We start from the raw sequence: 113,362 nt of genomic DNA, 5'->3' as shown, positions 1-113,362 counted from the left end.
TCCCCATCTCACAAGTCTAATGACCCCGCAGCGCTTTCCACTACAGAAAAATAACACTATTAGATTAGTCAGAGCAAGTGGAGGAGTATTGACGGTACAGTCTAGCTGCTGGCCAAGGCTAAAAGTTCAGTGCTGTTGTATGTTTTAGGCCTGACTATAGATGAGAAATAAATGGATGAGAGGGCAAAGATGGATGAGCTGAACAGTAATTGAGCAGAATCTATGAGCAAGGGATAAAGTGTGTATTTTTAAACGTAAAATGGAAATGGAGTAAACCTGAATGCTGTCTTTTCAAAATCAGCCTCATGCAAGTAAAATTGCTGTTCATAAATGGAATACATTTGCTAAATCTGATTTTTTGCAATGTGCCTTCAATGTGAATTCATGCCACTTTTACATCGGTCAAATTTGATATTGTGTGCGTGCAGCATAGGAAGAAGTGCTCAGAAAGTGCACAAAGATGTTTGATTTAACTATTTATTGATTAAATTACATTGTTACATTGTCAAATGTTACACTTTGAAGTTAAAATGTTAATAGAAGTTGATAAAGTAGACTAGAAAAGGTCTTCTAATTTTCTACAATAGCAAAATGCTTTACATTCAGTGACATTGGTTGATGATTTTAAGAAGATCATGCCATTGTGGAGTGCTTGACGAAGAATTGTTTGTGAAGTTCAGTGTCTGATATAGGCCACTTTAAAAAAAGTAATGTAAACAACTTGACTTTGAGAACTTTATCTTATTGTGTGAACGCAGCCTAAATGAAGATTTAGTATATTAACAACAATTTTGAGTTGCATCATGATGCTCTATCATGATTGATTATATTTAGTTCATGTAAGATGAAGATGAAGCAACATAGATACTGTCCATATTATTATTTTTTATCATAGATTTTGATTTTCTAATATTAAGTCTTGGCCATTGGGACACAATGAACTCGAAACACACAAGGCATTGTAAAATTAGCAAAAATTAATTATGAAGACATGATTGCAATTTTACAAGATGGGATTTTTATATGCTAAAAAGGTTGAACTCTGTTAGTTTTTGAACATAAAATGTGCTCAAACATTTAAAGTTGAGGTGCACTGGATTACATATGCTTGCCAAAAAACGCTAATAGTTTGGGACAAGGACACGTTTTTGTGTTGAGGGCTTCAGGCAGCAAGTATTTTCAGCAAGGGCAATCAAGGCCAAGGATGTAGAGTGTACACTGCATGGATAGAGTGAATGTTTCCTGCAGGCCAGGATACAACAGCGAAACCTTTTGTGATCAGAACCACTTTTAGGACTGAGGCGTTCTTACAATTCTGTGTTGTTGCAAAATTGCACCTGCTGAACTTCTTATAGCACCATCTTTGCTGTTGGACCTTGTGAAAAAATTCTGTGGAATTCATTTATTACAGAAACAACAATAGCAGCTATAGCTTTTGCTTTCCTGAAGCAAATGCTGTACAAGGCAGAAAAACAATAGCGTTAAAGTTTTTTGTTGACTTAAAGCTGCAGTCCGTAAGTTTTGCCTCTTTGTCGCCATCTCTGTTTGAAAACCTGGAATTGCAGTTTCTTGCGGAATTATCTTCCCTGGGTGGGATGTGCTCTGGCACAGCTTCAGCGCGGATGAATCTAATGCTTTGAGGTGAGTGTGTAGCTGTCAGTCACTGCACCGGTGTGGATGTAGAATCACAGATTCTAGCCTATGTCTTGGAATATATGACCCAAATATGAATTTTCACAATATATTGCCGTCTGAACTAGTAAGTAACAAGTCTGCCACGTTTGTTCTGACCAACTGAGGAAAAAAGCATTTCCATAAATCGCGCTTCCAATGGTGATTTAATCTAAAGATCGGTTGGCTCATATCACATCAAACCGTGCAAATTATTATAATTGTTATACTGTATTCTCAAATTATTAATGTTAACAACATTAGCATTGTGTGACTATGAGTATAGGCTAGCGTGTATTAGCGTGTAGATTTCAATTTCTGTACAGTTTAACCTAATTGTCATACCATTCGGATTTCAAATTAAGACATTTTTTTAACCCAAAAAGCAAACTATGCTCCTTTCAAACTGGTTTTCTTTCAAATACAAATCTTGTGTAATCCCAGGCTATCTATAATCAGAAGCACATTTAAAACTGGAATATAATTTAATTTCATACACTTTTCATAAACATATAATCCTTTCTGGATTACAATCCGCCATCAAAATGATACATTTAATTATTCTAGCTGCTGTGAGAAAAGGCTATAAACGATTTGCCACCTGTTGGATCCTCACATGCGATAGCCTACTAGCCGGGAAAACTTCTTTACTTCTTTCAGACGTGACGTAATGACGCAGTGCCATGCACAGATTTCCTGCGAAAACCTACCCGTACCACTCAAATTAGAAAACATTATTATAAGCTAACCGTAGTGAATCGGGCTAAAGTAAGGCGATAGTTTTGAACACTGGCTGGTTATGTACTTGCTCAAATATTGATTTCGGATCATTTTTAACCAAAAAAAGTTACGGACTGCAGCCTTAAGTTTTAAATGCTGCGTCATGCTGCTTCGTCCTGACACTCAGCATGTCCTGTTTTCTGTCCACATAACGATGACTGTAGATGGTAACCTCGATGAAAGACAAGACCAATCACAATTCAGTATGCAAATAAATGCAAGAAAGAAGACTAATTGTAATTCAGAATGCAAATATTTCAGTGACACCATGAAAGGTGAACATTCAAACATTTAGGAGAGATTGACTGCTGTTGACCTTTAGCTACCGTTGCAAACTTGAAATGCATATTTTATGCCCAGTAATAGTTTATTATTTATTTCTGGCACAATGATGACTAAGAAGTCTTTAGAATACAACAATAAAAAGATGCATTATGAATATTTTAATAGTATTAATAACTTGAATTGTGAATAAAAAAAACTGGTGGTAAAAAAATCTTATTTTACCATGTTTGAAGAAAGCACAGCGTACATTTGTACAGTCAGTGATTGAACAATTTCAAGAGTCCTTTTCAGCAGGGATTGCTTTGAATTCATTTTTTTTTTGTGCTTTGGGATTCCCAGTGCCTTTGGTTTTAAATCAAATGAGTTTGAAGCTCGAGTCAGTGGGTCATGTTGTAATATCTTGTTGAATCAGTTTAGATAAGTCAATTTGTTTACCTTCAGGATGTTGCTAGTTTAATACAGAAACATAATAATACTATTTTTTTCAGACTGACAAATTTATCGCCTCCAAAAGATTGAATTGGAATTGCTTTATTCCTTTTCCTTTTCATTCTAATAGAAGTAGATTGAGATTGAAGCCCTTGCATCTGTTTGAATTTGTCGATTTGATTATATAATGATGTTGTGTTGTTAAGAGTGAGTTTTATCTTAAGTGAATGCAAACTGGAGATCCTAAAAAAGTAAGATGATCTCGTATCTTAGTAATTTGTGGCTTTGGTTCATGCACTGAATTGTTTAGAAATTGCCTCTTTCCAGAGATTTCTGTCAAAGACTAAGACAAAATCAATGTGTATTACTAGCACTAAACTACTGACATAAAGCATATGGAGCCTGTAGCCTTCAGGTGACACTATACGGTTTGAAGATGAGACGTGTGACCGTGCTGTTGACGAGAGCTGATAATGGACTGTCTGTCAACCTCCAAGATATAAGGGGATGTGGGTGGTAAAAATGATAGATTGGATAAAGCAGAGGTTATAAAAACAGTTCAGACTGTTGTGCAGACAGATAGCTGGATAACACCGTTGTAACTCATGGTAACACGTGAAGGAAAGAGTTTCTCGTCAGTGCCCATTAAAGATAATGTACTTTTGCGAGATTCCCAGTGTCAGATGTCTTTGCAGCGTACAGCTAGTAATCTACAGTAAATGCCATCAGTGTCATCCAAGAGGTTATCTGAAATCCAATTTCTGCATCTATTTGTCCCAAATAAAAACAAGAACATAATTTTAATAAGAAAATGAATAATTATTTAAAGGTGTAATAGATGATTGTCTTCACAAACATTTTTGTTATGCTGGTTGAAAGTCTCTTCACATCCCAATAGCAATCATTAAGTTAAGTGGTCTAAATGTATTTATCTGTATTTATTAGTGCTGTCAATCGATTAAAAAATGTAATCGTGTTAATCACAGTCATGAAATTTAAAATACTAGGATTTACCTGTAAATGTGTTGAGAAAAAGAAATGCATGACAAACTATTTTAAGGAAACAGAACCTTTCACACTTCCGCCATGTATTATGTATGACATAATCCTTATTATTCTTTTATCATTATGCTTTTGTTTTTATTCAGCCATTATCAGCCTTTATACTCGCAATAAAACGTTTACCAAGCCACATCGCTTCAATCCCAGTAACGTTATACATTTAACCAACTATTATCAAAAGTATTTCTAAATAAAACAACAAAACATTCTTGCGACCTTACGTCAAGTATTATGACGAAATGCATTATAAAGAAGAATTTGACCTGTTCTGCAGGTGCATTAGAGCTAATATTAGGATCATGCTTCATAAGACAATTTATGAGATTAATAGTGCACTTTTACTCAGAACTCACTTCAAACCACCATCGAGTGTTTGTAATAACTTCCTTTTGCGATCACATGTGGAATTTGGTCGTTTACTGTTGTTAAAATATGCTATTTATAGTCAAAATAGCATTTCAGATGTACACATTCCACTCAAGAAAATCACATACAAATATCCTATTTCTGTCCACATAACGACGAAGAGTGGGGTCAAGAAAATCACATACAAATATCCTATCGTAATCGTGTGTTTATTATCTTATATAATCTATAGTGGCTGTTGTCATGTTTATTTCTGCTGTGTAAAAGGCTTAACATGTGCTCTGGCTGAAACTCGTGTTGTTTGTGATGTTACAACCACCTCTCCGTTCTTAAGTTGCCAGTGATACATTCCAAGTAAAAATACACATTAGTAAAAGGATGTCACAAATTCAGCCTCTGTGGCTCCCTCCAATCACCACCAGAGGGAACTATCACCAGAGTATTAACCTGTTCATTAAGACTTCATTTCCCATGTACCCCGTGCCAGAGACTGATCACCTGCACAGGTGTTCCTCATTGCTTGGTCTATTTAAACTGTGCCGCCCTTGCTCTCCTTGCGAAGTCTTGTTTTGCTATGCAGTCATTTCTGAGCGTTTTCCCTGTGTTTGCTTACCTGTTGATGACCTGGATTGTTTACCCGTTTCCGAAGGATTGCTGCCTGCCTCTTCTGACTCTGCCTGCCTTACTGAGTATCTCTATTATCTGTTTGCCACCTGCCTTGACCCTCAGCCTGAACTCTGTTTCTGATTCTGCCCTGCCTCTGCTATATCTGACACCAGTTACTGATTTATGCCTGTCTGACTTCTCTTGTGTTTCAATAAAACTGCACATGGATCCTGATGCCACTGCCTCCTCATTACAGAAGACTTCGCCAGAAATAGATCTAGCAGTTTTCTACCACTTTACCACAGAGGTATCTGCCCAATCCTCAATGCTCGCCATCCACCAACAACAACTAGACCGGCTTACCTCACTAACTGAAGAGATGGTAAGGGCCTTGCAAGGCCTCCGTCTACAAGCACCCGAAGCGCAAGCTCCGCCTCCGAGCCCACCGTCTCAAGCTCTGGCTTCAACTACATTCACCGCCAGTCCTCGTTTGGCGTTTCCAGAGAAATTCGATGGCTCACCCATGAAGTGTAAGGGTTTTCTACTCCAATGTTCTATGTTTGTTAACCAACAACCCATGCTGTATCCCACAGACGACAGTCGCATCGCATTTGTCTGTTCGCTCCTCACTGGAAGAGCGTTAGAATGGGCTACCGCGGTGTGGAGTGAAGACCATTCTGTTTTCCCTTCTTTCTCTGCCTTTATCCTGCGGTTTAAGGAGGTTTTCGAACATCCCGCTGATTATGCTCTCTCCTTCCGCACACTCGCAGCTCAAACAGGTTGGCCGGATGACCCGCTCAAACTACACTTTCGCAGAGGTTTGAGTCCGGAGCTACAGTCTGAACTAGCCTGTCAGGATGAGGGGAGATCCCTGGATCAATTAATTGAGCTGGCCATTCGGATTGATAACCTTCTTTGCTCTCGTCGTCAGACTCGTTTCTCCTCGGCTCCAGTCGGCACCACATTACCACCACCTGACACCGAACCCATGCAGATTGGTTTCACTCATCTCAGCGGAGAGGAGAGAGGAAGACGCATTCGTCTAAATCTGTGCCTATACTGTGGATTATCTGGACACATGAGAGCTTCCTGCCCCACTCGTCCACCTCACAATCCTGCTGCGGTGAGTCCGAATCTTAATCCTTCCACTGTATTAGAGATTGCAGTTACCCTAAAGATAAATGGGCAGATCACGGAGGCTAGAGCTCTGATTGATTCGGGGGCAGCAGGAAATTTCATTGATGCTAGTTTCGCAAAGACTCATAATATTCCTCTTGTTCCCTGTGTATCTCATCTGGCAGTGGCAGCGCTAGATGGCCGTCCGCTGGGCTCTGGCCGAGTCCAATTCATCACCAAAGACATTGAATTATGCATTGGAGCTCTTCACACCGAAACTACATCCCTGTGCCTTCTACTCTCGCAAGCTCACCCCACCGAACAAAATTACGATGTGGGCAACCGGGAACTTCTCGCCATGAAGGCCGCTCTTGAGGAGTGGCGTCACTGGCTTGAGGGAGCCAAACACTCCTTTACGGTCCTCCCTGATCACCGCAATCTGGAGTACCTGAAATCGGCCAAAAGACTCAATCACAGACAGGCAAGATGGTCACTTTTCTTCACCAGGTTCAACTTCAGAATAACCTACCGTCCGGGCTCTCAAAATACTAAGGCAGACGCTCTCTCTCGAATCTACGAGTCCTCCACATTGACTCCCAACCAAGAATTCATCATTCCGTCAACCATCATTCTCGCACCCATCCAATGGGATATCATGACCGAGATAACCAACGCTCACATCGCTGAACCACCACCAGCTGAGACCCCACCTAATCTCACATATGTGCCTCAAGCTTTGCGACAAAGAGTCATCCATCTAGTTCACTCAACTCCTAGCTCTGGACACCCAGGTATAGCAGCCACACTGCAATTACTGAATAACCGCTTCTGGTGGCCCACTCTACAAGCGGAGACAATCGCCTACATAGGAGGCTGTTCTACGTGCTCCATGACCAAATCATCTCATCAACTGCCCGCTGGTCTACTCCAACCACTACCTATCCCACAACGCCCTTGGTCACACATAGCCATTGACTTTGTAACCGATTTACCGACCTCGCAGGGTCACACTGCCATCCTCACGGTTATCGATCGCTTTTCCAAGGCCTGCCGCCTAATCCCTCTACCCAAACTACCCACAGCCTTCGAAACCGCCGAGGCTCTTTGTAACTACGTGTTCAGGTTTTACGGTCTTCCTGAGGATGTGGTCTCTGATCGGGGTCCACAATTCACCTCTCGAGTCTGGACCGCATTCTGCCAAAAACTCAACATCAATGTCAGTCTTACCTCCGGATATCATCCTCAATCCAATGGCCAGGTGAAACGTCTCAATCAAGAGCTCATTCGATTCCTCCGATCATACTGCCATCGAAATCAGTCCGACTGGAGCCGTTATCTATTCTGGGACGAGTATGCTCAAAATTCACTCTGCAAACCTGCCACTGGTATCACCCCTTTCCAATGTGTCTTGGGTTTCCAACCCCCACTGTTCCCATGGTCCGGAGAACCCTCAGAACTCCCTGCCGTTGACTCATGGCTGCAAAGAAGCGAGGAGACATGGAATGAGGCTCATACTCGCCTCCAAAGGGCAGTGCGTCAAACAAGGGAACAAGCCAATCGTCATCGGCGCACAAATCCCAACTATCAGCCGGGTCAGTGGGTCTGGTTATCCACTCGGGATCTTCGTCTCCGATTACCCTGCAAGAAGCTCAGTCCCAGGTACGTGGGTCCATTCAAAATTCTTAGACAAATAACTCCTGTTTCATTCCGTTTGGCTCTACCTGCCCATTATCGTATCTCACCCACTTTTCATGTGTCCTTGCTCAAGCCCGCTGGTGGTTCGAGAGGAGCGGAGGACCAGGAGGAGGCTGGTGACCAGAGGGTCCCTCCCATCACCATAGACGGCGAACAGGCATACCAAGTTCGGGAGCTTCTGGACTCTCGTCGCCGGGGCAGAATAATTCAGTACCTTGTGGATTGGGAGGGTACAGCCCGGAGGAACGGTCCTGGGTCACTGCAGAGGATATTCTGGATCCTCTCTTACCACAGACTTTCATCGTGACCACCCGGATAGGCCGGCCCGAGACCCCGAGGAAGACCCGGCGTCGTTTGCCTCTTCGGCCAGGAGCCGCTCACAGGGAGGGGCTCTGTCACAATTCAGCCTCTGTGGCTCCTCCAATCACCACCAGAGGGAACTATCACCAGAGTATTAACCGGTTCATTAAGACTTCATTTCCCATGTACCCGTGCCAGAGACTGATCACCTGCACAGGTGTTCCTCATTGCTTGGTCTATTTAAACTGTGCCGCCTTGCTCTCCTTGCGAAGTCTTGTTTTGCTATGCAGTCATTTCTGAGCGTTTTCCCTGTGTTTGCTTACCTGTTGATGACCTGGATTGTTTACCCGTTTCCGAAGGATTGCTGCCTGCCTCTTCTGACTCTGCCTGCCTTACTGAGTATCTCTATTGTCTGTTTGCCGCCTGCCTTGACCCTCAGCGCGAACTCTGTTTCTGATTCTGCCCTGCCTCTGCTATATCTGACACCAGTTACTGATTTATGCCTGTCTGACTTCTCTTGTGTTTCAATAAAACTGCACATGGATCCTGACGCCACTGCCTCATTACAGAGGATCTATTTTCATTTTTATTTGTCTATATACACCTTGGGTGGCCGTGGTAAATTATAAAAGTAGCCCAAAAAACCCACGGCTCTGTAATTTTTCCCGCGACTGTATTTTCAAAATAGCCCACTTGTGCCGCTACCCTGGCAACACCGGTTCGCTGTACCCTCATCACACAATGATAGATGACCTTCCGCGCTGCGATGATGGGAAGAAGTTGGGGTCAAACCTTATCAAACGATTAATTTGCGTTAAAAAAATATTAACTTTTTAGTTAAAATATTAATTTTTAGATTAATTGCATGCGTTAACGTTGACACCCCTAGTATTTATATATTCTGTGGAAGGCATAGGACCAAGAAATGATCGACCAATCGAAAAAGCTGGGGGTGGGGGGGAGGACTGGAATTGGGAACCGCTGATGTCGCCTCTGGTATTCTGGTCTGTAAGCACCTTTAATGGTTTTAGAATCAAGCATTTTATCATTAAGAACATAGGCCCAGATATGAATATAAATGGTTTCACATACATAAAACATGTTAATGTAAATAATATACAGTATAAATATTCAATTAGGCCACTTTTTCCCATTTCTTTCATCTGCAGACAAATATTTCTGATTCTAACATATATTTACTTTGATCCCAACTTTAAAAATTCATGCTGGTGTATTTCATTGGTCTGCGTATGTGTGTGTGTGTGTGAAAGAGAAAGACTTCAGAAGGAGGGCGTGGAATATGTATTTGTCACTGGGACTAATCTACTGAGATATTACATGGTTATTATTTTCCTCTCTCTCTCTCTTGTTCTCCACTGCCGCTCCTCTGGGGGTAAAGAGACAGGCTCGGTAAAACAGTCTATTAGTCATAGTGCTGGGGTCAGTGGGGACACCCCAAGCACAATATGAGTAATGATTTCTCAGTGTGAAAGATTTAAACAGAAGTCCTCGGGGGGACACACCGGGCCCCTGCAGACATCTGAGGGCCCTGGGCTTAAAGTACAGAGCCGCTTGGAGAAGGAGACCAGGGGTCGGGCCAAAGACCCATGTCACACTATATGTGTTGCTTTCGATTTCGAATTCTGTCTCTCAAGTTTTGAGATTCTTTGTCTTCATTTCTCACTCTCTCTCATCTTTTTGTCTCTCATCTCACTTTTTTGGAAATAAAATGGGTTGCGAATGCCATTTCATGTTGAAAAACTTTAGCATCTGAATCAGTATCGGTGAAGCCGTTATGCAGATAAGTATTCTGATCCCTGCCCTGTGTGCCACTGCTTCTGTCTCTGTTTTCTTGCCTCACAACATGTGCAGAATGTCAGCAGCAGCTGTGTCTGTGGATGACTCCACCCCATGTTTCTACTGTTTGTGGAAATATTTTGAAGACAACAGATGCTTTGCATGTGGGGTGTTTTGCATTAGCATTAGGTTTTGTCGAGAGAGAAAGTTGCAATTCTTTGAATTAAATAAAAAAAAGTAGAATTTTAACCCTAACAAATGTAATTTTTTTAATTATGTGCATATTATTGTTGTTGTTATCACAGTGCAACAAGAAGTATGAAATGGAATTGCTTTGGTCTTTAGAAAAATGCCTTGTGTAACACAGTTGATGACGCATTCATTGCTTTTTTTTAATTTTTATTGTTGTTGTTGTGTCCTAATGATGTCTACAGAAAAGATTTGTGATTGGCTGTGATTTGTCTCTCCAGTCATTTTAATAGTTTAACTGCAAACTGTAGTGTTGGAATGCGTGTGTGGGTTTGGCTGTGCTTATTTCACTGTCCGTTGGTCCAGAGCCAAAGCAAATGCATGCAAATTAGGTACCAGAATCATTGGTTGTGGGGTATGATTTTATTTTGTATTTTTTTATGTTCTTTGATTGAATTCTTTAGAAACTAAAGCTTGTAGACAGTTTGAAGCAATTCGCATGGAAAAACAATGCTTGATATTTTCGTGCTCTGTAGTGAACATTTGTAAACCAAAAGAAAACCTTTTAACCTCTACAGAGTCTTCTGCAAATCACATTTTTAGCTGTAGAATTGAAAGAGCGAGTTTGAAGGAGCACTGAAAGAGTGATTTTGCGAGAGCATTATTCTGAAGGATGTTCCTGGTCGGCCTTGTTCTATAATTGCTTTTCCCATGTAATGTCGAGCGGCTATGAATTCCTTTATTTTTTTCTTTAATTTTACATAAATATTTTATTACATGAATACATTTTTCTGAAAATAAGCAACACAAGCCAATATTTTCAACTAATAACTGTAAAGGAAGTGGTTGAAGCCTGTCTGTGTGTGTTTAGCCCAATCTCTGCTAAAGTCGGATATCACAGCCTTGACATCCGCCATCCAAGTGAGTTGGAAATACAGGTGCATCTCAAATTAGAATGTTGTGGAAAAGTTCATTTATTTCAGTAATTCAGCTCAAATTGTGAAACTCGTGTATTAAATAAATTCAGTGCACACAGACTGAAGTAGTTTAAGTCTTTGGTTCTTTTAATTGTGATTATTTTGGCTCACATTTAACAAAAACCCACCAATTCACTATCTCAACAAATTAGAATACTTCATAAGACCAATAAAAAAAACAAAAAACATTTTTAGTGAATTGTTGGCCTTCTGGAAGTATGTTCATTTACTCAATACTTGGTAGGGGCTCCTTTTGCTTTAATTACTGCCTCAATTCGGCGTGGCATGGAGGTGATCAGTTTGTGGCACTGCTGAGGTGGTATGGAAGCCCAGGTTTCTTTGACAGTGGCCTTCAGCTCATCTGCATTTTTTGGTCTCTTGTTTCTCATTTTCCTCTTGACAATACTCCATATATTCTCTATGGGGTTCAGGTCTGGTGAGTTTGCTGGCTGGTCAAGCACACCAACACCATGGTCATTTAACCAACTTTTGGTGCTTTTGGCAGTGTGGGTAGGTGCCAAATCCTGCTGGAAAATGAAATCAGCATCTTTAAAAAGCTGGTCAGCAGAAGGAAGCATGAAGTGCTCCAAAATTTCTTGGTAAACGGGTGTAGTGACGTTGGTTTTCAAAAAACACAATGGACCAACACCACCAATGCACCCCAAATCATCACAGACTGTGGAAACTTAACACTGGACTTTTTCCTTCCACTCAACTTTCTGTTAACATGCTTGGATACAACACTCTGTGAACAGCCAGCTTCTTTGGCAATGAATGTTTGTGGCTTACCCTCCTTGTGAAGGGTGTCAATGATTGTCTTCTGGACAACTGTCAGATCAGCAGTCTTCCCCATGATTGTGTAGCCTAGTGAACCAAACCGAGAGACCATTTTGAAGGCTCAGGAAACCTTTGCAGGTGTTTTGAGTTGATTAGCTGATTGGCATGTCACCATATTCTAATTTGTTGAGATAGTAAATTGGTGGGTTTTTGTTAAATGTGAGCCAAAATCATCACAATTAAAAGAATCAAAGACTTAAACTACTTCAGTCTGTGTGCACTGAATTTAGTTAATACTAACTTTTCCACGACATTCTAATTTATTGAGATGCACCTGTAGTTACACTTATTCTGAGGACGTTTTTGTGATTTAATGAATTTGGCTTTCATGTTATTTGTACTCTAATGTAACACAGTGTTTGAGAGATATTGGAAATAATTGGTTTCAGAAAATCTTTCTCATCTTGAAAAAATTCCTGTTCTGAATCACCGTACTGGCGTAACACACTTTACTTCTATTACTATTTCTGCTGTATGTAATATGTTATTATAAAATAATATGAACTATAATTTTAACATTCCTTTTAATTAATCAGACTCTTGAGATTTGTAATTTTTGCAAAAAATTGCATAGCAAATAACAGCTCTGCACTCGCTAAATTAAATATCACTGAGCTCACTGCATTGCATTCGTGTAGCATACTACAGTTTAAAACATTCAGTATTGCATAATACAATGTTTTACTCATCATTTAAAAATATAGAACTAGTTGATGGTACACTGTGCAGTATGCAGTTCACATTACCTTCTATTACACTCTTAAAAATAAAGGTTCCAAAAGAGGTTTTTCACTGTGATGCCATAGAAGAACGATTTTGGGCTCCTCAAAGAACATTTAGGAACCATTTGTTTTCTTAGTGTGTAGAATATTTCAATAATATGAAGAATCTTTTCCCGCTATAAAGAACCTTTTGTGCAGGAAAGGTTCCATGGATGTTAAAGGTTCTTCATGGAACTACAAAAGAGCCTGTTATTTTTAAGAGTCAAGCATTTTAGGTAGAAAGAAATCATACACATTCAGTACTGCAAAATCAAGGCCAGTTGAGAGCGTCTTCCAGACTGTGACTCATTGTGCACATTTTGTACACTAGGTGTCCATGCTGAAAGGACAAAATAAGCTAAATTTAAACAGTTCTAAATGGCTTTTTGCAAGGCACAGGCGACGTTTAAAGAGGCAACATTTTAAATGTCAGTGCAGGGCATTTAGGACTCATTTAGTAGTTTAGATGCTTTTAATGATACATACAGCTGATATTGCCTTTTCTTTGAATCAAATTTTCTAACAAACATGTATTGAAAAAGTCACCTTTGCAGGATCAAGCGATGAATCTGTTTGATGGCAGTACTTTCTGTGCTAGTTCTCAAAACATAAATCTTCTATGAACTATAAATCAGCAACATATTCAATGTTATCAAAATATGACTTACAAGGCCACCTTTTGTAATGTTTGTTCATACATTTTGTGAATTAATCATTTAATTTTTTTTAATTGATTGAAAGTCCTGAATATTATATGTGCAGTCTTGCATGGCTGTTTAAATCACTTTGCAGTATCTGTCCTTGCTGTATGTGTGTGTGTTTGTGTGAGCAGTGGTCTAGACAGTCCTGCTAAATATGCTTCAGGCGTGCTGATACATGCTGTGGGCATGAGGTAAGACGGCCAGGGCGGGTGAGAGATGTGCTCACCCAGACACACAGACACATGCAGTCCTTTAGGGTCATTATGAGTCATGGTCAAGGCATGGCATCAACATATCAATCACTCAACTTTCATCTTCAGTTCACCTTTAAAAATGCCAGTGTGCCAGTTCAGCATACAAAACCAGTGATCTTTGGACTGTCAGATTAGCGTTACGATCATTGCTACTATACTGCCATTAAAACTGCATTATTTTTTCATCTTAATAAATTTTCATCTTAATTAAACTTAATACGCTTTATACAATACATGTAGTGCGCTTGGCTACATCTAAGCATTTCTATGGATGACTGAATTATGGTAATAATATAGCCTTTGATGGAATTTCTAATAATTTGAATATGCATTTGATTGCAGGAGTGGTCTGAATTGTCAAGAGGTATTAGATTAGCAAACAGCACTCCATCAGACGCCTCCTGGAACACTTCAGCTGATGGTTCCTGTTTTAACACAGCTCAGATTTTCTGAGTCACTTCTTTTTTTTTTTAATATCGGTTTTGCATTATTCATTTTTGGTGTCATATTAGAGATGGGAGATTTCCATATATAACTTCTACTATCTGAAATAGATTAACTTCAGTGTACCTGAGGCAGTGTTTTTAAGCTTCATTTCAAATTCAGACTATCAATTCTTAAAGGGATTGTTCACCCGAAAAATACATTTTGTCATCTACGCACCATCATTTATTTGAAAATATGTTTGATTTTTACCATGGGCACAACATGAGTTGTGTGTTTATTTTATTTTATTTATTGTAATTTTTTTTTTGCAGAATGTCCGTGTTGCTCCGATACACTTTTTCATATAGTGACCATGGCTGTTAAGCTTCAAAATTATTCTGTTTTTGTGTGAGGAACAGACAAAAATGTAATATTGCTTTAGAGTACTTGTTATAGTGTTGACGTGCACAAGTTGAAAAGAAAATGTTAGGATCGCATGATTTGGATGAAAAAATGTATCACACTTTTTTCTGATTAAAAATTGTGATTAAATAAAATTGCTTAAATTTTCAGGTTTGTAGGGCTGCACAATTTGGCCAAATATTTTGTTATCATGTATCAACAACAACAACAATAACAATAATAACAATAACACATTATTATTATTATAAAAAATAAAAATATTAAATATAATAAGAATTATTATTATTGTATTTTTTTTACTGTAATTACAATAATATAATATTTGATTTGATTGTGTAACTAAAATTAGAATACTAACATTTATGGCTGTCTTAATTTACAAACCATCAAGCTTTTATTTTTACCGTTTGGGAAGATGTTTAGCACATATTTTGTTTCCAAATCAATGCTTGTTGCATTCCCAAATTCCCATGTTGGACTTTTGGTTTCATTTTGATTAATCATTTTGCACTAGAAAATATCACGGTATGTGCCTGTATGACATAATATAAATTTTTGTGTGAGCTGTTCCTTTAATCCCTTTAAAAGGAATCTATATGTCGTTTTATAGTACGTACATGAATCCTAAACCTAAATACACTATGACATTTGACAGAGTGATGTAGACTACAAGAAGACTTAGCCGTGAGTGCCTGTGCACAGAGTCCTGTTCCATTGAGTTAGTTCTGATTAGATCATTAATTCTGATCTAGTTGATATGAGGAAGGCTAGCCGCCTGTCCTCCGCTTCCACCCCCACAGTTCCCTCAGAGCACAGCTCTGGGTTTGAAAGACTTGTCACTGACAGATCCTCGATCGCCTCTCACTGTCTGATGGAATGATAGATGATGAAAGGACAGGGGTAAACGAACAGAAGAGATTAGATTCTCTTATCATGTTTACCTTCCCTGACAGAGTGCTTCAGACCGGATGGATGCATGGATGACAGGAAGAAAGGTTTCAGAGGAGGGCGAGCGGATGGAAAAAGATGCTCCGGGAAAAGAAGAAGAATGCGCGTGTCAACCTCGGGTGTTTTCGTGAGGACGGGTTACGTAATCTCAAAGAGATCTCAAACAGTCTCTTGGAAAGGGTGCATATGTGGTGCCTACTCCCACGCAGGGTTTTGAAAAGTGTATTTTAACTAGATTTGGTGAAAATGCGAGTGGTGCTTGTGTGGTCGCTGTGTTGTGAGTGGTTAGCAGGACGTTGCTATCCAGTTGCTAAGGTGTTCTGATTGTGTTTTAACACATTTCCAGTTGGTTTCTAGGTGAATGTTTACTGGCAAGTTAAAAGAGTCCTCTTTAAAAGAGACCTATTATGCTCCTTTTTACAATATGTAACATAAGTTTCAGTTGTCCCCAGAATGTTTCTGTGAAGTCGATAGATATTCTGCCAAAAAAACATCTGTTTGGTTTTGATTATAATGACTATCGTGCTGAAATCATGCATTTTAAAGCCATATCAGTGTAAACATCTGATATACGGTTTTCTGAGCGCACACATCTGAAGCATGAGCACAGAAAGCGGATGTCACACGGCAAGTTAGTACTAAACTAAGTTGTCTTTCATGTCTTATTGCGCTTAAACTGTCAAATACACACAAGTTAAAGTTAAAAACACATAAGTTTCAAAAATAGTCGGTTATGTCTGTGAAGGTAAACAGCTGGGAAAGAAATTGAAATTGCATGTATATATTAGAAATCTGAGTGGCTCATTTTTTCACAAGCTTGCAGAGAAAGGCTTACCAAAAAATGGTAAGTTCTTGGATCTAATGGATTGTTCTTTTTCACGTTTTCTGGGTTAGTAGATGCACTGTGGACCTGATTATAGCATGGAAAAAGTCAGATTTTCATGCTATGTCACTTCTTAATCAGGCCGAACGCTTTTGAACCAACAACATGTGTATATCCATTAGAACACTGTATGATCAGAGCCGATCCTCCCTATATGCAGAATACGCAAGCTGCGTAAGCCCCCGAAACACCAGGGGGCCCCCTTGCTCTCAAAGATGTTTTGATTTTAGTTTTGAATTTGGCCAGCGGTTATGAAAACATGAATGATCATTTCTTTTAATGTGGTGCGCTGTCACGCTCCCTACGTAAAAATGAATGGATGAATATACGTAAAAATCAGCCAAATCGTGTAACATGAATGTCGTACAGTCTCTTGCTCTTACTAAGAAAATGAGTTGAAAGTGTACCGAGATACTGTTTCTCGAGCGTTTCATCCATTCTTTCATCCTTTCCCACCCCCCCACGACACACTTTTGCGTAGGGCCCCCAGAAGTCTAGGATCGGCACTGTGTACGATTACAAACCATTCCTCACTGTTAAAAAAAAAAAGAAGAGTTTGAAAATGTACTGGTCATTTTCTGCCAGGACGTTATGTAGTTATTTTTTGGACATTTTCATTTACCCCAAAACACAACGCAGTGAAGTGCAAAATTCAAAATGTAGGTAAAACATCTTTAAAATATGAATACGGAAAATTATTTTATATTAATACAGTATACTGTGCCCTATTTTACTGATATTTTAAAGTGCATGATTACAAATGATTTCTCAGCATGGTTTGGTAACAGGTTCTAAAGTAACTCAGATTTGTTAATATAATAATTGATAATGTTAATAAAAGTTAATATCATCCATAGTTGATGATCCATAGCTAGTTATCAGTTTGCACTATTAATAAGCACAACTGTTTTTTTTTTTTAGAAGGATTTCTTAAGGATCATGCAACATGGAAGACTGAATTAATGATGCTGAAAATTCAGCTTTGCATCACAGGAATAAATTACATTTTAAAATAAATTCAAATAGGAAAGAGTTATTTTAAATTGAAAAATATTTCACAATTTTACTATTTTATGGTCAAATAAATGTCGACTTGGTGAGCATAAGAGATTTCTTTCAAAAACATTAAAATATTTTTTACTGACTCCAATATAAATGTTAATGTATAACACAAGTGATGAGTTAAATACTTGTTTATTTATTTTATTTTATTTTTTTCCCTGAAGTTTAATAGGTTGTTGTTCTGAAGTTTCATAAAAATGAAAAATAGAAAAGATTGTGTTTTGAGAACTGAGATCAGGTCTGGGAGCACCATAGATTAACCTTTGCATTAAGTGTGAGCTGTCTAGGTCAAGTTCTCAAAATCTCTATGGGGCTCGGGGAGAACAAACACAAATACAAACCGTACACACACAGACACTCACTTATACCCACAGAAACAGACAAACACTCGCACACAAATACGTCTGGTAAAGTGAAATGTCAAAGAGATAAGTGAAATTGTTTAGTTGTTCCCCAGAGAGTAGAAACCGAAGCAGAGCAATTATCTTAATTGTGTTCCAGTGGTGTTTATACCCATCATGCTCTGTCGCTGAATACCTCTTCTGTTTTTCTCCATCTCTCAGCGTTTCCTTCTGTGTGGTAATCTGTTTATGTGCCATTCTGTCATGTTGTATTTTTAGTTTATGACAGTCATTTGTAATTTCCCTACCATTACTTGGCTTTCACACTTGATTTATTCCTCTTGTGTCTTTCAGTGTCTTGGTTTAGAGACTCTTTCTTTAGACCAAGAAGTATTTTAAAAAGTCTGTGTAGTCAGACTTTTGACTATCATAAAAATCTAGTTCACATGTCCAGCTTGTCTGCCCACTTTTAAGCAACATAAACAGTGACTAACCACAGTTCAGTTTGTTTTTACCTGTGAAAATCCTTGTCAAATTTGTGTGCCATTTAAGGGCAGAATAGATGATACCAAAAAAGTATGTTGCAATTTAGTTCATTTCTACACATCTAAAAATAATAATGGCGATTATGTCACAGACTGAAAACTAATATATACAAGTTGCTTTTGTTTGACTTTACATTTTAAGTCAGCGGTTTTTGCTGTCAGTTGTTCCTGCTGTACCTTTAGGGGAAATATTTGGAGGCATAGGGTGCACAACATGATGAATTCATTAAACATTGTCATTAGTTTTAGGTTGCTGCTGAGCTATCTGAATAATTTATTTGCTGTAAGCTCTCCTCTGTGTTATTGTGTTGACTTAATTGCCATTCAGCCACGAATACAATATTCCTGATTGGTTTAATTCTGCTATTATATTAAAATTGTCACCGGGTTGCTGTTCTTCTGATCCCAACAAAAGCATATGATGTAATAAAGGATTTTGCTATCACTGTGATGTTTACAGCTCAGCTTGGTGTTATAGTGAGAACAAATGAACTTGTTACACTCGCCGGGCTTCTTCTTCAAGCCCTTTTCTCTGATGGCACGACCCCGATTAGCTTCCAGACGGCTCCTCAATGTTAAACATGAATTCCAGCAGATGTTGTTCTAGTTGTCACGTTGAGATGGAGAGCGAACGCACCAAACAAACATGTTTAGAATCAGGAAGCTTTCTGAACAAATGCCAACAGTGACACTGCAGACTGAATGCAAATAGAAAGGAAAGATATTTAACATCTCAGTTGTTCCTTCTAGATTAAATGGGGTGCAAATGAGGTGCTTGTGAAAGTTGCATGCAGCTCCGAGTTTTCCTCTGGGGAAAAAGACTAGTAAATGTCTCGCGGAAAGTTTCAAATGTCAGAGATTTTGATTTGCACTCCGACATTTCTCTTCTCTTTCTGTTTGATTTTTCCTAAGGGATTGTGGGATGAGAATATAAGTATACTTTATATTTAAAGTGTCACAGGGGAGTAGTTTATCCAAAAATATCATTTTTGATCATTTGCTTGTCTTAATGTTCTTCTTAAAGGAATAGTTATCCCAAAATGAAAATATGCTGGAAATGTACTCACCCTCAGGCCATCCTAGATGTAAATGAGTTTGTCTCTTCATCAGACTTGGAGAAATTTAGCATTGCATCACTTGCTCATCAATGGATCCTCTGCGGTGAATGGGTGCCGTCAGAATGAGAGTCCAAACAGCTGATAAAAACATCACAATTCCAACAAATAATCCACAGGACTCCAGTTTATCAATAAACATCTTGTGAAGCAAAAAGAAGCATGTTTGTGATAAACAAATGCATCATTTAAGACGATTTTTAAAATGATTTGTTCTCTCAGTGATGTGTTTGAAGTGGTTAACAGCTCACAGTGAATAATACTACTTTCATTTTGGTCTGTTCTTGGCACAAAGATATTGTATGGCTTCTATAGACTTGGGATACACTACACCGGTCTGATGGCCAATTTTTATGATGCTTTTATGGTGCTTTTGTGTCATACTCCATTCGTTGTAAGTGCATGGAAAAGTGCAACCTGTAAAGAATTTCTCCTTTTATGTTCCACAGAAGCAAGTCAAACAGGTTCAGAATGACATGAGGGTGAGTAGAACGATGACAGAATATTTGTTTTTGGATTAAGTCGCCTGAGCTATGAAAGTACACAATAAAATCCTCTTCTGGTGAAGCTGACTAGCTAAAACATCGGGCTGAACCAGGAGCAGTTTGTAACCTAATATGTCTAGTTGTGAATGCATGGAGACAAAGTTCAATTCGAGTCGATGACTTGAAAGTTCACTAAAAGAAACTGGAGGAGACCACAAGTCTTATGAGCTTTCCGAACCTGTCTGCTCTCTCTAAAACACTGTCGATGCCGGGTTTTCATTACAGGAAGGCACACACACGTACACCTACATCCTGGAAGTGGTGTGATTGAATCATTGATCAATTTAATGGAGGCTCTGGACAGCCGGTAGTGTCTTACTGCAGTCTTTCTTGTGTAGCGTAGTGAGAATTGTGTAGTCAAATAGAGACTTGTGAAGGATGTACATACATGCAGCAATGTTTTCAACATTGATAACAATAAAAAATGTAAAATCAGCATATTAGAATGATTTCTGAGGATCATGTGACACTGAAGCCTTAAGTAATGATATTCAGCTTTATAATTCAGCTTTGCATCCCTGGAATAAATTACATTTTAAAATATATTGAACAGTTATTTTAAATTGCAATAGTATTTCACAATATTCATCTTTTTGTATTTTAATATTGAATAAATGCAGCCTTGTTAGCATACGAGACTTCCTTCAAAAACAAAACAAAACAAGTCTTACTGACCCCAAACACAGAATTCAGTCCCCTCACATGCACAAAATTATCTCAAAATACCCATCTCAGCAAGTATTCTCATAAACACAGTCAGTTATGTCTTAAGTGATGTAAACATAAACAGAGAGAAATTGGATATGTATCATTATATTGGATCTGTGCAGTCAGTCTTAAAGTGACAGCAGCCTATAAATACCTGCTGCTGTCTGTCATTTATGTCAATCAAACAACAAAACACAGCTTTAACAAAGCTTAATCTGTATTTAAAGCTGCAGTCCGTAACTTTTGGCGCTCTAGCGGTTAATAAACAGAACTGCGTGCGTGTTGCGGAAGAACATTGTAGCCGGAGCTACTTCTCTCTGTTTATGTCTATGACGAATCACGCAGGTACTGGGATACTCCGCAGCGGCACCTACCTGAACCAGTCTAAAATAGTCCGAATATAAACACTTATCGTAGGTGTACCGTAGTGATTCAGGACAAGCCAAAAACACAGTTTGGAAAATGGATTCATGGTGTGCTCTATGGACTAAGAATTATAGTCCATGGTGTGGACTAGAGCAAGGAACTAGACAAAACTCTGACAATAAACTGGCTCCGTAAAGCGCTATCACTAGGAGAGCGATAAACACAGACAATACTTGGCGTTGAATGGTGGTTTGAGACTGATCTTTATAGTGTGTGTAATTGGCTGCAGGTGAGAATGTAATCAGAGAAATGGAACATGGGAAATGTAGTCCGGAGTGACATGTAACAGTCTGTGTAATGTGAGAGTCAACATAATGGGAGGGTGACCTCTGGTGGCAAGTGGATAGAAGGCCATGAACAGGATTTGTGACAACTACTGTTAGGCCTATAATTTTATTTGTAAATTTGTTCTAGATTTTTCTATGCTTCTGATTTGTGTAGCCTATTTGTTCTTATTTTATTACTGACTGTTCACTTGGAAGTGTTTAATAATGGTTGAACTTTATTAGTTAGGCTAGTAGTTTTTGCTGTGTCATTGAAGAAGTACATAAAGTGTTCTTTAAGTAATAAATTAACTTAAAGAACCCCCCCCCCAAATTGTGGATTTTGTGATAAATTTCACCCGTAGATATATGTATGGAAGCCACTAAATAAAATAATTAAAAAAGGTTATTGCGACTTTTTCTCGTACAATTCTGACTTTTTTCTAAGAATTGCGTGATACAAACTCTGACTTTTTTCCCCCCTCAGATTTGTGAGATATACACTCACAATTCTGTGAAATGTAGTCAGAATTGTGAGATGGAAACTCTCAGTTCTGACTTTTTTTTCCTCAGAATTGCATGATATAGCTAAACTCACAGTTGCGAGAAAAAAACTCAGGGAACAATTGTGAGATTTAAAGTTGAAATTCTGAGAAATAAAGTCAGTAAACTTACAATCGTGACTTTTTTCTTTATATCACACAATTGTGATTTAAGTTCTGAGAACATATCATTACCCCACCCTCACAATTCTTGTCTCACAATTCTTACTTTATAAATTGCAATTGTGAGTTTATGATCATGAAATTCTGAGAAAAAAGTTAATATTGCGAGTTTATATTATTCAGTTCTGAGAATTAAAAAAAATTTTTTATTCAGTGGTGGAAACAGGCTTCTATATACAGTATATGTGTATTTAACATCTGAATTAAATATTCTTCCCTGATGTTCATCCACCCCCCACAGAAACACACGGATCATAAGCGAACTTCTATTAGACACTAATTAGACATGTGAACAGTGCTCACACAACAACAGCATCTATTAATAGAGACCACGTCCCTTCCACAGAAAACAGATTACAGTCATCATTATCTTAATTGCCTTGTGATGATTCAGGAAAAAAATGCTGCAAATTCAGTTTATGCATTTATAAACACAACCAATTAGCATTTCAAACCTGTTGTTCGTTTTGACGTTTTAAAACAAGCAGAGGGGAAGTCATTAATTGTAATATAGCACATTCCCGACATGGAATGTGGTTCATTATCCAATTTCACATCACAAAGTTCCTTTTTCAGCCCGTGGGAATGATAATGGCGTCCTACTAATGGTCTTCTGGTAATTAAACAAGCAGATATGCAGATTGCCCTCTAATGGAGTTACTGTGGTAACCATTATCAGAATTAACCATCAGTGCATGCATGAATCAATTTCAACATTGGTTTGTTTTTCAAGCAAATATCCGAGTTTAGTCGACTCCTGTGAACTGGTATGAATATGCAAGAGTCTGCATGCCCCCATTGCCTCCACAATAGACCAGCCTACTAATTTACCACAGTTCCGCTTAATGCATAATTGATATTCATGAGGTCTGTTCACGTTGCTTACCATTTTACTGAGGCTGCCAGGAGATATTATTCCCGTCCGCTCAGACGAACAGCCTGATGTGCGCTTGGGCTAAGACCCATCACAATGTAATTAATCCCTGTGGGTCTGAGAATGAGTTTTAACGTCGTCTGATATGCCGTGTAGAGGATACTATTGAGTTGTAGCAAGAATGAGGGTTATATATGTTAATAAAAGTTAAAATTAATTAACATTTAATTCGTTTTTTGGTTAGCATTGCTTTCATACTGTGAAAATGGATGGTGATGTGACCATTAAGCTCCAAAATGACAACGACTTTTTTTAACTTTACTCATTCAAAGCTATTGGATGGTTTTGGAAAGCTTGGAATACAGTGCAAGAGTTGTATGGGCAATATTTAGACCCAATTCATTTAAGTCCCACATTTAACGTTTATATCTGTGATTGGTGTTCCTACAGAACAAATACCTTTTCATTTCATAGATGTTCTGTTAAATATCTACTTTCGTGTTCTACGAAAAAAGTAAAATAATTTCCTCACTCACAGAGGTTCCCTTGGTTTTGAAAAATGAATATCCCGCTGACTGTGTTAGTAAATCCATTGAACTGTTGACCTGTGGACATTAGAAATGAGGCAGCAGTTTAGTTGTTTTCCCGATCTGAGAAATTGCCTCGGCACTTGGCCACACCGAGAGTGAAACTGATTTACTCCTGCTGCTTGGACAATCCCTGAGGACCTGCAGGATGTAGAGCAGAACGGCAGAGCAAAAAAACATCAAAATGGTTTGTACCTTGAAAAATGTGAGATGTTTTGCAATTATAGCAGAAAAGAGAGCTTCTCTATGGAACCTTGTGTGTGTTCACATCCTATTTCACCCCAAAATCAGAAGGAAACATTTTTTAAATATATATTTCTATTATTTACATTTTTATATGCAGACCTACGTTTTTGTTTTTTCTTTATTGAAAAAATATATTTAGTTTAAAAAATGAAACATTATTAGTGGCATTAAGATTTTCATTATATTCATTTTTCATGCACTTTAATTTTAGCAGGTTAAGCGCATTGTCCTTACTGTAATGCAAAAATGAAATAATGTCTCAGCCATACAAATGAAAATAAATTTAAATGCATGGTAAAATATGACCATGATGCATATTTACAAACTTTACTATTTCAAATTGTGTGTACTGTATACTTCTATAGCATTATTTTATACAAATAATGCTTTTGTTTTTTTCAGTAACAGTAATGAGAATTGTTGAGAATTCTGTTTAATTGTCATTTAAAATAATAATGCCACAGAGCAAGGCTTTGTTTATGCAGAATATCGTTTGTGGTGAAATATGACCTGTATTTTTTGACAGATGCACCAATTAAGACAAGGTTTGTTTTTTAATCACAGCTGGCTCTTGTCCTCTGGTGGCTCAGGCTTTGGCCAACACATCTTCACAGAGGGAATATTAAATTGGTCTGGATTCTCTTCTTCTCATCATGCCGTCATAGCGAGCCCTATCATGATCCCTTTGCTCGAGATGTTCCCCCCTTTGGGCTTCATAAATAAACCAGCAGTAAACTGGAACTTCTGAGCTCAGTGCCAGACCAGTGATATACATGCCTAGCTCTTTAGAAACTGCTACACATCCTTATTTTTTAACACTATAATTGAGTGTTATTACCACACAACAGGAAGATAAATCTGGCAACAGTGACATGCTATTCATCCTGCTGTGAAAAATCACAGACAAAGAATATGTCTGGCTTTGAGGCAAAATTCAAGCAAAATAAGAAGGTTTGCTATTAAAGCTGTTTTTAAAACATTGAACATTGCTTATTATTACTGACCTTATTACCAATTATAATAGTCAAACTTTGGCTATTATTCATCGCAGTTACATAAATGTTGTGAATTTGAATTAGAATTAAATTTTATGGTTAAATCAGAATATTAAACCACTGAAACTCACTAGAACACTTGTGATTATCATGCATGTCATGTCAGCTTCTAGCATGACTATGACATGCTCCATGAATACCCCTGCAGAGCATATAAAAATCTGTTTTCTTTTCGCCTACATGTGACATTTTCCCCCGCCGCATGGATGCAGAATCTGTTTGACGTCTGCCAGCAGCACTTATGTTCCAGTCTGATGGTCGTATAGTTCTCGCTGTCACATTCAGTGTTAACTTAGTGGCCCAAATCAAGACCCTACCCACAATTCTCTTAAGCCCTGTTCACACCAAGAACGATAACTATAAAGATAACTATATTAGCATCCACACCAGCGAACGTTATCGTCTGTTTATTCCAAGCACACGCTCGTCTGCCGCTTTAAATTCTCGAGCTCATTATAGCAGGATGGATTCTGATTGGCTGTCAATGTTTGTATCAGTCATCAGCTGGAAAAAAAATTGTTCTGAAAATGATTCCAACGATATTGTTTCTCTGTGCCTTTATCGCTATTGTTGTGGTGTGGACTCTGCTATTCTTTAATATTGAGAAAGATTTTTAGAACTATATCTTTATCGTTATCTTTATAGTTATCGTCCTTGGTGTGAACGGGGCTTTAGGCTGTGTACTGTAAAAAATCATATTTTCAAATAGTAAAAGACAGTGAAAAACTGTAATAAATCGAACAGCACTATTCATGTAATTTTACAGTAAAATACTGTATACTGTTAAAAAAGGACAAATAATTGTATAATTTACAGAGAATTTTTTTTAAATTGACATTCCCAGAATTCCTTATGTGAAACCTCACATTTGATGTTTTTTTTTTTTTAAATAACTGCTTCCTTTTTTTTTTCTTTTTTTTGTCTGTTAGGTTTTTTGTTACATCTTATGCTGTTAAATTAATATTTATTGCACTGTTTTTGTGTCATGTTTTACCTTGATGGTGTTTTCTATTTGTATGACACTGGGCACTTTCTAAATATTAGTGTGAACATATTTTTAGTATTTCAGAATTTAGTATTTCTGTAGGTTGGAATAATCAGTTAATGAAATATATGATTTACTGTAAATTTAAGATAAAACCATAACCTACAATGTTGCTACCATATTTCTTTAAAGTTCCGAAAAGCTTTTATTTAGCTTTTATTTCATTTCATTTCATTTCATTTCATTTCATTTCATTTCATTATTTTATTTTATTTTATTTTATTTTATTTTATTTTATTTTATTTTATTTTATTTTATTTTATTTTATTTTATTTTATTTTATTTTATTTTATTTTATTTTATTTTATTTTATTTTATTGCAGTCGTGGCCTAATGGATAGAGAGTCGGACTTGTATCCCGAAGGTCACGGGTTCGAGCCTCAGGTCTGGCAGGAATTGTCAGTGGGGAGAGTGAATAACCGGCACTATTTCTAACACTGTACATTCACACAGCAGCACAATTCATTTGCTAGTCCTGTTTTGGGTGCTAAATATGGCCACATTCACACACAGTTTGGTTGCAGCTGAATATAAGGAGTCACAGAAGTTTTAAGAGTGAACTTGGTCTTCATACAGTCTTGTGTCTTCTGTAAGTTGTGTTTTTGAATATGGGGTTATATCCATATTGTTTACATTGTATATATTCAATTACCAGAGTCATGTTGTGTGATTATAACGGTTATGATGTTAAGGAAATCTCAGGGGTAACATGGAGGTTTTTACATATTTGTTTTTAATTATAATTAAGTATGGGTTTGTGTTACAAGTCTTTTATGCTTTTGTTATGGTTTTTGTCATTTTTGGAGCTTGATAACACTGGTCACCATCCATTTTCATGGTAAAGAAAGCATTCTGCTGAGTGTTCTGCAGAAGAAAGCAAGTCAAACAGAGATGTGTGTGTCTGGAGCAACTTGAGGGTGAGTTGCTTGATTTTGAAGCTGTTGAATGCAAATGTTTTGTTGTGGAATGCTATTTTAAACCGACATATATACACATGCAGACACTCACTTCCTTGTTTTCAGAGCGCCAGGTGTTGCATTAATCAGTATGTGTTCAATCAGGCACAATCATTTCAATCAGACATCCCAGTGTTTACTCTGATCATTTCATATGCTGCTCAGCTCAAATGCAATTTAAAATCGGTTTCTGTTTGCCAACAGTCTGAGTTGCACTGTCACATACTTTTGCCAATGATGCTTTTTTTTTTGTCAACCTGAAAGTGCTGAAAAATGAAAGTGTAGACTGAACACAAAAATGGAAAGATACAGTTGTAGCTCTAAAATATGATTGAAATACAAAAAAAAAAATTGTTTTTATTTTCATGCACCAATGGATTACCATGGCTGACCAGAAAAAGAATATACCGTATTGACCCGAATATAAGACGATGTTTTTTCCTTGGAAATACATCTGAAAAAACGCGTTCGTCTTATATTCAGGGTCTAGACTTTGACATGTCAATAATACACCCACAACAATAGGTGGCGCCAAAAACGCATAAAACGAGTGTGCCATGAAATATGTAATGTAATGTGTGTTGTAAAGATCGCGAATGAAAACAAATGAAAAAGAAAAGCTTACAGCAGCATGATCGCGACTGTCATGTTAGCCTGATGGGACCAAACTTCCTTTGTAAGTGATTTTAAAACATAAGACAGTACCCAGATTTGAAGACTACAATAAGATTTCACGTCTACTGATAATAACATTTTGGTAGGCTTGGTAGGTAGTTGGATAGCCTAATTGTTATATAATTCAGATGGGCTACCTGTTATTTCAATGGTATATCAAAATTCATGTCATTGTTGGTACATTTTACCAGTATTTACCATACTTTCAAAACAAAAATTAGAATTGGAAAAATATGCAATATGAAAATAATTTAAGAATAAATGTGTTTTACAGAGAGAGAGAAAAAAAAAAAACAAGATTTGGTTTTCAAAAGCCTTTTCCCAACAGGTACATCTGGAAAAAGGGGGGTCTTCTTATAATCAGGGTCGTCTTATATTCGGGACAATACGGTACATTTTTTTGTCTTTTATTATAATGATGGTCATGCTGTTTTATAATAACATTAAGACAACAGTGTTTTTTATTACAATGGTTTTACTATGTTCAAGGGAGATTAAGGCGCAACACTATGCTTTAAGCGTGGTGAAATCACAGTAAAGCACAGCGTCCCATAGATTATTCCTTGAAAAACATGATCCAAGCAGCTTAAAATGGTTAACGGTCCAGAAGGACATAGGGTTACATTTCCACTCTGATGACTGTTAACTACTGACAAATGGCAGTGCCGTCCTGTTGTGCTCTGTGCCAGCTTGAATGCTTGAGCACTCCCAAGAGACAGCTTTATACTGCAAGGTTAATATAACCGTTCATGCTTGTAGCTTAACTCTTTTTTTTTTTTCTTTTGACACTTTTTCAGACTTGTGAACAGATTTTTATCAGTTGGTTTAAAAAAACAAAAAAAAAAAAAAAACATTAATTTCGGACTTAACAGACCGACTGGTAGAAGTTCACGATTTCTGGCTCAAATATAAAAAAAAGAGTGTGAAATACATTTGTTCGCAAACTGCCAAAAGCAGACAGATGCCTAGCCATCTGAAAGTTTCAAAAATCAAACCCTCAAGTCATTCTCGCCCCATTTGGAGTGTGTTTGGTAAGACGAATGGAAACATTACCCATATGTCACTGTATAAGAACAGAAGTTAGCGTTGGAGCAAGATGTCGAAAGTGTTAAAAACAACAATATATTTTTCTGAAAGTCACTGTGATACTGTACAGGTTTGTGCATACAAGGATCACATTTAGTCCATATTTTAGAGAAAATGTGCATTGGTAGAGAGGAGAAATGCTGATAACCCTGCCAGGCTCTGTTTCTGCCACAGCAACACAGGCATTTTGGCCATTTGGTGACACGACATTGCAAACCAGGAGCCAGGAGCGGATGTGCCAACACAATCATGACAAGATGCTTGCTTCATGCTCCTTTAACTCTTTCTTTCCCTCTGTCTCCTTCCATTTTCATAAGTGCCTATAATGCTTTCTTGTTTTATCTCTTAAACTAACCCTGTAGGTTCCAAGAGGGGGGTTTCTCATCAATGCCATAAAAGAACAGTTTTGTTTCTCCAAAGAACCATTTAGTAGATTTGAAACATTTAAAGAACCTTCTTCCACTATAAAGAATGTTTTGTGGAATGGAAAGATTCCATGAATGTTAAAGGTTCTTCATGAAACCACATGTGCCAATAAAGAACCTTTATTTTTAAGAATGTAAAAATGTCAGATTGTCCTTCTTAGACAGTAATAGATTATATAGAGAGCAAATTGAGACTTTTGCCTAAAAATATGCTTAATTATTAATTTCTACCTTCTAATAAATTTAGAGAAAACAAATGCTCAGATTTGCCAAGAGTTTTGCTTCTGTCAAGGATCGAATTTATCTCTAAAGTTGCCTAGGGTAAATAAAATAAGACAATTGTTAACATACAAATTATTTTAGGAAAGAAGTTGATGAGAAATATTTGACTTCACATTGAAATCTCTGACTTTTCTGAGCACACTTTGAGACACTGCTCTTTCTCTCAAGAGAAAAAGCGGAGAAACAGAAGACACAAAAGGGCTCATTTGCTTTTCTTTGAAACTACTTGCTGTCTAGGAGAAACAGTTCAGACACAGAAGAGATCATATTTGCGATTATTCTTTCCGGCAGGAACGTCTGCAAACAAAAGTTAAAGATTTCAATATAAACTCAAATATTGTTCAGCAAATTCTTTCAAGACCAAACGATATGAGCTAAGCTATTCTCATTCATTTTATAGATAAATTGTCTCCATCTGTAAAGAAACATCTGCATATTTACGTGAAATCTAACTGAAATGTCTTCGAAATAGCTCAAGATTTTTCTCTGGGAGTATCTCTAGAACACTCCTGTCTGTCTATTTGAAATGCATTTATGCAGACAGGTTCACTTAGGTTGCATAGAAAGTACTCAGTCATGGCGTTTCTGTTCAGTTGAAGAGGGTCATTGTCTGAGGCCAGACCGAGTCTCATTTACTGCAGATTTCACCCAGACACACACATATGCACACAGCATTTCACTCTCACACTTTGAGACACATTCTTTGTGACACATTCTTATCTCTTTTTCCCTCTCGCTCACACTCGCTCTGCTCGACTGTGATGTCTCAAGCAGCTTCGGTCTGCCGGCAGTGCTCGCTCATCTGGAGGTCAGACACACAGTGGGGGTGGGGGGGGGAGATCGGTCAGATAGAACAACACACGCTGGCTGAGATCGGTCAACCCGAGCAGTAAGCCATGAAACAGTGCTGCAGGCTTTGAAGATCACACTGAAGAGCAGATCTAAGGCAGAGCGCACAGAGAGCAGACGAGCTGTGGCAATATACGAATGTGCAAATTCCCAAAATGTGGAGGAACTTCACATGAATTACACAATCCACACTGTCACTGACTCAGTTCACACTGAAGAATGAACTAGATTTTTAGAGGACTAAACTCACCATTGCTTTCCTAAGGTGTGAGCGTTTTAGAGTGCTGTTGTTTCATTGTTTGGGTGTTGTTAGTGATTTGACTTGCTAATATAATATTCTAGTGTCTGTTAATGTGAGAAAGGCTCATTAGTAATGGACAATGATATACTGCATACCTGACTTTCAGTTTCACTCTAGTTATTACCTGTCTCCAGCGGGAATGAGCGGTGGGATTCCATGGCCCATAGCGGCCAGATGATCGTCTTTATGTTCATTTGAGTGTTTAAGTTGTGTGCGTCCAGAGAGAAAGTGAGTGAATTACACCGTTATTCGAGCTGATTTCCGTTTGCTAAATAGAGAAGTTGAAATGACGATGCATACAAAATGGACGCTATGCGAAGTGCCGCAGTATTTGAGTTCGCAACTAATGCATAGTGTAATAACTTATATTGTTTAATCCATTCATGATGTTCCGTAATGTACGGTTTGTTGTATTTATATGTTGCAGTATAGCCTATAGTGTTGAGGTTTGGGGGAAGCCAGTAACTCTTTATTACTGTGTATGTTGTTGTTGGAACGTAAACATACGTATCTTGTGTAGTGTGATAAAAGAAGAATTGTTTATTAGAATATGCCTTTATTTGTTGCGGACCACACACACACACACACCCTCATCCAATCATCCAAGTGGACGCTTACACTACTATCGACATAAAGAACAAGACAATACTGCTCTGCACCAGTACTCGTGCTCACCTTCTCTATGCAAAGAAAGAACATTTATTAATGCACCTCGTTACCTCCTGGCTCCCCCTGTTGCATATGCTTATATCAATAAACAGTTGAAATCATCCTCTTCTCCTCTCTGGTGTCTTAACTGGCCCACCCGGACCGACTCCACCTCCTTAGTTCAGACTAGCACCTTACAGTCCTTAGCCCCTTAGCTACATTGGTCCTTCGAGCCGGATTCGCAGCTGTTCCGGGAACATGCAACCGAGTGGAGAAACATCCTGGGATCTATCAACTCGACCTAAGCGGCAGCGGAGGACACCGCGATACCTTGAAGAATATGAGCTTGGCCCGGGGAGACATGGGGAACATGTCTCACCTCGAACCAGTTCACTGCAGTATATGCATGGGGGAGAGCGGTTGAGCTCCTATGTGGAGGGAGCAGCCATGATGGCGCTAGAGGAAAGTGCACATACTTCAAGGACCCCTCGTCAGGTGCAATGGGATTCAGAAATTCATGAGCACGATGAAGAGTATTCTCTCGGCTATGATGTACATTCGACCGGCCTACAGACAGGATGGGTGGACACTTTTCCACCCTATGCGGAGAGCAGGAATGATCGATATGAGACGCGGCGAGAGGACACATCATCACACAGATCCACAGAGAATGTGCAGAGTAGTTCTGCACAGCTTTGGGGTGTTGAAAGGGAAATTTGTTCTCTTGCAGCACAACAAGAACCATGGCCGATACCACCCCCTGCAATACAGGGTGACTTCCCCGCCCGAAGGAAAGAAGATGAGTGTGATGACTGGTTACCACCTCCACCATGTAAGGAACCGATGTCAGTGCCTCCGGAGAGTGAGGAGAGACAGATGGTCACTATAATAGATAAGATGATGAATCAGCTCCAGTTAATGAGAGACAGTGCTGTGTCCAGCTCTGGGACTAAGAGTCGTCTGTCTTCAACCCCTAAGAGACCACCCAATAGGAAGCCTCACGATTCTCCAACTCAGCAGTCACAATATTACCCACCAGTCACGAGCGGTCTTTCTGGCTTAGGCTGTGCTGAATCTGGGCCTCCGTTTAATGGCTTACCAGGGCCTCACATGAGTCAGCGTTCCTCTGCCCGAGACTCACCATATCAGCCTTCGTCAGCTGCTGTGGAGGAGAAAGAATATCGTGGACCAACGCCAAAAATTCCCCTCTTCATTCATAGGGACCCCATGGAATTTTCACGGCTGACGCTCGCCCTAACAAATTTGTTACCGAGGTACGCCACGGAGCTCTTCAAATATCAGGTTTTAGTGGACCATCTGAGGTTGGAGGAGGCTTGCCTCATAGCTGACTCATACATCAATTCGACTAAGCCATACTCAGACACAATGGCGGTGTTGAATGAGAAGTTTGGGCAGCCACATCATGTTGCCTTAAAGAGGATCGCTGTTGTCATGGACTCCCCAGAGATAAGGCGGGGAGATACAGCAGCCTTCGAAAGATTCGCTTTACATGTTCAGTCACTAGTGGGTATGTTGAAGACCTTGGGTCCGGATGGAGAGGTTGAGCTAAGATGCGGCTCACACGTTGCACGGCTGCTCACCAAACTTCCACCTGAGTTGAGGGCGAATTTCCGCCACCTGATGTTCCATCGTCAAGGCTCTACTCATACCCTGCTGGACTTGGCAGAGTGGCTACAGTATGAGTCGTGGTGTCAAAGTTATGACATGCCATCCAACACCTGAGTCCAAGGGTCGTTAGGACACAAAGCTGAGAGGCGATACAGTAGATCTGCAGCTACCGTGCTGCATGGAACAGAGAGCTCAGCTGATAGTAAGACTGACAAACAAGAGGGCCAGAGCCCCTCAGAGTCCAAAGGACGAGGCAAGATAAAGCCCTACTGCCCATACTGTGAAAGCTCAGAACACTTTCTGAACAAGTGCCAAGCCATTCAGAAGCTTTCAAGGGAAGGGGTCGTAGAGTGGATTAGGGCAAATAAAAGATGCTGGAGATGTGGGAGGTCCCACCAAGCGGCCCAGTGCGACCTCAAGAGACTCTGCAACCTGTGTCAGGGTAAACATTTGAGAGTCCTTCATAATGTGAACACCCGTCCAGCTACGGAACCACCCAAAGAAGGGAGTCGTCTGGTGAACACTAGTAATGAGGTTCTTTACCTGGACCAGCCATCAGCTTCCACCCGTGTCCTGTTGAAGGTCGTAAGAGTGCTTCTTCGAAATGACAACCGCACTCTTGACACTTATGCAGTATTGGACGATGGATCGGAACGCACTATGCTACTTCCAGAAGCGGTTGACCAACTTGGATTACAAGGTAGACCGGAGGATCTTGTCCTTCGCACCATACGGCAGGATGTCCAAACGCTGAAGGGATCCTCTGTCTCGTTCTGCATAATACCATTTGCATATCCTAAAAGAGGCTTTCGGATTACAGAGGCATTCACGTCACAGCGTCTCAGTCTGGCAGATCACTCCTATCCCATCTCCATGTTAAAGAGGAGGTATAAGCATCTGGCAGGCCTCCCTATCAAACCATTTGAGCAGGTTAAGCCACTTGTTTTGATAGGAGTGGATCACCCACATCTGCTCACCCCTATCGAGCAGGTGAGGTTGGGCCCACCAGGAGGGCCGGCAGCGATCCGTTCAAGATTGGGTTGGACACTTCAAGGGCCGGCTCATTTCATCGAAGGGACGGCATGTAGACAACAGTGTCTCTTTACCCGTGTTTCACCACAGACCACAGAGTTGATGAGGAATGTTGAGAAACTCTGGCAGATAGATGTGCTGCCATTCCAAAGTGAGAAGACGGTAGTCAGATCGAAGCAGGACAAAGAGGCAGTGGAGCTCCTGGAAGTAAAGATAAGGAGAGTGCATGTCGCTGGCATTCGCAGGTATGCCACTCTGCTGCTACGAAAACGGGATATGCCCCTGTTCCAGGCATCCAAAGAGGCCGTTCTGCCAAGCTTAAGAAGTACAGAGAGGCGATTGGCTAAGGACCCTCAGCGAGCCAAAGCTTACTGCGAGGCGATCCAGCAGCTAGTACAATCAGGAGCGGTCAAGAAGCTGGGCCCCGATGAGATCACGACAACCGGTGAATCGTGGTACATACCTCATCACCTAGTCAGCCATAATGGGAAGAATCGACTTGTCTTCAATTGTTCCTACCAGTTTCGTGGGCTGAAGTTGAATGATGCTCTTCTTCCAGGCCCGACCTTAGGTGCATCTCTTCTTGGTGTCCTGTTGCGTTTTAGGCAACAAGCAGTAGCAGTCTGTGGGGATATTAAGGGAATGTTCCATCATGTCCAGCTTCTGCCAGAAGACCGACCTCTTCTCAGGTTTGTGTGGAGAGAGATGAAACGGGAGAATCCCCCTGATATCTTCGAGTGGCGGGTCCTGCCTTTTGGGATCACCTGCTCACCTTGTTGCGCCACCTTTGCTCTTCAACGGCATGCCAAAGAGCACAGTGTTCCCGAGGATGGCGTTAGGGACTCGGTTGAACGCTGCTTCTATGTTGATAATTGCCTCCAGAGCCTGCCGACTGCAGCGGAAGCCAAAAGACTGGTGGACAATGTCAGAGAGATCCTGGCAACAGGTGGGTTTGAAATCCGCCAGTGGGCGTGTAACGTCCCAAACGTCATCGCCCATCTGCCGAAGGAGGCAAGGTCGGACAGCATGGAGCGGTGGCTCTCACATGATGATACTGGCCTGTCTGAGTGAACCCTTGGACTTAGTTGGCATTGGGAATCGGACACCTTGGGGTATAAGAGCCGCCTGCTGGACTATAACATACTGACTATGCGCAACGTATATAGAGTTCTAGTTCGACAGTACGATCCCCTGGGGTTCATATTTCCCTACACAACCCGCATCAAGTTACTCGTTCAAAGGATAAGCACCGTCACTGGGACGACCCACACCTTCCACAGGAGCTCGAACAAGCTTGGAGAGAGTGGGAAGCCGAGCTCCACTGTTGCCTCGTATAACCCTACCCAGAGCTTATGTTCCAGCACAGGTGAATCAAACCGCTGTCTCTCGACAGATCCACGTATTCAGTGACGCTTCGGAGAAAGCCTATGGCTCAGTTTCTTACCTGCGTACTGAGGACGCTCAGGGCCAAGTCTTCCTGTCGTTCCTGGCAGCGAGATCAAGAGTTGCTCCCCGACGGCGACACTCAGTTCCACATCTAGAGCTCTACGGTGCCCTAACTGCAGCCCAGTTGGCAAAGGTGTTGGAGAATGAACTGACCTTAAAGATTGACCAGATCATCCTTTGGAGTAATTCCACTACGGTGCTCACCTGGTTACGGTCAGAATTGTGCCGTTATAAAGTATTTGTGGGTACCCGTGTCGCCGAAATCCAAGAACTCACCAACCCAGATGCCTGGCGATATGTAGCTTCCTCATTGAATGCCGCTGATGATGTCACACGGGGGAAGACTTTGGCAGAGCTAGCCTTGCCTAACCGCTGGAGCCGAGGGCCCTCGTTCCTCCTTAAGGGACCCGATGACTGGCCATCCCAACCCCCTGAGCTACTTGATTCAGATCCGTCAGAGTACAGAAAGTCAGTCTCCTGTGGTATAGTGACAAACGTGGCCTGGTGTCTGCAAGGAGACCAGCACACTTGGAAGGATCTGGTTAAGGTGATGGTGCTTGAACTTCACGGGGCGGCTGGACAAGGAAACCCTGTCACTGCTTCAGATTACCAACAAGCAGAAATGATGATCTGCAAGAGAATCCAACACGACTGTTTCCCTGAAGAACTGCATAACCTTAAGGAAGGTAGGCCGGTACCTAACAGCAGTCGCCTACTTACCTTGTCCCCAGAACTAGACCCTAAGGAGGCGATCATACGTGTCGGTGGTAGATTGCGGCGGGCTGAAGTTCTCGATCCTGCGTTCAAACATCCGATCATCCTGGATCCTAAACATCCAGCCACCAAGCTCCTGATACAGGAGTACGACACTCGTCTTTGCCACCCGGGACCTGAACGGGTATACGCAGAAATGCGCCGCACCTTCTGGATCCTGCGTGGGAGAGAGGCGATCCGTCATATGCAGCATCTATGTAGGGAGTGTAGAAGATGGAAGGCTAAACCATCGGTGCCCAAGATGTCAGACTTACCCGTGGCCCATTTGCGTCTTCATAAACCAGCTTTCTACTCCACAGGTGTAGACTGTTTTGGGCCTTTCCAGGTGAAGTTGGGACGCCGCTCTGAGAAGAGATGGGGCATTATATACAAATGCCTCACTACGCGAGCGGTGCACCTGGATCTTCTACACAGCATGGATTCAGACTCCTTTCTAATGAGCCTCAGGAGGTTTATTGCCCGTAGAGGTACACCAGCTGAACTCTACTCGGACCAGGGCACTAATTTCAAGGCAGCAGAGAAGGAGCTGCGTGAGACATTTGATGGTCTATCCTCAGAGCTTCAGCAACTTCTAGCGAAGCAGAAGATTGCCTTCCACTTCAACCCCCCAGCAGCTCCCCATTTCGGTGGAGCATGGGAGCGAGAAATACGATCGGTCAAATTTGCATTGTATACGGTTATAGGAGCACAGCTGGTCTCCGAAGAGGTACTCCGTACCGTCTTACTGGAAGTTGAGGCAATATTGAACACAAAGCCACTGGGATATACCTCATCCAATATTGCAGATCTGGATGCAATTACTCCGAACATGCTCTTGACCGGGCGGCTGGATGGTGCTTTACCCCAGGTGGTGTACAACAAGAGCGAAGGCCTGAGCAGAAGAAGATGGAGACACGAGGTTTATAAGGTACTATCTGCCAACCTTACAGCATCGGCAAAAGTGGCATACCACTAAGGTGGATCTGGTGGTCGACTCTGTTGTTTTGTTGATGGATCCACAACTCTCTAGAGCTCTTTGGCCAGTCGGCAGAGTGATCAAGGTACATCAGGGTCCTGATGGTCGAGTAAGGTCAGCAGATGTCCAGATAAAGGATAAAGTCTACACTAGACCGGTTGCCCGTCTCATCATCCTCCCAGCTATCCCAGATTCAGATGAAGAAACGGATTCCACCGCTGGGCAAACAGAGGAAGTGGAGCCGTGAACTTCTCACAGGAACAAATTGCTTACAATTTGGGGGCGGCAATGTGAGAAAGGCTCATTAGTAATGGACAATGATATACTGTGTGTATGCACACGAACACGCTCTTCCCGAGCGTGAGGACTTTTATTTTGATGGAAGTGCATCACCGCGCTGCGCATACCTGACTTTCAGTTTCACTCTAGTTATTACCTGTCTCCAGCGGGAATGAGCGGTGGGATTCCATGGCCCATAGCGGCCAGATGATCGTCTTTATGTTCATTTGAGTGTTTAAGTTGTGTGCGTCCAGAGAGAAAGTGAGTGAATTACACCGTTATTCGAGCTGATTTCCGTTTGCTAAATAGAGAAGTTGAAATGGACGCTATGCGAAGTGCCGCAGTATTTGAGTTCGCAACTAATGCATAGTGTAATAACTTCTATTGTTTAATCCATTCATGATGTTCCGTAATGTACGGTTTGTTGTATTTATATGTTACAGTATAGCCTATAGTGTTGAGGTTTGGGGGAAGCCAGTAACTCTTTATTACTGTGTATGTTGTTGTTGGAACGTAAACATACGTATCTTGTGTAGTGTGATAAAAGAAGAATTGTTTATTAGAATATGCCTTTATTTGTTGCGGACCACACACACACACACACCCTCATCCAATCATCCAAGTGGACGCTTACACTACTATCAACATAAAGAACAAGACAATACTGCTCTGCACCAGTACTCGTGCTCACCTTCTCTATGCAAAGAAAGAACATTTATTAATGCACCTCGTTACCTCCTGGCTCCCCCTGTTGCATATGCTTATATCAATAAACAGTTGAAATCATCCTCTTCTCCTCTCTGGTGTCTTAACCAGCCCACCCGGACCGACTCCACCTCCTTAGTTCAGACTAGCACCTTACAGTCCTTAGCCCCTCAGCTACAGTTAATGTCTTGTAGTGTTTTCAAACTGAGGTCTGAGAGCAGTGTAATCATTGTCTGAAACTCATTTTTGGTAATTAAAATAAATCTGCAATAAAAGTAAATGTCTATGAATCTATGAACATCTATGAATATTAGATAAACACTTGGATTAAATGATTTTTTTCATAAATGATGATTAGAAATGTTGCCTTGGTAACTAACTCAAACTGAGATATAACAAACAAAATGTAAATGATCAAAATGTAAATTAAAGCTGAATAGAAAAAACAAACTAATAAAAATGATAAAAGCACATAAAATAAAAAAGCTAATTTAAAATGAATAAATACTTAATTATTTATTATTATTTATTTACAATATACATTTTAGTTATGTATATAGTCATTTTTATAAAAATGTGTATTAAGTGTTACGAGTATCTGCAAAAAAATACAAATAAAATTAATTTAATTTTAATTGTTCACCTTCATTGCTATTTTACGACGGCGTTTTAGTGCCGTGATAAAATTACGAGATTAAAGTCGTAATATTTTGAGAATAAAGCCGAAACATTACAAGAATAAAGCCGAAACATTACAAGAATAAAGCCGAAACATTATGAGAAAAAAGTCGAAATGTTTCGAGAATAAAGTCGAAATATTAAAAGAATAAAGTCGAAATGTTTCGAGAATAAAGTCGTTATAATATTTTGAGAGTATAGCCTATATTGCGCATGCAAATGGCCCGCATTGAGAGCACCAGGAGAAGTTGCCGGGCCACCGGAATTGATTTGAATATTGTTGCGTCCGAGCGGCCGCATCATCTTACTGGGATGTCAATTTTAAGGACTCACGAAAACAGCTTAATATCAAGAATATGATATTTATTAACAGACTGAACAGGAACAACTGTTTATCTTAACATCAGCTCACACACTCAATCGACATTCCTTTGGGGGGGCGCTGTAGCTCTCTTATTTAACCTTTTTTTTAATACACCACAAATATATGTGGGATTATTAGCAGAAATCATACCATGTGTCATACTCGCGGGGACAGTATGCTTGGAAATAATATTTAATGTCTTCCGTTGCATTCGTTATTTGTAGTGCGCCAGCCACCCAATAGCTTAAGCTTTGTGCTTTTAGTGCTTTTAATATAAAACAAAGTCTCAGCTTTCAAAATCAGTTTTATAGCAAAATACAAATTATGTGTTTTACAATAATGTGATTTTCAAGATCTTTAATGTGGCGTGACAGATCGCTGTATTTATGTGAATCAATTCATTAAATTATTGTGAAAATTCCACCACCTACTCCCTCGGTCCGTCTGCTGCGGGGCCCGGTGCAACCGCACCAGTTGCACCGGCCAAAGGACGGCCCTGTTTGTATTTCGCTATAAAACTGACAGATTTTGAAAACTGAGATTTGGAATATCTCCCGGTGCTCCCAATCCGGGCCATTTGCATGAGCAAAAAAAAATATTTTTAGCCTATCTCAAAATATTATAACTATAATCTTTATTCTTGAAACATTTGGACTTTATTCTCGTAATTTCTACTTTATTCTCGTAGTTTCGACTTTATTCTCAAAATATTACGACTTTAATCTCGTAATCTTAGATTTTTTAAATTTTTTAACAGGGCACTAAAACGCTGTCATACTATTTACAGTATACAGTCAAACCAAAATTTATTTAGACACCTTCAACATTTCTCACATTATCAGAGCTTGTTCGCTAGATTAGAAATTGATAATAAAATATGAACAAGAACTCAGTTAAACTGTGTCAGAACAAATTTATCTTGATAATGCCATCCTTCTGTTAGACTGTCTGCCTCACAAATGAATTAGGTTGAATAGCTGTCAGCTGTTAAATTTCAGTACACAATTAGATAATACCAATTTAGGTCAACCAACTACCAAGCAATGCTTAATTTTGTTCAGGCAGTGGTGTAAAATGTGCGTATTAGCAATTAAAGAAAAAACACTCAAGCAAAACATGGTCAGGTCAAAGTTTTTGAATAATTTTTGGTCCCAAATTTGAATCAATTTTACTGGTAGTCCATGAAGAATTTTGGGGTATAATTTGTCACAGTTCACTTTATTTTTCTATTCTCACTTACATACAAGTAATTTTTGGTTTGACTGTATATGTTTAAACAAAGTTTTTCTTTGCTGCTGCATCCTTTAGCTTGCATACTGGTGTATGACATTTAAATTTAAGTTTCATATAAATACATTTTAAATGTATTAAAAATGCTCTTTATAATACTTTGTAGTAAAAAAGACACTGTTTACTCAATAAATATTTTTCAATATATTTTTCAGCTAATACTTTAATAGTAAACTAACTGCAGGAAGAGATATGCCGAAACCCTGCTCGGACGGAGGTTATTTGATTGGACTCCCAGCATTGCCTGCTCACAGCCTGAGGCAGTCCTGTTTCTCCTATAAGCGCTTTGTAAAAACTTGTGTACTGGGCTCTTCTTCCCAGCAGACTGCAGATGTAAATTGATGGGTTTCTGTAGAGAACACATGCTGATGTCGTTCACCCCGCACTTGGTAAATAACATGTGTTCTTAGAAAAGAAACGCGTACTGCAGTGTATTCTCATGTGGTTGTCTGCTCGTTTGTCTGCATGTGCCCTCCGATGCCCGCCGCTATCAAAGTGCTGAAAGAGACAATAGACAGTATTGTATCTCGCAGCAGACAGCGATACGTGTTGCCAGGTAACCACACCTGACATTGAGCTGAAGGTACGCTGTCATAAAACCTCTTTTTATTAACTCTACCCAGGAGATGGTGCTTTGTCGTAAAAGTGCAGTCACCTTTTTTTGGCTAAATTTTGTGGGCGAAAGAAGTTCAATTGTCAATAGTGTAGCATTACATGAATCACCTCTCACAAAGAAGTGACTTTTAAACCAGGCAACTTTCTGCTGGTCGTCACGGTGAATTTGCGTGACCAACTTTAACACAAGCAACTTTTTTGTGCAGATTCCTGTTGACAAGACTAGATTTTGCCCCCAAAATTTCACCGAACAATGTTAAATGTGACTACACGTTAAGCGCATCATAAGCATATGTGCTTTGTACTTTGGTGTGAGCATTTTATATCAATTCTGACCATGTCTTTCCAAACCTGTTCTTTCCTCCGTGGAATACGAAAAGAGATATTTAGCAGAATGTTGAGGCTGCTCTTCATTAATGCAAAACATCAAATATGACTTGTAACAGGTTGGTCACATGACATGCAATAACTAATGACATTTATGCTGCCTTCACGTGTTATTGAAGTCATAATTAAGAGTTTGTCATTCAGGTTCTTTGTTAATGAATCATGGAAGATGCTTACTTGCTCTACTATATACTTTCATCGCGTTAAATAGGCAGCTTGCTGGAATTTCAGTCACATACATGCTATTTTTGCTGTATATTAAACATACAATATGCATCAATTCATTATTTATATATGTAAATGTACAAGATGTTCACAACAAGACAAGGCAATGTTGCTGATGTTTACGGCCCACCCGACTCAGAAACAGGGGTATCAAGAATTTTCTAGTTGTAAATTATTATAGACAAATTCACCAGGTTTGTGCGTGCATGAGCGTGCATGAGAATCAACTATAGACAAAATGACAAATATGACTTCAGAATACTCAGAATATAATAGACTATTTATGATATTTTTTATGGTGCTTTGTCCTGTTTCACAGCGGTTCTTTCATCGTGTGACTCTTCGCTTGAGTAGGCTGGAGCATGTTTGGTTAACTTATGGAAAAGAAGCAATGTTACACCTTAAGAGTTTGATTGATCGTTGTTTTTATTTGTGGTACTGTAGTGTTGAATTATGGGATGTGCATTGGGAGTGTAGTACCACATGGTGGCAGTGCTAATCCAGTGCTTTAAGCTTTTCAGGAACTTACTGGCCTGGCCTGAATTCAGTTAAACAACTCCCTTAAATTGAACAGAAATCACTTCAGCACATAGACTTCATTTAGACCTTATTGCAGGAAATACTGTCCAACTTACAGTAATTGAAATCCATTGATGCCTTTTATGTTCAAGTGGAAAGGGCATCTTTAATTTCCCTTAAATTGAATTTCTTTACTATACTTGTCAGAGATTTATTCTGTTATTATTGAGCGTGTATGTCTGAACATCTCAGCGTTCAGGCGCCATGCTGTTTGGCCTCTTAAAGGACACTGCTGCATTACTTTTTCTTGTAGCTGCTTTTGACTTTTTTGACCTGCTTTTAATTGTGTGTGTGTGTGACAGGGGCTGTTACAGACTAATTAATCTCTTGCTGCCCTTGCTATATCAGCTGTTCACAAATTAACCATAGTAAATAGTCCTGTTTCTACCTCCATGTGTCCCCACAGAGGACAATCGAGAGAGAGGGAGTATGAGTAAGTCAAAATGGTGAGGATGTATATGAAGTTTTAATTAATTAATTCTGGGAACAAGTATGTTCATCTAATGGTCCTATCCAGGAAAAATGGCATAAAAACTACATCTTCAGTGTGTATTTTTCTGTTAACCAGTCAGACATTTTGCTTGTTTTCAACTTTCCACCCTCAAATATTACAAAATTATTATTATTATTATTAATAATAATAATGTATGAAAATATTTGAAAGTAATTTTTTGTATGTATACAACTGATCGTATCACATAAATCCTAAGTGAATGGTAATACCCAACGATAAATGGGGCTCTCTGAAGTGACGTCCCTTTAAAAATGAATGGTCACCTTTAGCCGTAGAAGAGAAGCTCTAATGGCTTTTGTCTCAGACAGTCCGACCCCGTGACACGACATTTCAGAGTGATTATAAAATGTCCTGTGCCACAGACACTAGACGCCGTCTGCCTCTTAGATCAGGACACTAACAGCTACCCAACCTAAAATAATCTCTTTTATTGAATTGACTTTGGATGTCCCCTTGTGTCACTTTTGTTTGTTTTTGACTTATTTTAAGGCTCTGACTTGGTGCTAGCTCATCTGGCACATGGAATTGGGTAGTGCTATGTATTTTACAAGTTTTGGAGAAATTTATGAAACATTACATCACTTGTTCACCAATGGATCCTCTGCAGTGAATGGGTGCCGTCAGAATGAGAGTCCAAACAGCTGATAAAATCATCACAGTATTCCACACAACTCCAGTCCATCAATTAATGTGAAGTGAAAAGCTGAGTGTTAACAACTAACAAAGCCATCATTTTGTTCATTTGCACCCATTCACTGCTGGTTAAATAAAAAATAATGATTGTTTAGCAACTAACTGAGAGAAAGAGAAACAAGCGAGAGATATTTATTTACTCCTTCAGCTGATATGATAGAGTGAATAGTGCTGTTGCCGTTGTTTTAATACAGTAAACATCCATTTATCTGCGCCTGAGGTTACCAAAGGTTATATATGTTTGTCTTTAAGAGATCTGCTTGGGAAAATAGTACAGCTGGTTCTCAATTAAGTTTTAATTGAAAATGTTCTAGTACGTTTATTATGAGTTTATTGAATGTAATATATCATGCTGTTAAATTTATCGGTTGTACAGCACCAGTGGGAGTATTTTATGATGTTAGAGCTTTATTTTCAGTGTTGAGCAGCATGCAGAATATATTAATATTTCCGTTTGTACAAACTGTTTAATATGACCACAAAAAAATTCACAATCAATCACTTGAAGTGTATTTTATACATATTCAATACACCTCTTGTTTTGAATGTCTGAATTAGACGCGTTGAAGTCATTTTTATTTGTGTGTGTGTCAGTGTGTGTAACCATCCTGAGCTTCTAATGGAGGATTTTTTTTTTTGCTCATACACTGATTGTTAAAAGTAAATAATTACCAAAAAATAAAAATTAAGAAATAAAAAAAATGGATAGGCTATTTTCTACACACTCTCTTGATAACTCTTAATTCATACAATAACGTGGTGAAATTGTATGATGTTGTGCAACCAGGATTGTACAAAACAGTATGGTTTTATTATTATTATTATTATTAATCATGGTTAGATTTGGGTTTAAGCTGTAAAGATTTTTCATATTTTTCAAAGACTTCTCATAAGGTTGGATTACATTTTAAACTATAGTCTTTAAATTCTTTTCATCTTTTCATTCATTTTCCTTTGGACATCCATGTTAGTTGCTGACGTGTGTGTCTCAAAGTAAAGAAATCATTTGAAAGACAAGCACCTGCTCATAGCTGTGGATCCTCCATCTCAGGTAGTGAAAGGGAGGGAAGAAAGGAGGGATGGGAGGCAGAGAAGGAGGGACACAATCTCACACACTGAGAAAGAGGCACAAAACAAGTACCCTCTGTCATAGAGAGACAGAGACAGAGGAGAAGAGACTGTTAAGAGGGAAAACAGAAGAATGTCTCACAGGAAGAGGAGCTTCACTTTTGGAGCATATGGGGGGTAAGACACACTACTGGGGATTTGTGAGGAAAAATGATAGTGGCTTTGAATTCTGATGTTATATGCTGTTGTAGTTAATGTTCACTGATTACTCTGGTTTTGGATGCAAAATACCTATTGCAGGATGCAGATGTTATTAATTTTTCTTATGCATTAGACTCTATGCATTACCACTATATTTAGTGGTATCATCGAACATGATATCTTGTAAACAACATTCATACCACGACACTGCTGAATGCTTGATTCTGATTGGTTGATGTGCGTTTGAAGGGGTTGATTAATTTACTGCATGGTTATGAAATACTTCCAGGTTTGTTGACTAAATTAGTTACATATTACTTTGCCATGTACTTTTCAACAAGTAAAAATGGTTTTGTGAGGCAAGTAGTTCTTTTCAAACTTTTCAGAACTACTTGTAGATGTTTCAGAGTGAAAACCTGATAAACACATTATGTAGACAGACATGTACATGTGTGTGGTAAACGTTATATGGAATAATTGAAAGTTAAATTATTGAAAATTACTTATGTTTTAGCTTTATATATATATATATATATATATATATAATTTTAGTATCAATTCAGAAGGAAATGTAAAATTACACCTATAGTAACCTACAAGTGTGAGAAAAACTAATTTAATAACTGGATTATTTAGTTTTAAAGTTTCATTTATTCACAAAAATAGCTTTATGCTTGCACATTTTGTCATTTGACTCTGTTATGCCTGCTTGGTTAAAACGGTTCAGTTGAACTGCTGACGGTTTGATGATGGTAAGATGATGTCAGGATTTGCTCAGATGTGTTTTTCTGACAAAAAGGGCCAATGGAAACATGAGTCATGTAGTAATTTGTGACATTCATCTTGTCCCTATTTCCTGAAACGTTCTTTGTGAAGTTTGAAGCACTTTTGTGTTAAAGTGAGAGATAATGACATTGTGTATTGTGATACATCTGTTGCTCTTTGGCTTTTTACCCACATCGTCAGGTCTAACAGGTTTGTATTTTGGATTGCATAAACGTTCTGAAACTGGTTCTGTTTGATCCAGCATGTTTACTGACACATGCTCATACAAACACGCACTGATCCCTCATGTGGTGCTTTATAGGCCTTGTTTGTACATTCAGCGGCTGGGCTTTAGTATTTACTGCTGAAGTCGTGTGGTATTTACAGTGCATTTGTGTAGACTGAGTGGCTTATTTATGTCAAATACAATTTTATTGTATTTTTTAATCAATAAAAATAATTGCGCATATGACGAATATTTCAATGCTTTTTTCACCAATGGTAATATAAAATTTGACCAAATGTCATATAATTTTGTAACTAGTTGTTACATTTTCTGAAGAAAATGTCAGGGGTGTATATCTGTATAAATCCTGTTTAGTGATATTTCACCCAAAAATGAAAAATTGTTGAAAATTTACCCTTAGGCCAACCAAGATGTATTTTTATTTATTTATTTTTAATCAGAACAGATTTGGAGTATCACTTGCTTTAAATGATGGATTTGTTTCTTGCAAATGCACAGCTTTTTGGTTCACAGTGTATTATTTGATAGAGTCTCATTCTGACGGCACCCATTCACTGCATTTAGGATCTATTGATGAGCAAGTAATATAATGCTACATTTCTGATGAGGAAACAGACTTATGCATCTTGGATCTATTCCAGAAATATAAAAAAAATAATAATTTTTTACAAAAGTGCATCCTTCTGACTTGCACTTCTGCAGTAAGTCATACAAGCATAGAAATGTAATACCCTTTGATTAAATAGCATGCATGTAATGTAATTAAAATGACATTTTAATCAGTTGACAGCCCTGCTTCATTATTCGAAATGAATCTGAAAGACTGTAAGCTCCAGCAGCTAATAAATGATCAAAGTCACTGTTTGTCCTTTCTCTCAAGGTTATGGAAATATTTTGTTACTCTATGCTCTACCTGAAGTGTTAACTCGATTTGTTGACACAACAGCCACACTTTTCCCTTGCACTCAGCAGAAGGTTGGAGGACACACTAGTGCTATGATTGACAGTGGAGGTCTGACATTTACAGCAAAGGCATTAGGTGGAGATATCCAGATGCATCTGGCCATAAAACAGTAACTTTTGGTCTCAGTTTTTTTCTCAAGGTTATTGATTGTTGTTCAACACTTTCTCACAAAATATGTGTGTAACATTTGGCTCAGGTCACTCATATTGTATGATGCATGTTTTTTTAACCAAACAGATGGGTTTGTTTGTAGAACCATCTTGTGGCAAGATATGAAATGACACCAGTTACGTTAGCCAGGAAAATGGGGTTTCATTTTCATGCGAAACTGCCATTGTGTTTAGCGTTGTCTATTTTGATATTGAGTTTTATGAAAGGTCTTATTCAGAACACATCTGAGGACTGAGCTGTTTTTAAACCAAGGAGTCATAGCGTATTCTTAGAACAAAGCCGCAGCTGCTCTTCAGAAAAACGTTAGAGAAGCTGCTTCTCTCATTAGCGTCTCGAAACCGCAAATGCCCTCTGTACAATTCTACAGCTTTTGTCGAGCTTTTTTGACGAGTTTTCCATCAAAATAAAAATAAACTTTATACGTAAATACAAAGTAGAAGTATGAGGGGTTCAAGGTTTTGCTGAGAGAGGATGGCGGAAATGTTTTAAAGGATTTTAGTGATAGCAATTGCTTGTATTAATTGATGATATGCTCCAGTGGTCCTTCATTATCCTGTTGGTCCTCACCCTTCGTTAACTTGATAGATTTGCTTAGTCATTATCACATCAAGTGCATGAAGTGTTCATAAGCAGTGAATTGATTAGCTTTTAGCATTTAGCAAGCTCTGGGTGGAGATTGATTACCAGAATGTGTTAAAAGCGTGAAATCAATTACCGCTGTTTTTGTGTAATGGCTATAAGGGCTTACGATTGTGTCAGTATGTGTGCAAACATTCAAAAATGCATGTGTTTTTAAAAATACCATGTTTCTTTTCTCAACAGAGTGGACAAAACTTTCTCCAGGTCAAGACATATTTGGTAAGTCCTTCACTTTCTTGAAAGTGTATAATATAATTTAATGTTAGCAATCAATTTTTAAATAATTAAATTTATGCATTAATTACACTGATATTTCCTAAAAGAACATTTGAAAATTGAAAATATTATCTTGGTACAGACACAAAGGGGAAATAATCCAAATTAAAGGTCAGAATTTAAGTAAGATTTTTCAAGTAGAAAGTAGGGAACATGTGCTTTCCAAGTTAAATGTAATGCAGCACACTTTTATTAATGGTCAAAGAAAAGTCTTAATCAGCTATTTTTTTTCTTCTCTAAACATCCTTGTGTAAATTATGATAAATGTACTTCAGAAGCAAAACTGAATATTAAAGATGCTTATTTTCATAGACTATGTATTGAATGCTTTTTAAATTTAATTGGCATATATGTAAATGTATCTCATTTTAAGGATATTTAGAATTTTTTTTTTTTTTTTTTGGAAAAGAAAGAACTCTGGAAAAATAGTTACATTTTTTAAATATATAATATAAAATAATATATCAAATATAAATTCAATTCAACTTGTATTAAAAAAATATATAAAATATTTCTATTCATATTTTTTCCCAGTGTAGTGTATCACATATTTAATTTAAACCCTTGGCTTTAGTGTCACATATTTTTTTCCCCCCTTTGTACACGTTTGGACACAAGGCACAAAGTTTGTCATCACATTCCATAACTGTAAAGGTCACCTCAACTACTGTATGATTTGTGTGAGCAGTTGAAAAGGGCAGGTTGGATCCAGTTACTTCACAAATACAAGCAAACTTTCGCATCAGCCACCCCCGCTCTATACTGCTGGTGGAATGTTTTACGCCTGCTTGACTGACAGCGTTATTACTACAGAGGCAACTGGTAATGTGTAAAGCTGGTTTATAATGGCTGTGAAGAGGATGTGTCTGGAGAGAAGAGGAAACGTGAAGGGAGAGGGCGAATGGCTGAATGTAATTATGACGGGACCTGGGTTTCACTCCGCGCGTATCATCCCAGATGTGCGCTGTGGTGCATGCTAATGCGAAGAGAGACCCAAGAGAAACAGCACACGTGAAAACTGGCTATCTTTATACTATTCTTTTCCCCCTTGCTTTCTTACTGTTGTTTTCTTTGTTTTCCTCCTTTATATCCCTCCTCTCTTGTCTTTTACCCTTTTCGCTTTCACATACTCAGACAGTAAGGGTTTCAACAGCTCGCTTTAGTTGAATAAAACATGAAGCAAACACATTAAGTACCCTCGTCCTGAGGTTTGTTGTCAGATAAACATCCGAATTTTGTTGTACATGTATTGGAAGAAACAAAAGACATTCTTTGAGTATGAAAACACTGAATATGTATCTATTTGCACTGTAAGTTGTTGTTTTCATAGTATTAACAATCCTCTGCCCTTAAGTATTAAACTTTGGTGTGTAACTCGTCCTGCTACATAATCTACATAAATTATACTTCACATTAAAGGGATAGTTCATGCACAAATGAAAATTCTGTCATCGTTTACTGATCCTCAGATTTTTCTAAACCTGTATGAATTTATTTCAGGTGTTGACAACAAAAAGACGATATTCTGAAGAATGTTGGTGACCAAACAGTTGACTTCCATAGTATGGAAAAAAAAAAACTATAGAAGTCAACGGCTACCGTCAACTATTTGGTTACCAACATTCTTCTTTTTTGTTCAGCTGAAGAAAGAAACTCATACAGATTTGGAATTGAAGGGTGAGTAAATGATGACAAAATTTTCCTTTTTTAGGTGAACTATTGTTTAAATGCACTGTAAAAAAAAAAAAAAAGTTGAGCCGACTTAAAATTTTAAGGCAACCAGCTTCAGCAGATTTTTGAGTTTTCTCAACTTGTCGTTTTAAGTTTATACAACAAAAATTTGAGAATCTCCCACAAAAATAAGTTGAACAAACTCAAAAATCTGCTGAAGTTGGTTGCTTTAAAATTTTAATTTGGCTCAACTTTTCTTTTTTTTTCTTTTTTTTTTACAGTGTGGCTGTAAAATGTTTTTTGTTTTTTTCCCCCAATGGATCATGCAGTATTTTATTTAAAAAATGTTTTATTGTATTTTATATTGTAGGCTTTATTTTATTTTCTAATTTAAAACACAGTATTTACTGAACATTTACTACATTTGAGAACTAAAAAGATTTATAATTTTATTTTATAGTATTTTATTTATAGATTTATTTTATTTTATAGTATGTTTTAATATTTATGTAAAATGTTAAAATAAATAATACAATTTAATATAAAATATTTATTATTAAAAACATGTATTTATTATCTCTTGATGAATCTGTTGATTGATTATGTTACTAGTTCTGTTAATTGGTTAAGCAGGCACAGTTATTGGTCAGTTTGAAAATCTCAACATGATTAAATGTCATCCGATTTATTTGCCTTTTCTTTGGAAATATAAAAATGTAACACTCACAAAAAAGTCACAAAAAAACATTCTTTTCAAAAGCAATATTTACAGTAATGAATTGCTATAAAACAGGTAAAAGCGCATTTGTAACTTTAATCGTTTGCCTTTTCAAGTGCTCTTTTGTCGTGCATGTTTGGAATTTCACTGCACCGAGTCACTTTGCGTCCAAACACTTCCTCTCATATACGCCCACTGCACTGTCAGAGCCAGTGCTGTTTGGAGACACAATGCTTTTATGATTAGACCTATTCAGATCAGTATTACGCATCAGCCTGGTATTCTCTTCTGTATGGCATGAATGTCTCTGCTGTTACAGTTGCTGAAACGTGGCCCGTGTGGGCTTTCTAAGCTGGTCTTTATCTTACAGGCCTGAGAAAATTGTTAAGACAGCTCTCAGATTTGTAAGAAACAGGCTGTAAAAGGGCGTATGGAGGCGATAGTAAAAGATGTGCGCTGGATGGTGCGTCCTAGCGTCCTTTCTCATGGGATGAGCTTGTGCTTGGGATAAAAGCTGCCAGGGACAACAGGGACGCTCTTAAGTGATGCTGTTGATGCAGTGTTAGATGTACTCAGGAAGGACATATTAATAATATGGTGCTTTGATTTGTACCATAGTGCTGAATGATTACCAAGATTATATGTGACCCTGCACCACAAAACCAGTCATAAGTGTCATTTAAAAAAAAAAAAACATTGAGATTTATACATCATCTGAAAGCTGAATAAATTAGCTTGCCATTGATGTACACTGTAAAAAATTATTGTGATTTTAATGGTAAAAAACTGAAAATGCTACAGTAAAAACCTGTTAAATGGTTAATGGTAAGTTCCTGTAAAATTTACAGGGAAAAACCGTAAACTAACGTTCCCAGAATTCCCTGCGTTGCATTTCAAATTTTGTTTGAATTTGATGTTTTTTTCTTTGAAATAACTGTTTCTTCTTAGTTTTTTCTTATCATTTATGTTTATTAGGTTTGTATGTTACATCTGATGTTGTTAAATTAATGTTTATTGCATATTTCAGTTTAATGAGTCTCACCATGATGGTGTTTAGTGTTTGTGTGAATGACACTGTGCACCTTCTATATATGTTATTATTTAAAAGCTGTTTGTGTTGGGCTTTGGTTCATCATGTGACTTTCTCATCACCACCTGCATTTGGTGGTTATCAGTGTGTATTTCAAAGGTAAAAAACAGATTTCAGTACTTCAATAGGTTGGTATATTAACATTATATCAGTTAATGAAATTACGGTATTTAACTGTAAATTTAAGTTAAAACCGTAAAACCTAAAATGTTGTTACCGTCTTTTTTATGGTAGAATTCCGGCAACCACAGCTGCCGGTTTTTTACCGAATTTTTTTTTACAGTGTATGGTTTGGTAGGTAGGACAATATTTGGCCGAGATACAACTATTTGAAAATCTGGAATCTGAGGGTGCAAAAAAATACTTTGAGAAATATTGAGAAAATCGCCTTTAAAGTTGTCCAAATGAAGTCCTTAGCAATGCATATTACTAATCAAAAATTAAGTGTTGATATATTTACGGTAGGAAATGTAAAAAATATCTTCATGGAACATGATCTTTACTTAATATCTTAATGATTTTTGGCATAAAAGAAAAATCCTATATACTGTATTGTTGGCTATTGCTACAAATATACCTTTGCTACTTAAGACTGGTTTTGTGGTCCAGGCTCACATTTGCTTCTTTGAATATATTTGCGGTTTAAGTTGTTGTTTTAATAGTATTTCAACTAATATTTAATGTTTTAAGAATTAAACGTTGGATTGAACTTGATCACTAATGGTAATGCCATAACTGTAAGTGGACATTTTGATCCATTTAAGTGGTTTTGCAATAAATTAATTGTTGAATTAGTTTTGTTGTGGTAGGATATGGACAGCAGTTCTTTGTTTTTTGTTTGTTTTTGGACTGTAGTTCACCCAGATTCTGTGAGGACACTGGTGTAGTGAGGACAGCAGTGGTCTTTGGGGGACGTTAGTAAGCTATGCCTCACGGCGGCGTCATTTAAGTCATCTAAGTTGACAGGATAAGTAAACCCCCAGAGATCTGTGCGTTCACGGAATGTGCTTCAGTCTGAAAGAGGTTATTAAAATGCTTGTTTAAGGTGCCATTGAAAATTGTTCTCTGCTGTGGTGCTGTGGAGCTCTGGAAAACATATTTCCTCTTACCTGATGTCTGGAAAGCGCGAAAGCAGACTGGAACTTTATTTGGGTGGAGTTTACAATGGAACAGATCGATTACATTTCAATTTCTTACTGTACTGCAGAGTCTGAAATTGTAGGAAGACGTGGGAACTGGTTAGACAGATGAGAAAATGCTGTTCATCTATGATTAATGGGTTATGTTAGAAATGCATAATGTTTTTGCTGCCTCTATCACTACTCTGAATCTTGCATTATAGAAATTCTCAATATGTAATTATGAGATATGAAGTCAAAGCATTTAGTATCTGTAAATGACATCTTCACACTGGATTCAGTTGATTTAGCTGGTGTTTGACATGAAGAGCTAGAGGTTTGGGTCTGTGTGATTGTGATATAGCCTGAAGAGGGCAAACAGATGTTGTGAATTACCTGACAGGAAGTGAAGCTCAGCTCAACATGACAACAGGTGCTTGAGCAGCAGCGATTGGGCCCTTCAGGATGTTGCCCTTCATTTCACCCTGGAAACTCTATTAAATGTGTTGTTTCCCCCCCTACTGTTTTTTTTCACCCTGTTGTTTTTCCCCTATCTGTCTGTTTGTCCAACTTTCTTTTTAATTCTTTGTCATTTTGTTGATTTTGGTGTAAGACTTTAATATTGGTGATCTGCTAAATGAATAAATAAACTTACAAATAAATAAAAGGACTGAATCTGTTATCAAATTAACATAATATAATATAAAATAGAATATTATATAATAAAATGTAAATAAATACATTTCCTTTCGAATTGATAAATACATTTCCTAAGTATACTACAAATGTAAATATACAACTTTTAATTCAACATATATTTAATTTAATATATATATATTAAATTAAATATATATTATTATATATATATATATATATATATATATATATATATATATATATATATATATATATATATATATATATATATTTTTTTTTTTTATTTTTTTTTTTTTTTTTTTATATTAAAACATATTATTAATTTGATATTTAATTGTTATTTTTATGTAATTTTTCCAAATGAAACTATTTTACATATGTATCATATGTGTACTGTATCTTTCTGTCTCTGTATCTATCTGTTTATGTAACTTTTTTTACACCTCTATTAAAATGCAACTTTCCAAAAGCAATGTTCATTCCGACTGTGTTTTTAGTGTAAAACAGGTGAGGTGAGAAAACAGGCTGTGAGGGTCTCCACCCATAGGTGTTACCTGATAGCCCAGTCTGGGTTAAACTAAAAGGGATTTTCAGCTAAAAAAAAATATTTTTGTTGACCGTTTTAGTGAATTGTTACCTTTTAGTATTTCTTGTTTGATGAATTCTTCCTATGATTATTATTTCTGGATGTAGCAAAAGATATGGATTAACAGCATTTGCTAGTTGGATTTGTTTTAGTCAGAGAGTGATTGAGAGGTGAGAGGTTTGAATGGGAGTTTGAAAATAGACCTATATTCTATCAGTTTTATTTCGGAAATAATTCCCATGACACCAGAGTCAGCCGAGAGCCTGGATGGTGTCGTGTGTCTAAGATCAGACAGTGTGTTTTGAAGCACTGTTGTCAGTGAATATTCATTTCATCCATGCATACAGGGAAAACACAGTCAAGATATCTGAAAGCAGACAAATATAACACTCTTTACGGAATATGTTTTCTATTTATCATTCCATTTATTTGCCTATTCATTTGCATAAATTGATTATTCAAACACATTTTTTATGTTATTAATGTGTGTGTATTGTGCAAAACTCGCCTCAACAATTGCAAAGAAGTTCTGATTCATTTTTTAGCATGTTAGGGTGTTCTGGGTGGTTGCTAGGTGGTTGTTCACTGACCCATGTCAAAATAGCCCATCAAAAATATCTAGATACTTGATTGCTCAGGTCCATTTTTGATTGATCCAATATGACTGGATGTTTCCGTTGACATGACAAAAGGAGAAGAACACCCAGCTCTTTCATTTCCATGGTCAGTTGTTCTTGCCCTTGGGTCTGGTTTTGTTTGTTAACCTGAAATCAGTCCTGGACCCTCCTGCTGTGGGCCGAGTAAAGACCGTTTATGGAGAGAATACTTGAAAACAGGTTTGACTTCTTCACTTCCCCAATAGCCGGGAGTGAAACTTCAACTGTCTAATAAACACAAAGAACTCAACATTCAGGTGGACGTCTCAAACCTGAGTCTCTGTCTACTTGGGTGCGGACAGAAAAGCTTTAGAGAGAAGAGGCCTGGTCCATTTGCGTGGAGCTGCTGAGAAGCATGTTGGGGAACTCCGTAAATGGGAATGGCAGAAGGTTGAGCCTTTCTGAGTCTGTTCTACGTAAAGTCAACCATCTTTGGTAAGATACAAAGTTGTCTGCAAGAACATGCAGACAATGTTGTGGGGTGATTATAGTCCCAAAGGAAAGTTTTACTCCTGAAGAGATTTTTTTTTATAGCTTGGAGTTCTCAGTTATGTTTCATTTAACTTTCTAATCTGGGCACAGTGTTCTAATATACTTGAGATTTCTTCTGTAACTCATTAGAATTTTTACAGAGTTTTCAAAGTATCAACTTCAGAAGTAAATTCAGAGTAGTTGGAGGAAGTATAATGAACTTGATACTGTAAGTTGTAACATTGATAGATGTAGACTACTTGACTTCCCAGCATGCGTCACACCATGAATAAATGATGCAGATACAGTTGGTTTTATTGCTTGCTGCTTTTATTTATGCTGTCCCTTTGAGTCATTGTAACAAGACGAGAGAAGAGTGTAGATGATTTTCATTGTTACATACAGTACATTGCTAAGGCAAAATTTTTATTTTATTTTATTTTATTTTATTTTCCTAAAGCAAGCAAGATCATACCGTCACATCTTCTTTCCATACATTTTGTTGTGTATTTTCTAGTTCTAGAAGTTGTGCGGTATTGAGGGAAACCATATTGGTGGTGAAAATAAAAAGTGTTGTTTAATTTTGTGATATTTTACCACCCAGTTACTGCTGCTGCATAAAGTGAGGACTGATGGGAACTCTGTGGTGACTGTCTCTGTGAGGGATGTTCCCATCTGAGATAGTCGTTCGGTTCAGTATGCCTGCAGCTGTGGGAATGGTTTGGGATTGGCAGCAAATCCGTTTGAGGTAGTTTAGAGGGCTGAGTGGGCTAATTGTAGACTTGACAGATAACATCCCTTTAAAACTACATAAGAGGCTCGAATTACAACCCCCACCCCCACACACACACACACACACACACACACACAGGGAGTGTTTTGAGTTCAAAACAAGTTAAGCTCTATTGACAGTGTCTGTGACATGCTGTCAGTTACCACTGAAAATAATTTGACTTGTTAGAAATTGCATTTGTAGTACAGCATTTACATTGGAAATCAATACTACAAGGCATTTTAAAAGCAAAAAAGTGAAGATAGTATTTTTAATTTGTGTTTAAATTAATTTGCCCTTTATTAATTTAGATTAATTTAAAGATCTTATTCAGAAGAAGGATTTGGTCATGAATCTTCCAAGACTTTGAATTGAATGTAATTTTATGGCACTAAAGCCTGAGTATCCAGTCAAGGTATTGCATGGAAAACGTTCTATTCTATTCTATTGTGTTCCACAGACAAAGTTATGTATGTTTGTATCGACTTGAAGAGTGAGTAACTGAATTGCCAGATTTGGGTGGACTATTCCTTTAGCCAAAAGCAGCACTTTCATCAGCAGGATGTATTGGTGGCTATGAGGATATAGAAATATTGGCATGAGAAAGAACAATTGGCCAAATGTCAAAACAGGTCCGATAAAGGGATGCAGAAACCTCAAACTGGTTCAGAAGTAATAGATTCTGGGCTGATAACCCAAAAAAAGGCAAGAGAGGAGAGGAGTGAGTCATAAAATGGTGTGAGAAGCCAGGGGGAGGGAAAGAAACAGAAAGAGTTGGGAGGATGAGAGAGAGAGAGAGAGAGAGAGGGAGGGAGCGATAGGAAAACGAGAGATCTGTCTGTCACCTGCCCATTTGGTTTAGAGCTGCAGAACAGATTGCTCAGCGCTGATTTGTTGTCTGTGTATGTGTACAAGTAAGTAATGTTTCGCTCTCTCTTTCTCTCTGTCACTCCATCATAAGATGGTCTGTCTTCTGCTGGTGTGGAGCTCAGGTGGTCGTAGTGGGAGGCAGTCAGCTGAAGAGGTGTCAGACAGTATTAGTGGAGCAGGTTGTGATGAAGCTGAGTGAGCCGTGTGTGGGCTTGTTTTGGGGGCATGGTGGTGTTTTTGGTAGCGATGCACCGATACCATTTTCTGGTGACTGTTTAGTGATTTCTTGCAAATGTTGGTTAAAGATATTGTTATTTAGATTTGAGTGTGTTTAGTATGTTAACTCCACTATTAATGACAACAAATGCAGGATGCTATAGCTGCACTAAGAACGTCATCTGCATCTCTAGTTTTTGCATGTTAGTGATTTAGTAAATCCTATTGATTTCACTTGTGGTTTCCTCATAGTTCACACTTACCCTAGGACTAGGTCATAGGATTGAGTTTTATGTGTTTTGTGCATTTTTGCAAATTGCAGAGAAATGAACGTACAGCATTTGTCAGGTAATCTATTTATCTCTAAAATGTTTATTCATGATTTTATCTTAATGCACACTCTGTTCTGTAGTTCTGTGCTAGTGTCAGATAGCTTATTGCTAATTCATGTAAACACAGTCAAATTCATTTGTATTAGCAGGTGCACCTGACAGACCCAGGGAGCAGCGCTGCTTTGCATTTTCTGTATGAATCCTGCAACTCTTTCTGCCTCCAGGTTTTCCAGAGCCTTTCCTAACCCTTGCCCAATGTGGGTCTTAAAGGGGTCTTTATTTTACTTTTTTAAAATAATTAAATTTCTATGTCAGCATTTTTAATTTTTTTTTTTTTTTTGCACAATTGATAGATCATAGCTCTAACAACATGCTAAGGAAACATGCTTTAGTTTTAAACAACTATTTTTAAACTCACACGACCCGTCAAAAGTTTGGGTTTTAGTGTTTTTGAAAAATATTATATATTTTAACATTTTATTTCATTTCATTAATTTATTTGTTTTTGCTACTGTACCTTAAATAATTGAATGTAAATGCACTCTCTTATGATCTTCTACCTTCTTCAAGTTTGAAATGTGCCACTTATGGGATGCAGAGACATCTTTCCTAATGTGCTTTGAATGATTATGCTAAGATGTAGGTGCTACCCACAGATAGGAACAGCACAGTAGGTGAACATTTGTGGAATCAAGATGGATCAGAAAATGCAAGAATAATTAAATTTGTAGAGTAAATAGTTTTAGAGCTGTCTGGTGTCATGTTTGTCTTCAAATGCAAATACCCACACTCACCGTCTCTGTGGAAATGTCGCTGGCATTGTGTTTTGTATCAGCCTCTTGTGCCACATCTCCGTCAAGCTTGGCTTATGTGCTGTGACAAATCAACAGCTTGTATCGCTGTCAAAACTCCTCGACGACTTCAGGGGCTTTTCAGCACATAACCTGCCATCAGGCTAATGAAGTGAGTCAGCTCTGGCGATCCTCAAGAGGTAAAGGTCTAACAAAACCCCGCTGTGCCTTTGGTGACAGGACATGATGTTGTTGGCATCTGACATCATTTTCAAGAGGTGTCTCAGCCACTTCCAACTGAAATGGCTTTTTGTCCTGCTGTCTAAGGTGACCCCAGTTTCATTTGGTTTTTAACAGTATGCAAATTGTCACTTTTCTGTGCAGCATAAGCAGACACTTCACAGTTCTCCTTAGTTGGATGTCGTGGTCCTCACATAGTCTTGTGATCTTCTGTGACCTCTGCACATATGAGGTTCAGACCTTCAAGCAATAGTGTCACACAATGTAGCCAAAACAATGAGTATCATCACAAAATCTGGTCCACACTGCAGCATGTTTTGGTCAAAAACACTATTTTTAGCATTTTATCAATAATGTTCTACTGAATCCCTTGACACTCTCAAAAATCAAGGCTCTTTTTTTGGCATCTATAGGCACTTTCGTACTGTGTAGTTCTAGGAACTAGCCAGCATGATGGTTCCTAGAGAACCAATTTCCCTCTCGGGCCGTTTTCCTGTCTTTATTCGCGGCATTTACAAATGTCAACAACCCGTGAATGGAGGACACCATGATCGGAGCTGTATTTGTTGTGTGTTGTGGGTTTCGTGATAACAGAGATGGAATGTAAACTCACAATTTATGTGATGGAAAGAGCACGAAAATCTGACAAAATCTCCTATGACAACTTGCAGTGTTACATATCGAGGCTGAGAAAAGAACACAACTCTGCAGACAACAGGTAGTTAAATGCCGTTATCACTGTTTTTCGTGTTCGTGGAGCCGGTGTTTGGTATGCGTTTGGTCGATCAGTGTACACCTACATCACTGGTAGAGTTCTTAGTTCCTGTGGTGTGAACACGCCAAAAAGTGGGTACTTCCACCAATAGTTCAATGAACTATGAAAAGGTTCCTCTGGTGTGAACACCCCTTATGGTTCCATGATTAACTCCCATGGAACTTATACATTCCACAAAACATTCTTTACAGTTGAAAAAGGTTCTATAGAAAAAAAAAAACATTCACTGAATGGTTCTTCTGTGGCATTGTTGTGAAAGCCCCCACCTTTATTTTTAAGAGTGTACTGAATGCCTCAAACTACATTATATGATGTATCTGTAACTGTCTTTCATAGATTCACTGCCAAGAAAGTTACAAATCATGCCAAGAATCCAGTCACTAGTTCCTACTCAAAAGTGATCATTGTGGTAGAAGGGGAATTTGCAAACACAAATTTTTGTGTTGTTTCCCAACTGACTTTTTAAAAAAAAACCTGCCCACTTTGACTCCTGGAAATAGTTTAAGTCAGCCAATAACATTGGAGCTTGCTGTTTTGAGACTCTCTTGCCATTTTTTGCGTGCAGTATCCAACAGAAAACGCCTGAATGACATGCAGGCTTGCCATCTGAAGGTGCTTTTGTACCGACAGTGAATAAATCACTGAAGGTCGCCCTCCAGAGGTCATCTCTCATTGAAAGTGTTTTTCAATGCTTTCAAGCCGTTTATTTCTGGTATGTTAGACCAAACGTCAAATTCCAAAGTCAGTATATTATATTTATGGTCCTGTTTTGCTATTAACTGTAGGGCCACCTCGTACAAAATTCAGTGTAATAATAAAATAATAATCTGGTTACAGTCAGGATGAATAGATCATTATCAGCTTGTAAAACAAAGCACTAAAAACCGTTACGTGCCTTCAGACAGACATTAATATGCGTCCAGACTGGCAAGGAGGAACAGATTGTGTGCCAAATAGCATGAGTTTTAATTGATTTAGGATCGGCTGTTAAATGCGACGCGAGCTGAGTGCAGTCGATATGATGTGAAATAATGTGTTTGAACTGAGGCTCTGGCTTGAGTCAAATTACAGGCCAGTGGAGGGAGGGAACAAAAACTGAGGGCTTGATTCTACTCCATGCGATGTGTGTCATTGTCTGCATTCACACACACACACACGCGCACACCTGTGGCTTTTTCAGCATATTGTATTGCATACTAACTAATCAATTCCTTCTCAGCTGGAGCAGTCAATGACGCTGAGCATTTCTAATTTGATCTTGAGAAGAACACTTGTAGCAAATGTGCCAATGTGAATGATCTGATTGCCTTGAGTTGTTAATGCTCCCGATTTAGCTCTGAGGATTTTTGTTTGTCCACAGGAAACAAGATGGCAGAATCCCGCGAATATCTGACCCGTTAGAACGTCCTGGTCTGGTCAAGTCCTTTCCTCCATTACCTGCTCCGACTCTTCTAAAGGTTTGGCTGGTTTTAACATTTCACTCCTTTTTCCTCTAATCATGTTATATTCCAGCAGAGCCTTGGGTTCAGTCGGAGAAGTGCTAGGAATATCAAACGACTGCCTTCTCTCGTTTATTTCTTCCTGCTGTTCACCTGCCTTTTCCTGTTTCTTGTGACAACCATCTATTACAAATAGATGAGCTGCTTCTTTTTGTGTGTGTGTATACTTTTTTCTTTCTTTCTTTTTCATCATTTTGTTGATTTCTGTGGAAGACTTGATTATTGGAGTGTCACAAAAATAAAAGGATGAAATCAGTAATCTAATTATTCATTTAAAATGAAAAATGTACAATACTGTTTGTATTTAAAAAAAAAAAGAAATGAGTACTTTTATCCAACAAGGATGCATTTAACTATTTAAAAGTGACAGTAAAGACAATTATAATGTTATAAAATTTTTGTTTCAAATAAATACTGGTCCTTTGAACTTTCTGTTCATCAAACAATCCTGAAAAAAATTATCATGGTTCCCACAAAATTAAGCAGGACAAAGGAATAATGATACTGAAAATTTAGCTTTGCCATCACAGGAATAAATAACATTTTAAAATATATTTCAAAAGAAAAAAATTATTTTAAAGTGCACTAATATTTCACAATATTGGTATTTTTACTGTTTTTCTTTTGAAATAAAACACACAGCATAAGACTTCTTTCAAAAACATTAAAAATCTTACAGACCCCAAACTTTTGAACGGTATTGTAAATAAATAATCACTTTTCAAATTGACAGTTATATACAGTACGCTTGGCATTCTACAAACACTAATGTATAACTTTTGACTAAATTTTATTTAAAGATTTTTCCTTTATTTACATTTTTGTTGGTAGCCATAGGGAGGTGTTTAAAATAAATCAGAAGTTGGTTGGTTAAACAAAAATGAATTCTCCCTGGGCAAATAGATGGAAACATTATTATTAATATAATCATTTATTATTTTATGAATTCATAATTGATTCCTTCATTTTATTTTCGGCAGTCCTCCCAGTCCTCCACAGAAAGGATTCTTTTGTAATTCATGCTTAATCGGTTGAAGTGTGTCACCAGATAATTCTGCACTAGCGCTCCAAGATTCCCCCTCAAGGACCAACATCCAAGTTTAACTTTAGAAATTATCCTTTGTTGAGGAACGGAATGCTAATTTGATCCAAAAAGAAATCAAAGCTCCTCCAGGCACCAAGATCTCCCGAAGAACTGCAAATGAAAGCACTTCAGTCACTTTGGCACCTTTTAGTGTGAGCTGACCCGGTGGCGGTCCATGAGATACCTTTTTAGGGAGGCTTTAAATACATTTTTTTACTCAAAAAGTACTGCTCTTTTTGTCATTTAATATCAAATGTTAAATAAGTCTTTAGCAAGTTTTATTATCTGAAGATGAACCATTGCTAGCTCTTCTCCAGGGACACACATTCCCCTCATTAGCACCCAAGTGCTTTTTTAATTGAACTCATCTGTGTCTCTGAGCAGCTCTGAGAGCCATTAGCACGAGGGCTTCTGGGATCCAAGAGTCCTGAATTGTCCGTGTTTAGGGATGTCCTAGAATGATTAGTGTCTCGATGGCATTGGGAGAGGTTGAATAAGATTAGCTCCGTCTAGGTGGTGTAGTTAGGCATTTTATGTATTTCACTAATGCAAGATGCTTATACAATCAGCTCAGCATCTCTGCAGAGCCACGCTGGGATTATAATGGCTGTGAATTTAGTTTCAACATGATCCAAGTGAAATTGGATTGTAAACAAGTTACCTTAGCATGACTTTTTTTAATTTAATGTTTATTGTCTGTGGATTATGGTCTTTGCATTAGGGTTTTGTTGAATTCCCCAACTACTAATAGTAAGCAAGGTTGCATAATGCAGATCTTATCACACAAAAGATATTGCAAATGAGTTCTTTTTAATATCTCAGTTGTTCCATTTGAGAGCAAATTGAGACTTATAAATGGCAAATGTTTTATTAGATTTGTTTTTGGGCCCCTAAAAGCATTAAATGGACTAATTTTTTCCTGTCTGCTGGCATTCATGTCACAGTTCAAGATGGACGTTAATGAATGGCATGGAAATGCGTGCATCATTTTCCTGCAGTGCTAGAGTAATTCATCACATGGCATTTACAGCTCATTTACAGCTGACCAATTTTGATGGAAAAAACAACAACTTAAACAACTAGAGATTTTAAATGACATAAAAATAAGTTTAAGTTAAAGTACTAGAATTGCTAACACTAAAACTGAAAGAAAAATAAATTGAAGCTAAATAGAAGCTAATTAAAATGACTTTTTTTTTTTACTTTGTTTTATTTTATCTCAGCGATTGTCTCACTTCTGTCTGTTTTTATTTGTCCTACTTCATTTTATGAGAAACGTCTGACATGAAGTTAATACTGAAATGAAAATAGAAAATAGTCTCAGCGACCTCTGAGAACAGACATTGCGAAACCTGCCTCAGAGGAATGAAATTCTGGGTTTCCCACCAATTCCTTCCAGAGTCTGTAAACACCTTGATCCTGGGAACAGGAGGCAGGATGATCCCAGAATCAGTATAGTTTGGGATGCTGCATCAGATTCCCCTGAATCCCAGAGCAATAACAGCATTACAACAGGATGGTTTTACCACAACACCATCATGCAACTTTTGTACGAAGATAGTAGAAAACAGAGAAGTTCATTTTGAACAAGGCTTATATCCAACCCTATCCCCGTAACTCTGCTTTGGCTGCACATTATTCACATTTATAGCCATTTTTGAAGCTGTTTTCTGTATTGCCTTAAAATATTCTCACATTAGGGTTATTAAACAGCCTGCCTGCCTACGACACTCATGCTGTTGCAGTATTTCTGTAATATGGTGTTGGCAAATGCATTGTAGTTGTGCAACATGTGGCCGTAATGTGACAAGAGGAAGTCATATTATCTTTCAGCAACTGTGACATTATATCATCTTACCATTTTATATTTTTAGCCTGCTTTTAGCAGTATTTCTGACAGATGCACTATAATAATGGGAAATATTTGCAGCTATATATTACATTAGATATTTGGAGAATGAAGAAAGAGAAGCTTGTGTACAAAGCGCTAAATGCACAAAACCTCATCTGTTATTCTACTATTGCGGTAACATCTTAAGGTCACTTGAAGGTCTTAGATTTAGATTTTAAAAAAAAAAGTCATGAGATTTCACAGACTCACTTCATGCGAACCTTCACAAGGCAGTCATTGGGCATTTTCAAGTATTGAAAAGAGCAGTTTTGACATTTTGATAATTGGTGATTTCTGCAACAGTGTTTTGTGCAATTTAATTATTAAAGATACAAAAAACACTTTTTTGCATGTCCTTTGGCTAGTAACTCTGAGGGGGCATGTGTGGTTTGAATGGGCATGACGCTTCTGGGCTCACACACACACACACACACACACTTACCAGTGATTTCCTTCATTAGAGGCTGTTTCGTATGGCACGCTTGACTAGAATGGGGAAGTTGTAGCAGATTGGGGAAGCTATTGGCCTTTTTCTTGCCTTCCCCGCTGCTTTTCTCATGAGTAGAACATATGAAGATTGAGAGAAAGAGTGTTTCGTTGCCGGTTACAGTCGTGTCTCTAAGGCTTCAGCTGATTTAATTGACTTCATCATGGCTAAGAGTTTGTACAGGTTTCGCAGTCCAGCTCTCGCTGCCATGCACCACCGCAGGCGCTTCAGTGATGTGAGTAGACTTAATGTATGAAAGTGTGGGGAAAATCAATAACAGTAAAAATCAATAATAGTGAAATGTGTGAGTTTGTGTGTTTATATAGAAGGCCAAGTGTAAGAGTGTAGACATAATGTATTAGTGTAATGTGTGATTGCGTTTCTTTTTACTGTAATGTGTGCTGATGTTTTACTTTTGATTTCGTTTTTAATTATCATTATCGATGATGATTCTCATTGATTTTTCCTCTCATGATGTAATTCAGTAATGAGAGTCATGCTGTCTGATATTATCATTATGTATAAATACTTTATAGTTTGAATAATATATTAGTGTATTTACAAGAGAATGTTTTGTTGCATTATTGTAACGCAGATTTGGGAGAAAATTGTCATGACAATGTGAATTTAAATTTCAATTATGATCATATATTGATCCGAGGGTTTTGAGTCATACATGCTTGCATAGGATCTGTACAGAGTGTACTGTGCACGTTTGTGATGCAATAGTGTTATGGAATGTCTTAGTTGAGAAAGAATTCTCACTCTTATTTTGAGAAATGTCAAATACACTGCTTGGTTGATTCATAACAATTTGTGAAATGAATTTAGGAAATAGCATTTCTGTCAAGTGTGCATTAGCTGCATGTGAGAACCAAATGTTCCCACAATGATAGAAGAACTTGAAATGACTATAATGGGACCTCCCAACAGTTAATCAAATAAGGAGACTAATTCATGTCTTAATTAAAATCTAAAAATGCACTAAGGTTTCTGCAAGAGGTAGGTTTAGGGACAGGCTTTGGGTTATAAAGATATTTAACAGGGTGTATCTGAAACTTTAGGCAATCTTATGTCCCAGGGGTTGATTTATATTCAAACTAACCAATTTTGTACATGAAGGTTGCATCAAAACTGCCTTTTAAAAACTGTAACAATCTAAAAAAAAATCTGTTATTTTAAATAATAATAATCTATTTTTCATAGTAATTGTGTGAAGATATTTTATATCAACTTTTCAAAAACGGTTTGTTTTAAGAAAGCTCTCTAAAAGTCAACAGGCCCGAAAGTGTCCAACACCCAGTTAGATTAACATAAAAACAACAGAAGTAAATTGTGTGAATTCATAAATGTGTGTGTGGTGTTTGTGTTTGATGAATCAGCAAGCCATATGGAGAAACACACTGAAGTTCCAGTTTCAGTATAGCGTTTTGTTACATTGAAGTCATTTAAGGTACTCTGAACTGTGTGTGTGTTATGTAAGTGCAAGTTTGTGTGTGATTTCTTGTTGAGAAAAATCAGTTACTGGCAAGGATTTTGCAGAGTCCTACCTGACTCTGCAGTCTTATCAGCATTAAACATTAAAAATGGAACTGCATTCTGACAAACTCGTTTTTTTTTTTTTTTATCTTTTCAGTAGTGTTTGCCTTTGCAAAATTTAGTGCCAAGTTGCCAGGGTGTTGCTATGTGTTTGCAGGGGTGTTCTGATTGGCTTTAATGTTGCTATGTGGTTTCTAGGTCATTGTTAGATGGTTGTTGGTATGTTCTGAGTGGCTGTTCTGTTGCTAAGAGGTTGCCAGGTGGCTGTTGCGTTGCTACAATATGTTATGTTATCCCACCTTCAATATAAACTATGCATTTTTTTACTTATTTTATCATCTGCCAGGGAAAACCCATTAACTTAGAAAGTGCAGGATTATATGTGACCCTGGATCACAAAACCAGTCATAAGGGTCAGTTATTTTGAAATTGAGATTTAATCATCCGAAATATGAAGAATAAATAAGCTTTCCATTGATGTATGGTTTGTTAGGATAGGACAGTATTTGGCTGAGATACAACTGTTTGAAAATCTGGAATCTGAGGGTGCAAAAAAATCTAAATATTGAGAAAATCGCCTTCAAATATGTCCAAATGAAGTCCTTAGCAATGCATATTACTAATCAAAAATTAAGTTTTGATATATTTATTGTAGGAAATTTACTTAATATCTTAATGATTTTTGGCATAAATGAAAAATATTGACCAATAATTTTATTTAAAAAATGTTATCGATAATTTTGACGAATACAATGTAATGTTGGCCATTGCTACAAATATACCCGTGCAACTTAAGAATAAGGTCCAGGGTAACACATTTCAATGCAAAGCATTAGCAAACATGCTAATGAGCAGGCAGTGATTTCTGAACAACATTCCCTTTAATTCATATACATTCTTATGCTGGTTTATTTTGAGCTGTGGGCTCAATGATATGACACCGCAGCTGTAGCTAGTCAGGTCACATCCTTCATACGCACAGCTGCTCTGTCTCCGTGTTAAATTATGCTGTTTCACAGTCTTCATCTCCCATTGAGATGAACCGTATGATAGGGAGGAAGGACATCTGGTAGTCTGATGCACTGTTGATCATAGGATCAAGGCGGGGAGCTCTGTCCATTACTGCAAAGCCACTGTCACTGAGAGAGCCGAGAGTCGTTCTCATGTCAAGTGGACTCGCAGACTGTCAGATCTCACTCTTTCTCATTGTGTTCATCCTCCTCTCTCTCTCCCCCTTCTTTTATCTGTTCCTCCTGGTTCTCAGACATCAGATATATTTGCAATGATAGAGCGAATGCAGGTGAGAAGTTCACATTTTCATCCGGTTTTGTGTTTATTGCTTTTTCTGCAATCTCTTGCTTTTCATGACCTCTGACCTTTTTTTAACCTTCAATATGGTGACACCTTCCCAGTCTCTGCTTATTATTACTGTCATCTGTCATCTCTATTCTGAGGTTTTCTCTTAATGCATCACTTATTCACTTTAAAGTATATGTACTTCTGTCATTAAACTCTTGAAAACAGGGTTAGAAATATAGTCTGCGCAAGTATGCAAACACTCGGTCAGCACATTTTAATGTCTGTTGAACCTGGTGATCCATCATAATTTGAGCATAAAGAGCATATAATGCGTCTTTTAAATTAAACTATTATGAAGTTGGCCTAGTAGTTTTTAAAAAGAAATAAATATGTATTTCTTACTCGTTTTGTTTGAATTCTCCAAACATCTAAAGTTTCTAAACTGTCACATTTAAGTAAGATAAGTGCTGTAACAAGCCTAAGAGGGTTATAGAATTTCTTTTAGATATGTGTTATTTATTTATATATTCATTTATAATACATTAATTTGAAGTACATTTATGCCAATGTCCATTATTGCTTTAGAAGCTTGAATACTTGCATAGAATATGTTTCAGGCCTCTGTGTAATGTCTGTATTTAAATTTTGGTATGTATTCGCCATGTTTTCAATTTTTGAAAATTGTGAAATGTATATAATATTTCAAGTTATGAACAAATGATGAATTTTCATTTCTGGTATTTGCTGTTCTAATAATGCATATCCATTACATTAATTCCATTTGATGTATGTTTTTAAATGGAGCATCCTCTTCTTTTTGTGAACACAGGGCAGTAGAATGGACGAGCAGAGGTGCTCTCTTCCGCCTCCTCTCAAAGTAAGTGTGTATATTTAGAGCCACATAAACAAGCATCAAGTGTTATAGTCATTACCATCTGTTCTCACAGTCAATGCCATCAGCGTTGTTTATCACATGTGCATAGAAACACAATGTTGCTTTTGTAACAGGCGGATGTTTTCATATTAACCTTCATTCTTATAGCTTTGAAGTTCAGAAAAGCTCTGCTGCTTTAAAATGTTGACATTTTAATGCATCAAGGGGGCTCTATTGACATGAACGCTGGTTCAAAAGGTTGGCAGCACAATTATTGCCTATTACAATACCTTTTTGCCAAATTGTAAGGCAAAATGCATTGCATGCAGCTTAGTGTAGAAGTCTAAAATGTTGGAAGTATTATTTAAAATACAGGGATTGTTTAAAAAAAAATGAAAGTGTTTAAATGAGCAAACCTCTTTCAGCATCTTGTGCCGTAAGTATTGCATTAAAAATAGTTCAACTTTTGTCATGCTGTAGATCAGTGTCAATTTTTATTTACTGCTCCTATGAGAAGAACATGAGAAAAATGAATTTGCTTATTAAAATAAATGTGTCTAGCTAATAGATACAGTATTTGAATATGAAAGTAATATCTTCTGTTTAGTTTTGCTCTCTGTCTAGTTGTTTGTTGTGCAAGAATATGTCCTTAGGCTGCACTCATACTCAGACTTACTTACAATATAATGCTTTATACTTTCATGAGTTTATGAAGGTGAATCACACATTCAACTCCAAATGTAAATGCCCATAAAGTATGTATTTACTGGAATCTATATAGAAGTACTTTGTTATAGTTCTGTGCATTTAAGGTCAACATAAAACACCAGAACATGTGATCTGATGCTTTCACCGCAGGCCTTGTGAATACTGTGTAGTTCAGGGTTTGTTTGGAATCACGAGTCTCCACAGGTCTCTTTTATGCACCTTCATATTTCCTTTATCTGCAGCTTAAAGTGACTCGAATGAGAGGCTCACAATGTCTACATCTCTAATCTCGTTCTATTCCTCCCACAGACAGAGGAAGATTACATTCCATATCCCAGCGTCCATGAGGTTGCAAACTTGTTTGGCTTTTTTATATGTAAATATGAATGTGTTTTCTTGTTGTAAAATACTGGCTGTAAAATTGTTGTTTTCGTTTTTGTTGGCTGGCAGGTATTGGGTCGTACAGGCACTTTACCGCTCATTCTGCTGCCCCAGTTTGGGGGTTACTGGATTGAAGGGACCAATCATGATTTAGGCTCCTCCTCCACACCAGAGGAACCGCCCCCTTGTCCTGTATCACAGGATAAACTGGAGACAAACAGCATAGCCAAGATCTACAGGAAACACTTTCTGGGCAAGGTGAGATTATGAGTTGACAAAATTATATTTAATTATTCATTAGCAATGAAATCAGGTTTACCAAAGCTAAATTAACTGTGTGAGATATGACTGTATACATATGATCACCTTAAATTCTAAAGTAATAGATGGAAGGACCATAAAAGGATCCTAAAAGTGGTGATATATGGAAAATGTAATATGCAGGTTATTATAAAAAATTGCTTTACCTGCCATATTAACTGTGTTGAGATATAGTTTACAATGAAGTTGATCAAAATCACATTAGGACTGTTTTCTCACCAATTAACAAATTGATGGATAATTCTTCTTAGAACACTAGTTTATCTCATTATTGCCGTTATAGTCATCTTCCACTGCAGTAATAATATTCTTTGGGCTTGCTGTCTCTCAAGGTCAGAGCTTTTAGGAATCTGTCATAATGTAAAGAGTCTTTCAGAGCCTTTATGCATTTATAACTCTTCCTGCAGGAGCACTTTAATTATTACTCAGTGGACAGCGCTCTGAGCCACCTGGTCTTCTCTGTGAAGTATGATGTTATTGGAGACCAGGAGCACCTTCGACTGTTGCTTAGGTAGTGTAGACACACACTCTTGACTATTCCCAGATGAAAAAAAAATGTATTGCTTTGATGTTTTGAATTCTGTGTTTCATTAATACCTTTTCATTAATGCTATTATTAAATATCTTAGGAGATATAAAAGGAAATTGATGATATACAGTATTGTAAAAATATAGTCTCAAACCGTCGTTCCCTTTTAATGCTACTCCTTTTTTCCTACCTCAATTGAAATCCAGTTTAAGAAATTGAATTGGAATTTAAAAGATATTCTCAATTTAGTTCTGAATGGTGCACAACCCTGTCTCAGACACTTTTCTTTTTAAAGAAACATTCACGTCCACTCTCTCCTGTCACACACTCTCTCATTGTTCATTTTCGAAGATGTTCTGACTTAAGTGCTCAAAATAGGCAGCAGAAACACAAGGTCACATCTATTCTTTATAACGCAAAGCCTGTCTCGAGGCCCTTTAATGATGGGGATGGGAACAAGAGACAGTGTACATGTCAGAGAGAGGTTGATCTATAAAGCCTCTCTTTTATACAGGGAGCTCTTCAGGGACTCTTTGAATGTTTCATATTGGCTGTAAGATAATTGACAAGGGCACCTGTGAATGCTGGAGTGATTCACATGGCTATTTTTTGATAGTTGAACTACCATTCATGAATGAATGAGTGATAGTGCTAGTTATTATAATAGTTTGTAATGCTGGAGGTAACTGTACATCTTCTGTCTTTTAATTGAAGGTCAAGGTTTAAAACCTACCATGATGTGATACCAATTTCTTGTCTGACCGAGTTCCCCAATGTTGTGCAGATGGCGAAGGTAGGACATTAAAATGTTATTTTTTATTCTTTATATATATATATATATATATATATATATATATATATAGCAATTATAATTTTACATTCAATTAATTTAATTGACTTTGAAGTTCTTTTATTAATTTATCCCCATGAAAAAAAAGTCACTTTATTTTTCTAATTAATTTGAACTAAATTAAGATGTTAAATTGACAGCCTTAGTAATCAGATAAAATAATGTGATTAGAAAAATGTAAATTAGATTAATCCAAATTTTTTATTTTTTTCAAGCTTGTCTGTGAAGAGGTGAATGTGGACCGATTTTATCCAGTCTTATACCCAAAGGTAAGCTGGGAAAGAAGCATAAAAAAACAAAAAAACCCTGAATGAACAAATCATGTAGTTTTCTTTCATTGACCCTCAAATGTTATATGTTTTAAGGCATCCAGACTTATTGTGACATTTGATGAGCACGTCATCAACAACAACTTCAAGTTTGGAGTCATCTACCAGAAATTTGCACAGGTTAGATCACCTTTAAGTGTTTTTATTCCTGGATTGCTTAATTTATGTTATTTGTGGGTTGTGTGCTGAAAATGTTCTCTGTTCTACAGACATCAGAAGAGGAGCTTTTCGGAAACAATGAGGAAAGTCCAGCTTTTGTTGAGTTTCTGGAGTTCTTGGGAGAGAAGATTGAACTTCATGATTTTAAAGGGTATAGACCTACAGTGTTTAACGTGAACAGTACCCAAGTAGGACTTTTTTCCTGGTCCTGGAACAACATTCCTATTAATAAATCAGGCTTCAGTAGCAAAGTTATCTTATTATATTATAATTTTCCTTTGATTTCAGGTCCAGGTCAGAGTTAAATGTTGAGTAATGGCTGTGAGTGTTTGATTAGAATCTTGTCCCAGGCCCAGAAAAGGGTTGTTTGTACAGTTGGTATGTTTAGAGTTTGAAAATATTAATGATGTAATTCAGAGCTTTTTGACCTTCTTTTGTAATACAGCTTTCGTGGTGGCCTGGATGTGACACATGGTCAGACAGGAGCTGAGTCAGTCTACCACAACTTCCACAACAAAGAGATAATGTTCCACGTGTCCACTAAGCTGCCATACACTGAAGGTGATTCCCAGCAGGTAAGACCTCATGTTTTGTTCTGTTTTGTCCTGCTTTATTTTATTTTATTTTATGTATTTTATTATTTATTTTATTTTATTATTTATTTTATTTTATTTTATTTTATTTTTTTTGCTTTGTTTTGCTTTTTGTTTTGTTCTGCTTTATTTATTGCTTTGGTTTTTGCATTGTTTTTGGTTTTATTTTGTTCTGCTTTATGTATTTATTTCTTTGGCTTTGTTTTACTTTGTTCTGTTTTATAGTTTATTTATTTTTGCTTTGGTTTTGTTTTTTGTTTCATTTTGTTTTGATTCACAATCAGTGTAGAAAATATATATATATAAAAAAAAAAATTGATTGTTTTTCATTCGGATTCCTCAGGTTTTAGTTTCCTATTCTTAGCTAAATCAACTTTTGGTTACCTGTTGAGAATGGGTAAATATAGATAAATACATGGGCACATTTAGGACCAACCAGTAACATTCTGGGATATTGTTTTATGTCACAGTTAGTGTTAGTTTCGGGTGTATTACCAGTTGCAGCCCCCTAGAGATGCTTGGCCACTGTGTTATGCACTGACCAACAGCATGCTCTGTTAATTAGCAAGCAAACCACACAGTGCAAAGGACTGATCCTGGAAAGCCATCTGTTGTCATGCACGCTTTACTTTGCTCAGAGAGAGAACATCACCTAGGGGTTTCAGAACAGACTGCCCTCTTACAAAGCTGGCCACTAAAACACACCCTCTTCAATATGGTACCTCAGAGGCCAGAGATAACATATGGGTACAGACTCATCACCTTCTGCTTTTTAATCGCTATTGTATGAGATATGTGATGTTATATGAGAGCGACAGTATAGCGATATGCTAATAGCCTCCACACTGGCACTGACAAATGTGTTTAAAATGGTTTGTTTCTATCTAAAAACATCGTTTTGAATATGATGTTTGCCACAGGGCTGCAAACATGCTTCGATATGTCTTATTAATTTCCTGAACACTTTGATGATAAAGACAAGCAGTTTTCTTTTGAACTTGTGAATGTCTGTGAAATATTTTTCTGTTATGACAGCACTCTCTAATAAGTATTTATGAGCAAGCTGTGAAGACGAGTGAACGAACAGTTCAGTTGAAGAAAGCTAATCGGATAAACCTTTGAAGGTTTATAGGAGACAAAATTGACACCCTGCAGAATGCTAATAGTGTTTTGTTTCAATGTTAAATCAAGTATGAATGTAATTATTGTTTCGAAATTTAGGGCTTTGACATCACTGGTGCAATAAAACACAAATCGGTTTATAATATGTATAATATTATGATCAAATATTGTTATTTTGTGGGACGCTTAATAAATAATCTTTGTCAATATAAGGGTGAATCTCACAAAACATATCAAGAGCATAAAAAAACAAACCAGGACATTTCACCTCAAAATCAAAAGGAAAAAGTGTACAATAAGGAAAATGTTCATAATACAACATACAAAATCCTAAAGTATGCCTAATTTATTCATGATTTTCTTTGTGAGCCTTTCCGATTGTTATCTGGTGTCTTGGTAAAATGAATGGCCTTTTTTCTTTTTCCACAATCAATGAACAAAAATATGAAAAGTATGAAGATTTTGTGTGGGCCAAGCCTTTTTTGGGTATATTTACCAGTCAGAGCCAAAATGAAAAGAACTGTTGTGCAACGATATGTAGTGTGCGTTATTTACATGAAAGTAGAATAATATACCTCACAAACTGGCATTACAGTGTTGGTTCTGTTCAAATATAAATGTACAAATATCAATTTTTCAAACACATGGTCTATTTTAGTTTTCAGTTCAGGTTTCGTTTCTGGCCAGTCTGTTCGAAGAAGTGAATCTTAAATCAGTTATGCAGACCTTACTGGCAGCTTCCTCTTATTCACAGTTTTGTTGTCTTGGTGTGACTTAATTTCAGCTCCAGAGGAAGAGGCATATTGGAAATGACATTGTGGCTATTGTGTTCCAAGAAGAAAATACACCATTTGTACCCGATATGATTGCATCAAATTTCCTTCACGCTTATGTAGTGGTTCAAGTGGAGAACGCCTGTACTGATAACGTCCTCTATAAGGTAATTAACCTTGTTTGAATTTCTCAAAATGAAGCTTAAAGGGGGCATAACACACACAGTTTCACCCAATCTCATGTTAATTTTGAGTACCTATAGAGTAGTACTGAATCCTTCATATCTTCAAAAGGTCTTTAGTTTTATCATATTTATAAAAGAAAGATACAGCTTTTGATTCTCTCCGAAAAAAACAGAGCTCCTGGAGGCGTGCCGTGGGCGGAGCTAAAGAGTGACGAGCACTTGCGCCAATCGCGAACAAAACAGACATTTGATGCCGTTTCACTTACTGTCTGCAGTTCTGAATCATGACCGGGATCTTTTATAGCTGGGACCGCTCCATCTTTCAGTATCAAGCGATGTGCAAATCCAGTGTCGAACTGGGCCTTGTTTATAAAACGTTCGGCAACAAACACACTTGTGAAACTCCATTGCTGCCCCGAAAAACAAACTGCATCCACTGTTCACGTAATGGCGTTACGGTAACGCTGTGTTCTTTTGGGAAGCTGAACAAGGTTATCTTTCCCTTACAACCAAAAACACACTTCTTTAGAGACATTCTTCCCGAGAGAGTCCCGTGCAGTGCTGCTGAATGAAGCGCGTTGATGGGCGCGGGCTCGCGCTCGCTCTGGTCGATGAGTGCATGGGCGCGTTCTTCCAGGAGAAATGCCCATATAAGGAGTTCCTCTGTCATTTACGTCAGCAAGAGCCATGATTGAAAAAACCTTTCCGAAACTTGTACGAACCCGGAAGGAAGATTTTTGCCACAGAAATACGTCCAAATCGTTTTTTGAAACTTGCTTAGCATGAGAATCCAACTCTTTAACAGTGTAAATAACTCTGAATGGACGAAACAGCATTGTACCGCCCCTTTAAGCCATGTATTTATGTGAACAGTGGATTTCTAATAGGAATGCTTCACATACTTGAGTGCATGCAATGATTGACTCAGTTCGAAAGTAGTTTTTTCTGTACACATTGATGTTTTGCAATATAGTAAAACAACTTGTTAAACAATGTGCTAGAGACTTTTTTCTTTTGTGATATTGCAGGTATCTGTGACGGCAAGAGATGATGTGCCTTTCTTTGGACCAGCCCTCCCAGACCCAGCTGTCTTTAAAAAGGTACATCTTTTCAGCTTGTATTCATGTAATGTGACTAGATCCACATGGAATCTTTGTCCCCCGGAACTCAGAATTGGAACAGCTGTTTTTACAAAATTCTACACATCCTTCAACCACTGATGTTCATTTATGAAATATTTGGCTTACTAATTATTCTTTCAGATTCCAATAAGTGTAAACAAGTACTTTTAGTTCAGCTTCACTTTATTTAAATACTTTCTGGATTTTCCCCCTAAAAATCAGCGCACAAAATCATCTAAGTATGGCTGTGACTACAGGAATGTCTCACTTGCTTTTTAATTATGCGTAAATGAATGAAAGGTAAAGCCTTTTATAAAATGCTGACACGTGATATTAATAAATATAGTTGTAATAAAAAAATAAATCAATCAATTTAAACAATTTCACTGCCAGTGTAGTTTGTTGGCAAGGAGTAGTTCACCCAAAAATAAAACTTTGCTGAAAATTTACTCAACCTCAGGCCATCCAAGATGTATATACGTTTTTTTCTTCATGGGAACAGATTTAGATAGATTTTGCATCACATCACTTGCTCACCAATGGATGCTCTGCAGTGAATGGGTGCCGTCAGAATGAGAGTCCAAACAGTTGCTAAAAACGCTTCACAAGTCATTAATTGATGGACTGAGGTGTATTATTATGGCTTATTGTGATGTTTTAATCAGCTGTTTGGACTCTCGTTCTAACGGCACCCATTCACTGCAGAGGATCCATTGGTGAGCAAGTGATGTGATGCTAAATTTATCCCAATTTGTTCCCATGAAGAAACGATCTACATCTTGGTCTGAAGGTCTTTCAGCAAATATTCACTTTTAGGTAAGGTATTGCTTTGATCGTAAGTGATATGACTGAATTAATAAATAACTGAACTGATATATAATTCAACTATAATTTTAACTAAAAAACGTTCTTGTTGTTCTTTGTATAAATCAAATTTAATCTCTGTTCATTGCGTTTGTGTAGGGTCCCGAGTTTCATGAGTTCCTCTTGACCAAACTGATCAATGCTGAATATTCCTGCTATAAAGCAGAGAAGTTTGCCAAGCTGGAGGTGAGAAAGGCATACATGTTTGTGTTTGCGTTTATTTGTGTGGGAGTATCTGCATGCATACTACTGTATATTAAAGTCTTTGTTCTCCAGGAGAGGACACGTTTTGCTCTGCTGGAGACTTTATATGAGGAGCTGCACATGAACAGCCAGTCCATGATGGGACTGGGAGGAGACGATGACAAACTGGAGAATGGAGGAGGAGGAGGCGGTGGCTTCTTTGAGTCTTTCAAGGTAAAATCCATTTGAATCTCTTTAACTAGTAATAAGGGTTTGTATTTGTTTATTTAATTACTGGCAAAATGATGCTTATGTATATCAAAAGAGTTCTGATGAATGGTAGAGATGAGTTTTGCATAATTTGCATACTGTCCATCCTATATGTGAGATTAGAATTGTTACATCTCGTATTGTAGTATGTTAAAATTAGTGTGATATTGAAATATGATTTATGCAGTATACACTGTAAACTGTATGTCAAAAAATGTGGGGTATTATTATTAAATTAGGGATAAGTATTTTTTTGTTTTTAAAAGAAGTCTGTTATGCTCACCAAGGCTGCATTTATTTAATCAAATGCATTATGTATTGACATTGTTTACTATTTTATATATATATATATATATATATATTAAAAAATTTAATATTCCTGCGATTCAAAGCTGAATTTTCAGCAGCAGATTTGGTGTTAAAGAAAAAAATATTATTGAATATTATTGCTGCTTAATTTTTTAAGGATTCTTTGATAAATATAAAGTAATACAGACAATGAAAACAGTATTAATTTGAAATAATGTCATTACTGTCACTTTGATCAATTTAATTCATTATTGTCAAATAAAATGCATCCATTTTTTTGTGCAAAAAAAAAACAAAACTGATTTACTGACCTCAGCCTTTTAAACTGTATTATAGAACAATTGTTTCAAACAGCAGTATGCTACAGTTGATATAATCTTGTGCAAAACATCTTACCCTTGTCAATTAATTAATTTACTCAAATAATAGAAAAAAGTGCAGTAGAAGTGAAGTACATTGCATTATGGGATACACTCACATTTTGGCAAATGAAGAAAGTCACCTGGTGTTCTTTGCATATTGAAATAGTTTTGTACCTCTGACAACCTGAGGTAATTGTATGTATGTAGTATGCTAGTCAAATCATTCCCACTTTCTTTGTCCTTTACTCTGTCTAGCCCTCAATAAGCAGTTGTAGTGCCCTCTAGTGTTGGCTTGTAGTGATGCAATGCATTGTTTTTCTCTTTCCAGCGAGTAATCCGCAATAGAAGTCAGTCTATGGATGCCATGGGCCTCAGTAACAAGAAGCCACACACTGTCTCCACCAGCCACAGCGGAAGCTTTACACACAACCCCCCAGACACCCCCAAAACACCCGGCATTGTGAGTATGAACGCCCTTGTGGAGATCAGCAGACCTTATACTGTTAAAAAGACACAACGACTTGACAAGAAATAAATGCAGGCCGTCATGAGAAGCCCCAAAACAGTGTGGCAGCTTTAATTTGTGCCAGTCTTCATGCCCTCTGACCCCTCAGCCCGGCGGAGTCGCAGCTGGCATGCGTCGTGCCCTGCGAGCTGGTTTGACCTTTGAGTGCTTGTGTCATCATGGCACATCTGTGAGGCTTGTGCTGATGGTAGACCAGGTCTTCTCCTGACATTTCTGATCTTCATCATTTCACCATTACAAAAGAAAAAACTGATGTGTAATCAGCTCTTATGATCTGTTTGGATGGTGGTCGGTGGAACAGATGGGGCTCGCCACAAGTGACCGTCCCGTCTCCATTGCTATGACAACGAGTGCAACAGCAATAACTGAGAGAGCCTCTCATGACGGGCTGACATAACAGCCTATTAGCCATCCTAATGTACTAATGTGTCTGCAACAACTGTCCCAGAAAACCAGATAATTATCAGTTGTGTGTGCAAAACTATAAACAGAGATTTTTCCATCTGGACCTGTTTTCAAGGTCATCTAGGCTGCACTGAAATGCTTAATGCACAAATATGAAGACCAAATTAAATCATTCAACAAGCTCTGATGATGTTGAAGGGCTTGTCCATTTTTATTAAAAATAGAACCCAGTTTATGCTGTTACTTATCTGATATAATATTTGATGTCTTGTGTTTAATCTTAAATAATAAAGAAAGAAAGTGCGTGAATGGAAGATACTATGTTGTGGCTAATAATCTGAATCAGAATGTGACCCAAATGTGATTTCTCCGCAGTCCTTGATTATTCCTGGAAAAAGCCCAACCCGTAAGAAATCTGGTCCATTCAGTTCCAGGAGGAGCAGTGCCATTGGGATTGAGAACATACAAGAAGTTCAGGAGAGAAGGTGAGGAGAAAAAAAACTGGGGAAATTAATTTATTCAAAAATACATGAAAACACTATTCATACAAACACTGACTATGAAGATTTATTTTCATGTTTTTGTATGTCTTTGAAAAATGTCAAGGTGGATATTCTGTCTTAATAACAAAGAACAAAAGGCAGAAATTCTCGGAGGGAAAACCCGTTAAAGTAGTTTAGCATAATTGATTAGTCATTTTGTTGTCATGTGGCTAGAAAACCATAAAGGAAATATAACAAAGATTAGAATCTAGAGTGTATTAAATGTGTACTGACAAATAAGTATCTTTTTGTGTGAGGTTTATTAAATGTGATCATTGTGTTCCAGCAGTCGTGAGGTGTCCCCTAGTCCACAGAGGACATCTGACGGTGGACACGTCACTCAGGACTTCAGATTAGACAACTCGTCCAGTCAGAGCTCACCTGAGATGCAAATCACCAAAATCGGGTGAGCACCGATGAAAACACTGACTTCTGTTTGCTGTATGGATGGCCAGTGTTTTCATACATATTTCATATAATCTGATCTTTACATTTCAGGAAAGGTGTCTATGATCATGTGAAGCAATTGTTTTCTTTTTTTTTTACTTTTTAATATTAGATTTGCTTTTGTGGAGTTTTTTGGAAGAAGTCTCTTATGCTCACCAAGTCTGCATTTATTTGATCATAAATACAGCAAAAACAGTAATATTGTGTGACATATTATAACGATTTAAAATAGCAGTTTTCAATGTTAATGTATTTTAAAATATCATTTATTACTGTGATGGCAAAGCTGAAATTTCAGCATCATTACTCCAGTCTTTAGTGTCATGTGATCCTTCAGAAATCATATTGTTATGCTGATTTGCCACTCAAGAATTATTTATCAATGTGGAAAACAGTAGTGCTGCTTAATATTTTTTCCACAATTTTTTTTTTTTGTCACAATCTTTTGAAATAGAATTTTTTGTAACCTTGTACAAATCTGTCGCTTTTGTTCAAAAGTAAATTTCTCCTGAATGCAGGTATTCAAATTCATCAAAATCATATTTTCATTGAAATTCAATACCATTGCACTGGTACTAGTACTAGTACTACATTGTTTTTTATACTCTTTATTTTTTGTCTATTATCTATATATATAATATCCTCGAAGTTGAATAACACGTTCATGTGTAGTAAGTAAATAGCCTAACCTGAGGTTAGGTGGCTTGTTCAAAGGGAACAATCTCAACTTGCTCAAGGGCTGCTCCTTGTTAGGTTCAAACTTTTTATTACCCTCTACATAAAACCACTCCCAGCAGCAAATAATAGTTATTTGCTGTATCATGTTTGAGTTCAAACGTCACTATTGTCAATGAGTCATTAGTAATACAACTACACCTGCAATCACTAAACATGACTATGGCTACTAGTGCTATCATAACATACTCCATTATCATTATGCAATAGCAAAATACAGCCCAAACAAGACCTTTTAATCACATGGACAGAGCAGCTAGTACAAATAATCAATCTGATGTAGGTAGTTTCCAGGTGCAAAGGTCAATATGTGAGCAGAATTTGCTTTTAATGTTGCAGCTGATGTGTGATACAGTAATTGAAATGTGTGTGAATCAAATATACCTCAACCAACTTTAAAAATATTAATGCATCTAAATCTTTGACCATATGCATTGAATAATGGTTAGTTAAAGGAGTGGTTCACCCAAAAATAACACCTTTACAGATGTTGATGAGTTTTTTTTGAGACAGATTTGGAGAAGCTTTCAGTAAATTTACATTTTTAGGTGAACGGTTTTAGTCTTTCAGGTTTATTTGACCCTATATATGTGCATATGTATGTGTTTGTAGTTCGGCCCTGTGCTGTCGAGCTCCCTCAATCCCAGAGTCTCAGGATCTATCTCGCTCCTCGTCCAATGCCAGTAGCTTCACCAGCGTGGTGGAGGAGAACGAGCTGGAACATGAAGTGACAGAGGACTATGACACAGGACTGGTGCGGTCACACACACCTATGACTCATCATTGATCAATACATGACTCATATTTTACTTAAAATATAGTTACACTGTGATCAAAATGTTGTCACTGGGTAAAATTCTAATGTATTCATACAAACTGACAGGCAGAGAAAACCATCTGTCTTTAATTTAACGCCCAAACTATTTGCAGGCAGATGCATACAGGCGTAATGGAATTTGCATTTAATTGTCTGAAGAGAAGTATCAGTACACCTATGTGATTTGGCAAGACTGACTGGTTCTGTTGTTTGCATATGTTTTTCATGTTTCTGAACACAGGAGAGTCTATCATCAGCCGGTACGCCTCACAAACGAGATTCGTTTACATACAGTGGCGTGTGGTTGGAAGACGGCCCTGGTACTACTAGTCAGAGCAGTTCACACGGTGAGACAGAATAAACATTTCACCTCCCAACAAACCAAGCCAATATCTGTTATTTTAAAAGGATTACGTAATGATAATTTATGAGTTCGGCTGTTAGATTTTCATGCATAGGAAAATATCGGAGAGCTCTTTTTAACCTGCTGCACCCATAATTTGCAACTGCATTGTGCAGCTGTACTTCAGTCTGTGTAGTATGAGCAAATATTGTATCATAAAGACTAAGGACACTGCAGAATATACACGTACATGATGAAATTAGAGACAAGGCCCATATTAAAGCCAGGGTTTGTTTTTTGTTTTTAATAAATACTACAGTTTTAGCATTTATTAATATTTTGAATTAGCTTTTATTTTTATATATTGAATTTTCATTTGAATTGTTTCAGTTTATATTGTTTGTAATTGTGTCAAGGCTTTAACAGTCATCTGTTTTACTATAGGTCCCTTTCGACAGCAATCTGAACCTCGTCCAAAAACAGAGAGACAACACTCGGTAAGAACATGCTAGTCATGAAGATGCCATCTATATAGTCCTACAGGCAGAGAAGAATCAAAGTGTCCTGGAAAGAGGGTGGAACATGATAATAAACCTTGAATAATGTTATAAGTGGATCTCAGGAAAAACCAAACTGATATCACCCCTTTAAAGTCATAGCATGACCGTTCTCTCAGTACCTGTGTAATTGCTCTTGTACATCAGATTTAATGTAGTCTTTCCTTTTTTTTCGTTTTGTGTGTGTTTGTCCTACACAGAACTGCTAGCTGTCCTGTAGGCTGAAGATGACTTCATGGATGTCCATCAACAGGTTAGGAACAGCAAAAATGTGGATTAGAAAATAACACTACTGTTCAAAAGTTTGGGGTCATCAAGATATTCAAGATTGTTTTTGAAAGAAGCCGATACATTTATTCAGCAAGGATGCATTACATTGATCAAAAGTGACAGCAAAGAATCTTAAAAAAAAAAAAGTATCACAGTTTTCACAAAAATATTAAGCAGCACAGCTGTTTTCACTATTGATAATTATAAGAAATGTTTCTTCAGCAGCAAATCAGCATATTTTGAATGATTTCTGAAGGATCATGTGACACTGAAGACTGGAGTAATGATGCTAGAAATTCTGCTTTGCTATCACGGGAATACATTTCTATTTAAAATCTATTCAACTAGAAAACTGTTTTTTAAATTGTAATAATATTTCAATGTCCACTGTTTTTACTGTATTTTTGTTTAAAGAAATGCAGCCTTGGAGAGAACCCAAACATTTGAGCTGGATATATGTATATATTCATAAACCTTATTCTCATTAATCATTATTAATTCTGTCTTATTTTCAGCATTTTCATAAGCAGCCCTCTGCAGCGGACGCTCGATGTGCTCACAAGAGTTCCTGTAGAGATGGATGTGAAGGGGAGTGAACTGCTAGCTCCAGCCTGGATGTGTACAGTCGGGCAAGTGTGCATCAGAGTATCAGCGCGCTCTTGTAAGGACTTGACCCCCTTATCTTCTATCATGTGGCTGTTGGCCTGCCTGGCTTGTGTTGAAGGCTGCTGGTACACGTCTAGAAGAACAGAGATGAGCTGCTAGCAGGCGACGAATCACGCATGATTATGGCCTTATCATAGGCTGCTTTCTTTCTTTCTGTCCACAGCAGCCCTCATTGTGTGGCTTTGGGTTTTATTTGTAATATTTATTTATTTATTGAGTAGGTCTTTTAGTAACGGGGGGTGGTAAGTTGTCACAAGCTTTCGGCATTTTTCAGAATATCAAATGAGGTTCAACCTAAACCCATCATGCTTAAAATACACACGAACCCGCAAAGCACTGTAATACACATCTATGTGTGGTTCTGTTTTGTTGCTTTTTGTGTCATGATGTAATGATGTTGAAAATGAATATAGGTAAATGTTAAATGTTGTTCTTCAGTGTGGTTTTCTATCTTCTGGTGTCAAGCGCCCAAGCCATTTCCCGTCCCGTCCAATAAATGAAGCGTCGGCATTATAATTTATGATAAAATGAATAGATCAGGTGTGAGATGCTGTATACTTTTTAAATATTATTTATTAAGATTATGCTGTTTTACTGATCAACATATTTTGTATGGCCACAACTGTTTGTGGTGAAACTGACGTGTGTAAACTGTACACTAATGTAGTGGCCTCATGTTTGTAGTTTCATGTTTAAAGCTAGCTGTGTAGATTAAAACATCAGTGTCTCTCAAGTCAGATATATCGGAAGTCCTGAAGACCTTTTAGCTTATATGACAGGTGAGCAATATGAATGTAAAACAGCAGACACATATATGATGGTGGTTATGGATTATGGAAAACACTAAGTCAGAATATATTCATCCGATGCTTTAATGTTCAATAGAAAATGGTAGGAAATTAATTTTGTTTTCAAATACAAATGCATGTTTAATTCATTGCAAACAAACAAACAAAAAAAAAGCCAATTTTAGCCCATTTTACATATCATGCAATCAAAATATTTTAGTTTTTAAACATAGCATTATGGTGTTAATGCTTTCCCATTCATCTCAATGGCTTGTCAGATAGAGACTGAATTTTTTTTTTTTTGAGCCATAAATGTGATGAATTATTTTGAGCACCTATCCTAAGCTGTGACATTAAAACAAAAAGAAAGTCACTGGCAACATCAACTCTAATCAAACTAAATATTCACAATTTGTTGTTTGCAAAATCATTTTAGTCACTTTTACAGCTCCTTAAAATACTGTGGTATTTTCTGTACGATGCATATTTTAAAGAATACTATGGTATTACTGTCATAGAAGAAAGATGGCATTACCATAATTTTGTGTCCAAAAAACATCTTTTTTGTAAGACTAATTTCCTAATTCGCTTATTTTTGGCTGACTGAATCCATACTTTCGCTGTGTCAGAGCCCTAAATCTCTGCTGATTGGTCGAACTGTACATAATGTGTTTGCACATGCTAGAGACATTAAGCACAATCTCATTCCAAACAAACACCGACCGCTTTCTGCAAGTGATTGTGTTCTCCTTTACGAGTGCTTATTATGCTACTTTTATGAAATGTTTCACTGTAAATACATTTTCTCCTTTTTTGTAATAAAACAAAAATTGTTTAATAAAGATCAGAGAGGTTCATGGAATGTTTATTGTTTGCGGTGATGTACATCATTATGGGAAGAAGAAAAAAAAAAAAAAATTGCACACCCAAGACAATCAACAATTATAAAATTAACTTAAGTCATTATTATTGCAGCAACACAGAATGAACACTCATGGTTCATAGTTATAAAAACCCAGTACAGACTTGTTAAGCATTTTAAAACAACAACAGGGGTCTGTTTAACATCAGGGGTCTGTCATAAAACAAGATTACTAAATAATACGTCAGGCTTATTTCAGTTAATCCGACTTATTTTGAACCAAGTCAGACTGACTGAATTAAACCTAACTTATTTGGTAAACTTGTTTTATGATACAGGCCCAACTACACTTAAGCTGTAAGCGTTGAACATTATTTTGAACCACTTCAAAACATTATTTATAATTGTTAGCCCTTAATTTTCTTAGAAATCCAGAAACAGCACCACTGCAGCCTGAGAAGTAACTATACTGTTAAAAACAAGGCCTAGTTGTCAGAGTAAAGTCATAAGAATTCGACAAACTACTAAAAAATATTTGCTCACACTCATGTTGTTTCATATGTATACGGTTTGCTCTCTTTTTCAAGATGCATTTACTGAAAATCAACAGCTCTGTGCAACAAAAGGGTTTCATCAGTGAATAGGCACTTCAGTTTCTGCCCGTTCCTCATGGAAAGCTGTTAAATGACTTCAGAACACAGCGCACATTGACGTGAATGATTTTTGGGCTACTTTCTTATTCTTTCACAGTTTTCATTACACGGAAAAGAGCTAATTAAACAACATGATGGTTAATAAATGACATTTTTAGATGAATTATTTATGAATTATCCCATTAGTATTTTGCTCTATGCATTGTTTATTGCTAGATTGAACTAGTTTCCAGACTCAGTAGGCACTTGATAGTTCTAGTGTCCCTCTCTCAGCTCTAGGTTCCACCATTTGAAAGGGGATGGCTCTCGAAGAACGTTGGAACCGCGGTGAACTTCACCCAGCAGTTTGTGGTACGAGGCAAAGTCATCAATGAAGGTACATTTGAGGCCCAGAGGCTCCAGAAGAGAGCACACCTCGGTCTCCAGAGCACACCTGCCATTCACCTTCGGCCCAAATGGTTTTGGGATGCCCAGCTGATCCCCCAACACGATCATGTTCACCTGAGGGTACATGCATACATACAAAACAAAGGTCAACATAATGGGAAAACTATAACAGCAGATTCCTCAAGTAGCTTATTATTCCTGATTGTAGAATATTAATGGGCATTAATGATACTTTAAGTTATGCACTGTTTTCAAGATGGATAATAGCGATGAATGTTTCTTGAGCAGCAAATCTGCATATTAGAATGATTTCTGAAGGATCAAGAATGAATTCCATTTTAAAATACAAAATAATGCAAATAAATGCAGTCTTGGTGAGAAGAAGAGAGTGTGTTTTGACTGGTTGATTTTTCATTAAAAGTCATAAAAATCAAAAAGTTGAGAGTGGATGTTCAGTAAGTTCTTAAAAATGTGCTGTACCGTGTCGGGATAGTAAGCCACAGCCCTGGGGCCCGTTTTCTCTTCCAACACCTTAAACAGAATGGGCAAATCAACGATGTCCTCATCTTCCAACCCCAGCTCTTTCTTCAGCACGTCCCTGTTCCAGTCAATACAGTTCTGAGTGAAAGATTAGAAGATGCCAGCATTATTCTTTCCCATAAAAAGATAGATTTGTCAAATCTGGCTACAAAAAAATCTAGATACTATTTGGACAAAAAAAAGGGTTATATTTGAATGTTGTGCGTTTCACTGACCTGCACATATCGGTTTTCAGCCTGTAGCTTTTTGTCACTCAGGATCTCATTTACAGAGATGGCCTCTGGCAAACCTGTTCAGATAAAACCATTATATGAACTGTGGTGGATAGTGAACATTTTTTGAAACGAGTGAGCTTTTACCCGGAAACACTTCTGCTTCTCCATGTCCTTTCTTTTGTAAGCTTTTGAAAACTTTGTATCCGGCATCAGGGCTAGCCAGCAGCAACCGGAATTTCTGAGCAATCAAACCATTTCAGTTAGCACTGTTTTGGGTATTTAAAAAACACTGGCTATGTTCAGAATAAAGTACTGCCATTTAAAAATGTACTGTTTTACTGTATTTTTAATTAAATAAATGCAGCCTTTGTGAGCATAAGAGACTTCTTTCAAAAACAAAAAAAAGTCACAATGTTTGACTGGTGGTGTATTGTAGTATTCTGAACATATCGGTTTACCTTTCGGTCAGGGGCTGGAACAAAGGTCATGAACTCATCCACATGACCCACAACCAGCCAATCAGAGTACAGCGCTATTGGCTCTTGAACTTTCTGTGCCCACAGGAAGTCCTGGACGACTTGGGTCATGTTTCGGCCACGAGTTGCACTTAAAATTAAACACAAGTAATCTCGTTGAATCTTTAGGTAATAGTTGTTTAATCAATCATCATATATACTGTGTGGAAACTTTGGTTTCTATAGAGTTGTGGTACTTACGTAGGGAACGCCACTCCAATGATGATCCTGCCAAGTGGGTAACTTTTTCCGTTGACTGTGACTGGTGGACTAACCTCCAGGTTACCGAAGGAGTCTAGACTGCTCACCTCCTCATTCAAAGCATGCCGTGTCACGTACCCAAAGTCTGGCCCCTGTGACACAGTGTTTTAGTTTAGTGTGTGTGTGTGTGTGGTTCTGGTGAGTAGATGACCATTTGGGGTAGATTTTCCTTTGAGCATTTAGCCGTCTCACTCACCAGAATGGACTCGTAGGGGAAATCCTGAAGATCTCCATCGCGAGGAGAGTCTAGTACAACAGGGAACTGATGATGGGGAGAGTCAATGTAGCCAAACTCAAGCTCATCCTGTGGAGTGTGTCAGAGAGAGAGAGAGAGAGAGAGAGTGTGTCAGTAGGAATTACTCATTTCATATGATAACCATCTGACATCTAGTTCACAACACATCATCATATGACAGCTTGATAGTGTAAGGCACCTCTTAAATGCTTTGAAATTCACTTTATCAAACTGTAGAATGCAAACAAAATGTCAAAGTATTTTTTGTAAGGGTTCAATCAAACAAATAATGTTTTAAAATATTAATAACAGGCATATGTACACAACAATTTGGGTTTCATTTATTTGATAATAAAACAGTAATATGCTGGTGCTCAAGAAACTTTTTTTTTTTCTCAATATATGTTGAAAACAGTTGCTGAATATTTTTGTGAAACATCCTTTTCAAGATACTTTGATGAATAAAATGTTCAAAAGAGCATTTATTTGAATTAAAATATTTTGTAACAAATGTTTGTCAATTTTTATCAATTTAATGCATCCTTACTGAATAAAAGTATTTGAAAATATTTACTTTTTTTATTGACTGATTGGTCTAATTTTTATTCATTTTACTGATTGAATGAATTGATTGATTTCGCTGACCTGCATCCAGCGGTCGCCTCGGTTCATGTACTCGTGACATATTTTCAGTTTGTAGCCACACTTGTTCACCAGGTCCTTTATGCTCTTCAGGAATGTGTAATTATCATTTGTGCTGCCAGAAAGACGAAAGTAAAAAGTAAATCATTAAACCCCATGACTTACAAGATGAAAGAGTGATTAGCAAAAAAAAATACCTGTATCTATTTCTGGAAAATGGCTTTATTTGTTAAATGATATATGAAGGGTTAAAGAAAGCTTTGACTGTATCACCTGCACACATAGACCTCCACAGGTTTGAGGGTGTTTGGGGTCATGATCCAGGGAGAAACATGAAATACCACTGTATCTGTGAAGATGGGCGTTTCAGGGAAACCCTTTAAGAAAATAATTAGTATTTAGCAGTTATTAGAGAATTATATTACCCCTCCCCCCAAAAACAAATTTAGTTTCATTCCTTTTATGGAAGAGTGTTATAGTGAACTTTTATTACAAGAGTAGTTCTTGCAGTAAGTAAAAGAACAAAGTTTGATGTCCTATAGGTTGCGTGAGAGATCATACGGTCGTCTCTTTCACTAACCTTGCCACAGGGCTCTAGTAGACTGAGGTTGATGGTGACTAGCCCATCAAAGTCTTTATCAGGGAATCGAAGACCCTCTACAAAGAACGCCAGTTCAGTTTTGCCTCCCAGATAGGGCACTTCCTCTGTCAGCGTGTCCGTTCCCACCACCATGATATAGTCTTTCAGGAACAATTTCAAGAGTTTGTACTCTGGTACAAGAAAGAGGAGCCATTTAGTAAAGGACTGATGTTACCTTATAATGTATCAGTTTTGGCTTCCATCTAATTGAGTGTCTAATGCATCATAAAATTTCACATTACGCTTCCTGTAAAATCACAGTATACATTTTCAAACCTTCTCTTTTCCACAAATAATGCAAGGAATACTTTTTTACTAAAAATTAACAAGTTAAAAAAATAAAAGTTCATAGTAAACACAAGCTCCAAAAAGCATTGTTCTTTCAAAATATATTCTGAAAATATTTTATTGAATATTACATAAAATATTATTTTATTCACTCACTCCACACGTTGTCTTTTTTTGCATTTGTCCGAGGTCTAAAGACTCTCATGTTCTCTGAAGTGGTCTGTGAGATGTGCATGGTCAGTTTATAGCCTTCAGGGAGTTCAGCGGGACCGTTGGTGCGCAGGATCATCTTGGACATGTCCTGTAAATCTGCCATCAAAAAAATATATATACATTTTATAACTATTCTCACTTCCTTTCCACAGCATGACATTTGAAGAGAAGAGTCATGAGTTAACTATGCTAAATATGCATAGACAAATACACAACAATTGGGTGAAGTTGTGCTTTTACCGTGCTAATTTTTATAGATGGGTTTATTATTAGTACTGAATAAATCAGTTTGATTTAAATTAAACCGGTAAAAATTCACTAGACTTGCACTGCATTCTGGCCAAACAGGATTAATAATGAATGAATAATAAGGAAGCATTTTGCGTGCATACAGTTTTTGAAAATGCTGTTTAAGTACACAACACACCAGGCTTAGGTACAAAGTCTATTTACACTTGACAAACGTCTGCGGCGAGACTTTAATCCCTCCCATATCTGACACTAGACCTGCCCAGACTCACCTGACACTTTACGGATCTCATCAACCTCACTGTCCAGGGTCTTCTTGAAAGAGGTCTCTGAGTCACAGTTGACCAGCAGAATTGCACCGTGGCCATTAGGACCCCACTTCCACGATCCCTAGATCCAAAATCCAATACTATCACACATTCTTCAAATATCTTGAAAGTCTTGAATATCTAAAATAGCACCATGCAGTTGAAACAAGACACTTTCGAAAGTCATTGAGGTTCAAAAAACCTTGGACCCTTATATGGAAGGCTGTTTATGCCACAAGTGTAAAGAAATAAATAAATTAAAAAAAATAATAAATTTTATATATATATATATATATATAAATAAAATATACATATATAAAATATACATACACATGGCAATTGCAACTTTTTATTTCACAATTTTCTCACAATTCTGAAAATTGTATACTCGGAATTCAGAGAAAAAAAAAAAAAAAAAAGTTTATATAAACTGAGAATTCTGACTTTTGTCATTTTGAGTTTACGTCTCAGAATTCTGAGTTTATATCTCGCAAATCTTAAAAAAAAAAAAAAAAAAAAGTCAACTGTGGGACATTACTGACATACAGCCAAAAATATCGGCACCCTTGGTAAATATGATCAAAGAAGGCTGTGAAAATTAATCTGCATTGTTAATCCTTTTGATCTTTTATTTAAAACAAATTCACAAAAATCTAACCTTTCATTGGATAATAAGAATTTAAAATGGGGGGGAAATATCATTATGAAATAAATGTTTTTCTCTAATACACATTGGCCACAATTAACGGCACCATTTTATTCAATACTTTTTGAAACCTCCATTTGCCAGTTTAACAGCTCTAAATTTTCTCCTATAATGCCTGATGAGGTTAGAGAACACCTGACAAGAGATCAGAGACCATTCCTTCATCCAAAATCACTCCAGACCCTTTAGATTCCCATTTTGGTGCTTCTCTTCAGTTCACCCACTCATTTTCAATAGGGTTCAGGTCAGAGGACTGGAATGGCCAGCAGAAGCTTGGTTTTGTGCTCAGTGACCCATTTTTGTGTTGTTTTTGAGGTATGTGTTTGGATTATTGAGTCAGTCACTTATTGATTTTTTTATCTGTTGGTATTTGATAGAATCCATGATGCAATGCGTCTAAACAAGATGTCCAGGACCTCCAGCAGAAATATAGGCCCACAACATCAAAAATACAGCAGTATATTTCATTGTATACATGGGGTACTTTTTATCCCCGTGTTCACCATTTTCCATAATTTTTTAGTTTCATCTGACCATAGAAGCCAGTCCCATTTGAAGTTCCAGTTGTGTCTGATAACTGAATATGCTGGAGTTTGTTTTTGGATGAGCGAGGAGAATTTTTCTTGAAACCCTCCCAAACAACATGTTGTGATGTAGGTGCTGTTTGACAATTTTTTTTTTTTTTTAAGGTTTTCTGACCCGAGACTCAACTATTTTCTGCAATTCTCTAGCTGTGATCCTTGGAGAGTCTTTAGCCACTCAAACTCTCCTCCTCACCATGCATTAGGACGATATAGACACGTCCTCTTCCAGGCAGTTTCGTAACATTTTATGTTGATTGGAAATTCTTAATTATTGTCCTGATGGTGGAAATGGGAATTTTCACCGCTCTAGCTCTTTTCTTAAAGCCACTTCACTAATTTGTGAAGCTCAATTATCTTTTGCTGCACATCAGAAATATATTCTTTGGTTTTTGTCATTGTGATGGATGATTAAGGGAATTTGGGCTTTGTTTTCCCTCCTATTTATATTTCTGTGAAACAGGAAGCCATGGCTGGATAATTTCATGTTCATAATCACCCTGGAGTGCTCAAAATTGTGAATATGAATGGGAATATACTTCAGAGATATTTTACTCATAAGAATTTCTAGGGGTGCCAATAACTGTGTCCAATGTGTATTTGAGAAAAACATTTCATAATGATATCCCCCCCCCCCCCCCATTTTAAATTCTTATTATCCAATGAAAGGTTAGATTTTTGTGAATTTTTTAAATAAACGATCAAAAGGATTAACAATGCAGATTAATTTTCACAGCCTTCTTTGATCATATTTACCAAGGGTGCCGATATTTTTGCCCATGACTGTACAAGAAAAAAAAAAAAAAAAAAGTCACAATTGTTTGTTCTCTGGTGGACATGGGCTTCCAGACCCTATTGACTTTGATTTGACTGACAAAAAAGAAAATGCTAAGACATTTTTCTAAATATCTTCTTTTGTGTTCCACCATTTCCAAGCCTGTAGCAATGAATGAAAAACAAATCTTCCCAATAATGAGGATATAGAACAGATTGCAAAACAAGCAAACAAAGCTCACCTTGTTTGGATTGTTTTTCTCAACAACGCCATCTCGGTCAGCATCTACGTCCAGAGATATCTCTGCAACAGAACCGAGACAACATGAGGCTTGCTTGTTCCTTCAGTCCCATCAGCATGAGGCTGTTTATAGTTACAGCACAGATACTGTTTACATAAGCATTATTCATAAACACAGGCGTAGCCCCATATCTCAAAATGAAAACATCTGAGACGTACCGACAGCTGTTAGATGCAGCACGGCGTCCCCCAGCGACTCGGTTTTCTCTCCATAGTATCTCACAGATAGCTGAAACAGATCAGAAAAAAAACAAGCATAAGCTGAATTCTTGCGACAATTACTGTGGTTTTCTTAGTAAAATGATTCATTACTGTACTGATTGCATTTAAAAATGTGATAAATATACCTTCAAGCTGTGAATGCTAGACAGTGTTGTGAAAGTGACGTGAGACCACGTCAACACATAAACCTCAGTTTCCTGCATAGACTAGTACTAGGGCCAACCACAGCGTGTGCATCAGACTAACAAGACTGACGAGGCAAGCAGTTTCCCATCTGCAGCTGTCGATTTCTTTCAGTTCTGTTTTTTTTCTAAAAGACTATTATCTGCTTTAGTGCAAAGACTGGTCATACAACAACAACAAAAAAAACATACCCAACTGGAATCTGCCCACACAGAAAACTCCCCCATCATATCCTCCTTTCAAACATTTTATCTTGTTTGAATCTATTCCACAGAATTTTCTTCCAAACGCGGAAAAATTCCACAGATTTTTTTCTGTCTTTGCTCTTAATGTAAATATTTTTTCAAGCACAAAGGTGATTGGATGCACCGTAGGTACCTTGCTGTCATTTGCAGTGTCGCTGACTGCATCCATGGTGATGATGAGGACAGAGTTTGGGGTGAGGGGGTACAGGGCGTTCCTGTCCCTCTCCAAAGGAGTCACCTTGTAATGCACGTTTGGGCCGCATTTTATCGAGAAGGATTTGGAAAGAGGTGGAGCACACCTGTAGAGAACATGGATACATATACAGACATATGATGAATTTATCTATTTAACTGTAGGATAAAACAACTGTATTTTATCATTTCAAACCCAATTTATTCAGTCATTTTTAATTAGGCCTAATACTTTCGTTTAGAAGGGATACATTAAACTGATGAAAAATGACAGTAAAGACATTTATGTTACAAAAGATATGCATTAATGATGCTGAAAATTCAGCTTTGCCGTCACAGGAAATATTTACTAAATTATATTAAAATAGAAAACTGTTCTTTCAAATTGTAAATTGTAATAATATTTCACAATATTACTGATCATATAATTGCAGCTTGGTAAGCATAAAAGACTTCTTTCAGAAACCCAAACGTAACAAAGTTTGGTTTGGTTTGGCATTACACAGCTTTATGGTTAATTTTAAGGTTGTGAATGTACAATGTGGTTCTTAGAAAGAGAACTTTTAATGCTGATGTTAAAAAGAAGTTATTTTCTTGGAGGGATGATATCATTATGACAATGTTTTTGATTTACTGACAAATATGATGGCAAAGGAGCTGACTCATAACCTGTGGACAACACTTTAAGACTATTTAGTAATATACTAGTAAAATCTACAAATATACTGAGAATTTTAAAAAAAAATCTAACTTTTAACATTTTCTGACATGAATTAAAAAAATAATATTAATAATAATATTTTAAAATGGATTTAAATTAATAGTTCTAGCATGTCACACCACTGATATCTCCAACTCAAGTGTCATAATTACTGCATTAGTGTTATTTATAATACATATAAGATTCAATTCTATATTCTACGACAACAAGCGCTATCATGATGATGTTGCTGGGGGATTGTCTATTTCAGTATTGACTAATGAAAAAAAATTGATAAAGTCTTTTAAAAACCTAAAGAAAAGAGCTATTAAGAGGTTTGGAAAGCTATCAAAGACAATAGCCGACAGTGGCAGTTATAAACAGAAGCTTTGAGACAGAGCTCAGTGATGAATTTAAATGTTGCAGCACAACGAGTGCATTCATCTGTCTTTGGAACTGCAAGGAGAAATTCTTCAAATCAACAATCCCCCTGAATTCTCCCAGCAAATATTCAGTAATGCAGAACAAACAGAGCAGTTATAACAAACAGATCCATATCTGCAAATATTGAAACCTCAGTTCATTCCAGAATTATGTCGCCAATGAATTGTTTAGAAACTTTACAAAATAATAGACCGTTTTAGCTATAAACTATGTTAGGAAAATTGTATTACATTCATATCTTCTGTGTTGTATTTCAATTGTCAGTCTATGTATAGCTACATGCATCCTTTTTAGTGACATTGTGTTTAAATGGACCGTTTCCGATGTTTGGGTTCCCGGAGTCTGTAATGATGCGCTTGTCAAAATAATAATAGTAATTTTGAAATGAATCCTTTTATTTTCCATTCAAATTACTTAAATATGTTCCTTTGATCTAAACTAAACTCAATGGTCAGACAGTAACACGCTTTAACCCTTTGTTTTTGTTTTTTTGTTTTTTTACTAGTAGCGTGAGTTTCTTAGTCGATTTGACATCCGTTTGTGATGTTAACTTTTTTTTATATCATAATGTTGGCGACTGACAGTTTTGGTCACCATTCACTCATATATTGTATGAAACAATACGCAACGCAAGCGAATAGAGACTGCGTCTGTCACATCCTCTCTCCTTTTGTTCTCATCAGAAGAAAGAAAGTCAAAGGGGGTTTGAAACAACAAAAGAGCGAGTAAATAATAAAGGGACTTTCTGGTGAACTGTCCCTTTAAATATGTCTTTCGCGGTATTAAAATAGACCGCTGTGTTTAACGTTAATTCCCTTGAGCTCAGTCGCGCTGTTTATAAACCTGTTACAAACACAAGAACGCATCCAGAGTGACTGTCCCTTTAAAATAAATAAACGTCTAATATTCATACGAGTCTATGCATATAATGCATGGAAATAAATTAGCCCACCTGTTTAAATTGACCGTCAACTCCGTTCCGAGCACATATGTCGTCCTTGTCGCTTTCTCAATGTCAACTGTAAGTGATCGTCGAGACACCATAGTTTGCAAAGATGCGTCTTTCTTTCAAAGTGACTTCAACAAGTCCCTTTAACCCTTTATGTACTAGATGTCACCGTGCCAGAAAGCTTATTGGTTGACTGAATAGAATGCAGGTGGATATCTAGGGAAGTGGGATGACTTTAGCTGTCTGGAACGCCCTCATCTCAGTATATCGACTGAGCGCTAGAGGCCGCTGTTAACACCAGCGCGACTGAACTCATTTGGCCAAGTATTGCACCGTGTTGCCTCAGGATAACACACCGTTTTCTTCAATTTGCAAGCACATGACGCAAATACGATGACAGTAAATTGTTGGTAAGAGATGGCTTTGAATAAACCAATAAAAAGCAACTTAATGGTGATTTTAATATCTTTTTCTTGCTTGGTGCACATATGTGGATGGATGCCTGCAGGCAAGCCATTATTTTTCACTCATCCAAAATATAATTCAGCTTTGTTTGTGAGTAAACTTAATTTTATTACATTTAGAGTCATAAAAATGTTTTATGTGCTATGGAGGATATAAATGTTACGCCTATTGGTTTGTTGTCTAGAAGCAACACTTACTAGTCTATTTACAGTTAATACTGCACACCTGTTTTTGTATTATCCATTATTACCCCTGATATTTTTTCATTATCCTTTTTAGTTTTTACTTAACATTAAAGTTGGACTATTATTTATTGTTTAATAGCACTGATCTTTACTGTTTTTTTATTTTTTTATTTTCGGTGGCCTATTATAAATGTATAGTCAATACAAATATTTAAATAAATAAAAACCTGCATTTTTATTGTTACATTATCACATAATGCTTGCAAAAAACAAAAAAACTAAAACTAAAATATACCCCTCTAATACTATTTTGTATTAAAAAATATATATATATTTATAAATGAGTTCAATTTAATGCAAAGATAACTTAATCAAACGTTTTAAATGCAGTTGAGGGTTACAGAATTACTTCTAAAGTAACTATAGCTTTGTTCTCAGGAATGCTGCAGACGTAACCACTCCCGCTAAGTGACCATCATGTGCATTTGTTGAAGTCTTTTCATTAAAAATGTATAAAAAAATGCACTTAATGTGTAGAGGTTTAACCACAATGTGTATCTTTTGCATATGTATAATAAAAACAGTTCCAATAGGCCTAGGTATTTTTTCCCACTCTATATCGTGGGCTTGGCTACTGCTATACAGTTCCTCAATCCATGCAACATGCAATTTTTTAAGAACACAATGAAGGGAAACAATGGATTACAATATTATCACATTACGTACCGGTCTACAATCACCTTAAGTTCCGTACCAACGACATGCACAATTTGTGTGGGTACATTGATTTCTAGTCGACAGGTCCGCTCAAACATGTTAGTCATGTCTGACCCCTTCTTCCTCTTTCGCAGACTCCGAGGTAAGCTGACTGACCGTGTTTGCTCCTGCGACATGTCCATTGTTACAGATTTCCACGTCCACAGGTCTCAAATAACCAGTTTTTCCCCTGAGAAATAGGGGCGGATGATGCAGCAGGAGAGAAAAGACATGTTCCCACCTGTCCAAAAACTTGCTCAAAGCTACATATTCCTAGAAAGCATTTAAAAGCAAAGATTATAAGATTAAACAATGTGGGTTATTGACCAAGAACGCCTAAAAAATTGATGAGTAGCTCAGTAAAAATGTAGACATGGTTTGTTTGCTGGATAAGTCTGCAAGATTTATGCTGATTTACCTTGCAGCATCAAACAGTATTACTGTTGCATGTGAAATACTTAGCGTATCTGCATAATTATATTTGAAGGCATATTCACCTCTTTCTATGAAAATCTATTAACTTAATTGCTTGCAAGTAAGCATTATTAGTTTCAGTTCATATCTGCTTTAGCAAGAATTATCACAAGTTATTAGACGTCCTACTGAATTTTTTGTTTTTGTTTTTTTGTCAGTCAGATTTTCTGTCAAATGTCAAAAATTAATTCATTTTAAGATCAAATGCTTTTACTGCTGGTGGCAATATTCATGGTATCATATATTGATCGTGTTCATTCCAGGCATGCTTTGTTAATTATTAGATGATTACTAGGTTTTATTGGACCTCATGTTAAATCTCTTACCAAGATACCATTTTTGAGGCCTCATCTTTTCTTTACTCCAAAAATAATCATTTAAAAAAATATATATTTTTACACACACAAACAAACTCTTTGGTGTTATATAAAAAAAATTGTGTTATATGGCACTGAAAGTGGGTCTTTGGCTCGTAATCATAGGGGAACCATTTTTGGTGCTGTATAGCACCAAATCTTGGTGCTTCAGTGGTTCTTCAGCGGTTCTTCGCCGGTTCTTTGGCATGGCTGAGGGGCTATATAGCACCGCTACCATATACAGAACCTGTTAAGCTCCTGTATGGTTCTTCAGCGGATCTTCAGTGGTTCTTTGGGGTGATTAAGGCGCTATATAGCACCACTGCCGTACAAAGAACCTGTTAAGCCCCTTTAAAGGTTCATTACGAGCCAAAGAACCACTGTTGGTGCTGTTTAGCACCATTTTTGTTGAAGAAATACAATGCAATATGACATTGACATAACTCTTATGGTTCTATATAGCACCATTTGATAAAGGTGCTGTATAGCACCTTTAAAGATATGGTGCTATATAGCGCCAAAAGTGGTTCCCCTATGATTACAAGCCAAGAACCACTTTTAGTGCTATATAGCACCATTTGTGTTTTTTTTAGAGTGTATGATTAACTTGCCTGGGCAATTCTGGTATGATAAGTTTACCTGCAGGCTTCATTTCTGCAAGCACTAATGTTTGAAAATGCTTAAATGTGTCTGTTCATGTCAAAGCGGACAGATTTTTGATTTTGATTTTTTTTTTTTACGCTATGGAACCCAATTTTAAACATGCGATTCTTTAAAAAAATAATATATTGACCATAGTCATTACAGTAAATGCAATATAACCTAATTTGTTACACAATATGATGCAATAGCTGTAAAAACCTAAATATAATATAAACATCATATCTAAAATAAATGTATATGTCATATATATCTTTTTGTTGTTATATCATTGGGCACAATATATTACTGGTGTCAACATGCTGGCCTAGTTTTAAAATATCTCATCTCACTATAGTGTCTAATTTATATTTTGAGTTACATCGAGAGTGTAGTCAGAGAACTGGCCCTTAGCACATACATATGAGTTAGATCATTTCAGCCTTGCACATCAATAACAGTCTTTCACATAACTCTTCACATTTGAATTATGTTGCTGTTGGAACCACTCTTAGAAAGCAAACAATCACATGCACTGTTTATTTATTTATTTTGAGAAAAATAATATTACGTTTTCAGATTTTTGTTGTAAATCAGATTATGAAGATGACCAGGTTGTAAGATGATAATGACTGATGATACTGTGCAAGGTAAAATTCTTTGCTACAAAAAAACCCTAAATCTTCACATAGATAGTTAATGAACTCAAATTATTAAATGATCAAAATAAATGTGTTATGGGGTTTAAGTTTTGGGTAGGGGACAAGCCCATAGTAATAATGAATGAATGAATGACTGAATGAGGTATATATATATATATATATATATATATATATATATATATATATAGCCTATATATATACAATCATATGGGGGCGCTCTCCTCAACCACCACCTAATAATAATAATAAAAATCTAGCAACTTCATAATTAAACAGTAATTAAAGAGATGCAATAAAATTGAAAAGCTGTTATAATATACGCTTTAAATTATACATTTCAGAAAATATTTATAACTCAGTACAGCAAACCTGGAGAAACAGTGAAAAGTCAAATTTGACGGATTAGTCGACTGGCCAATGACGCGAGGCCTCCAGCAGCACGTGACAGAGGGGTGGATCACGTGTCAACGGAAGAAGGTGCTTTTGTTTTTCCTTGGGAAAAAAGTCGAGGAACAATGTTTGGAAAGACGATTTTCAGTTATACTTTATTTCTCTCTCAAATGCATACAAACAATCGTATATAGGACATGAAATCTTTCGGAATACCTAAACCATATTTCCGCGTCTTGAAGCGTGTTTGACGCTGCGTTTGGAAATTCTTGAGGCTGCAGAGATTGCAAGGCGGAAGAAGGGAATTTCGAAGGGACGAGCTGAGAGAGCCAAGAGATGGCCCCGGATTGATTTTATCACAGCGTTGCAATGTTTTTCAACTTAATTCGGATTTATTTTAAATCGTATTTCTATTCTAAAACACAGATTAGTCTCTGTGTCTCATTAATGTCATAATTTGGACTGATCATTTGCGATGAAGAAACTCAAAATGGCGGAGGGCTGGCCCATCCCCCAGGCCCTGTTCCTGCTCATAGTGAGTGTCGTGGGCCTGGACACTTGCCCTTCTCCCTGTACGTGTTCCGGTGGTCCAGGTGCAGCACAATTGCTGGATTGCAACAGGAAAAGACTGACCGCTGCAGCTCTGGAAGCTCCAGCCTGGATCACTCATGCGTGAGTAACAGAGGAGATGCTGTTTACATGCTCTGCTGATCAGCCTCCAGCACTTTGCAGGGGCTGCACATGTGCACAATACTAACGCACAACTGACAGCTGATTAGTTCACTTTTGTGTGGTGCGATTTTAGTAATATGTAATTATTGCTTATCAAATCTTGCGTTATGGTGTTGCTTAGAAGTGTCACATGATCCTTTGTAGAAATACCGATGCAACTGTGTTTTTCCTTCAAAATAGCGTAATTGTTATGTTTACTTTTTCATAATAATACAAATTTGATAGTTTGGTTTTAGTAACAAAAAAAAAGCATCTTGCACTGATTGGAGCTACATATTTGATACATGAATTACCAAAACATCTAAAAATGTCCACCTTCAGATTTATTTTTTTATATTTTATTTTTTGGAAAACGATAACTTTTTGTGAAATCTGTAAAATTATTATTTATAATGTAAACGCAAGTGTGATTTTTCTATTGTTATTCATGTTTTAATATCAATATTTACTGGACTGAAGTAACTTTCTTGATTATCCCTTATCATTTTTAGAAAAATCTTGTGAAAATATGAGTCTCTCATATGATACAAGTTTTCGAGGTATTTTTATTTGACAATTCCTAAATCGTCATTATATTGAATTGCATTATATTTTTCTGTACATCACAAATTAAAATGCAGAGCTTTGATCATAAAACTAAGTATTTAAATATTGAGAGATACAGGACAACTGATATTTACATGCATTTTGTAGTCTATTATGCCAAATATTTCATTGATATACATTACAAGCTAAATCTAAAATTCATCTTAATTATTTGGTGATATTAATATATATTTTTTCCCCTCTTTGGGTGTGAGCTTCATGTTGTCAATACTTTATGGGCTATAAGAGCCTTCTGTTTCAAATATGCTAAGATATCCATAAATTAGTCTAATTTATTTAATTTAGCTTGGTTTTAGCTTAGATGTACTATTCCTAGTTTATTTAGTTGTATACTGCTTAGTTTCTTTGCTTTGGTGTTATTAAATCTGTATTTTAGTATACAGTGGTGTGAGAAGTCTTTTACCAGATCTGAAGGTACACATTATAGAGATCCCCCAGTCTTAAATATTAGGTTATACGTTTGCTACCATTTTTTTTTTTTCAGATTTTAATAATTTGTTCTCTGTGAATTTAGGTCAGTGAATCAGAATGAACTTACAGCGGTGCCTTTTCTTGGCGATGCCTCGTCCAACATCACGGTGCTGTCACTGTAAGCTTCCCTCTACATTCATTTTTTTCATCAAGTGTGTATGACCATGTATGTTGATGTGGTACTATATCTGCTGTTTATTTTCAGTGTTCATAACCGAATCTCTGAAGTCGTGGCAGAGCAGCTGTTGCCATATTCATCTCTGGAAAGTCTGGACTTGAGCTCTAATTCTATATCTGAGCTTAAGGCCGGATCATTCCCTCCCATGCAGCTGAAATATCTGTGAGTTTTTGTACTCTGCCTTGTCTGAGTTTTGCACTTTCATAAGACTGTGTTAAAATTCTAAGTAGATTAAGAGAGCTTTCTGAAGAAGTTATCCTTTTCTCTTGAGTTATTAGTTTGAGAACTCGAGTATCAGTTGTTGCTTTGATCTTTTGTTTTGTCATTGAATAATTGATGTTTTCTTGGTGTTTCTGATTACTTTTGTGGTTCATGGATATTTGTCTGTTTCCTCTCTCCATCACGACAGCAACCTGAGCAAAAACAAGATAATTTCCTTAGAGCCCGGTTGTTTCGGAAACATCAGCTCCCTTCTGGTGTTGAAGATAAACCAGAACAGACTCTCTCTGCTGCCTGATAAAGTCTTCACCATCTCTCAGCTCCAAGTCTTGTGCGTATTCATGGCTAATGAATAGGATGTTATTGCAGTGCTCAATTAGATTGTGTCTGACAGGATTACCGCTTGCTAAATGCACCTGATATTATCAATTGGGGAGTTAATTTCCCTCGTTGTCTTGTCTCTCTCCGATTGTTAGGGCAGTGGTTTAGATTTTCTCATTGCAATGTGCCCCTCTTCATGTTTTTGTCACTTTTCAGAGAGTTGAGGCGCAACAGGATTCGTGTCGTGGAAAGTCTTATTTTCAAAGAACTGAAGGCTCTTAAATCATTGAAGATGCAGCGCAACGGCATCACAAAGCTGATGGATGGAGCTCTCTTTGGTTTGGAGAACATGGAGGAGCTGTAAGTGAATGCTTTCAGGGTTTCACTAGATCATTTAGATGTTTAAATAAAAAATATATGTAGGTTAAAATTGCTGTTTTCCAAAAAAAAGCAAATCATTTTTAAAAGACATTTTTACTAAGTGGTGGTTCCTTTGGGGGAAACATCACCCTTTAAGCCATTTTAGAGCGATTATGTAAATTTTAAAATGTCAAATTTTGGCTGGATCACCCAGATTTAAATAAGATTTGGCTTTTGTAGTATTTTTATGTTAGGTTTTTTTTAAAGTGCCCCTATTATGGGTTATGAAAGGTTCATTTTTTGGTTTTGGGAGTCCCCAACAACAGGTTGACATGCATGCAAAGTCAAAAAATACATATGCATTTATTTTAACCTTATTTGCTCAACGACTCCCAAATGATTCACTCAATGATTCAATTTTCCAAACCCCTCCTTTGCGTGACGCTAATCTGCGGTGATTTGTCGATTTCATTTAAAGCAGAGTGCAGTGTTGCTTTGTGTACAGCCGTTACCGGGAAAACAGCTATTTTTGACCTCCAAAAGCAGCACCAAGTGGCAAAAAGTGGGCGGGCAATATGCTAATGTTTCATGTTGACGTCAACGTGAAACGGCTTAAGATTCGTTTTAAAAACGACTCGTTTCAATGATTCAGAGTCGACTCTTTCTTTTGAGAGACAATAACTTTATACACGGTGCACTTTCAGATTTAAAACTTTGTAGGATGTTTTCATTCACTTAGAGCTCTGTTACACACTGCATGAAAGGTCATTTTCAAAAATCCATAATAGGGGCACTTTAAATAACTGTATTTGAAATCATGTATCTGAGCTTGGAGGTTTGATTTTTTTAAATTTATGTAATGTAGCTAATTTATTATTTAAGTTTCTGTTTCGCATGAATCAAAGTAGTAAATGGGTGATGTGTGTTCTGTTCTGTCCTCTGCCAGAGAGTTGGAATATAATAATTTGACGGAGCTGAATAAGGGCTGGCTGTATGGCCTGCATATGCTCAGGATTCTGCGGGTGAATCAGAACAATATCGGACTCATTCGAGCTGATGCCTGGGAGTTTTGCCATCGACTGGAAGAGCTGTGAGTGATTTCAGCCCTGACCTTAACGTTTATTCCTATATACAATACGGTGAAATTAGCATGCACATTTTTTCTAGAAATGCGTAATCTGTCTTTTGTTCCTTGAGGTGTTGTATTTGATTGTTGCCTGGCTCTCAGGTAATGCGTGTGTGTATTTTGTCTCCAGGGATTTGTCTTTCAATCACTTGAGTCGTCTGGAGGATTGGGTGTTTTCTGGTCTCAGTCTCCTGCAGAGTCTCAATTTGGGTGACAATCAAATCACTCACCTGGGAGAAGGAGTGTTCAGCAGCCTGGCTAACGTCCGTACATTGTAAGATAACCCACATTCCTCTTCAGTCTCTCATTTTACCTTGAGTTTTTGGGAGCACTATATAGAAAGCCTTAGGTTTATATACTGTATAAAATGCATTAAAGATTTATTTTTTTCTGCTTTGAAAGATTTTTTCAGTACAGTAATTCACATTTTAACTTGCCCTCCCAATATTTCCACTCATCTAACCACAAAAAATATTCAAAATTTTATTTTTTAGTAACATATAAGTAAAAAAGAAAATTATTTATGTAATATATATTTTTATTTCACAATAAAATTATAGATATCACATGTTTTTAAGTTGCAGTAATAGCAGGATATATCTTCAGCAGCATATAAATAATAGTTATAACCGTTTTGCTGGTAAATGATGGCATACATTACTGTAATTTTTCTGTAATTTCTTTTCTTATAATCAAACATGCCTGTATTTGCACTCAGATAAAGAACAGGTGTGTTTGTTTACAAATGATCTTGATGAAAATTGAAGTAGCATTGTGCTCTATCTCTATAAAATAAAATGAACTCATAATTACAAACAGATACAGTCTATTCCTGTAGTTTAAGCTCTGTATAAATCCTTCTATTTTAGTTTCTGCGTTTCAGCTTGCCCCGCAGAAAAAGAGCCCATTCAAACATGCCCACCTCTCATAACTTCTGCCACGTCCCTTTGGCACGGTTTTAAAAGGGATGTCAGCCTTTTACAGCCAGCAGTGCGTGAAAACAGTCTCTCAATACTCTCACATACCAGCCTGTCCATACAAAACCTTCTATTATACATGAAAAGCATACAATGGCGCTGAGCTGCCGTAGAAGTACAGTCACGTCACCTAAATAAAACAGCTCTGACATTTTAGATTAATAACAGAAAGCATGTTCTACACAGCAGCAGTTTGAAAATATTCTGATGGGTTTCTTTTGATGTTTGTTCATTCCAGGGACATCCGTAATAATGAGATCTCCCTCGCCATCGAGGACTTGGTTGGCATGTTTGTGGGTTTGAAGAGGCTGAACTCGCTGTAGGTTTGTCGGTGGATACGAGCTGTTTGATCTGACTCAGAGATGTGAAGTGTGGCTTGACATAAGTGTATGTGTGTGTTTTTCAGAGTTTTACAGAATAATAAAATCAGGACCATCACTAAGAGAGTGTTTGAGGGTCTGATGGAGCTGGAGAATTTGTGAGTCTCTTTTATCAGTCCTTGGTATTTTGAGAACATCGTTTCTTGGTTACTGGATGTCTCATTACTGGATGTAGCATTATAGAAATCCCTTCGGATATTATTTATTTATTTGGAAGTATGTTTCTGCCCTAGAGTACAAAACAAACTGGTTGCGAGAGTTTATAATATGGAATGAAACCACTTTCTGAATTATAAAATCACATTTATGAGATAATAAAGTCACATCGCAAAATTTGAAGTTGTGATGAAACGGAAGCAGCAACAGATCTCTTTTCCATATTGTTTTGGATGAATTCTTTACAATAATATCTATAACATTCATTTAGAAAACAGGTGAATTTTCATTTTATGCCGACTTTAAATTTACACTTTTTTTTTTTAAAGTCACAGTTATAAGAAATACATTTGCAGTTGCAAGATAAAACCCCCTTTTTTTTTACTTTTAGGCGGTAACAGGCTTCTGTAGTTCCATATAAAAGCTAAAATCTTACTGGGTGAAATTGACCATCAAAACTTTGTAAAATACAAAAGAAAAGATCTTTGTAACCCCTTTTTAACTTTGACCCTATAAAACATTCAAGGTTATAGACCATAGATTTATAAGGTTATGCTGTTATATTGTACATAATCCAATTAATTTATTCAGCACAACTAAAAGAGCTCCTGTTTTATATTGTTCGATTGTAAATAATCTTTCTGAATTTATTCTGCAGGGACCTGAGTAAGAATGGCATCATGTCTATTCATCCTGAAGCTTTCACTCATTTAAAACTTAAAACACTGTAAGTAATTGTTTACTTTCTACAGACTGTATGTATTTCATGTTTTTTCTGTGTCTGTGCATTTTACATAATATATTTTGGTGAATTTTTGTCCGTATCGACAGTGTTTGTATGTAATAATAGTGTAATTCAGTGTATTCTCAATAATGGCTGTATTGTGGTCTTCCTCAGTGATCTGAACACCAGCAGTCTTCTGTGTGACTGTCAGCTGCAGTGGTTGGGCCAGTGGTTGATTGACAGTCAGTTCCAGCAATCCTGCACCACCGTCTGTGCTCATCCCGCCTTCCTGGCAGGATCTAGTGTGCTCGTTATTAAACCAGAGGAGTTTGTCTGCAGTGAGTGACTTGAGTTACCTCACGCTGTAACAAAATGTCCATGGCAACCTATTCTGTTTCGTGCTTTTTGCAATTAAAAAAAGCAATTTTATGAAACTTTAAATTTAAAAAGTATTAGCTCTTGCTTACATTTAAGATCGCTTTATTGTCTCTCACTCGCAGATGACTTCCCTAAACCTCAGATCAGCGCTCATCCCAAGACTGCTGTGGCCTTACGCGGGACCAACGTCACTCTGAACTGCTCTGCGTTCAGCAGCAGCGACTCTCCCATGAGCACCGCCTGGCGCAAAGACGGAGAAGTGCAGTATGAAGCCCTGGTGCAGAACTACGCTCGGTACCAGGATCACCGTCTCCTCTACACCACCGTACTCCACCTGCTCAATGTTAATTTCACGGATGAGGGCCAGTATCAGTGTGTGGTCTCCAACCATTTTGGGTCCAACTACTCCACTCTGGCCAAGCTCACTGTTAATGGTTAGTGCCTCATCAAAATTGTTACATATTGTTACATTATTGTTCCATAATCAGCTTTCAGCCTTATTTTTCTTCTGTTAAAATCTTTCCAAAAACGTCTTTTTTAGGGATTTAAATTTAGATGGATAATCTCCTGAAACCATTGTGGTTATAATTGATTCATCCTATTTTTTTGTGTGTGAATTGGAAATTCAAATTAATGAGCACTCATTCATATCTTTGGAAGCATATTATTAATAGTCATAGTGTCAGATTGTTAATTTAAAGTGTCGATTATGTGATCATCTGCAGGACTCTTGTATTGGCGTATTGCTAAACTGCTGTGAACTCTACAGTGCTTTGATAAGCAGTTTGGCATTTGTTTTTACCCTCTCCTTATTTACCCTCATTACTCCGTGGTTGTTTTCAGAGCTCTGTCAGTTTAATTTTCCATATCTGTTGAACAAACTTAGCAGCCCTCTGGGATGCCGACCTTAGCAATGTAATTATTCTGTTTATATCAGTTCATGATACTGATGGAAGAGCGGATTTGTAACCTAATAATAGAATACGACAATAACAGAAACATGATTCGTAAAGCAAACACTGTAAATGCAAATGGTGCTGTTTAGGGTTTGATTGGCCATTGGTTTTCTTGTTTTTGTAATAGCTATTTAAAATAAATGAATTCTGTTGTCACATTTCATAAGTAGAAAATAAAGATAATATTAGTGTAATATAACATTTGCATTGTTTGCTTTTGCTTAAGCATTTTCTTACATTATTTTAAGTGTTTAATAAATATTGTAGAAGAAAAAATGAGAAAAAGAATAATATACTTATTTTATTATTTAATATTATATTATGTAAATATGCTTTTTATAACAATTTACATTAGTTATTAAAATATTTTTTTACATTTTGTGTTTTTGTTCCTCTTTAATTGTGAAAAGGTTTAGGTCATTTCCATTTCAATTTTTTTAAAGTCCTGACCACTTCACAAATGGATAATAAATAATAATATTAATAGAAGTAATGTATTAATAAATATGATCATTGTACTCAGTAATTATTTTTAAATTTGAATGCCAAAACTGGATTGGATAAATTCTGTTGTAGCAATTTTCCAGAAGTAGAAAATTATAAATCATAAATGTTATGTGTATTTGATTATATTTATTTAGGCAGTTTCTTTACATAATGCAGTAGTGGTATATAATTCCCAATTGAGGAATTACCATTGTATATGAAAGAAATCATTGTAATAACTTCTTATTTTGGTGACATTTTTGTTGCCTTTCTGGAATTACTTGCTTGAGTAAATCAATGAAAATAACTCTGCAATGGCTTTTCCCAGAGCTCCCAACCTTCCTGAAAATGCCCATGGACCTGACCATCCGCACCGGTACGGTCGCTAGATTGGAGTGCGCTGCGGAGGGACACCCGACACCACAGATCGCCTGGCAGAAAGATGGCGGTATCAATTTCCCTGCGGCCCGTGAAAGAAGGATGCATGTCATGCCAGATGATGACACTTTTTTCATTGCTAATGTGAAAACAGAGGATATGGGTGTCTATAGCTGTACTGCCAAAAATGAGGCGGGCAGCCTGTCAGCCAATGCCACTCTTACTGTGCTAGGTATAGTTTCTTTACTAAAAGTCCAAAATTTTCTTTTGAATTATTTATATTTAATAATTAATCATCTCTGGTCTTTTTGACAGAAACTCCATCCTTCCAGCGCCCTCTAGAGGACCGTAACGTTGCCCGAGGTGAGACTGCTGTCCTCCAGTGCATAGCTCGTGGTAGCCCCGCCCCCCGGCTCAACTGGACCAAAGACGATGCCCCGTTGGTGTTGACGGAACGTCACTTCTTCGCCGCAGCCAATCAGCTTCTCATAATCGTAGATGCCAGCCCTGCTGATGCAGGGAAATACACGTGCATCATGTCCAACACGCTCGGCACAGAGCGCGGTCATATCTACCTCAGTGTCTCACCCTCGGCCAACTGTGACCCAGTGAGCAGCATATACAGTCAGGATGGATGGACAACAGTTGGCATTGTTGTGATGGTGGTCGTCTGCTGTGTTGTCGGCACCTCACTTGTGTGGGTCATCGTCATTTATCACATGAGGAGAAAGAGTGAAGACTACAGCATAACAAACACGGGTCAGTACACAATCATGTACCGGTTAAATAATTAAAATGAAAAATAGTATATACTATATAAAATAATACATTATTGATTGTTATATAATGTCTAGTTAATATACAAAATTAGTAGATAATTAATAGAGAATAATGCTTAGTAGTAGAGCTGCTGTGATTATGAAACTTATATATTTTTTTTCTCTCTCAAAATACCATTTTTTGAATGGCAACATGTGATTGGATTATTAATTACAATTGGGATATTATGCTTTTAAAGCAAATGTAATGCAACAGTATTTAACATTACTTTTCATAAACAGTAACAATCTAGTGCAATTAGTTACATTTTAAAGTAATATAAGAAATCATCTTTATCTTTTTTATAAAAGTGTTTCATATAAATTGCAGTGTAGAATAGCACATACTGTCTTTTAAAACAAGATAAGTTATTTTAAATGTATTATATTTTTCTAATAAAATATTTTGTAATGTAAATAAATACTGTTTACTAGGCAAAAAATTGTAAATAGTGTAATCTTCAATGTTCCCCTTTTTGGTCCATTTTAATTATAATACATTTTAAGTGGTCTTTTAACCCAGACTGCTTCAATATAATAGTAATAAATAGGATTTTTATCCATAATAATATTTTTCCATCAAAATGTTTTTTTTTTTTGAATGCCAGTAATTGATTTTAAACTACACAGTGATTGCAGTTATTTCAAATAATCACAGTCAGGATATTATGAAATAAATGCAACAGCCTACCTACTATTTAAAATGGCCATTATAACAGTTGGAGCATGGACCAAAAATGGAATAATTTGAAATCATACAAATTTATGCAGAAAAATCACATGCATTTTAATGTATAAATCTCTCTCTGTTCCAGATGAGATGAACCTTCCAGTGGACATTCCCAGTTACCTCTCGTCTCAGGGTACGCTGTCCGAGCCTCAGGAGGGCTACAGTAACTCAGAGAATGGAAGCCACCAGCAGCTTATGCCGTCTCATGCTAACGGTTACGCCCACAAAGGCACTGATGGTAATGTCACCCTGTGTTCCTCTAGCGAGAGTTTATTTTTTTTTTAGAAAGGCTGTAAATTTGACTACTTGTGTAGTTTCTACATGTCATTATGATAGATGTATAATGCTCTTGTGTTGTGATGTGTTTCAACAGGAGTATGTTACGGTGAAGTGAGCAGCGATGTTGATCCAGATGCTAATGGAATGCTGGGTAGTCGTGTGGGCTCTTTCTTTGCCGGACGTAGCAGCTTCCACCGGAGTGAACCCAGAGAGGGACTGGCAAATATCCCTAATGGTAATATTAAATTTTCAATTCATCCCAAAAATTCATATGATTTGATTTGCTTAAAAATTAATATTATGTCATTTATTCACCCACATGTGATTGCGAAGTGGACTGTTTTTCTCATCAGTTGACCTCATTAATCAGCTAATGGGTTGTTTTTGTTTGTGTGTTTAGGACCAGGCCCTCTGGTCATCTGCTCAGACTGCTATGACAACGCCAACATCTACTCGCGCACGCGTGAGTACTGTCCATACGCCTACCTGACAGAGGACGACCCGCTTGTGTCTCAGATCTCTCGGGATGGACGCCAGAGCGGCCATCAAGAGCGGGATCAGCACACCGAGCACGCAGACACGGCACTGGAGAGTTTTATAAGTCAGCAGAATGCCTCTGTGTTCCTCACCAACCACGAACCACGACTACCAGCGTCACAACACTATAGCACTGGTGAGATGAACACCATACATGCATATATACATCAACAACAACATATTCTAATGCTGTCTACTTTCTTATTAATATCCTTTTCACCATTGCTTTGTTACTAAACTGAGTGATCTGCCCACCTAGGTAACGTTTTTAGGAGTCTTTTTTTTTTGTGTGTGTGTGCAAATTTAGTGTAATTTGTTCAAGAGGCAATTCCAGAAAGCAGTGTGACGAGCTAAATAAAAAAAAAATGCTATCCAAAATGGCAGACAGTTTTAAGAAAAATGTCCATTTTAAATAAAAATATAAATTTTAATATTTAAATAATTCATATTTAAATGTGTATACTTGCATAATATTGTACACTTCATATATACAAATATGAATTAAATCTAATATATTTAGATTTTAAATCGACAAGATTGGGGTCAGTAAGATTTTTTTGTTGTTGTTGATGTTTTTGAAAGTCCCTTATGCTTGCCAAGTCTGTTTTTTTTTTTTTTTTTTTTTTTTTAAATACAGTAAAAACAGTAATATTGTAAAATATTATTACAATTTAAATAAACTGTTTTCTGTCAATATATTTTAAAATATAATTTACTACTGTGATGGCAAAATTGAATGTGAAATTGAATGAGTTATTACTCCAGTCACATGATCACATGATCCTTATGATTTATTTCCCCTATTTTTTTAATATAAATTTCAAAATAGGATTTTTTTTATAGCCATGTAAAAAGTTTTAATGTCACATTTTATCGATGTAGTTTTTTATTTTTTTTTAAATCATACTGACCCTAAAAATTTGAATGGTATTGTGCATGTTTCTAGTTATGATCAGTTCTCTATACAGAGTTATTTATGAAAACACTAATCCAGTCTTCACAAATGATTAGAAAAGTTACAGGTAAATGAGAAATTAGTTATGAAGTTAACACACTAGTTATGTGGCATGTATGAGTGACTATTAACATGTTTGCTGTCCATGAAGAGCAGTAGATTTTTGCTATTTTTGCTGCCTATGTAGACGGTAAACAGAGAGTCTGCTCAGTAAGGTTTGGAACTGATCTAATGCATATACTTATTTTCACAATCTCTATTTTTCTTGTCTCAGATGTCCCAGGCAGGTCATTTTGGGATGGTGAAGAAACCCACTCATCCATCCTTGCCCAGGGCTCAGTGACTGTACACAAGCCCCCGATGGGTCTGTCCTCTGGGGACGGCCGAGAGGAGAGGAGGGGGGCACTGGAGGAAGGCTCATACAGGACTAACCCGCAGGAAAGCGCCTCTGCGCCCACATAAACCCAGCCAGCCCCCTCTTCCCCAGTCCTTTTGACCCCAAACATCACCGCCTTGTCCATCGGTCGCCTCCCAGTGCCCTCAGCCCACTACCTCCTTTGAGAAGCCTCATTATCTGCCAAATGAAATGCCTCTCTCTTCAATGTTTACATTGCCTCTCCTGTCCTTCCCCAACATGTTCCTTTGTAACCCACTGGGATGTGGGTGTTTTGCGGAAAACTCTTTCAAATAGGAGACAGAATCCCTGCTTTCACCGTTCCTCAGCCAACCGGTCTGGTTTGAGCCCTGAATGTATCATTTCCAAGAACTCCACTAGTCCTAACGCAGCCTGCGACGTACAAATTATGCCATGTTTGGTTTTCCCGCCTACTTAAGACTGTTGAGCCTTTTTGCATATGCCAAAGCTTGACCCAGATTCCCGTATAACTTGCTTTTGCTCTGGTACAGGACCTGTACGAATATTGACTGTGAAGATCTGTGATGTTCTCTGCGTGACGTCAGAGGGCCAATTACCTGTATTGCATTTCTCATTCCTATTGGCAAACGGTACAGACTTATGACCAATAATGTGTTAACAGTGTTCTTTCCACTGTTATTGTACGCCGGAGTTACTGTTATGTCATTAATAATATTTTTTTGTGTAGTGCTTCTCACAAACCTAAACATATTTCTCAATTTCTCTCTCTGTTTTTTTAAGGCACTATAACAGACAGTAAGAAAGGCCAGATATGTTGCACCTTTGACAATCTTCCCAGGACAGCCTTATATGAATCATAATATGCTAACTTTTCTTTTACACTTATTTTCCATATTAAGCTTTAGTATTTTTATTTTGTGTATTTTGCGACAATTTCCATTTTAATTGGTTTCCCTCATTTGCATTCTTGCAAGTGCATATCTAGTTGAATTGCAGTCTGTGATTGATCAGCATGACTGAGCACCATTGGTGTACATTTGGGGCGGGGCTACATTCCGACTGACAAATAGGAGACCGAGGGAACATTTGAGAAAATTTCTTGTAATTCCATTTGGTGCCCTACTAGTGTAGAAATCACACAATTCACCTTTAAAAATGTGTATATGCTGCATTTGAAATGTTACTGCTGGATCAAACTGGTCTCGTCGAGTTATTTGCCTTTTTTGTTGTGATCCTCAAATCATCATCTTAATTTGAGGTGTAAGAGCCACTTTGACAGTTAGGCATAGTCATGCCTAGTCATTTTTATCATTTTGGCCTTAGAAGGACATTTGGATTTTTAAATGTATTGCCTGTAAACATTGTCTTAAGAGGCTACGTCTAAAACCAAAGGAAGCTGCCTTACAGCCCTGCTGCCCACTCATTCGACAGACACCTTTTAAGGAAACACGTCTGAGACAGATTTTCAAGACACTGGAATGTCATGTCTGATGATCTTAAAAATAAATTCAGAGATAAGCAAGGTCATATTTAATGACCACAGTTCTCATTCCTCAGTAGAAATTAGGCAAAAATACATTAATAAATGAATTTACTGCTTTTACCAGCTCAGTCAGTCCAAATATATATTTTTAAGCTTATGCCGAACCACATGCACAGGACTGCTGGTTAACATAGGCAGCAAAAATTAGGTTTAAATTAATCTTGGTGGACACAATGTTATGCAACCATTTGATTCGAACATGCTTAATGCCTTCCTACCTCCAGATCAGCATTTTCCAGGTTTTTGGTCACAGCCACTACTTTGTTTTAAAGGTGCTGTCACGTTTGCATTTATGTGATGAAATTCCATAGGCAAAATGCAGTCATGTCAATATCAATTTGTGTGAGGGATTTAAGTTTGCTAAACTTTAAACACAAATTTGCAGTGCTCTCATTAACCACTTCTCTGCCAAACTTTGCAGGTGAAATTGAGAGTTTCACGTGAGGGTAAAAAAGTTCCCCACGCAGATTTCACTCATTTTCGAGTTGGTTGCATGAATTTGCCACATTGACCAACAGAATGCTGCTTTAAAGTGACTTCTGTGTGAGCCATGCGTTATACATCACTACACTATTGAACCCTTTTTTTATGATTGCATCTTAATTCTGTTTAGTTTAGAAGTGACCTCTGAGTAATGGACCTTCTTTGCCCACAAAACTTCGCCAGATCCCAAACTTCGTGTGGATCCCAGATTAAATGGACCATTAATTCTGTTCAGAAAGCTCCACTGACATTTTGCACTTTGAGTATACAAAAGCTGGATCTTGCGTTGCAGCAGATACCTATGGTCACTGTCTTCCCCTGTCATTTAATGGAAATGCTTTATTTTCAACCAATTTCCAACTGTGATAATTACCCCTTGATTTGCATATTGATTTGTTGCACTTTGCACAATCTCTTGCCTTGCAGTTAGCTGTACAATTCCACTAATCAGAGACCTTGATGTCAAATGATTTGTCTGACTCCTCCCTGTGTCAGTTTCCCTTGTTAAAAAGAAAGGAGTGTGTGTCATCAGCGGCTTCCAGCGACATTTAAAACATCTAGGTTTTTCGAATTACTGCTTGGTCTGAGCTTGCGGGAGATTAGTGCAAAGCAGTTTAAAAGTAATGTAAGTGAATAGCGGTTTTATTTTACCCTGAATTATACAGGACTTTGTTGGCATCTTTAGAAATGAACAAGTGTGATTTCACTTACAGATTTACACCAAAGAAAAATCCACACGGATCAAACATTCCTGCCTTCTGCAAACCAAAGTTTTGCTTAAATGCTTTGACAATATTTAAATGCTGCTTTTTTTAATGTTTCTTTCATTTTTTTGTGTATTTTTTTGGTATGCTGTATCTGTACATTCTGTAAAGCATGTATAAAGAACATTATGTTTCAGAAAATTCTGACATTTAGCTGACATTTAAACAATAAAATGAATTCTGATGCATCACGAGTGAAGATGTACCCATGTTATTCAAATAAACTGTTATTAGTGGAACAAGCTAAGGGAAGGAGCGCTATTGCAATTGCTCATATTTAGGGTCTTGTTTTAACCCTATAAAACCTAATGTATCATATTTGATGTGCAAATTTCTAAAGTCTCCAAATTATCAACCTGATCAAATCTTTGCTAAAGGTCCCAGCTACTACATGGCTTTTACCTTCTGATTGGTAGTTAATAATTTTTAGTACGTAAATGATCTTTAAGTAAAATTGTGCACCTTCAAGTCACTAAAAAGCTAATGATTTTAGTAAAGTAAACATAAATTTTTTTTTGTTTGTTAGAAATATTTCAAGATGTACACTTATTGGACTGAAGTAACTTAGGTTTACTTAAATATCCATCATTTTTTAATATCAAATATGATACAGCAAGATTTGAGGAACATTTGTTCAATCATAAT

General features: G+C 37.2%; 3 protein-coding genes across 15 annotated transcripts; 2 read left to right on the top strand and 1 right to left on the bottom strand.

Annotated features, from left to right (window-relative positions):
• Positions 1-26,823: 26,823 nt before the first annotated feature.
• On the top strand, positions 26,824-83,414 carry rap1gapb (RAP1 GTPase activating protein b). Of its 11 annotated transcripts, none has more exons than XM_058778180.1 (25): positions 26,824-27,675; positions 47,669-47,704; positions 60,085-60,181; positions 66,489-66,524; positions 67,353-67,400; positions 68,415-68,453; positions 68,556-68,744; positions 69,215-69,318; positions 70,051-70,129; positions 70,402-70,455; positions 70,552-70,635; positions 70,725-70,825; positions 71,120-71,249; positions 73,174-73,329; positions 74,376-74,447; positions 75,432-75,518; positions 75,609-75,749; positions 76,785-76,916; positions 77,763-77,872; positions 78,216-78,335; positions 79,724-79,865; positions 80,170-80,275; positions 80,716-80,768; positions 81,029-81,081; positions 81,614-83,414. In XM_058778180.1, exons 4-24 carry the CDS (start codon positions 66,507-66,509, stop codon positions 81,035-81,037), a joined length of 1,974 nt encoding a protein of 657 aa, XP_058634163.1. In that variant the 5' UTR covers positions 26,824-27,675; positions 47,669-47,704; positions 60,085-60,181; positions 66,489-66,506; the 3' UTR covers positions 81,038-81,081; positions 81,614-83,414. The 11 variants fall into 11 exon arrangements, with proteins under 11 accessions (XP_058634163.1, XP_058634164.1, XP_058634168.1 ...); XM_058778181.1 differs by lacking the exon at positions 66,489-66,524 and adding an exon at positions 28,003-28,064 and having other exon boundaries at positions 26,825-27,675; XM_058778185.1 differs by lacking the exon at positions 26,824-27,675 and adding an exon at positions 28,013-28,064.
• Positions 82,202-95,413, bottom strand: padi2 (peptidyl arginine deiminase, type II). Of its 3 annotated transcripts, none has more exons than XM_058778187.1 (16): positions 95,234-95,413; positions 91,706-91,871; positions 91,082-91,151; positions 90,864-90,925; positions 88,525-88,642; positions 87,947-88,099; positions 87,443-87,633; positions 87,136-87,239; positions 86,866-86,977; positions 86,182-86,289; positions 85,926-86,077; positions 85,668-85,815; positions 85,354-85,447; positions 85,210-85,283; positions 84,935-85,072; positions 82,202-84,568 (listed from the first exon to the last, which is right to left on the bottom strand). In XM_058778187.1, exons 1-16 carry the CDS (start codon positions 95,404-95,406, stop codon positions 84,323-84,325), a joined length of 2,109 nt encoding a protein of 702 aa, XP_058634170.1. In that variant the 5' UTR covers positions 95,407-95,413; the 3' UTR covers positions 82,202-84,322. The 3 variants fall into 3 exon arrangements, with proteins under 3 accessions (XP_058634170.1, XP_058634171.1, XP_058634172.1); XM_058778188.1 differs by lacking the exon at positions 95,234-95,413 and adding an exon at positions 93,861-94,086; XM_058778189.1 differs by lacking the exons at positions 91,706-91,871; positions 95,234-95,413 and adding an exon at positions 91,270-91,362.
• Positions 95,414-97,821: 2,408 nt separating this feature from the next.
• lrig2 (leucine-rich repeats and immunoglobulin-like domains 2) lies at positions 97,822-112,905 on the top strand. The gene is made up of 18 exons (XM_058779520.1): positions 97,822-98,456; positions 99,637-99,711; positions 99,799-99,933; positions 100,181-100,321; positions 100,528-100,671; positions 101,618-101,761; positions 101,928-102,071; positions 103,013-103,093; positions 103,181-103,252; positions 103,969-104,037; positions 104,209-104,372; positions 104,535-104,846; positions 106,183-106,464; positions 106,548-106,991; positions 107,866-108,018; positions 108,154-108,294; positions 108,460-108,732; positions 109,826-112,905. Exons 1-18 carry the CDS (start codon positions 98,260-98,262, stop codon positions 110,011-110,013), a joined length of 3,159 nt encoding a protein of 1,052 aa, XP_058635503.1. The 5' UTR covers positions 97,822-98,259; the 3' UTR covers positions 110,014-112,905.
• The last annotated feature ends 457 nt before the right edge of the window (positions 112,906-113,362 follow it).

The sequence above is a fragment of the Onychostoma macrolepis genome, chromosome 06 (genome assembly GCF_012432095.1).
Source record: "Onychostoma macrolepis isolate SWU-2019 chromosome 06, ASM1243209v1, whole genome shotgun sequence".
NCBI lineage: Eukaryota > Metazoa > Chordata > Actinopteri > Cypriniformes > Cyprinidae > Onychostoma > Onychostoma macrolepis.
This window is presented reverse-complemented; position numbering and strand designations above follow the sequence as displayed.

Bases quoted from the DNA above. Each gene is read 5' to 3' on its own strand.
- rap1gapb (XM_058778175.1), top strand. From the start codon at position 58,546: ATGGAATGTAAACTCACAATTTATGTGATGGAAAGAGCACGAAAATCT. The intron at 70,826-71,119 runs GTATAGACCTAC...TTTGTAATACAG, and splicing joins GAACTTCATGATTTTAAAGG to CTTTCGTGGTGGCCTGGATG. The intron at 73,330-74,375 runs GTAATTAACCTT...GTGATATTGCAG, and splicing joins CTGATAACGTCCTCTATAAG to GTATCTGTGACGGCAAGAGA.
- padi2 (XM_058778187.1), bottom strand. From the start codon at position 95,406: ATGGACATGTCGCAGGAGCAAACACGGTCAGTCAGCTTACCTCGGAGT. The intron at 85,816-85,925 runs GTAAGTACCACA...TTTAATTTTAAG, and splicing joins ATTGGAGTGGCGTTCCCTAC to TGCAACTCGTGGCCGAAACA. The intron at 85,284-85,353 runs GTAAAAGCTCAC...TTATCTGAACAG, and splicing joins AGAAGCAGAAGTGTTTCCGG to GTTTGCCAGAGGCCATCTCT.
- lrig2 (XM_058779520.1), top strand. From the start codon at position 98,260: ATGAAGAAACTCAAAATGGCGGAGGGCTGGCCCATCCCCCAGGCCCTG. The intron at 98,457-99,636 runs GTGAGTAACAGA...CTGTGAATTTAG, and splicing joins CCAGCCTGGATCACTCATGC to GTCAGTGAATCAGAATGAAC. The intron at 108,733-109,825 runs GTGAGATGAACA...TTCTTGTCTCAG, and splicing joins GTCACAACACTATAGCACTG to ATGTCCCAGGCAGGTCATTT.